Source organism: Rhinolophus ferrumequinum, chromosome 8, assembly GCF_004115265.2.
Source record: "Rhinolophus ferrumequinum isolate MPI-CBG mRhiFer1 chromosome 8, mRhiFer1_v1.p, whole genome shotgun sequence".
Taxonomy (NCBI): domain Eukaryota; kingdom Metazoa; phylum Chordata; class Mammalia; order Chiroptera; family Rhinolophidae; genus Rhinolophus; species Rhinolophus ferrumequinum.
Genome location: NC_046291.1, coordinates 92,017,949 through 92,162,127, shown reverse-complemented (window position 1 = coordinate 92,162,127; position 144,179 = coordinate 92,017,949). Strand labels below are relative to the sequence as shown.

Here is a 144,179-nt window from a genome sequence, read left to right as displayed (position 1 = left end):
TGAGGATTCCACTGTCATAATTGGAGACTTCAACACTCCTCTATTAGAAATGAAGAGATCTAGCAGGCAAAAAATCAGTTAGCATATTGTTGAATTCAACAACACCATCTATCAACAGGATATAATTAATATCTATAGACCACTTCATCTAACAACAGAAGAATATGTATTATTCTCAAGCTCAATGGAACATTCAGCAAGACAGACTAAATTCTGGGCAATAAAAACACACCTCAACAAATTTAAAAGCAAAGAAATCATACAATGTCTGTTCTCAGACCACAATGAAATTAAACTAGAAATCAATAACAGAAAAATAAATGGAAAATCTCAAAATACATGGAGATTAAACAATACACTTCTAAATACAATATGGGTCAAAGAAGAAATCTCAAGAGAAATTTAAAAATATTTTGAACAGAATAAAAATGAAAACAAAACTTACCAAAATTTGTGGGATGCCCCAAAATCTGTGCTTAGAGGAAAATTTGTAAGATTGAATGCATATACTAGAATAGAAGAAAGATCTTAAGTAATATACGTTTCCACCTTAGGAAACTAGCAAAAGAACTATAAATTAAATCCAAAGAAAGCAGAAGAAAAACAATAAAAATTAGAGGAGCAATTAATAAAATTGCAAACAGGAAATCAATAGAGAGAATCAACGAAACCAAAAGTTGGTTCTTTGAAAAGATCAATAAAACTAATAAGCTTCTAGAAAGGCTAATCCTAAGAAATAAAGAGAGAACACAAATTACTAATATCAGAAATTAAAGAGGAGACATCACTATAATCCTATAGACATTAAAAGGATAATAAACGAACACTATAAACAACTCTTTGCCCATGAATTTGATTATCTAGATGAAATAGACCAATTCTTTGAAAGATAAAATTTGCCAAAACTCACACAATAAACAATCTAAATAGGCCTATATCTATTAAAGAAATTAAATGAAAATAATAACCTTCCAAAACAGAAAGCACCAGGCCCATATGATTCACTAATGGATTCTACCAAACATTTAAGGAAGACATTATGCTAATTGCATACAATCTTTTTCAGAGGACAAAAGCAGAGGGAATGCTTCCTAACTCATTCTGTGAGACCAGCATTACCCTAAATACCAAAAACAGGCAAAGACATTACAAGAAAGAAAACTATAGACCAATATTTCTCATGAACACAAATGCAAAAATCCTCAACAAAATATTAGCAAATTGGGTCCAACAATGTATAAAAAGAATTATACAGCATGACCAAGTGGGACTTACCCCAAGTATGCAAGGCTGATTCAACATTCTAAAATCAACTAATGTAATCCATCACATCAACAGGCTAGAAAAGAATAATTGTATAATGCTATCAATCGATACAGAAATGAATGTAACAAAATCCAACACCCATTCATGATAAACTAAGTAAACTAAGAATAAAGTAAATAAAGTAAACTAAGAATAAAGGAAAATTTCTTCAACTTGATAAAAAAAAAATCTGCAAAAAACCTACAGCTAACAAGATACTTAATGTTGAGAAACTCAAAGCTTTCCCTCTAAGATCATGGACAAGACAAGGATGTTCCCACTCATCACTCATTTTCAACATAATACTGGAAATTCTAGCTAATGCAATAAGACAAGAAAAGGAAAATAAGCATGTAGTAGGCCTGAGAAATACTGTGATGATGTTGTGTGATAGAGTAATCTCTGTGTCCAGGTGTAAGTGCTTTGCATTTAGAGCTCATGTCATCCTCACAAAACCTCAATGAGCCAACCATCTTATCATAAGCCCATTTTTCAGAGGAGCAAACTGAGGCACAGAAAGATGAAGTCACTTTTCAAAGGGTACACAGCTATTACCTGACAGCTGGGACTGGAACCCAGGTCCTCCATCTCTAAAGCCTGTGGGCTCAATTTCCAAGCTGTTTTGTCCCCTCTTTGATCAAGTTCTGCTCATCCATCCTATGAAGCTTATCCTGCATGTCCTTGACCCTTTACGACTGGATTTCCTGTCCCACCTCTCCACTCCCAGGCCCCTGTGACCATAGCCCTCACCTTTCACTTGTCATTGTCAGTTTTGTTCTCTGTCTCTCCGGCCCATACCCCTCAGGAGGACACCCACGTGTCTCCAGCCCTTAACTCAAGGCCCAGCACATAGTAGGTGGTCAATGAACATGTTATGAATTAGGGGACAGCTGGATGGATGGTCATGACACTCTGAGAGGTTAAATAGCCCACTCAAGGCCGCACAAGGAAGAGGCTGAATCTTGACTCAATCCCAAGTCCTCGAAAAGCAGGTCCATGCTGGCCTCCGAGTCCCTCTGCCTTTTGGGACCCACATGGAAATGTTTTGCAGCATCTCTGTGTTTCCCCACCCCAGTCTGCTTCCTTTGACTGTTCATCCTATATTGTGAAAGAGGACTAGACAAAAAGAAGAAGAAATTTCCCAGCATCTGATGATAGGGGTGTACTAACTGTCTGTTGAGGCTCGTAGTCGGCAGGAACTTGTCTCATTGTCAGGCCTCCGAGGCTGGCCATATGGATTTATTTTAGTGGATTTTTGTATTGTGAAAAAGAGTTTCTGTTAAACACAGGGTGAGTCATTGTCTGCTTCTGCAGTTGCATCCAGCCTGCACCACCTTCATCAACATTCTCTGAGAGCCAGGTTGCAATTTCCAAAAAATTCTATGGAGCTCCCTTGCTGCTTCTTGAGGGGTGAGATGCCCTGTTCTCCAGGAGTGTCACCCTCTCCTTCGTGCTTTTTGAGCCTGGGTGCCCACCATGGCCCCTGTTCTCCCACATTGGTGATTCTGTTGTTTTACCCATCTATTTCCCCCAAAAAACTATACATTCCTCTGAGGCAGTGACTGGGTTTTGTTTTGTTTTGTTTTTTTCATCTCGGTTCCTATAGAACCTGGCATTCCCATATTGCCAACATGCACCTGTTGAAGGATGAACCCTGATTTTGTTTGCTTGACCATTGGAGTGACTGGCTGGAAAGCTGGGTTAAAAATAGTTCAGGTTGCTTTTGCTCTGATCACCCACACATATTTTCACAGAGACAAGTTGGTGCAGAGAAAAGAATAAAGGCTTGGGGTCAGACCAAATGGGGTTCAAATCCTGGCTCAGCTGATTTAGGGTTGGCCAATCCTCCCCTTCAAGTCTCAGTGTCTTTATTGGTATTGTGAGAATTAATCTCAACTAATGGAACTGTTATAAGGGCTACATAAAATAATGCATGCAAGGTTCTGCACACGTTGGCCTTTCTCTTCACCTGAGAAAAGGATATGGATTTGCAGAACCAGTCCTGAGGCATCTGTTGTCAAAAGTAACCTTCCCTGATGCAGCCTTGGGGGTCCGACTGAGATGGTGACTGGCTTGAGAAAAGTGAAAAATGAGCTCTGAACATTCTGGGCATGGGATTTACTTTGCTTCATCCTCATGCCAAGTCTGGCAGATGATAAAATGCTTGGTCAGTGGCTGTTGGATTCAAGAGGAGTGTTGTTGGAAAACAGAAAGTGGGTTCCACAGAGGAACCCTTTGGAAACAAACCCCAGAAGCCAGTGAGGACCACCCACCTGGGTCTTTTGTAGAATGTTCACAAGGGTCTTTTCACTGGCCAGCTTCAGTTTTCTGGACAAGCAACCATCTGACCATCAGAAGACAGGGAACCAGTGATGAATGGAAATGTTTATAGGATTTATAAACCCTCAGCCCTATTAAGGATGGCATTCCTGAGGTGGAACTGGAGACCCCATCTTGAGTTTCATGTGTTTTCATGGGAAACACTAGAAATAGGTTTGGGTTCCTTTTATTCCTCCTCTGTTTGCATAAAAGTTGGTTGTGCCCACTTCTTGTCTGAGAATTAGGGTTAAATGATACAGCTGGAAACAAGCCAAGGCTTAAGCCAAAGATGACAAATGCGAACACATGTGCTGTAACTCAGCCCTCCCCTGCCCGTGGCAGGCATGCACAGCCAATCGCTGCACTGTCTATGCCGTCCCTGGAATATGCTACCTAGTTACAGTTCAGGGAACTTCCAGGCTAGAGCTTTCTTTCATCTTTTATTCAGAATAGAGACAATTCTTGGAGGAAATATGGATTCATAGGTCATTTGCAATTACTCTGATAATTTTTACACCCTATACCATCAACACAAGAGCCAAAACGTGAATTTCTTCCCCTAAATATTTTCTGGGTTTTATATAGTGTTAGTGTGGCATGATGGCTAGGAGCAAAGTATGTAGCGATACCCATCACTCATTAAGCACTGGTGAGGCCACTGAGTAGCTGTGCCTCCTTGGGCAAGTGCTCAGACATGCAAAGCTTCTGTTTTTTCATTTGCGAAATGGAAATGTGAATTGGTCAACAGAGTGCGTGGCTCTGAGCAGGGGACTCAGTAATGGAATTATATTGTTATTATTTTCCTGTCATCTCTGCTTACCTACCTCTAAGTACAAAGAGACTTGCTTCCCTGCTGACCTGTCCCTGTGTGGATCTGTTTCCGCCAGGCTCCTGGCCTCTGATTCCAGGTTATAGCTCTTAAACCAGGTGTTTGTGTTTGTTCTCCAAGGCAGTTGGGGCGTTGGTAGCATCAGAGAGTCATGGGGCCGGAACCTGCCTCCCTGGTGGGCAGCTGGAGTCCCCAGGATGCAGCTCTGGCAGAACCATCAGCAGCCTCCCTGTCTCTCCTCTCCATGCCCTCCTTCACCTCTGCTTCCTGGACTCCATCTGCAGCTGGCTCCTAAGAACCTGTGCTATGCTGACCAGTGGGCAGGCACCAGCACCAGGTATGAGGTAGGTGAAAAGCTCCCATTCTCTGGGAGGAGACAAGCATGGACATGTCTGTGGAATTATGATGCAGCATTAGAGGTACAAGGCCAGAGGGTCCCTGGGGCTATGGGATCCCAGAGGAGGGAACTCCATTCAGCTTGGAGGTGAAGAGGGGAAGGGAGGCAAGGACAAAAGGTTAATCAGAACTACTACATAAACAGAAGTTTTTATACCTATGCAGAGCACTCTAGGCAGAGGGAATAGCATGTGCTAAGGCCCAGCAGTGTGTGAGAGGATGAAAGTTCTGGGTGAAGTTGGTTGTGCCCACTTCTTGTCTGAGAATTAGGGGGAGAGTAATGTGTTGGTGGGAGGTGGGTGTGAGGAGTGGAGAGAGCAGGGATGACCCCCTCTCCTTCCATCACATCTGACCCCAAAGCAGACACTCAGTCCAAGGTCTTATTCTTATTCTTACCCACAAAATGTTCTTTACTTAACGAGGTGACACAAAACTTTATTCCTGAGGGAACTGAGCTCTTAGTGATCCTGTCTATGTTGGGTTACTTTGTCTTCCATTAATTTTACCACTGGACATAGCTTTACCAGGAACAGTCCCTGAGGATTCCCTGTCCCCGTGTGTAGCTGTAACTATATCTTCTCCTAAGAATTAAGGTCAATCACACTAGTCAACATTATAACTCCCCCTTTTAAAAAATTTTATTGGGGAACAGTGTGTTTTTCCAGGACCCATCAGCTCCAAGTCATTGTCCTTCAATCTAGTTGTGGGGGGTGCAGCTCAGCTCCAAATCCAGTTGCTGTTTTAATTTAGTTGCAGGAGGCACAGCCCACCATCCCATGAGGGAATCGAACCGGCAACCTTGCTGTTAAGAGCTCACACTCTAACCAGCTGAGCTGACTGGTCACCCCTTATAATTCCCTTTTTTTCTTGTTTGTTCAGTGGCATGAGGAGCCCCAAATGGACAGGTGAAGTTTTCATCTTCTAATTTAATTTAATTTAATTTTATTCTTCTGTGTGTATATTCATTCCTTGAGTTACCTTTACGACTTAATAGCACCCCAAATTGTGAGGATATAAAGACACATGTCTTGTGAGTGGTCATGAGTTGTAACGTGAAAGAGGTGATTAGCCCTCAACTCCTGGACCCATGTATTCTGGCGAAGAAGATACAGGGCCATATGTTGATAAGCGATTCAGGACATACACTCTACTATGTAGAATACGAGCTCAGTTTTGTGAAGTGTTGTCTCTTATCTGGTGCCATAACTGAGTCTTTAACAGGCCATTCCACTGTTTTGTAAGACCAGCTGCTCTGGAGTGATCAAGTATGTGGTAAAACCCACGAATCCCATGGGCGTTATTAGCCTATTGTCTTACTTTTCTTTCTGTAGTGAAATAAGTTCAGTAACAATAGTGAGTGACTAAGGCCTCCAGTAAGTCCATAGGTGGTACTGTCAGCACAAGTATGGCAGATAGGGAAGGAAAATCCATTTGCAGAATTAATGTCTACCCCAATGAAGAAAAATCACTGCCACCTCCATGGTGCAGGAAGCTCAATGCCACCAACCTCCACCAGGTGGCAGACTGGTCCCCCATGGCATGGTGCCATATTGAGGGCACTTGGTAGTGAGTTGTAGAGGGCTCAATTCCATGCCATTGGGCCAATATATAAACTCTATCCCTGCCACTTTCCCCTTTGTCAGTGGGTCAGTGATGGTTAGGGAAAGTTTGATTATTAAAAACCTCCTCTGTAATGAGTGTCCTTGTAGAGAGCATTCACGTGAGACACAGGTGTCCTCACATTGTGGGCCAATTCTGTCTCTTTCTCCAACCTTGTTCTCAGTCTTTCAATCTTGTTACTTCCAACGTCCTGACCACCAACCTTAGCTACCACCCACAAATCAGGAGACAGCCTCAGTTTACATCATCTCTCCTTCTGGCCAAAGAGAATAATAGGATGATGTGCTGCTTGAAGTTCCATGCTTTGGGAGGGTTTCCCATCTCTACTGTCTGTCAGCACACCACTGAGTAGGGCTATAGCTCCACAGCAGTTTATCTTCAACTGGCAGCAGCATGTTGTTCAAAGCCGTCTGAAAACAGGTGTCACTGATTTCCTCCTCAATCAACTGGTCTTGGTGGAGGAAGGATGGTAGGAGTAAGGGAACTGGGTGGGTGAGACTCCTGCCCCTGCAGCTTATTTCTGCCTCCAGGACCTGCATGAGCCTGACCCCATCTCTTTGATGTGGAGTGATCAGACCACTTCCAGTTCATGGTCAAGGTCATCTGGTACCTCATAGATATTCACTCTCAACTAGAGCAAAAACTGTTTCTCAAGAAAATACTTACTCAGAGAAGAAGGTATGGCTTCACTCCAGATTTGCCACAGACACACTGAATACACTGAATCATAAGGGCCAAGGGACCGGTAGGATGTCCAGGTGGATGGTGAGATGATCCAGATGTCTGGGTTCTAAATTATGGGCCAGAGCTAGAGGTTGACATAGTTTTAAGGCACCATGCTATGAATAAGTTCAGGTCCTTGTCAGGTACAAGTAAACTCATCCTGGTTCTTTTTGAGGCTATGAAAATATTCTGGAATTAGATAATGGTGATGGTGGCACAATTTCAAGAATAGACAAAAACCACTGCATATCTAATACTCTAAAAACGTGAATTTTATGGTAGGTGAATTATATATCAATTTAAAATAAATCTCCTTCTGGAGTTTCCTGTTTCTTTGCCAGATCAATAGCTGAATACCAGGCATCAGGATCAAAGCTGATTTGTACCAGTAAAGAGAGGACACCTGGAAAAGCTGCCTTTGGAGTCACCACCTTATTAAGCTTTTCAGTTCCCAAGAATCAGCTACCTTGTCTACAGGCTAAATATGCACTCTCATGCATCTGTGATGTCTTTGGTGGTGATATTAATCTTTGTTCACCAGGAAGTTCACCAGCAATGTGGTACAGCTTTTATGACTTATTTTCATATGGAGAAAGACCTCAGAAGTTTCCATTTAGCCCTTCCTACTCTGACAGCTGTACTCTCTTGGATCAAAGAAAGAACTGCTGTGGGGATTCTGAGAGTTGTTAAAGAACAGTCAAAGGAGATGTTTTCAGATCCATTTGGTCACATGAGATGCTCTTAAGCCCAAACTCCATTTATTGCCTGATTCCCATAAACCCCCATTTGACCAGTGGACACAGTAGTATTTTTTAAAATAAATTTTTATTTTTTCAATTATAGTTGACAGACAATATTAGTTTCAAGTGTACAACACAGTGATTAGACATTTATATAACTTACGAAGTGATCACCCCAATGAATCTAGTACCCATTTGATAACATATATAGTTATTAGAATATTATTGACTATATTCCTATGCTGTACCCTACATCCCCATGACTACTGTGTAACAACCAATTTGTACTTCTTAATCCCTTCTCCTTTTTCACCCATTTCTAACCTCTCTCCATCTAGCAACCATCGAAATATTCTCTATATCTATGAGTTTGTTTCTGTTTTGTTTGTTTGTTTTGTTTTTTATAGTCCACATATAAGCAAAATCACATTGCACCTGTCTTTGGCTGTCTGACACTCCACTCAACATAGCACCCTCCAGGTCCATCCATGCCATTGCAGATAACAAGAACCCATTCCCATGCATGGCCAAACAATATTCCATTGTATATATATACTACATAATCTTTATCCGTTCATCCATCAATGGACACCCAGGCTGCCTCCACATCTTGGCCATTGTAAACAATGCTGCAATGAACATATGGATGCACATGTCCCCTTGAAATAGCATTTTGGCTTTCTGTGGATAATTACCCAGAAGTGGGATTACTGGGTCCTTCTTTTTCACGTGTTAGAGTCTTTGTTTTAAAGATCTATTTTGTCTGGTATAAGTATTGTTGCCACAGCGCCCCCTTCCCCCCTTTTTCTGTTTCCATTTTCGTGAAATATCTTTTTCTCATCCCTTTAATTTCAGTCTCTGTGTGTTTTTTGATCTGAAGTGAGTCTCTTTTAGGCATCATATGTAAGGGTATTGTTTTCTTATCCATTCAGCCACTTTATCTTTTGATTGGAGCATTTAATCCATTTACATTTAAAGTAATTGTTGATAGGTATGTAGTTATTGCTATTTTAAATCTTTTTTTTTTTTTTCTTAAAGAAGCCCTTCAAGTTTGCTTGTAATACTGGTTTGGTGGTGATGAACTCCTTTAGCTTTTTCTTGTCTGGGAAGCTCTTTATCTGTCCTTCAATTCTAAATGATAGCTTTGCTGGGTAGAGTGATATTGGTTGTAGGTCCTTGTTTTTTATTACTTTGAATATTTCCTGCCACTGCCTTCTGGCCTGCAAAGTTTCTGTTGTGAAAGCAGCTGACAGTCTTATGGGAGCTCCCTTGTAGGTAACTAACCACTTTTCTCTTGCTGCTTTTAAGATTCTCTTTTTGTCTTTAACCATTGGCATTTTACTTATAATGTGTCTTGGTGTGGGCTTGTTTGGGTTCATCTTGTTTGGGACTCTCTGCACTTCTTGGCTTTGCATATCTATTCCCTTCGCCAGGTTAGCAAAGTTTTCAGTCATTATTTCTTCAAACACTGTCTTTCCCCGAAAATACAACCTAACTGGAAAATAAGCCCTAACATGATTTTTCAGGATGACATCCCCTGAACATAGCCCTGATGCATCTTTTGGAGCAAAATTAATATAAGACCCAGTCTTATTTTTGGGGAAACACGATAGGTTTTCAATTCCTAGCTCTCTCTCTTCTCCTGATAATCCTATGATGCAAATGTTGGTACGCTTGATGTTGTCCCAAAGGTCCCTTAAACTCTCCTCAGCTTTTTGGATTCCTTTTTCTGTTCTGATTGGGTGTTTTCTGCTACCTTATCTTCTAAATCACTGATTCAGTCTTCTGCTTTTAATCTACTGTGATTCCCTCTAATGTAGTCTTCATTTCAGTTATTGTAGACTTTATTTCTGACTGGTTCTTTTTTATGTTTCCTATCTCTTTGTTGAAGTTCTTCCTGAGTTCACTGAGCATCCTTATAACCAGTGTTTGGAACTTTGCATCTGGTAGATTTCTTGTCTTCATTTTACTTCACTCTTTTTCTGGAGCTTTGTTCTGTTATTTTATTTGGGAAATGTTTGTCTCCCCATTTTGGCTGCCTCCCTGTGTTTGTTTCTATGTATTAGGTAGGGTTGCTATGCCTCCTGGTCTTAAGAGTGGTCTTATGTAGTAGGTGTCCTGTGGGACCCAGTGGTACAGTCTCCCTGGTCACCAGAACCGGGTGCTCCAGGTGTGTCCCTTGTGTGGGTTGTGTGTGCCCTTCTGTTGTAGTTGAGACTTCATTGCTCTTTGCATGTCACTGGGAGGGTTTGACCCTCAAACTTATTTGTTGTGAGGACTGGCTGTGACTATAGTGAAGGAACTGTTGTGCAAGGGCTGACCCTAAAAAGCAGGGTGTGCTTTAATGAGGCTCTGGTGCCTGCCCAGTCTGCCTTTTGGGGGTGTCATCCTTGAATGCAGCCAGGTGATGCTCTGGCCCAGTCCTAAACTGGCCACTGGCCTGCCATCCCTGGGGCTTCCAGGGAGGAGACTCACTGCAGGTCAAGGTCAGGCACAGTCTGTGCCCTGTCTGGAGCCACCTAGCATGAGCCACAAAGCAATCCAGAGATGGCCACTGCCCACGCTATGCTTGGAGGTGCCTTGATAGGCCAAGCCATGAACCAAGGCCAGCTGTCAGTAGTGCCGGGTTAGGGCTGCTCAACCAGAGGTACAGGACATGCCAAAGGCAGATGCTGTTTGTTTGGGTTTTGTGAACCTTTGAGAGATTTTAGGAAAGTCTGCAGCATGAGCCAAGGCAAGCTGTTTATACAGAAAAGCTACTGGAAGTGGCTTGGGTGTGCTGGAAAGGTGGGTGAGGCATAGTCTCAGGGAATCATGAAGGCAGGACAGATGAAAGGTGATAGCCAACTTGATGGAGACTCAGACATGGCATCTGCCTGTGTCTGCACTCATAGAGGGAAGGGCTCAGCAAAGAAACAATGGCTTCTGCCAGCTCCTCCCTCTGGGAGAAAGCTGCCCCTCCAGCCCTGACCCTGAATCTAGACAATTCAGGTCCTCCCCATGTGTCTCTGGTGCTTTTTGAGCTGCTGCCCCAGCACGAGAGCTCAGATTGTATCCAGCATGCAGTCCCTTTAAGAGGAATGCCTTGGGAGTGCAGCTGCCCTCCATTTCACTCAGCCACAATTTCTGCTGGTTTTCACAGCCACAAGTTATGGGCACATTTCTCCTTGGCACTGAAACCCTGGGCTGGAGAGGGGCTGGGACCTCTTGCTCCTCCCAGGGGGACCTCCACAGCCAAGATATCCCTTCCAATTTTTAATGGTCACACGAGCGTTGTCTTTGACTCTCATACCAGTCTCAAGGTGGCTTCTTCTGTATGTCCATAGCTGTAGGACTTTGGTTCAAGTAGACGTCAGGTGATTCTCAATAATGGTTGTTCTGTGGTTTAGTTGTAATTGATGTGGTCCTGAGAGGAGGTGAGCACAGCATCTACCTAGTCTGCCATTTTGACTGTAAAATTGTTTGTCTTTTTGAAGACTTCTTTAGATATACTAGGTCCTTCCCATTTTCATATAGCTTTTGGAATCAGTTTGTCAATTTCTAGATAATAAAAAGCCTAGTGAGTTTATGACTGAGACCACATTGGATCTATAAACAAATTTGGAGAGAACTGACATTTTAACAATACTGAGTTAAAATGAAACTGGTATGTCTCTCCATTGATTCAGGTATTGCACATCTTTGGGTAAATTTACTCCTAAGTATTGTATACTTTTTATGATATAAATGGAATTTATTTTAATTTAAATTTCCAATTGTTTGCATACTGACTTATGTAATCTTGCTAAGGTAACTTTTAAATTCTTGTAATTGTTTTTGCAGAATTCTATGTAAGGATTGTCTGTGTAAACAACGATGTCATTTGAGAATAGAAATAGTTTTGATTCTTCCTTTCTGACCTATGGGCCTTTTATTTCTTTTACTTGCCTTATTGCATTGGCTAGTGCTTCCAGTACAATGTTTAATACAAGTCGTGAGAGTGGACATCCTTGCCTTATTACTGATATTAGGGGGAAAACAAGACATTTACACCAAACTAAACTATATGCTGAGCCGTAAAACAAATCTCAATAAATTTTAAAAAACCCACAAAAAACAAAAAAATGAAATCATTCAGGGTATGTCCTCTAAACACAATGGAATTACATAGAAATAGATATCAATATTATACCACTTCACATAAAATGCAGGAAACTTGAAACTGTATACATTTATTTTACCTATCCTTTATGCTGCAGTTGTTATATGTATTACATATACATATGTCATAAACCCTACATACAAAGTTATGATTTATGATTTAAATAATCAAATTCATTTTAAAGACATTAAAAGGAAAAATATTTTATTATTTTTATCAACATATTTTTTGATTTCTGATGCTCACATTCCTTCCTGAATATTTTATCTGATACTATTCACTTCAGCCTGAAGAATATCTTTGCATGTCATGTAGTGCGGGTCTGCTAGTAATGAATTGTCTTAGTTTTCATTTATATGAGAGCATCTTTGTTTTTCTATGATTGTTGAAGAATATTTTCTATGAATAAAGAATTCTGGAGTTTTTTCAGCACTTTAAAGATGTCATTCTTCTATCTTTGGCTCCCATTATTACTGGGAAGAGGGTAGTTATACTTTTTATTGTTTTCTGTATATAATGCATTCTTTTTCTCTGGCTGCTTTAAAATTTTTTGCTTTGTCTTTGTTTTTCACCCATTCGACAATATGATGCCTCATTGTAATTTTTTTGTATTTATTCTTTGTGGAACTTGCTGACATTGAATCTGTAAAGGTGTGTTCTTCACCACCTTTCAGAAAGTGTTGACCATTATTTCTGCAAATGTTTTTACTATACAATTTTATTTCTCTTATCTTTCTAGAACACCAAATACAAGTGTGTTAAGGTTTTTAATATTGTTTACAGGTCCCAGAGATTGTGTCCATTGTATTGTCAGTTTTTCTTCTCTCTGTCCTTCAGATTGGATCCATTCTGTTGATTTCTCTTCAAGTTCACTCACTGATGCTCCTGACATTTACAATCTGGTGTTCAGTAAATTCAGTAAATTTTTATTCCAGATGTTATGTTTTTCAGCTTAAAACTTTCTATTATTTTCTAAAATAATATTTTAATTTTATGCTAAAATTTTAAAGTTTGATATTGTCCCATGTGTCTACTTTTCCTGTGTGGTCGGTGCTTTTGGTGTCATATCCAAGAAATCATTGCCAAAATTCCAGCGTCATGACACTTTTCTCCTATATTTTCTTAGAAGAGTTTTAATGTTTTAACTCTTAAATTTAAGTTTTTGATTCATTTTGAGTTAATTTTTTATGTGGTATAAAATAAGGATCTGACTTTATTTTTTGCATGTGGATATCCAGTTTTCCCACTGAATGTCCTTTACCCATTGAATGATCTTAGCAAAAATTATTTACCTATCTACAAGGTGTGATCAAACAATATGGTGAATATTTAAATAAAAAATGTATTACAATAAAAGACACATTGCCATTAATCCCCCTCACTTTGAACACACTTATCCCATCTTTCTTGCCACTTTCTGAAGCAGTTCTAGAAGTTTTCTTTCATGAGTGTCTTTAGTTGCACTGTCATGTCTGCCTTGATGTCCTGAATCATTTTGACTTTGGGGAAGAGCCAGAAGTCACACAGTGCCAGATCCAGTGAATAAGATGGATGAGGACACATGGTGATGTTTTTATTTGACAGAAATTGCCATATACCAGAAGCAATGTGTGACATGGAGCATTGTCATGATGGAGGATGATTTAAGGCACACTTTAAAATACACCTTCTCTCAACCGTAGCTCACACCTGATTGACTGCACCAAACAAGTTGAAGGTTGTCAAACACTGTTACTAAGGTTCGAAGCACCACTTCCCATATTGAAGATCCCTGCCTTTCCGTTGGATGGCACTCAGCAGCAGCATTCACCATATTTTGTGATCACAATGGAAAGGCTCCGTGCCATACATCACTTCTGGTACAGCAATTTCTGTCAAATCAAAACATTACCATGCATCCTCATCCACCTTATTCACCGGATCTGGCACTATGCGACTTTTGGCTCTTCCCCAAAGTCAAAATGACCATGAACATGTTGAATTGATTCAGGACAATGAAGAAGGCACGACAGCGCAACTAAAGACATGAAAGAGGACTTCCAGAACTGCTTCAGAAAGTGGCAAGAACGATAGGATAAGTGTGTTTGAAGTGAGGGGGAGCATTTTGAGGGAAATTAATGGCAATGTGTCTTTTATTGCAAAAAAATTTGTTTTTAATTTAAACATTCACTGTATCGTTTGATCACACCTCATATGCAAGGGTTTATTTGTGGTCTCTCTATTCAATTCCATTGTTTCATATATCTATCTTTCTGCCAGCACTAGTTTTGTAGTAAGTTTTGAAATCAGGAAGCGTGAGTACTCTAAATTTTTTCCCTTAGGATTCCATGTGAATTTAAGGAAGAATTTTTTTTTTTTCTACAAAAACATTGGTATTTTGATAGGGATTTCACTGAATGTATAAATTGCTTTGGGTAGTACTAACATCTGAACAATTTTGTCTTGCAATCCATTAACATGGGAGTTTTTCCACCTATGTGTGTCTAATTTCTTTCAGCAATGTTTTGTAGTTTTAGTATACAAGTCTTCTGTCTCCATGGTTAATTTCTAAATATTTTATTATTTGTGATGCTACTATAAGTGGAATTATTTTCTTAATTTCATTTTTGGATTTCTGATTGTTAATGTATAGAAATAAACTGATATTAAAAAATTTAATGGGTTTGTTCAAATTACTTTTAAAATTATTTATCCCAAATTATCCCTGATGAAGAAAATGGAAATAAAGATTTGGTTAGAAGTTAAAGGGGAGGGTTGTATTTTTCCTGGCATTAAAAAGTACCAAATTGCAAGGAGGCACAAAATACTGAAATATAGTTGAGAAAATAAGGGAAGTGGTTAGCAGCAGATGAAAGAGTTCGACAAATGCTTGGAAGAAAGAAATAATATGGGATTGTGTTAATGAAAGAAAGGAAGTATAAGAAATCTTGTTCAGAATATGCCCTTTATAGATGCTGCAAGAATGTTTGGAACCGATCTACTTAAGCCACCCCCAAGAGAAGTTCTATCAATAATGGTAAAAATTTCTGGTAATGGTAACATTGAGAAATTGGATGAAAACAGGGGCAATAATTAAAAACTAGTCTACAGAGAAAGTGTTCCTATCTTCAACCTTCTCTGTCTCCATGAGCAAAAAAACCCAGTAGCTGCAGGAAACATATATACACCAATATGATAAAAACAACACACACACACACATACACCTATTTTAAAAATCACATATACATCCCCAAACCAATCAAACAAACAAACAAAAACCGAAATGCATTACTGGTATTTTTTTTAACAAATAAATTGAATGAATTACTTGGAGATATCTTTAGATAGTAGAGAGCAGTTGTCCCAGACTCTATTTTTTTTTTTGGTATTTTGGGGGGACAACACAATAGTTAGCATTTTACTTATGTTACCTACAGCAACATTTGCTAATTGAATCTTACCCATGTACATGGTTGGCAGTCAGTCATGTGTTAAATGTTTATATAATTTTCTGCTGAGTGAATTAGTATACTTTATATTTCCTTTCTTACATAGATTTTCTCCCAACTCATCTTTAATTTTAGTTAATGTTGTGTATAACATTAATTTTCATATGTTGAGGTGTGGAACATCCTTGGATTCCAGGAATAAATCCCACTTTGTCATGGTGAATAATCTTTTTAATATGTTATTGAATTTGGTTTGCCACTATTTCGTTGAGGGTTTTTGCATTGGTATTCATAAGGGATATCAGTTTGTTTTTCCTTTGGCTTTGGTATCATGGTAGTACTGCTCTAATATAATGAGTTAGAAAGCGTTCCTGCCTCTTTTTTTGGAAGAGTTTGAGAAGGATTGGTATTAGTTCTTCTCTAAGTGTTTTGTAGTATTCACCAGTGAAGCCATCTGGTGCTGAGCTTTTCTTTGTTGAGAGGTTTTTGATTAGTGATTCAATCTCCTTACAAGTTATGGGATATCTGTTGCTGTTCAGATTTTCTTCACAATTCTGTCTTGGTAGGTTGAGTGTTTCTAGGAAACTGTTCATTTCATCTAGTTTACTCAATTGTTCATAGGACTCTCTTGTAATCCTTTTTATTTCTGTAAAGTTGGTAGTAGTGACCCCTCTTTCATTTCTGATTTTACTTATTTGACTCTGTTCTCTCTTTTTCTTGTTAATCTAGCTAAAGTTTTGTCAATTTTGTTGGTCTTTTTGAAGAATGACCTTTTGGTTGCATTGATTTTTCTCTATTGTTTTTCATTCTCAATTTTACCTCTAGTCTGAACTTTATTTCCTTTCTTCTTCTTATTTTATGTTTATTTTGTTCTTCTTTTTCCAGTTCCTTAAGGTTTAAAGTTAGTTGTTGATCTGAGCTCTCTCTTTTTTTTTAAATGTAAGCATTTATAACCATAGATTTCCCTTTTAGTACTGCTTTTACTACATTTCATAAGTTTTGGTATGTTATGTTTTAATTTTCATTTGTCTCAAGATATTTTCTGATTTCTTGTTTGATTTCCTCTTTACCCATTGGTTGTTTAAGAGTTTGTTGCTTAATTTCACGTATTTGTGAAATTTCTGGTTTTCCTCCTGCTGTTGATTTCTGGTTTCATTCCATTATGATCAGAAATGATGCTTTTTATGATTTCAATCTTTTAAATTTATGAAGACTTCTTTTGTGGCCTAGCATATTGTCCATTTGGAGAATACTCTGGGTGCATGTGAGAAAATTGTGTATTGTGCTGTTTTTGAGTGGATGTTCTGCATGCATATATCAGATCCAATTAGTCTAAAGAGATTTTCAAGTCCTCTACTTCCTAATTTATCTTCTGTCTTGTTGTTCTATTCATTATTGAAAGTGGAATTTAGAAGTATCTTACTGTTATTTCACAGTATTTCTTCCTTCCATTCTGTCAATATTATATTTTCATCTTTTTAGGAGCTCTAATGTCTGGTGCATTTAATTTGTATGTTTTTAATTTTTATATAGTTATGATATGTTTATAATTATATCTTTTTGTTGTATGATACCTTTTATTAATATATAATGTTCTTCTTTGTCTCTCGTAAACGTTTTTGATTTAAAGTGTATTTTGCCTGACATTAGTATATCCACTCTGCTCTCTTTTGGTTACTATTTGTACAGAATATATTTTTCTATCTTTTTTACTTTCAACCTATGAATGTCATTAAATCTAAAGAGATTCTCTTGTAGACAGCATATAGTTAGATCCTGTTTGTTTTCTTCAACTTTATTGAGGTATAATTAAGAAATATAATTGTAAAATATTTAAAGTGTACATCGTGATGATTTGCTATAAATATACAATGTGAAGAGATTCTTCAATCTAGTTAATTAATACAGTCATCACCTCATATATCTAACTTTTTTTTAGTGAGAACATTTAAGGTCTACTCTCTCAGCAAGTTTAAGTTGTATAATACAGTGTTGTCAACTATAGCACCATGTTATTCATTAGATCCTCAGATCTTATTCATCTTACAGCTGAAAATATTTTGTTAAAAAACCATTTTGCCAATCTATGTATTTTGATTTGTGAGTTGAATTCATTTACATTAAAAATAATTACTCATAGGAAAGAACATACTATTTTGTTATTTGCTGTATGTCTCATAGATTTTTTTTGTCCTGCATTTCCTTCATTACTACCTTCTTTGTACTTAGTTGATTTTTTTTGTAGTTACATGTTTGATTTTACTTTCATCTATTTTTGTGTATATTTTATAGGTAGTTTCTTGTGGTTACCATGGGGATTGCATGTAACATTCTAAAGTTATAAGAATTTATTTTAAACTGATACAATATCACTTCAATTGCATACAAAAACTGTACTCCTTTACAGGCCCACTCTCTTTCACTTTATATCACAAATCATATCTATATATGTTACATATGCATTAACATAGATTTATAATTCTTTTTTATGCTTTTGTCTTTTAAATTTGTGGAAGAATAAAAGTGGAGTTCCAAACCAGAATTATAGTACTACTGGTTTTTATATTTATCCATTAATTTACCTTTGCTGGAGAACTTTATATTTTCATATGGCTTTGAGTTACTGCCTGGTATCATTTCAATTCAGCTTGAAGGATTTCCTTTAGCACTTTTTGTAGGGCAGGTCTAGTGTCAGTGAACTTCCTCAGCTTTTGTTTATCTGGAAATGTCTTGATTTTGCTCTCATTTTTTTGAAGGACTGTTTTGCTGGATATAGATTTTTCCATTGACTGTTTTTTTCTTCTAGCAGTTTAAATATATCATCCCACTGCCTTTTGTCCTGCAAGGTTTTGCTGAGGAATCTGTTGATAATTTTATTGAGGATCCTTTGCACATGATGAGTTGCTTTTCTCTTGCTGGTTTAAATAGTCCCTCTTTGGCTTTGGCTTTGACAGTTTGATTTTAATGTGTCTCATGTGGGTCTTTTTAGGTTTGTCTTAGTTGGGGTTCAAGGAACTTCTTGAATTTGTATACACATGCCTTTCTTCAAATTTGGGGAGTTTTTGGCTATTATCTTTAAATAATCTCTCTGACTCTTTTTCTCTTTCTTCTTCTGGGACTCTCGTTGTGTATATATTAATCTTTTATATGCTGTCCCAAGAAGTCTCTTAGGTTCTCTTCACTTTTCTTTACCTTTTTTTCTTTCTGCTCCTCAGACTTAACAATTTATAATGACTTGTTTTCCAGTTTGTTTATTCTTTCTTCTGTCTGTTAAAGTCTGCTATTGAATTTTTCAACAAGGCTACAAAACGATGTAATAATTAGACATTTATCATTTATATCCCTCACACAGTGATAACCGCCCTCCGCCCATGTACTATCCCTCTGACATCACATACAGCCATTACATTTCCACTGTCTCTATTCTTAATGCTGTACTCCATTAGGCGTACTCCATATATATATTTGGAGTTGCAGTTGACATTGCAGTTGACATTCATTATTGTTCAACTTCAGCTTCAGGTGTACAGTGCAGTGATCAGGCATCTAAATCATCCCTGAGGTGGTCTCCCTAATGAGACAAGTGTCCATCGGATACCCTACAAAATCTTTATAACATTATTGATTACATTCCCCAAATTGACTTTCGTATCCCCGTGGCAATCTTGTGGTTACCAATTGTGCTTTCTAATCCCCTCACCTTCCCCCTTATCTCCAGCCACCTCCCATCTAGCAACCCTCAGTTTTTCCTCTATGTCTCTGAGACTGTTTCTGATTAGTGCATTCATTTATTCTTTTCTTTAGATTCCACATATAAGTGAGATCATATGGTATTTGTCTTTCTCTGTCTGACTTATTTCACTTAGCGTAATGTTCTCTAGGTCCATCCATATTGTTGTATCAGCCTCAGAATTTTTGCTTGGTTCTTTTTAATAATATATATCTCCTTTTTGATATCCTCATTTTGATCATATATCATTTTCCAGCTTTCCTTTAGTTCTTTGTCTATATTTTCCTTTTGCTCTTTGAGCATATTTAAGACAGTTGTTTTAAAATCTTTGTGTAGCAAGTACAATGCCTGTGTTTTTCTTCAGGGACAGTTTCTGGAGACTCATTTTATTTCTTTGAATGGGCCATATTTTCCTGTTTCCTCATGTACCTTGTAATATTTTTTTGAAAATTGGACATTTGAAAAAACAGCCACTTCCAGTCTTTGAAGATTGGCTCTGAGCAAGGGAAAAACTTTTATTAAGCAACCTGGAATGAAGACTTAAGGTCTTCTTAAGTCTTTCTGGGCATATGTCTTCCTTGGGCATGTGTGTGTGTGTGTGTGTGTGTGTGTGTGTGTGTGTGTGTGTGTTTTCTGATTCCCCCATATATGTGGCTGCTTTTAAATGTCTTGATTTCCCTAAGTGTCTCACTCTGTTTCCTCGCAGGGCCTTAGTTGTTTTATTGTATTCCTCAATCAGTAATCTCTTATTTCATGGGTCTGCAGGTCTGTCATCCCCTTGCAATTTTCATGAGCTGTTCTAGCTGCTTCCTATGGCTTCCTGTAGCCTAAGATCCAAGTCTGTTCTTTTTGGCCATCTGAGCCCCAAGTTAGATGACACAGAGACCAATTCCTCAGACAGCCCCCAGTAGGTTAGAATATTGCAAATTTGGTTGGTTCTGTTTTCTCTGGTTTGCAGAAGGGAAGTGGGGACAAGACCACCACTGGCCCCAAAGTATGCCATGGCAAGGCGTGGTTGGGGAAATAATGAGTAAAAATATCATGAAATTTCCTACTGTTTTGAATGTGGCTATCCTTCAGTTGGGCATTTACTCGTTTTCTACAGATCTTGATTGATTTCCAGAGCTCCTATAATGTTATTTTATCCAGTCTCTATTGTTTATTTAATATTTAAATGGTGAACAAAGGAGATTTCTAGTCCACCATCTTGCTGATGTCTGGACTTGCTGATGTCATAAGTTTTGATATGTTATATTTTCATTTTCATTCATCCCAAATTATTTTCAAATTTCCCTTGTGACTTCCTCTTTGATGCATTCTTCAGCTGACTTATTCAGGTATATGTTGTTTAATTTCCACATTTTGGTAAATTTCCAAAATTTCCTTCTTTTCTTGATTTGTAACTTAATTCCATAGTGGTGAGAGAATACTTCATATGGTTTCAATCTTTAAAAATTTATCTTATGTTCACCTTATGGCCTAGCATATGGTCTATCCTAGAGAATGTTTCACGTGTGCTTGAGAGAATGTGTATTCTGCTGTTACTGGATGGAGTGTTCAGTAGATGTCTTCTAGATCTAGCTGGTTTATAGTGTTGTTAAGGTCTTCTATCTGCCTAGTTCTATCCATTATTGAAAGTGGGGTTGACCTCTCCAACTGTTATTATTATTGAATTAGCTATTTCTTGGCTCCTTGATTCATCATAAAATTCTTCACTCTTTCAATCTTTACTTGGTACCATCATTAGTACATGGCTTCTATATCAGTCACCTTGGGCTATCGTAACAAAATACCATAGACTAAGTGGCTTTAACAACAGAAAATTATTTTTTCACAGTTCTGAAGACTGAAAAGTCTAAGATCAAGATTCTGGCAGAGTTGAGTTTCTAGTGAAATTTTTCTTCCTGGCTTGCAGATGGTTGCTTTGTTCTCGCATGGGCTTTCCTTTAAGTGTGTGCAGAGATATGAGAGAGAGAGAGAGCTCTCTGGTGTCTCTTACAAGACACTAATTCTATTAGATGATGGCCCCACTCTTGTGACCTTAAGTACTTCCTTACTCCAAATATAGCCACACTGGAGGTTAGGGCTTCAGCATAAGTTTGAAGGAACACAAACATTTAGTGCATAACTATCCTCAAGTGTGCCTCATAATCATAAGTGTTGCTGTTCCAACATCCCTTTCTATGGTCCAGGCAACAGAAAGCAGGCAAGGGCAAGGACAGAAGGGAACTTGCTAGTTGAGTAAGATTTCTTTTAAAGATTTTCCTAAAGTTTCACTCAAATTTCACTTAATTTCATTGGCCAGGATCACTCCATTTATTAGGAAGGCTGCTAAAAGTAGTTTCTGTTGTTGTTGTAGCTAAGCACATTGTTCCACCAACAAAATTAGGGTTTGATTAATAAGGAAGTAGAGGGATATTTGTATTGGTGGGTAACTAGCAGTCTCTACTCCAATATCCTCCATGGGTCGCCTACTACCCATCATACACTCTTCCTATCCATGGAGCACATTTAGCCTACCCCACATCTCAACCAGTGATTATATCAGCTCAAAGTCCAGGCCCCCTGGATGGTATGTAGTCGTCTCCGTCAGTGGCACATGTAGCTTGTTAGAGACTTATAAACTGAAAGATAAGGTATTTGTCCCAAACACACCTGATATACAATGGTGGAGGAAGAATGGGACGTCTACAATGAAAACTTATTTAGAAAAGAGACAGTGGGAGAACAGAGTAATCACTGACCTAGAACATGATCAGATCCTGAAGACTTGCGGAGTGGGTGGTGGAGTGAGTGCCTTGCTCAGCCGATGAGGCAATCCTGGTTCTGACTTCTGTGAGGATCTTCTGGACCCATTATCCCCCATTCCCACAGCTGGTGTGAGCATTGAGGAGATGCCCCTCCCGGAAACCATAATGAGGGCGTTAGTAGTTTTCTTCCTGTTGGCACGAGTTCAAGGTCAGGCCTTGTGGCCAGCCTTTTATTTTCTATTTTTTGGTAATATAGTAACTGAGTCTACTTGTAGGGTATATTCCTCTGGTTAAATCTATGTGTGAGTAACTATAGCCCAATAACTTGCCTCCCCACAGCTTTTTGTTTTATTTTTATTGTGAAATGTATCATACATAAAGGAGTGCATATAATCTCATGGACGTTTACAAACTAAAACAAATCTCCATGTCCCCAGTGGCACTTAAAATCCTGATTTTGTGCATGTTTATGTATCCCTTTACAACATATTGTTTATTTTGGCCTGTTTTTGCACTTTTTATAAATAGAAAAAGTTCTTCTTACAACTTGAGTTTTTCCTTACAATATTATGTTTCTGAGATTTAACCATGTCAATGCATGTGGTTGTTTTTATTTCATTTTCACTGCTATATGTATTTCTGTGTTAGGAGATTTGTTAATCCATTCTACAGTCAAAGATGGCTACCACTCTTATTTTTTATGAGCACTGCTGCTCTGAAAATTTTTTGCAAGTGACCCCTGGTCCAAAAGTTCAGGAATTTCTCTAGGGAATATACTTTGGTGCAGAATGGTGGGGCACAGGATGCGCACAGTTAAGTGTTTCCTGCCAGACTATTTTCTACAGTGGTTTGCCAGTTTATACCACCCTCAGGTCTATTCCACATCCCAACACTTGGTGTTTTCTGACTTCAAATTTTTGCCAGCCTGTGAAATTTTATCTCATGGCCTAAATTTGTGTTTTCCTGATTACTAATTAGGTTGAACAATGTTTTATATGTTTATGGGCCCTTGGTGTTTCCTCTTCTGGGCAATGTCTCTTCAATTATTGTGCCTATTATCGATTGAATGATTTGCTTGTTTTCATTGATTTGTGAGAATTCTTAATATATTCTGGACACTAATTCCATGACAATTATATTTAGTGTAATGACTATTTTTTAAGACTGAAATTTTGGGCTCTGTAATTGTTGACCTCTATGCTTCATCAGCCCTTCCCCCTCAGCCTACCCTCTTAGCTCGCCCCCAAATCCCGGGCCAGCCCCTTGGCCCAGCTCCTTCTGCCCATGTCTTGAGGTTATTTGAAACAACAGGTTCAGGTAGGAAGGCAACACCCTCAATCTGATCTTCCTGGTGGGTTTGCCCCTGCCATCTGGCAAAAACTCTCAATGGAGGGACTGAAAATGCCTGGAGGTTATTTTCTTATCCCCCGCTAATACTGCTTCTTCACATTCATTTCACAACATGGGGAACAGGGGTACGGGAGCAGCTGAATTCTTCTGACAGGTTCTGTCTTTTGGAGCACTCTTCAAGGCTCCAAATGACAGAACCCTCAGTCAATTTAGAATTCAGGCTATAGGCAGCATGCTATTTCCTTTCTACTTTGACTAGCAGGCTCTCCCTTGAGGTTTCTCTTTCTTACAGGAGTTGGCTCAAAGTAGCAGAATAAGCTGAGTCAACAATGTTACTATTCTGCCCCTTTTCCTACCATGTGCCCTATCCTACTGTGTTGGTTGGCATAGTGCAGCTCTCAAAGCACCACATTGTTTCCAGGTAACAATTTGACCAAATATTTCACTACCACATAACTAAAGGTAACAACTCTCCAGCCTTCCACATCTTTATAGCCCCAAACCCAACTGTTAGGCACAGCCGGAAGAGTCTCGGGAGACCAAGACTGGTCTATTAGAAATTATTTGGGGGCGGCCGGATGGCTTAGTTGGATAGAGCACGAGGTCTGAAAGCGGGTTTGCCAGTTCGAATCCCACATGAGCCAGTGAGTTGCACCCTCCACAACTAGATTGAAGACAACGAGCTGCTGCTGAGCCGCCAGTGGGGCAGCTGGATGGCTCAGTTGGTTGGAGTGTGAGCTCTCAACAACAAGGTTGCTGGTTCAATTCCTGCATGGGATGGTGGGCCACACCCCCTGAAACTAAAGATTGAAAACGATGACTAGACTTGGAGCTGAGCTGTGCCCTCCACAACTAGATTGAAGGACAATGACTTGAAGCTGATGGGCCCTGGAGAAACACACTGTTCCCCAATATTCCCCAATAAAATTTATTTAAAAAAAATTTATTTGGTGTGTTTGAGCTGTGGGAGGTCAAACTAGAGCAGAGGGAAAAGATCATAACCTCCCTGAGCAAAGACGGGTATGGAGTTTTATAGGAGGGGGTAAACGAGGCTCTTCCTCCTTTAATGCTTCAGGGAGTTTTCGTTGACAAAGGGTTTCAGGGCATGACCAAGCCCTCCAGCTCCACACCCTGGCCCCAGGACCACCCAGGCCCACTAATCACAGGCCCCTAGGAGATAAAGCAAGACAGGATCAAGACAAGATGGCTTTTAAGATAAGGTTTCTGCTCCTGGCCTAAACATGGCTTAACACCAACCTTCTCCATTTAGCCAATTCTAAAACTTTATATTCTGTAACTTGCAGCCACCACTCTGAGGTACTAAATTGGGATCAATTAATATCACTTAAGATCTGATGGGCAATCCAGGGCTGAAATAATATTTTTATGAGGTTTAGGGATTCAGGCTTCTTTTGTATTTCTGCTCAGACAATGTGAGAACGGGTGTTTAGCCTTCAAAATATGGCTGCCTGAGTTCCAGCCTGCGCATCTCCTTTCAGAGTAGCAGGGAGTAGGAAATGGCAAGGGCAAAAGGAGAATGGTCAACTAATTCAGTTCTCCCTCCTATTCTTCTTTGCTATAAAATATATTTATTTGGGGCGGCCAGTTGGCTTAGTTGGTTAGAGCGCAGTGCTTATAACATGGGGTCGCTGGTTTGATTCCCCATGGGCCAGTGAGCTGTGCCCTCCACAACTAGATTAAAAACAAGGATTTGACTTGGAGCTGAGCTGCACTCTCCACAGCTGGATGGAAAACAATGACTTGACTTGGAGCTGATGGATCCTGGAAAAACACACTGTTCCCCAATAAAAAAAAAATTAAAAGAAATATATAAGCATGTAAGCACTTTTAGGTGTGTGGACTATAAAAAGGGGTTCTATGGAATGTAACCTCACAGGGTGACCTGATCATAAATTCCTAACTGGGCAGGTCATAGTGGGTAGTCACGCCCCAGGCATATAACTTTTCAGTAAAAGACATATCTTTGCCTTGAGCAAGCGCTGCCCATTGTTTCTGTGCATCTAAGTTAACACACCTTTGAAATAAACTGTAACCACCCTCTAGAGAGCACATAATCTTATTAACGATCCTGTAATCCAATCCCCTCCTTGCTCTTTTCCGCCTCCTGTAATCTTCCTTACATTTCCTCCTTAATTTCAAATGCATAAAAGAAGCTGCAAAACTGTTATTCTCTAGAACAATTGAGAACTTGCTCCCTGGCATGTCGTTAGCATGGCTCCAATAAATTCTTATAAAAATCATCTACAGGGTTGGATGTTTCTTACGTTGACAGGTAGGAAAGATGAGATTCAGATTTCACTACTAGGTTCAATAGACTACAATGTTGAAGAATGCTGTTCCAGTAGGGAATAGACAGTGCTATGTTGAAACAAATGTCAAATGAGGAACACTTAATCTGCAAAGAAATTTCTAATAATAATATAAAACTTCATCAGGCAGGGTTATTTCAGTTTAAAACAATAAGAAATAGGACCATTAGGAAAACAAAATCAATTTCTGAGTGTACTGAAAGGAGGTCCGGACAAAAAATAGGAAAATTAGTATTTGTTAAGTTATAGGTATAGATTTTCCCTAAGACAGACATTATTTTCCCCTCAACTTTATTGAGGAATTGAAAAATATAATTGTGCATATTTAAAGGATACAATGTGATAATATGGTATGCACACACACGTTTGTAGAATGATAACCAAGATCAAGATAATTAACACACTCATTACCTCACCTAGTTAAGGACATTAATTACTATTCGATGACAAATCTTGCTAATACAAAATAAAACCCAAATCATTGGTCAGGTAATTCAAAAATTTATCTGCAAAAAAGGCAACGCAATAAACTGAGGGTCTAGCCTGTCAAATATTTCCTGCACTAGCATTATCTACAGAAGCACTTTGCCAATTTGTACCCAGTGACTCCTACAGCTGACTGGGGTTCAGGCACAATGACACGAAGTGACACTAAGTGAAAGAGCATTCTCCATTGTGTGTGGGGGTTATCAAGAGACAACAGCAGACCTAAGGTTCCACATCTTGGTTGCCTTATCGTATTCCAAAAACGCATTTCAGGATGTGATTCTCTTTGAAGATACTTCTCTTGAATATGTGTCATGTAGGTACAATTATCAATAATAAATGAAATTCTAGCTTTGAGGAGCTGATCTAGCTTTGACCACCTAATCTGAGTGACATACTGAGGTCAGCTCACCTTTAGAGGAATTTTCCCAGAAGCTTCACCCACCAACTTCTACTTACATCTCATTGGCCGGAACCTAGTCATGTCGTTAGCCTTCTCTTTGAGGGCGCCTGGGAAATGTAGTTTTTTTTCTGGGCATACATTGTTGATTCTCAACAAATCATGGTTTTTGCTAACAAAGAAGAAGGAAAGAAAGGATATATTAGGTAGGCAATTCTAGCCAGTTGAAGCAGAAAGGAATTTATCTGCAGCAGAATTACTAGAAGGGCTGAAGAAGCAAGTCTAGGCAATGTTCCCAGAAACAGCACTGCTTAATTGGTCTGCTTAATCTTAGAAATACTTTTTTTTCTGCTGCCACCCAAGCCAGCGAAATGAATGACTTCTCCCTAGCCTGTTTCTTCATGTCACTCCCAAATTGGACCCTTCAGTGAGTACATCTTATTGATAGCAACTAGGTCACAGGTCTACAAGGGAGGCTGGGAAATGTAGTTTAAAAAAACTCAGCCTTAAGAAGGTGGGAATCACAGTTGTGATGAGCCAGCATATTTCACTGATTTTTTAAAGGGAAAATATGCAATTTTTTCATTTTCATGTCTCTAAAGTCAGAATTCTCTGACAGTTGGTGTTGCCTCTTGGCCATTTGGCAGTTTTGTGACTGCTGGAACATACATGAAATTTTCGTATAAGGTCAAGAAAGCAGCTTCACCACAAAGGTGCAGAGGGGTATCAGCCGCTGGGAGTTAAATTCTGGAGCCCACAGCGGACTCTCTGCTCATCAGTGCTGCACTACCTGTTCCCGATGCCCCCCAAAATAGAACAGGGTACAGAACCCTCAACACACAACTCTGAGTTAAAAAGGTTCCAGAAGAATTGTACAGAAAACATAAAGAACTTCTAGGAATAAGTTAGCTGATTTATGTTGCTTATGTTTTCCTTTTTTAAGTATTCACAAGAGATATCGATGCCTCGATATATATAAATGAGATCTTTCAATATGAACAAAATGCAAATTCTAAGTGATAAAAAAACATTGTCATGGTTTAAGTACCAGTGTTTTCTCTCTTTTATTTTTAAATTAAAGTTTATTGGGGTGACAATTGTTAGTAAAGTTACACAGATTTCAGGTGTCCGTGTTTTCTCTTATTGGTCCATAAAATAATAGTGCTCTTACAGTTGATGGTATATTAGATTTGATGAAATCTCATCTAAGTATTTGATGAAATATTGAAAGCATGTGGAAGGGTTTCAAGAATTCTAGGTGACCATCGCAAATATCTGCTGCTCCATGGTATAGCAATGAGGAAGTGTCCCCCTGCTCTTGACCACTGGAAGTGGTGTGGGAGGAGCAGAGTAAGTGCTGGTGAATGTGGGGCCCTGGATGTGTGTGTGGTGAGCCTGGTTCCACTGGGTCGGCACTCAGGTCTCCCCAGGCTACACAGTGAAGGTGGGGGACAGTTGCCCAATGGGCAGGACTGACTCCTGAGTGAACCTCAGGAACAGGAAGGAAGCATGGCTCCCTGGGGACCCCAGGGTCCTGCAGAATTGGGTAGTGCAGGTGGTGAGAGAGTGACTGATGGATTCGGAATCCTGCTCTTTCCTAGGGCTTTGCAGGCTGTGGAGCCTCCCATGCTCACGACCTCCTGGGTTCCTCACAATTCACACCCCACCATGGGCTGTGTGTGTTTGCACATTTGTCTTCCAGGATCAAACCTCAGCTCTGTGAGGATGGGGACGATGTCTGTGTGGCTGCCCAACAGATGGTTCAACTCAACAAATACTCATTAAATGAATGAAATAACAAGCTCACAAATACTAGGGATGGGATGAGGACAGTGGGATACAGAGAAGCCATTTGCTCTGGTCCAGGAAGGCGTCAGCCACCCCGACGGGCAGCTCTGGAGCTGGAATGGCCCTGCTGCAAAGTGTCAGCAGCCAACATTCTCAGGTGTGGGGAAGGGTGGGGCCAAGTTCTTGGTCCCAAAGGGGATATCTGGACAGCACACCACAGCATCCACTACACCTACAGAAGTTGTCATCTCAAGATGAGGAAATAAAATCATTCTGGGAGGGAGAGTGTGAGTCCATGGACATCTGAGCTGGCTCTGATCTCATTAGGGACATGGGTTATGTTTATCCAATATCTGACCATGCTTGGCAGGCAACAGACACTCAACACATGCTTATCGCACTGGACTGAACCCAGGGCGGGGGAGGTGGGGCAGACAATCATGAACTGAGAACCTACCGTGTGTTCTGTGCTGTGCCTGGCACTTCATACACAATATCTCATTTCACCCTCAAAACTCTCCTGGGAAATAGGTCCCCTTTCACAGGTGAAGAAGCCGAGGCTAGTGAGGTTAAAATGCTACTCAAGTTCGCACAGCTAAATAGCAACAACAGCAGGATTTGAAGGCAAACTTGTCTTATACCAAAGCTCAAACTATTTTTTTGTTAGGCCTGGCCCTCACTGGAGCCTGGGCTTAGGGGGCCAGGACGCCGTCCGGAGCCTGAGTCTGTGAGGCTTAGAGGGAAACAGAGGGACGTCTGGCTTGCTTTGTTGAGGAGAGGGAAGGCTCCCTGGAGGAGGTGACACTGAGCTGAGCCTCATGAAAGTTTGCTAGGCAAAGTGGGGCTGGGGTGGAGGGCACTGAGGATTGTGTGGGAGATAAAAAGTGGGGGCAGCAGGATTGTGTGGGAGATAAAAAGTGGGAGCAGCAGGGAGGCAAAGAGCTGGGGTGCAGAACACAGGCTCTGCACACGGCACACGGGCACACGGACTGATGAGCACATGGTGCCCCTTCCTGTGGGTGGCAGCAGCTCCATGCCAGTACATGGCTCAGCAAGAGGAGCGTGGGCTGGATGCAGCTCCTCCAGCTCTCCTTGGCCTGCTGCAGGCAGTGTATAAACTAAGAAACTAAACCACCGTATGCTGTAGCCCTGGTGACATGCATGGTGTGTGCGTCATTCGTGAGGATTGGCCCAAAGGACATGGCAACCATCCCTCCCATCCCTAAGCTCTGGTTCAGGGATATCTAATGCCAACACTGATAGTTTCTTTTCTTTTCTTCCTTCTTTTTTCAAAAATAGATTTATTAATATTTCCCCTCTCTCTGGGTAGTCTCTGTTTCCTTCTAGTGAATTTCCATTCCAACCCCCTCAATGCCCATATTTGAGTGTTTGGTTCTCTATGTTTTATGTTGGAGCCCTGTCTCACATGTGGGATGATCTGAGATTATCGGCTCATATTAAGAGAGCCTAGCTGATTGGTAGCTCAGAATGTGTGGGAGGGGCTTACCTGTCACTGCAGGCTGATCTGGTGGGTTCTTTCATTGGGGAACCCCAATGTCAAATTCTTCAAGGAAATTCTTCCAATATCCTGCTTCAAGAGGGAAGGCTGGCGAGCTGGCATTCTGGGAATGGACCTGGGTCGGGGAGGGAGCAGGGAAGGGAGAGGGCCCGGGGCTGGCAGCATTCAGTATACAAACATTCACTTAAATCCGTTCCCAGCATGGTACCCCTGCCCCTAAGTATTCCAGTTGGCCCCAGGGGTACTGGCATGAGAAGGTGCCTGCAGACCTCAAATGTATGCTGTGGGTTCTTGCCAAGGACACTCTTCCCCGTGGTCTTCTCCCAGCCACCATGGAAGGGGGCAGGGGCTGCCACAGCAGCCCTTCCCAGGACAGCGCGCTGCCAGACCTCTCTGAGAGCACAGGGCTGTCCTGGGTGCTTCCCCTTGACCTCTCTCTGTCTCTCCCTCACTCAGTCGCCACATTGTGGTCTGTGGCTCTCCCTCCTTCTGGGCCCTCTCCATTTCCTCCGCATGTAGGCAGTTTCCTAATAAAATCCTTACACCTGTAGTTCCATTTTGGCATCTGCGTCTTGGAGGACGTGGGCTAACACCACTCCCGGCCCAGTTCAGAGGTCCCCCATGTACCTCCTGCATGGAGAGGGAAGGGGGATGTGAAACTTTAGTTTTCCTTAGCTTTCCTTTCCTTTAGCTTTCCATCCTCCTCACTACCCTTTCCCCAGGCAAACGATGCCGTGATTATCCGCCTCTGAGGGACTCTGAAGCGATAATCAGGTTGCTCTGTGGTTTTGTCCATCGCAGGTTCAGCTTCTCTCTCTCCGCAGAGACTTTTACCTCTCATCCATCTGCTTTCTGGATTCCAAACTTTTGTGGCTGCAGTCTCTTCCCATTCTATTTGTCTCTATGCATTTTCGTCCTAAAAAAAAAAAAAAAAGTCTTCACTTCCGTTGTGGAGGGTTTCAGGAAGACACAATAGTAGATGCTAATGCTTCGTCCATCCTCTTTCTGGGCAGCGTTGGGGGTGCATGAGTAGGAGGGAGAGAAGCCCTCGGGCAGGAGACTCCTGGGTGCAAAGGCACGGAGCCAGTGGAGACAGCCTCTCTAAGGAGAGCGGGAGGATAAGAAAGTTTGCTGAGTCTGAGTACTGTTTCCTTCTCTCAGGCACCAAGTTTCCACATCCTTGTCCAGCTTTTCCTGCCTCCTTGGGGAGACATCCTGAGTCTGGCCCCAGCCGAGCGCTCTTCTCTTCTTTCAGGCCAGCGCGTTGGACAGGGCCCATCTTGGCTCCACCACCCTCCAGCTGTGCAAGATGAGACAAGTTGCTGGATTGTGGAGCCATGAATTTCTCATCAGTGAAGTGGGTATGATGACATCTGTCTCCCTAGGATGTTGAGAGAATTAAATGGGATAATTAGTGGGAAGCTTAAACACCTTGGCCGTGCCCCTGGGGAGAGGCTCTCTGTAGTCTCACTCTTTGCTTTCCCCCCATTTCTCTGGAGTAGCAGCCCCGTGGGAAAGAGGTGCTGCATGTGGGCTCCCTGCAGAGGCTGGTGCTTGTAACTGGGAGGTTAGCAGGAGGAGGCTGGAAGCTGATAACTGGCCTCTTCCTTGGTCCCTGGAGGGAAGGCACTGTGCCTAAGTGCCTGTGGGTGACTGCTGAGCAGGGAGTAAGGCAGTTCTCATCAGAATGAGCATACTGGACTGCCCAGAACACTGATGGGAGAATCTAGAAAAGAGAGAGACTTGATGGAGGGCAGTCGTGGGGTCTTTGGAGTGGGAAGGAATGGCATTCAAACCCCAGCTCCTCCACTTTTTAATCATGTGCCCCTGGGAGGGTTGCCTGATCTCTTGACCTTCTTAGGCCTCCACAGCCTCATCCGTGAAATGGGCACATCAACTGTCTTCTAGGGCCATTGAGAGAACTAGACAAGCTAGTAAATGTAATGTTCCCCTGCAGCACTGGGAACATGCTGAGAGCTGGACATACAGTAGTTATTCCTTAGGATATATCCACCCTGTCTGGGCTATTTGGTGAATGAAAATTGTCTATGATACAGGTGAGATTTGCTTTAAGACCACCAAACAACCCATGCCCAAATGTATCAATTTAACTTTTTGAATTCTAAAGGAAATATTTTTTTAATATAAAGAATCTTTTCATTTTGGAATAACAGGAGACTTACAGAAAACTTGCCACTATAACCCAGAGAATTCCCATGTATCCTTCACCCAGTTTCCTGCATTGTGAACGTTTTAGGTTGCTGTGCACATTGGTCAAAGTTAAGAAACTGAGATTATACAGCGCTGTTAAGTAAATCCCAGACTTCTCTGAATCTGAAGGAGCATCTTTGAAAAATCACTGTCTTCCCTTGAGAGAGCAAGTGAAGACAGAGAAACTGCCATCATGGTTATGGAGGTGATCAATATGGACCATTGTCCACTGGACAAAAATGTGGTTTAGCCACATTTGCAGGGTAGCAGGGTGTGATGACCAGACAACCGGGAGTCAGGAGGCCTTAGTTCATGCTTGAGTTTGCCTTTTATTCTGTGTCTTGGCAAGTCCCCTTACCCATGTGCCTCTGTTTCTTCATCTATAAAATGAGAATAATATTCCCTGCCTGGTACCCCTGGCGAGGTATGCAGATACTAGTCGCCCTTCAGATCCATTGTCCCATCTTTCTCAGTGAGAAACCCCTGATTTTTCGCCGGCCATATGCCACTCCAATGAGAACTACATTTCCCAGCTTCTCATACAGCATGGTGAGGCCAGGTGACTAGTTTCCAATGAATGGGAAGTAAACAGAAGTGGTATTTCTTCTGTGTGGCACACGTCTTCCTTGAAGAGAAAAGGTGTGCCTTATTCTCCCTCTCCTCCTTTGTGGCTGACTAGGGTGCTGCTACAATGGCTGGAGCTCCAGCAGCCATTCCAGATTGTACTGTGACCTTGCAAATGGCAGATACACACGGCAAAGAAGCAAGACAGAAGACTGGGCTCCTGACACTGAAGAACACCATGGGATCATTAAGTTAGTTCCTCAACCTAAGCCCTATTCACACTTTGTGCTGGATAATTCTTTGCTATGGGGGGCTGTCCTGTACATTGTAGGATGTTTAGCAGCTTCCCTGGCCTCTACCCACCAGATGCCAGGAGCCCCCCAACCCCCAACTTGTAACAAACAAAAATGTTTCTAGAGATTGCCATGTGTCCTCTGTTTGCGGGGCGGGGATGAGGTGGGCAAAGTCACCTCTGCTTGAGAATCACTGCTCTAGATCAGCTCTGTCCAGTAGGAATGTCATGCCAGCTACAAATGTAAGCCACATATTTGAATTTAAATTTTCTAGTAGCCCCATTTTAAAAAGTAAAAATATACAGGTGAAATTAATTTTAATAATATAGAGTGTTTAACTCAATATATTCAAAATATTGGCATTTATCATGGGATCAGTATAAAATTATTGACAGGCTAATTATATTCTTTTTTCATATAAAGTCTTAGAAATTGGTGTGTACTTTACACTCATAACCCATCTTGATTAAGATCGGCCGTATTTCAATGGCCACGTGTGGCTCATGGGTACTGTGTTGGATGGAGTTAACCACAGACTTTTAGAACTTAAGGAAGAAATAAGTCTCTCCCTCATTGAAGCCATTTTTATTTTGAGGTTTCTGTTACTTGCAACAGAATGTAATCCTAACTAGCACCTGGCGTTTTTGATCCACACTCAGTTCTGAACATTCGTGAGGTAATTGAAAATGAGATTGGTGATGCATAGCTGAAAAGCTGAAAAGTGTTTCAGAGAAGGGGGAAAGGGCGGCCTGCACCCCCAGCGCTGTCTCCCTTAGTCCCCACTAAGCTCCGAGAGGCAGGCGTCATTATCCGCCTCCCACCAATGGAGACTCAGCTCGGAGAGCATGGTGGCGTGGTCATGCCAGACGAGGAGGCCCTGCTGGGCATGGGCACCCAGGCCACTGCATCAGGGGCACTGGCAGTTGATACCACTGACTGGGTCCCTCTTCAGGACTCGCCCCCAGCTGGGTCACTTTTTTCAAAGTCATGTCCCCTCCCCAGGAGCAACCGTCCTCTGACCCTCGCTGGCTGGTGTGGGTTTATAAAGGCCCGAATCCCTTGCCCCAATTCTGAACAATTCTAAGGGCCATCCAAAGCTCCTATAGCATCCACTTAGGGCTCACAGTTTACCTGGCCCCTCTGCCCACCCTTCCCTCACTCCCAGACAGCTGCTGATCCAAGAACCTTCCTCAGTAAATGTCCATTGCACATTCAGCAACAAGAGGTGAAGTGACATGTCCAGCGTGGCACAACCAATCCACTCCCCAGAAGTCAGAGGTCACTGGGGCATACTGTGGCTTGGCCTCTCCTTACTCCAGGGGCTGCCCCATGGCTCCCAGTATTGTGTCCCTGGAAAACCACACTCTTTCCTCCCTCTGCACCTTTGCACATACTCTTCCTCATGCTGGGAAAACCTCTTCTCTTTTCTTTCATGTACAGAAAGCCTAACTCCCTCAGGGCCTAGGTCAAACTATCCGTACCCTCCTCCCCCAGGGGCCTGCCACGGTTACACAGCTTTAAGATCCCTGGGTAGTGAGTTCTAGCACCCCTAGTGGGCCTCCTGCAGTCTCTTTGCGGGCACTCGCGTGCTCATGCGTATTACTCACCTCGGGAAGAAGCCCATGGGAAGTTTTGAGCACTGAAGAGCTGGATGAGGGGAGAGTGGGGTGCTGAGATATATTTTCCTGCGTACGACCCTTTTTAATTTTGTGCATATTTCTATGTTGTTCCTAGAGGATTATTAATTATGTAATAGTCTGTACTAGTGATTTTCCTATTTGAAGCATCTGCCATGGTGTTTCACATCAGTCCACGTCCATCAAATTAAACAAGCAGCCCACAGAGGGTACTTATGATACCCTCTCAGTGATGTCCCCGTTGCAGGTGTGGGGGATGCATTTTGGAGGAGGACATGGCACTGCCTAGTAGGTTCCAAAGCCTGGTGGGGACACAGACTCACCTCAGGGGTCAGCTCCTGAGCGCCTCAGAGACCCCAGCCTCCCCAGCTGTCCAGTGCAGGTTGGGTGTGGCTGGGTTTGAGCCAGAACTCTGTGCACAGCTTTCTCACCCATACCCTTGCCTAGGCTGGGGGTCGAGGGTCTGCACCAGAACAGGGGACTGAGCACAGAGGTCCAGAGTCACATGGTCTGGGTTCAGATCTCGAATCTTCGGCACCTTGCTTTGGGCAAGCCACTCCAGTGTCCGGAGCCTTGGTTTTTCCCTCCCCGAGTAACCACACTGGACCTTGCAAGGATGTAGTGGGGATGGAACGCATTAAATTAATGCCTGTGCAGAGCCAGCACTCAGTAGATGGGAGCTTCTTCCCTGTCTCCTGCCTGCGATCCTGCTCCTGTGTGGGAGTCAGGGTCTGAGGTGCTGTATCGAGGGCCCGGCAGGCCAGAGTCCAGGTCCCAGAGGGTTCCTTCTGCCAGCACTGGGCCCATCACATTGTCTGCCTGGGCAGTGGGCACAGCAGTGAGCCTGGCTGGCCTCCAGCCCGAGAATGCTGCACGCTCTGTGTTTTGGCCACCTACCATGCGCCAGCTATGGGCATAACAGGGCCCACAGCAGAGGCTCTCCCCAGGAGAAAATCCCTGCCCACGAGTTCTGCAGAGGCACCCTGCTTAGGGTCACCACCCAGGAGAAATGACCAAGGGGCAGGCAGGACACTGCAGTTCCCACCTCCTCTTGGCCCTTTGCCCTGTGCCTTCCTCCATCTTGTGGCCTCGCAAACTTCAGCAGCTCACTTATTCTGTGGAACCTCAGTTTCCCCGTCTGTAAATGGACATTCAGCCTCTACCCCAGGACTCCCGTGTTTCCCCGAAAATAAGACCTAGCCAGACAATCAGATCTAATGCGTCTTTTGGAGCAAAAATTAACATAAGACCCGGTATTATATTATATTATATTATATTATATTATATTATATAGACCTGGTATTATTATATTATATTATATTATATTATATTATATTATATTATATTATATTATATTATACCTGGTCTTATAGTAAAATAAGACCGGGTCTTATATTAATTTTTCCTCCAAAAGACGCATTAGAGCTGATTGTCCAGCTAGGTCTTATTTTTAGGGAAACACGGTACTGTGGAAAGTGTCCAGCCTAGAGCAGGTATTCCAAAAATAACAGTTGGGATTTCAGTTCCTTTCCCCTTCAGGGAACCCAAGTCAGGAAAAGTAATGGTTTTTTAGGATCAGACATTGTTGAGGCCCTCCAGCCTCTTTCCACCTACCCCCAAACCAAGCAGACCCTCGTCCACGAGTGGGCCCTGGGCGGCTGACACTGGGGGATGGGGCATATCCTGTCCAGGGAAGGGACATGGTGTCTGGGTAGACGTAGCTCACATCTACCTGGGGGCATCCACACCTGTCTTTTCCAGTTGTTTCAGAAGCGGCTCCATCCTCACTTAGCCAAAGATGTTAAACTTGACTGCTGGAGCAGGGCAAACAAGGTCCTTTTCTTTTCTCTTCTATGCCACACTCGGGGCCTCCAAGGCCTTTCGCCTTTGCATACACTTAAAAATAAAACTATTAATGAAATATTTAGTTTTTATATAAAATATATAAAGACTGTTACAGTGGCCACTGGTGTACCTCCTGTGCCACCTAAGAAATAATTACCACGAACACATCACGTAGTGGAAGGCCCTAGGGCGGCCCCTCCTCCCGGAGGTAAGCCCGCTCTCAGTCCCGTGTTCACCACCGCAGCCACATACGTAAGGACCCGGCTACAATACAAAGCTAGTATTGTTCTGCACGTTTCTAAACCGTATAAAGCAATATCAGGAAATGTGTAATCTACAACTTGCTTTTCTTTGCTCAGCCTTAAGTTTGTGAGCTTCATCCATGTAGCTCTAACTCACTTTCACGCTTGTCCAGGATTCCATTGTATGAATAAACCACATTTAGTTTGTCTCCAATTTTTACTATTATAAACAATACTGTGATAAACATGTTCACACTAGCTTTTCCCTCTGGCTAGAATTCCCCCTTCCCTGGGCCATCCTTGAACGCCTATTCTGGGGCAGACAGGTGGCTCAGTTGGTTAGAGCGCGAGCTCTGGGCCATGGGGCTGCCGGTTCGATTCCCACATGGGCCAGCGAGCTGCGCCCTCCGCAACTAGAATGAAGTCAATGAGCTGCCGCTCAGCTCCCAGGTGTCCACCTGGCTCAGTTGGTTGGAGCACGGGCTCTCAACTACAAAGTTGCTGGTTCGACTCCTCGACTCCCCCTGCAACTAACAACGGCAGCTGGACCTGGAGCTAAGCTGCGCCCTCCACAACTAAGATTGAAAGGACAACAACTTGACTTGGAAAAAGTCCTGGAAGTACACACTGTTCCCCAGTAAAGTCCTGTTTCCCTTCCCCAATAAAATCTTTTTTTAAAAAAAACACTCCTATTTATGCGTTAAAACCATCCTCTCAGGCCTTGGGCCCCTGAGTCTTCAGGGTGACCTTCTCCAAGGGCAGCTGGAATCCTTGTGGAGCTGCCAAGAGGGTGTCACCCCCTGCGAACCCTGGGCTGCTTCTTGGGAGCTGACACATATCTGACCACAGGACATTTATCCAGCCTTGTGTGAAGAAAGGAATGCAGGGCCTGAGGACAAGAATCGATGGTAGCCAAAAAGCATGGGCCCTGAGCGCTCAGAACTGGCCTCAAAACTCAGAGCCTCAATTTTTTCATCTGTAAGATGGGGTGATTTGCTACTTCTCAGCATCGGCAGATTCCAGTATGTAGCCTAGGCCTGGTACAGAATAAAACTCAATATTCTGGTGTAAGTGAATGGTAGATACTTACAAAATACTAAGAGGGACTGGCACGCCATTGCCTGCATATCTATCTTCTCCTCTTCACTGGATGAGAAGCCCCTGCGGTCCAGACTGGGACTTGCCGTGCCCTGCAGCACCCAGGAGTCACAGGCAGGGCTGTGTCACAGTGTGACTCGGATGCAGTCTGTAGGCATTGTCAAATCCTACCCTCAAGAGGGCCAACGTCTAGGAAAGGATAGAAGGAATGCAGTCCCTGAAATATACAGACTCAGGCATTCCTGAGAGGCTACACTCTCCAGACACTAAGCTTTATCACAACCCTGAAGGGAAGGTTTATTCCCCCCATTTACCAATGGCCAAACTGCGGTTCAAAGGGCCCGGGATATCATTTCTCTGTTGGTATGAAACAAACCATCTGATAAGTTAGGAGATTAAAACCACAACCATTTATTTGCTCCCAAGTCTGCATTTTGGGCGGGGCTCGGTGGGATGTGTTAACTCTGTCCCATGTGCCTCAGCTGGAGCAGATCCATTGGTGCATCCAAGATGATCTCTGCTGGTGACCGGAATGGCTGGGGGCTGGCTGGGCCTTGCTCTCCAACCAGGAAGTGAAACTCTTCATGGGGGTCCAGAACTCCAGGAGAGTGGAGGCAGCAGCTGCCAGGCCTCCTAGGGGCCTACCTGGAACAGGGATGGCATCACTCCCACTGCATTTTGTGGTCAAAGCAAGTCACGGGGCAGCCCAGATAGGAGTGGGGAGGAGGGAACAGATGCCATCTCTTGATGGGAGACTAGCATGCAGTCGATTTTACGTACCCGGGGTCACACATTCTTGCAAAGCCAAATACCGTAGTAAACCCAGGTCTGAGCCATTGTAATCTGTTTCTCATGTTCGGTGCCTTTCCTCCAGGCTTCTGCTCATGCTGCATGCTCAGCTGGAGACCTTCCCCTACCCCCCACTTTACAGATTGGCCTAACTTCCACCTACCTATCCATTAGGAGACATCACTTTACCTGGGAGAGTTTCCAGAGCTCCAAAGTCCTCCCTCGTATTCCCAGGGCAGTCTCTATTTCTTTGATCACACTGCGCTGCAATTGCTGCATACCCACTAAACTTCTCTAGTTAGAATGCAATCTTGCACCCCAGCGCCCAGGTCATGCCTGGCACATAGCAGGTACTCTGGGGGTATTTGTCCAGTGAAGGAATCCAGCAAAGGGCACACTCTTTCCACACTACCTCAGAGCGCTTCCTGTTGAAATGCTGTGGTTGCCATGGACCCTGAGGCCCAGCTTACTGTTTAGGATGTTTATTAGGAATTTCCCGAGATTAACACCTGTGCAAGCGATGGGAAGAAAGCAGGAACTGACTGAGGGAGCCCCCTCTCCCGGACAGCTTCAGCTGGCCCATGGAGAGTCCTGGGGTTACAATAGCCCCCTGGCAGAGATGGCCAGACTGTTATACTCCTGCCTCAATACGTGGCTCTCGGCAGCAGAGGCAGTCTCTGAAAGGCTGGTGGCCGAGGGCCATCTGCTTATAGCGCTCCCTCTGGCTAGTGTAACAAGCCCTTCCTTGAAGGGGATCTAGGTGGCACGTTTTCATTTTCCTCATGGGGGCAGAAGAGCAGTCCTTGACACCTGCGCAGGGGAAGGGGCTTGCCAGCTATGGCTGGAGGGAGGGGAGCTGAGAGAACAGAATGAGGGAGGAGCTGGGAGTTCTGGGCCCAGGTCTTCATGGGACTTCATTCCAATCGATGAAGATTCAGGGATGTGAGTTACGGCTCCGTGATCCATTGTCCACACTCTTTCCAGATTGATCTTTCCCAAAGGCAAATCAGATATGTGACTCCTCTGCTTAAAACACGCAGAATAAAATCCCAGCTCCTTCCAGGGCCTGCTAGGTCCTCTGTGGTCTGCCCTGCCCAACTCTCTCACCTCATCCCCCAAGCCTTCCCTTTGGTTACCCAGCTGCAGCCATGTCAAAGCAGGTCTGCCTCAGGGCTTTGGCCATTACTTTTGCACCTACCTGCCTGGAAACACTGTCCCTCCAGATGTTCATGGAGATGCTTCCTCTGCATCCATAAGGCCTGTCAGCTCAATGTCACTCCTTTAGGAAGCCTTCTGTGATTGCTCACTCGATGCATTCCTTTTTTCATACTTCATTCTAGGGGGAAAGACAATCAACAATAAAAATACCACGGCTTCAGAGAGTGTAAAGTGCTACGAACAAGAACAAGGTAAGGAGCAGTGGGCGTCTGGGCCTTGGTGCCCGACATCCAAGCTCAGGGTAGCCTCTCTCCAGCTACGGTGCGGACCCACCAGGCGCGCAGAGTAGAGGGCGGGGCTCGGAGAAGATGCGTGAGGCCCTTCGAGCCGCAGTGAGGGTCACCTGAGCCCCATCCTCGGGGGAAGGAGCGGGGGCCCAGCCTCAGCCCTAACCGGCGGCCGCACCAGCCCCTCCAGTCCTGCGCTCCCGAGGCGCGCTCGCTCCGGGGAAGGGCGCGCCGGTGCGGTTCAGCCAGGTGGGGTGGCCGCCCGGGAGCCACCTCCCCGCCGCGCTGCCTGAGGGGAGGGTCAGGCCGCAGCCCCGCCCCATGGGCCGTCAATAAAGACGCTGGGCAGGTCCGCTCGGCGCTCCGGAGCGTGCTTTCAGGTGACCCTGCGGGCTCCGCCGGGCTTGCGTCCGCTTTTGCACGTTTGGGTGGTGGCCGGCTTGGAGCTCCAGCTATGCTGTTCTGGCACACGCAGCCCGAGCACTACAACCAGCACAACTCCAGCAGCTATCTGCGGTAAGGGCCGCGCCGCCCCGCCCGGCGGGAATCGGGCCGGGGCCGCGCGTCGGGGGCGGCGGGCAAGGCTCCGTGCGGTGTCCGGGGCTGGGAGGGGAGCTGCGAGGTCCGGGTGTCCAGCGCCCCCGCTGCGTCCCGCTTCTCCGCTGTCTGCCCCTTACCGACTGAGAGAGAGAGCCGCCCAGAGTCCCGCCTTGGGACAGACGGACAGACCCTGGCTGGACCGGACGCGCGGTGTTGGGGACCCGGCTTGCAGAGCCTGGTGCCGGGGAGGGCTTCTCCCATGACGACCCTTGGCGGGTGCGAGGTTCGCACCTGCTGGCCGCAGCCTCCCCAGGTACGTCCTCGTTCCTGCCTCTTTCCTGCAGGCGTCCGAGGGGTGCCTGTCCCGCGAAAGTCTGGTCCCCTGCTCTTTGCCCCTCTCCGCCTGCTCCCTCTCCGAGCCTCGCGCCCTTTCCAGTGTCCTTGGTCTGGCGGAGGGGGAGTGAATGGCGAGCGCTCACCCGCGCTTCAGCCTCGCGGGCGCTGGCGGGTCTCAGAAGGGGCGGGATGCCCCTCTCCTTCCAGGTGGCCTTGCGCTTGTTGGCCTGAGTGAGGCCCGCGCATCTATTGCTTTGATGGAAGTCTGTTTTCTGCAGAGATTTGACTAGTGCTTCTCATAGAGAAAAGTAAGTCCTGCCTGTTTGCAAAGTTGTCCCCGATCCTCCTAAAGGAAGTAGGACCCCGTTGGCTTCCGGAGGCTTGTTTGCCCCTCTTCAACTGGCGGGGTACTAATGGGCAGGCATTTCACTTTGTGAACTCGCCTGAACCAGCTTTGGCCCGTCTTTATTTGCAGCCTAGTCACAGTTTATAAAATGTACCTAATTTAACCCAAACGGCGTTTGGTACGGGCTCAAAGAAAGTAAATTGTGAGGCCGAGAGCGTCGCTGGCACTGACAGCCCCAAAGTGACGGCCACCGGGAGTGCTTTCTTTTCTTTTCTTTTTTGTTTTTTGTTTTTTGGCCCCAAGAAGTTCCCACTCAGATTTAGCAGTTCACGTTATTTGTGAATCCTGGCTTCTGATAGGTATTTGTCCAGTAGTCCTCCCTAAACACCTACCCCTTCCAGAAGGGAAAAAAAAAAGATTGAGTTGATGTGTGTGCTGTTTTTTATTCAAAGCCAGAGTAGTAGGAGATGGGCTAAGTACAGGGAATTCAGGACCGATGGCCTCCCTGCAGACCTTGGTGATGTCACCAGAGGGAAGCTGCTCTGGGGGTGTTGGAAGCCCACTAGCCAGGTTAATACCTGGCAGAAGATTAAGTGTCCGTTCACTTATATAAAATGCTACAACGGAATACATTTTTATTGTACTGCATAATGCGGTTTTAGGTGTAGTTTTGCCTAAGTTTTAGTTTTTGGCCATCAAGTGTGTTGCCATATCTTCATAATGATTTTGAAGGTGACCTTGAGTGGAGGGTGAGTGTATTTAAAACTTCCTGGATACCTGAAATATCATCCCATTAGGGAATAATTTCCCTTGCATGGGCGGTGCCTCTGCTAATGAAATGGAAATTTGTCTGTGGAATACCTGAGATACCTTTTAGGATTTTGGTATTGCATTAAGGGGTGTGTGTGGGGGGCGGGGAGCAGGAGTTGGGGTTGAAGATGTCATAAAGCCATATTAGTTTCTGGGGTCATTTTGGGTCCATGGATAAAGAAGCATTTGGTCCATGCCCTTTTTTTTAATTATTATTTCACTTGGAAGCTGGAGTTTCCACCTTGTAGAGACTGACCTCAGTGAAGGCCATGGTGGGCGTCAGGGAATATGCCTCTGAGCCCCCCGCCAACTCTAGAGTGAGGGTCTTGTCCTTTTCCTTGTTTTGTTTTTTAGTTTTTGTATTTTAGTTTTGGTTTTCTCTTCACTGTAGAACTTCTGTAAGTTGTTTGACCTTACCAGGGTAGTGGCCTTTACTCCCTTCTTCTCTTTTTCTGTTTGGTGTTCTCGTGACTTTTATTCCTTGGCAAATAAGGATGCCAGGCTTGAAACAAGTTACTGTTGAGTGATGGTTCTTACCCCCTCCTTTTTTTTCTTTTCTTTTTTTTTAATTTAAAGGCAGCAGCCCATGGATTATTAACTTAACATGGTCTGGGCAAACATGAAATTATGCAATCCCCAGGTGAGCAGGCTTGCCTGCTTCTCCCATTCCTAGATAACCACTTCGGTTGGGAGTGTGTCCCGGTCTGGTAAAAGGAAGGTGAGGTGTGGGGGGAGCCAAGATAGCACTGCACTCTGGTCTTTGGGCCAGATGTACACACACGGGAGGTTTTCCAGGTGTGCTCCTAGCCCGGCTTTTCCTTCTGAGAATTGGCTAGACATTGTCGGGGTGTGGGCTGGGTTTGTGTTTTAGAGACACTCATTTATTGTGTTGTATGAGGAACACATTGTACCAGTAATTCTGCTGTTTATACAGTGAAGTGGGGTCAGCAAATCTGATTCATAACCCGGGACACACAGAGGGAGGAGGGTTATCAAGATAAGAGCACATTTTTGGCACCTGTTTCCATACTGCTCATAATTTAGAGGTCTTAAACAAGTCTCTCCTGCCCGCAGGTCATTCATGTTCTCAAGGATTTCTTTTTCTTTGTGAGGGCGTTTAAAAATACATCTAGAAACAAGTTCTCCAGTCATAGGCTCGTGCGAGGCTGATTTTTTTTGGATATGGTGGGGAGTTTTGTTCAGAGGTTGAGGAAAAAAATCTTTGAGCATCTTAACGTTTTCCACTTGGATAAGAAAATGGAACTGAAACCAAGGTCCTTCCTTCCTTTTGTTTTGCATTTAGGAGATATTAGTCTGACCCTTAAAGTAAGGGTTATGAGTCAGCTGTCCTTTTTTTTTTTTTTTTTTTTATAGAAGGGTAGGGGTATGTGTCAACCTGAGTGAGTGAGCAAACAGTTTCTGTGTTTACATAGTTTGCAGAGTCCTGAGGACAGGCTTGTATTGGTCTGAGAAGTGGCTAATTGGTCTGAGACTAGTTTATTTAAACAATTAACATTTTTGTTCAGAGTCTTATTCTAAAAGCAAGACTATAATGAGCAATATCTTGTGGATGGAAATCATATGGCATCTAAAGTTCACGCCATTGCTACTAGTCCCTTTGTCACACAGAAGATTTCTATAATTTGTAGATGTTAGATAACTGCATTTTTACCTCATTGATGATTTGTTTGAATAAATCTCTTGAGGATCGTTGAGAGAAAGCGAATCACCACAGATTGGTTTGCTCTGTCTGAAAGCACCCAGAGTGTCTGAGATACGAGGTTTGGGAAGCTGAAGCAGCGTGCTGCTGCCACATGCTTTGCTGCGCTGCCCTTGGCGCCGAGGTCTCTTCTGCCTCTACCTCTCCACTGGGCTCTGTCTTTGCAGAGGGGCTTTCGGGCTCTGCTTCTGACCACTTCCTCCTGTGTGTTGCAGTGATGTGCTCGCTCTACCCATCTTCAAGCAGGAGGAGCCCCAGCTGTCCCCTGAGAATGAGGCCCGCCTGCCACCCCTGCAGTATGTGCTGTGTGCTGCCACGTCCCCAGCCGTGAAGCTGCATGAAGAGACACTGACCTACCTCAACCAAGGTAGTGGCCGGAGCACTGGGCCAGAGCAGAGCCCGAGGTGGTGGTGGAGGGGCTGGGGAGACCACCCAGAGGGAGGGAGGAGTTGACCTGAACCACCCACTTGGGCCTCCTTATCTTGTCACAGTGGGAGAGGTGGGGTTCGGGAAGGAGGTTGTGGTATCAGATAGGTTCCGTTTCCTAGCTGTGATGTCTCGCTGAATCTTGCCTCAGTGTCTTCATCTGAAAAATGGATACCTCACTGTGTTGTCACTCAGGCCAAATGTGGGTCATGTCCCTCATGCAGGTCTGCCACACAGCAGATGCTCAGGGATTGCAGCCATTGTTGTAATTACTGTGTGCTGTGACCTCAGCTGCTGTCCTTTCCTGAACGTATATTAAACACCTTTGGGGTGCTATGTCTGCTGTCCTTTCTGGAGCTCCCTCGGCAGTAGTGGGAAGACTGGCCTTGTCCTAATTCAGCACAGGGGCTGGATTCCCACATCCTGACAAGCCCTTTGTGCAGATGGGGACAAGATCTCTCATTATGTCCTGAGGGAAATGGCGTGGGCTTTGGAGTTCAAGTTCCAACTCGAGCACTTCCCAGCTCTATGACTTCGAGCGGCCTTTCCTATTTCTCGGAGCCTCAATGTTTTCATGTGTAAGATGGGAAGTGTAATTTTGTGACATTTAAAAGAATGAGGGTGGGGTGGGGGGTGGGAGATGAGGGTAAGGGGGATCAAATATATGATGATGGAAGGAGAACTGACTCTGGGTGGTGAACACACAATGGGATTTATAGATGATGTAATACAGAATTGTACACCTGAAATCTATGTAATTTTATTAACAATTGTCACCCCAATAAATTAAAAAAAAAAAAGAATGAGGGTATGTGAAGTACCTGGTATGATAGTGGCTGTTCAGTTTCTGATTCCCCCATAGATCAGTGACCTGATGGATGGCGTTTTCGTGGCTTCTATTTGATCATGTGTATGTGTTTGTTGCACTTCCTTCCTGAATCACCTCATAGACACCTTGGCATCAAGTGGATTAATTGCCCCTCTATTTTAAATGGGAAGAGCAGAGGAGCAGGGGAACGAGCAGTTTCTGTAGGTTGCACTGAGTTGCAGGGGAGCTGCGTTGTTCTAGTGGTTGTCGTACATGGGCTCCGTCCTTTCTGTCAAGCTTTGACTCCTCAGTTTGGGGAGCCAGCCTGGATAGAAGTTGAATGTGATCACCCAGCTTTCTTCTGACTGCTGAACTTTCCAGCTTCTGGGCCAGGAACCAGCTCAGAATTAGCAGGTGACTCTGCATCTGCCTCTGGATGGAAACAGCCCCTTCCCGTTGTTGACATGGCTCCATGGAAGGGCATGCTTATCCCTGTGGGTAGAGCTCTGTGGCCTCAGTGGGTCACCAAGCCAAGCTCAGGGAGGGAGCAGTAGGGTGCCTGACTCAGGCCCTGAGATCTGTGCTCCATCTGCTGAGGCCGGTGGCATCCATAGCAGGTGATGCAGCCATGTGGGAGTTTCCTCTGTACATCTGTGCTTGGCCGTGGAATGGCTTTGGCCATTTTCCTTTCTCTTTCGCTGGAGGTCAAATGCTACCAACTTGTGTTCCTTTGAGCAATGGCTTTCCTCTCGGGGCCTCAGCTTTCTTGTCTAAATGTAGCATGAAGAAATTGAATGACATTTATGAGCATTCACCCCGAGGCAGTTCTTACTCTTGGCCCTGTCCCGTGGTGCTGAGGAGTTAGTGGTCCGAGGCCTGCTGCTGGACCAGGCCCCCCACCCGTCTCTAAGGCCTTTGACTGCTGTCCCCACCTTTCCTCCACCCCTTCTGCCTTTAATTAGTCAACTTTGGACAGTGTTTGGCAGTCATCACACCAGGTCTTTTTAAAAAGTTTATCCTTTGCTCAATATAGATAAGTTAAAATAGAGGGAGAAAACGTTGCCCTGTGGTCTTACCATCCTGTGTTAAATTGGGTGTACTTATTTTTCAAGCTACATTTTCCTAATGATTAAAATAATACATGTTCATTATAAAAATTTTGAGTGATTTAAAAAAGTATAAGGAAGAAAATGAAAAGTAAAATCGCTATCTCTAATTTTACCTGAGAACCACTGCTAACCTCGTTTCTACTTATTTGTGTATATACATCTTGTAAAATGAGGATCATGCCGCAGGCATATATCCTGTTTGCTTAATTTACTATATTTGTGAACTTTTCTCCTGTCATTAAAAATGCTTTGGAGAACTTAAGTTTTTATAATGGCTGCATAGTATTACGTTTTATAGTCATGTTACTTATCCAGTTTCCTAGTTTTCAGTGTCTTTGTGTGAAATGTTGATTATTTATTTATTTTTAGATAAATACCTTAGAAGTAGAATTACTAGACCAAAGGGTTTGAATAAAGCTTTTGAGACATTTACCGCATTGCCTTCTCAGCAGAATGTACCAATTTACATGCTGGCCAGCCCGGTACATGTCACTCACTGTCTCTGTCCTAATATTGGGCCTTGTCATTTTTCATCTGATTAGTGAAACGTAGAATTTAATCTTAAACTAGCATTTCTATTATTGCTAATAAGGTTGAATATTTTAAAATACGTTTATTGATCTTTTTTATTTTTCCATCAATTATATTCATGTCCTTTGCACATTTTCCTATCGGGATGTTTATATCCTATTGACTGTAAGAGCGTACCATATATGAAGAATATTAACCTTTTAGCTGCCATACATTACAAACATTTCTCCCTGTTGATTGCCATTAACTATATTTGTTGTATGATAACTACTGTGTTTCCCCTAAAATAGAACTGGGTCTTATATTAAGTTTTGCTCCAAAAGACACATCAGGGCGTATTGTTCAGGGGATGTCATCGTGAAAAATCATGCTAGGGCTTATTTTCTGGTTAGGTCTCATTTTGGGGAAAACACGGTATATTTATGGTGTGGGATATATGTCATGATTTTTTTTTCTGTGTTGTAATTTATTTTAAATGTCTGTTGTCAAATCTTTGTTTTTTAAAATGGTTTTTCTTTTATGCTTAGAATTCCTGCCCACCCCAAAATCAGTTTAGTAGTTTCCTAAATTTCATTTAATGGTTTTTAAATTTTGACTTTGAAATGCATTTGGAATTTTTTTTAACTTAATAATTTGTCATTTGATATTTTGGATTATGACTACATAGAATATATGTATTTTTTTTTCAACTTTACCAGTGAGATTTATATTGAATTCAGAATTTATGATGTGATATAAAGGTCTAGATTTGTTTATTTTTCTAAATAGTTAACATACTAAACATATTAGTTATTGCCTAGTTTATCGTTTTCTCACTGGTTTAAAACACCACTTTTGAAATATTTAAAAACCGTATTAGTCCAGAAACAGACTCTTGTATTTGTCCTATACCCCCGAGATTCAGTGATTCTCAGCCCGTTTCTCTTTGAGCTGTTTATTGTAGCTTGGAAATATGATTCCCTATTTGGGAGTAGAAGTTCCTTTCATCATTCTTCTTAAACATCCTCAATGATTTATTCTTTTAGATGGATTTTACAATCATTAAATCTTCATTCTATACCTTTTTTCCTAACATTGATGAGATCATATGCTTTAGAAAATTGTTGCTTACTTTTATTAACTACTATTCTTGTAATAAAATTTTCTGTCATTATTAAAGTCTCTTAAACATTTAATATGTCTGGATGTTATTTTACTGTTTTCACTTGTTATTTAGGACAGCACATTGTCATAACTGCTAGAAAAAAATACCCAATGTAATTATTTTATTATTTCCCATAATAGAATCGAAGTTCTATGAGGGCTGTGTGTGTGTGTGTGCGCGCGTGTGTGTTGTGTGTTTAACATTGTATCCCCAGCATTAATTATGCTTAGTGCCATGATATGGGTGCTCCACGAAGATTCAGAAAATTAAAAATTAGGCGTGATGTATTTTATTCCATTTTATTTCTTTTTGTTGCTGTTATCAGTATGTTGTACTGGGTATCGTTTTTAGCATACCTTATTTAAAGTAGCCTATACTTCTATGCAAATAAATAAGCATTGATTCAACTAAAAATAGTTTTGACACATCAGTCAAAACCTTTTTGGTTAATTAAAAAGTTTGCTATTAAGTATTTAATATTTATTGCATTGCTCTATGATGTTGCATTCTTTCTATAAGGCCATCCCATGTCTCCTTCCCTGTAACAGTGTGTTTAAAGTTCTCTGAAAACATGGAAGGATGCTGTTATCTATAAATCAAAAACAAAAAGTGGTTTCAACTGTTGAACACCCATGTCTCAGTGCAGGGTCTAACCAGTGCCCTGACACCCCGTGGCTTGGGCAAGGTGTGTTACATGTGGGCGTCCTATCACCAAGCTCAATGGCCAATTTTGGGTATGGTGAAAATGGTTTGAAAAACAAAGTATGTCCTCTTCCTCTGAAATGGAGTCTGAAGGAAAAGGTGTGGACAGCTGTTGAATGGAGGTCTGAAAATTTATAGATCAACCTCTGTCAGTGTCTGAAGGTCACAGTGGACAGATCTGTCCCCAAGGTGGGCTGGAGCCAGAGGGAAAGGATGAAGTGAGTGATGAGGGAAGAGTCACCAGAACAGAGGAAAGAGAACCCCAGGCAATCTATGTAGTGAATTCTGGCTTTGAGATAAGAAACAACTTTGTAAGAATGGCTCCTTATGTAGAGAGCTTTGGTATTTCCTACAAAGTAACTCCTGAATTTTAAATATAGTAATGAATTTTTATAGGACTCTTACTTTCATTCATTCATGGAATAAAACTTCCAGTTCATTGGAAGGAGAGGGCGGTTCAGTAAGAAGAGAGAAAAGCCATGTGCAAAGAAAGGCAAGAAGGGTTGGGGGTGGTGGTGGTGGTGGTACAGTTAAGCACACTGTCTAGCCAAAGAATCCTAAGTGGTGGAGGATGAATAGGTTTGGAATATGAGAAGTGTGAATGATATGGATGGACAGGTAGACCAGATGGCCAAAATTTCAAACTGCTTTGCTAAAACTGAGCCATTGGACAGTCACCTGGGCAAGTCCCTTACCCTCTCAGTGCCTCCAATTCCTCATCTGTAAAATGGAGGAAATAAAATTCCACATACTGTGTTTCCCTGAAAATAAGACCTAACCGGAAAATAAGCCCTAGCATGATTTTTCAGGATGCTCGTAATATAAAATAAGCCGTACCATATTTCCCCGAAAATAAGATCAGGTCTTATATTAACTTTTGCTCCAAAACATGCATTAGGGCTTATTTTATATTACAAGCACTGTGACAAATCATAATGCTATGGCTTGTTTTCCGGTTAGGTCTTATTTTCGGGGAAACACACTAGTGGATGCTACTGTGTGGATAAAATGAGTAAATCATAGTCATTTTTATTTAGTATTATAAATACTGAAAACGGTGTCTGGCACATCGTAAGCATTCACATGTTAGTCATTATTAGTAATAAAGTAGACGTGTATGTTTACCCTAATCCTACTGTGGAAGCTAACAAGGTCATCAAATTGGGACTGTGAAAAATGTCCCTGTTTTTATTCTTTCTTTTCCTAATTTAAAGATTAACATGGGGTTGGCTCTAGAACTAAGAATTTCACCTCTTAGAATCGAAAGGTGGTAGCTTTGGACCAGATGAAAGTCGGGAAGGCCTGCTGAATTTTTCTATTCTTCATTCATTGTACAACCTAATAATAGACACAATGTGAAGGAGACATGTCCTATGCAGGGTGTTAAAATACTGTCTTTAAAATCGTGATTACAAAAAGCACTGGATTCCTAAATGATGTGAGCTTTTGTGTCAAGGATTGCTTGACGTGGGTAACACAGCCTTTAGGGTGATACTTTGTTTAGCACTTTAGAATTTACAAAACACTTTCTGATATTCTGAGTTATTCTCCCCAACTGTATATGTATTCCCATTTTATATATGGCAGGCTGAAAGAGGTTGAATCGGGTTCCCCTTCCCATATCACATAATCAGGCAAGCCTGGGAAGTGGATGAGCTGTGATGTGTTAATGAATGGAGTTCTGGAAGAGGAGGAACCCGTTCTCTGGCCACTTTTCCTAGGACTTCCTATGGGCAGGATTCTAGGCTAGACACTTCCGTGAGTGGGGTAGCTCTGCGGGAAGGTATAAGAAACTTGTAGGGGAGAGGACCATGAGGAATGAAGGGGTAGAACATGCCTCCTTGAACAAAAAAATCATAATCAGTAGTTTCTCCTCCACTCCCACCCTTCAGCTGCTCCACCCACAGTGACCTGAGGGAATGGCCAGGGAGATAAGAACTCTAGGCCGGAAAGTTCTCTCTCCCCTGCTCCTAGAACCCAGACAGAATGGCAACTAGGCTTTTTTTTTTTTTTTTTTTTTTTTAACCAGCTTCTGCTCTGGGAAAATCTGTCTAGGAGCCTCAGTTTCCTTATCTAGAATTGGGGCGGTTTCATTTTTTTGTGTTGCCTTGAGAATTAAGTGAATAACGAATGTCTGGCAAATACTAAGTACACGGTTATATTTTCCCTTCTCCCCAATTATATCAGTGACTTTGAATTTAAGGAATGAGGCAAAGGATTAGTTACTTTGTTATCCTTTCTCCATAGCTGAAGTTTTCTTTCCAGATTAATTTTTAGCCTGAAGTTTGGGAATATAAACTGAGTAAACCAAATGACACTTAAATGCATTACTTTTTTAAAAATACTTTCTCCCTCATTGTTTTTTCCTAGAGTATAAAAATAGCACTTACTTATCATAAAACAGAACAGCCAAACAGTACAGAAATATGTATTCCAGAAAGCTTCCAGTAACCCCACTTCCCGGATTTTTCTTAGTCATACATTAACCCATATATGTCTAATTGTATAGTCACACATTAACTATGTTTAATTTTATATAGACACACATACATATATACTTGTAGAAATGTGTGTGCCTCTTTTAAAGAGAAATGGTATCATATTATACGTATTGTTCAACAACTTGCCTTTTTTCCCCTCAAAATATCCTCAAAATCTTTCCACGTAGGTACACTGAAAAATATAAAGCAACACTGATCCTTACTGGTTACATTCATTACATGGATGTTGCATAACTTGTTCTCATGAGGAACTTTGGGCTTTTTAAACTTTTTTTCATAATTACGCCGAGCACTCCAGTAAGCATCTATGTACACCTATCTTTGTGCTTAAGTAGGAGTGAAATTATCTGTAGGAGAAATATCTAGAAATACCATTGCCAGCACATGCTGATAGATACTGCCCTGCCATGAAGTTGTACAGCTTTGTACTTTTACGAACAATAACTACCTGACTACTTGCTTATTTCCTCCTCCCTTATTATCTATCCCCCAGCTCTACCACACTTGGAATATTAACTCCTTGAAGGCAGAGACCTTAAGTATCTTGTTCACTGCTAGCTCTAGTACAGTGTCTGGCATACATAACTTCTTTGAATGAGTGGAGAATGTCAATTTTTCTATACTATTGTCAACACTTTTTAACCTTTGGTCATTAATGGGGAATATATAAAGGTATTCCTATTTTAATTTTCATTTCCTCAATTATGTTGAATATATTTCACATTTTACTTGGTTATTTTTACACCTTTTGCCTTGAACATAATTTACCCACTTTTCAAGTGGGATTTTAATCCTCTTATTTGTTTGTAATGGCTTTATGCATATTTGGGATAATATGTTAGACATAGTTTTTCACATTTTCATTTATTTTATTCATTTTCATTTGTTTGCTTGCCCTTTCTTTTACATAATAAAAGTTTTTTATAAATTTCTGTGTGATCAGGTTTATTGGATTTTACCTTAATTTTTTTGTGTTAGGAAAGACTGACTTCTTCACTTTAAGATTTTAGTAATTTTCATCTGTTTTTTAAAGATTTTTTCCCCCCAGTTTTCAACACTTTGGCATTCATTTTTGTGTGGAAGGAATGAGGTAGGAATCCAACTCTAGTACTTTCCACATTATCCCATGATAACTTACTGAATATGGAGCCTTCACATAGTAGAATACTGCACAGCCATAAAAAGCATGAGGAGATCCTTATGTATATCCACAAAAATATCCAACCTGTGTTGTTAAATTAAAAAACAAAGCAAAGCAAAACATCTTCCCTTCTTCCCCCACCCCCCTCCATTGGTAACACCAGTTTGGATGACAGTAATAATTATTCTTTCTTAGAAACTGGGTCGCAGATCAAAAGCCAGGGATTTTAGAGTTGGATACACACAGGTTCCAATTCTGGCTCTCTGTTCTTTCCTGTCAAGCTGTGTGTTTTGTAAAATAGACATAACACCCACTTCAGGTCTTGTCTTGAGAATTAAATGAGATATTTGTTGTTGTTGTTTGTTTTGTTTGTGCCATGCAAGGATACTTTATTTTGGCTACATAAAATTTAGACATGTTTACTCAGCAAAGAATTTTATAAACCACATCACAAAGGTTAAAGGAAAAACAAAATAAGGAACAAATGCTTTCCCAAATGTCAGCTCCCCATAATTAACCTATGAGTTAATAAACTAATACAAATACTAATAATTTAGCTGGGAGTGTCGTTATCATTGACTAGGTTTTTGGTTTCTTTGTTATTTTTAAAACCAATCAGTATTTATTGAAATAAATATGAGGTTAGTTGTCCAGACTGCTTATCACAGCTCTTAGCATATAGAAATGAGTTTTAATGTTTCAAAGGTCTCTTCTTGGTCATGTCAAACTTCAGTTATATTTTAAAAGTTGGCCAATTGAGTTAAAATACAATACTCACAAGATCTAATTCCAGAGGGCCCAATCAACTGGGAATGATATGTTGTTAAGAATTATGTTAAAACTATCTCTATTCTGGAAACACTACATTGGAAATTATAATTATTAAAACTTGAATGAGAGCAATGCAGCATCAATTAAATACCATGTTGAATGAAATAGGCTTCCATGAAAAGGAATTTAAAGAGAGAAGACGCATCAGCTGTCCTGCTGTGCTCCATGTGTAGAGGTTGGCTGATGTAAGTCTGACTCAAACCTGCCCGTCACCCTGTGTCACTGCGCCCTCACCGCTCGCCTCTCCTGCTCCCCTGGGGACCTGGTAATGCGGGGGTGTCCAGATCTATTTTCAGTGTACCAAGTAGGTTTTATTATTTCCAGGTACTGTGAGGACACCAGATCAGGAGACAATGACCACTGAAGAGAGAGTTTGTTGCAGTTCCCAAGTGGAGGGAGCACACTACGCAATGCGGGGCCATCTGGGAAGCACCAGGCAGTCAGGAGGCAGAGGCAGAGGGAGGAGCGTCAGAATCTCCTGGAGTTTGTGGTTCCTGCTGTGTTAGAACTGGGAGGGGCAGGGCTCTGTTTTCACTAAGCTCCCCAGGGATGAATGCGTGGGTGTACTAGGGCTTGTTAGCCACTGGGGGTACTGCTGTTCTTCACCTTTTTCTTTCCAGAAAGAGGGGACTGAACCTTGCAAACAAGATGTGGGCCCTGCTTCACTCATGGCTCTGTGCTTTGCAGGTCGAGGACCTCGCCTGTGCCCAGTCAGGGGCTCTGTGCTCAGGTACATTTGGGAGGTGTTTGGCCTTTCTTTGCCACTCTCAGCCAGTGACCATGCCCTGGAAGCTTCCAGCAGGGTGGTTAGAGGACCGTTTGAGTCCTGAATGGGAAGGAGAACCCACATGTGCTCTGGGAATTCATAGAGGTGGATGAGAGTGACTCCTTCAGTATTAGAGGGGGGGCCTAAGACAGCTCGGATGCCTTGCTATTGAAAATGTGGCCCATGGACCAGCGTTACCTGAAATGCAGAATCTTGGCTCTGCTACAGGACGACTGAATCAGAATCTGTGTTCTAAGAGTTACGGGTGATTTAGGAACATACTAAAGCTTGGGAAGCACTGATCTAGCCTATACAGCCCCTACCCCACTCCCTTGTATTATAGGTGGGTAAACTGAGGCCTAGAAAGGCTGTGTGACTTGCCCAGGTCACAGAGTGGTACTTTAATCTGGTTTCTCTTTCTTTTATTTGAAACAGTTTTATTGGGATACAATTCACATACCTTACAATCCATCCATTTACTGTATACAATTTATGGTTTTTAGTATACTCAACTAGATGTGTTCAACTATCACGAGTAATTTTCGAACATTTTTGTCTTTCCTGAAAGAAACTCTGCATCCATTGGTAATCAATCCCTATTCTCCCTCCCCTTGCCCCAGTCCTAGACAACCACTAATCTACTTGCTATGCCGCGAAACTTGCCTGTTCCAGACATGTCATATAAAAGGTGTCGCACAAGTGGTAGTGTTCTGTGGTTGATTTCTGTCACTTAGCACATGACGTTTTCAAGGGCCCCCCACGTCGCAGTGTGTATCAGAACTTCATTCCTGTCCATTGCCCAGTAACGCGCCATTATGTGGATATACCTCATTTTATTTATGCGTTCTTTAGTTGATGGGCATTTGGATGGTTCCACTTTTCGGCTGCTATGGACATTCATGTACAAGTTTTGGTGCAGCCCTCTGTTTCCACTTCCGCTCGCCCGGGCTGGGGACTGGTGGCCTGGCTACGTGGCGTGCTCACCTGGACCGGTCTAGCCCAAGAGCTGGGGCCTGTGCAAGCACGGCTCCGCCTTCCGTCTCCCTTTGCTCCGGTCTGTAAGCAGAGGTTGATGGTGGAGCAGTTCCCTGAGATGGTCCATAGTTGTCCATGCCTCTGGAGGGGTGAGGGCCAAGAGGAGGCTTTGGCTGTCACAGGGCTGTACTGACAAGCCCTGTTTACCCTGACAGTGACTGTTCCAGAAAGTCCTTCATCTGTCTTACCAGAAGCTAAGACAGAAAATGGGACTGTCTGGGGCCAGACAGTGGTGGGTGGAATTTGAGCCACCAGGCTGTCAGGCTCCCACCTCCAAGATCTTGGCCGATCAAGGGCATGTGAGTGCCCTCAGACCCAGCATGGACATGGCTCGGAGGGGAGGTGCCTGAGTGAGTCATAGTTCTGATCTGATCTTAGAGATTTGGTTTTCTACTGTTTACGGTCCTTTGTCCTACCAACTGACGTGCAGGACGGTACCTGTTTCCACATCCTTGCCTGGACTCTATATTGTCAAACTTTTGACTCTTTTATAATATGTGCACAGAAAATTAGCACTTCATTCAATTTCTCATAACTGTTATGAGTGAAATTGAGCATCTTCTCATATGTTTACTAAAAGCTGACAGTTTGTATCCATGCTTTTTTTTTTTTTCTGTCGCCCTTTTGTTTATTAATCTGCAAGAACCATTTCATTACGTGGAGCCACATGCAGTTGCCGTTTTGTAACTCTGAATGCGTTGATGACGTGCAGTTTCACCGGTTAAGGTTTTAGCTCAGCAGTGTGGCCGGGTATAAGGTCAGCATGAAAAATTAGTCAATTTCCTATGAACCAACAATAATCAAGTGTAAAGTAAAATAGGAAAAAGAGATAAGTATTCCTAGTACCAAGAGCAAATCAAACAGTTTTTAAACATGCTGATCCCATGTCCAGGGATCCCAAGGCTCCTGATTCAGAACAGCCAGCAGAGCTTCTAAGAATGCCGACTCCTGGGGCCCACCCAGGTTTGCTATGCCAGTTCTGGGTGAGGCTTGGTATTCCATGACATGCTGAGAAAGAAACAAAGAGTAATTTTAGACTTAAAGAAAAGTGTCAAAAATAGTACCAGGAATTGCTGTATACTCTTTACCCAGCTTCTGATAATGTTACCACGTAACCGTGGTCCAATGATTGAAACCAGGCAGTGCCGCTGTTGTGATTCTACGACTCTACTGCAGTCTTTATGGTATTTCCTTGTCACGTCTCCTCTGTCTCCAATCTATGACAGTCCCTTAGTCTTTCCTTTTCTTCCATGAACTCCATACTTCCAGAAGGCTTGCTGGTCAGTTTTGTATGTGCCCCTCAATTTGGGTTTCTGTGATGTATTTTAATGACGAGATTGAGGTTATGCAGTTTTGGCAAGAATGCTACAGGAGTGACACGTGCCCTTACCAGTGCGTGGTATTGAGGGGTCATGATGCTAATTTGTCTTATTGCCGGCGGTGGTACCTTAAGGATGTAGAAGTGTCGGCCAAGTTTCTGTGCTGTAAACTTATTATGTCCCCCTTTGTAATTAATAAATATTTGGGGGTGACGGAGATACATGGAGACTAGGCTGGCATCTTGATCATCCTTAAACTTGCACCCACAGATTGTTGCGTCCATTACTGGATCTTGTCTGCACCAGTTTTGATTTAATTCCCTCTTCTCTCTACATTTAATAATTGGAATGCTACTACAAGAAAGAGCTTTTTCTCCTCTACCGTTAGTTTACTTAATTTTCTCATTCTGTCTGTATAGACTCATGGATATTTATTTTATTCTGTGGATTAAAACTCAACACTATTGTTATCTAGCTTGTTGCTCAAATTGTTCCAGCTGTGGCCAGTGGGAGCTGCTGCAGACTGGCTCCTGTGTTTCTCTGACATGCCTCCATCCTTTTTCTGAGCATTTCCTCACTTTTGACACTACAAGATGCTTAAGACAAGAGGAGCATCTTGTATTTTTCCTGTCCCAGCCTCAAAATAATCCTTCTCTCAGAAGTCTCCAGAACGTGACTGACTCTTTCACTTTTGTGCATAGACACACATACTTATGATCTGCCAAGTATTTATTGGGGATCCATTGCATGCCAGGCATGGTGCCTAGTTCCTGCCATTCATTATGGCTCCCACGAGGTTAAGTGCCTTGACCAAGGTCACCCAGGCTGTCAGGATTGGGACTGGGTCTGTTGAGGGCAGAGCCTCTTCCCTGAAGCAGGCCTATGTGTGAGCACTGTGTCACCATACTGGCGTAACACTGAATGTATGCAGGTGACAAGACAAACCACACGTGCAGCACACGACGTAAGCCGCATTATGCTTTCCCTGTCTGCCATTAGTATAGGACCGTCGGCGCCCAGCCCTCCTTTCTCTGAGGTAATGATGGCCTTCATTATGTTTTATGTGGCATTAATTACCCAAAGCAGTAACTGTTGGAAAGTAAACAACCTGTAAATCTTGGCTGGCCAGGGAGGGCAATTGCCTCCTGTTCTTGGGAACACCGTGATCCGGGCAGGAGGCCTGCACTGGGTTCCGCTCGCTGGGCAGAGCCGCTCTGTGGGAGAGCCCGGTGGGCACAGCCCCGGGGGCGGGGGGCAAGCAAGGGTGGGACTGCTGGGGCAGCGCCTGTGTCACCGTGGTGATGTGGGTCTTCCCCACCTCGCTACCCCAGACAGTTGGGAGGAAGCTCGCTTAGTAGCCACACTGCAGCCCCCTGGAGTCATGCTTACCTGGGGGCATGTCCCAGCTTGACTGCCTCCTGGTTTTGTGACCTTGGATGGCCTTGGGCAGCCAGCTCACTCACTGCATGGAGCCGTTGTGAAGACCGGAGAGAGTTCACTTGTGCAGCACTGAATACAGTGGGCTGTGCATGGGCGGAGCTCAGCACAGCAGAGCACATTTAATGCTTGTTGTTTGGAAGTGGAGTCGGGACTAACACTTGTTGAGTGTTTATTATATGCCAGGCTGAACGTACATTATCTCATTTAATCCTCACAGCCGTTCTGCAGATGTGAAGAGTGAGACACAGAGAGGTTCATGAACTTGTCAGGATGTGGGAGGGGCTGACTCAACCCCAGTGTGTCTGACCTGACTACAGATCCCGTTTCCCCTCGTCCTTGGCCAGGCCACAGGCTGCTGAGTCTTTGCCACTAACTTGCAGTGTTACCTTGGGCACGGCAGTACCTCTCTGGGCCTTGGTTTCCTCACCTCTAAAATGGGCACAGTCATGTTGTATTTGTGGGTCTTCAGGGTGGTCTCCCAGAGAGATGCTGGGTCGGAGGGAGCTCTGTGTGTCTGATCGTATTTGCATGTGTTTGGTATTCTGTTCATTGAATGAAGATTGTTTCCCCAAGTGCCTGATTGGCTTTTGGGTATCAGCCTGACACTGCAATGAAAAAGACCAATCATTGTCCCTGTGGACATCTGTTACATGCTTAGAACAATAGGAGGCACTCCCCGCTCTTTGTTTTGTATTTTTTGCAAGTTCACATGCAATATGAGGTCTGACAATTAGTTTGCGAACTCATCCTAGACAATGTGCTACATCCCTCATTGCTGAATATCACTGTGGTCACCTTCAAAGTACTCCCCTTGGGAAGCTATGCACCTACACCAGCGCCTAGTTCTCCCTTCAAAGCAATTTTGGAACTCTTTTTCTGGAATGGCCATCAGAGCTGTCATCGTATTACGCTTGATGTCCTGAATGTCATCAAAATATTTCCTTTCAATATTTCCTTTATCTTTGGATAAAGAAAGAAGTCCTTGAGGGCCAGATCAGGTGGGTATGGAGGGTGTTCCAATACAGTTATTTGTTTACTAGCTAAAAACTCCCTCATAGATAGTGCCATGTGAGCTGGTGCATTGTCGTGATGCAAGAGCCATGAATTGTTGGCAAAAAGTTCATGTTGTCTAACTTTTTCACACAGCCTTTTCAGCACTTCCAAATAGTAAAGTTGGTTAACTGTTTGTCTAGTTGGTACAAGTTCATAATGAATAATCCCTCTGATACAAAAAAAGTTAGCAACATCATTGAAAACAAGTTCGTGAACTTAATTGTCAGACCTCATATATTCCTAGTTAAAAAAAAAGTTTATGCTGAAGATGTATATAATTTAAGAGGGAAAGGTTCTTTTCTATCCATTGTTAGATGCATATGTTAGACTCACAAATACAGGGATGTGTATGTAACATTTAAAAATAAAAAATACAATCACACCGTGTACATATTATTTAGCACTTTTTTGATGGGGTATTTAGATCACAGGCCGTGTGTATTTGCAGTATTGATGGGTATTATCAAAATGTCCAATAGGCTGTGACGTAATATCTCTCACCTCCAGCATGTGTGAGGACCCATTTCCCCATTGCTTCTCGTTGTGGGATGTTAGCAATCTGTTAAACTTCTGCCAGTCTGACAGATGAAACTGGCACTGCGTTATTTTCATTTGGCATTTCTTTGACCATGAGGGAGGTTGAGCATCTTTTCATGCTCTTCTTGGTTTGGCTGACTAGTTTCAGCTCTGGTATTTGCTTTAGGGAATTTATATTAAATTCTGCCACCATTAATGAAAAGGCTCTCACATGCTACTGCTGTACAGGGGCTGGTATGTGCGTGTGTGCAGACTGGTTCAGGTAAACTGGTTGCTGGCCTTTCCTCAGGTTTTCCAGTCCAATTTGGCAGCTACGACTTAACTGTCATGCAAAACAGCCGAGGGGCCAAGTTGCAAGCACCTTAAGAAGTTGGGAGGAAGGAAGAATGAACGTTATGTAAAATTTCAAATTTCAGTGTCCACGAATAAAGTGCTATTGGAGCACTGAATGCCCCAATGGCTGTGGCCGTTGGAGCCATGGCCATTCATTCACGTATTGTCTATGGCGGCTTCCTTGTTGCCGTTGCAGGGCCCAGTAGTTGTCACAGAGATCTTGTGGCTCACAGGCTGAAAATAGTCACAGGCTGGCCCATTACAGAGAACCTTGGGTGATGCCTCAGCCGGAAGACATGAGCTCTTGTGGGTTGCATGAGAGAAGGGGGAGGAAACAAAGACCTGGCTGGGCCGGGCAGTGTGAAGGGTGCCAAACGTGTGTATTTCATTTTGTTTTCCTTTAGAAGTTAGGAAACCTTATTCTTGTTGCTCTCCTTCCCCTATTTCTGTGTGGGGTGGAGGTGAGGCAGGCAAAGAAAAGGAGGCTGGGCCCAAAGGTTGGGGTAGAGGGAGACTTCCCAGGGGTGTCTGGGGCTCCCCACTGAGCCTCAGTCCAGCTGAGGAGTCCCCACCCCTCCCTGAGGGCTAAAGTTGGAGTACTAAACTGGGAGGGGTCACCAGGGCTCAGCTGGTCACTGCTGATGGGGGTGAAGCCTGTGACCACACCTCCTCCAGCTGCTGCCACTCCAGGCACTGGCTCCTCTGGGCTGGGCTGGTGGCCTCCTGTGGAGGGCTCGCTTGTATCACCAAGTGCTGACCTGGGGCTCCTTCCCTGATTTAAAAGGCCTTTAACAACTCCAGAGTAGAGGATGGAGCTAGGGATATTGGAAGGAATCGTCTGGAAGGCTTTGGGGAGGCTGTGGAAAGGCCACCACCCGCTGTCAGGATCCCCTGCACTGTCTCGCAGCACTCGCACTGCATGGAGCGTTTCAGGTCCAGCCAAGTACCTGCTGCGCGCCGTCTCCGCTGGATACGCCTTCAGTCCTCCAGCAAGCCTCTGTGTTAAGTCCCAGTGTTGTCCACTTTTTGGACATGTGGAAACTGACGCTCACAAATGGAGCCATTTACCCAAAAGTAAGTGGTGGGCCAGATGTGAGCCCAGGCTCCAAACCTGGGTGCTGACCAGGTTCCCAAGGTAGTTTTAGGGGTGCGTGGAAAAACATTGGTAGCTGCATATCTAGATAACTTTTACAATTACTGTTGATTTATGGCATATGATTATGATTTTCTATATGGAGGTATGATATACACTTACAAAATTAAGTTTAAAAAGGGAGTTGATAAAAATCATCATTGTTGAAGGTGGTTTTTAATTTCAGTGGCAAAATTGTGGGTGGTGTATGAATGAGGGAGGTGCTATCCCTGCTAGTGTCTTGGGATGTCCTGCACTCAGCATGTCACTGGCACAAAGCAGGTAGTGGTGGGGATGTACAGTGACTGCTGAGCAGTGGACCCCAAGGGACCATCCTCTAAGGTGGGGCTGGGGGGTCCCAAACACACAGTCAGAATGCAATGTGTAATGACTACCAGCTCCCGTGTTCTTCCCCCACTCAATTGTGTGTGTGCGTGTGTATATAATATTTTAATTTCAGATCGGTTGAATACTATAGAAAATAAGAGAGAACAAATATTCATGTGCCCAACATAGTTTTTTGCCAAATTTGCTTCTGATCTTACTTTTTTCTAAACCTGTTGCCTTTCCTCCTTCCCAGAAGTAAAGCCAATGTTGTGAAATTGGTGTTGGTTTGAATCCCCATGCATCTTAAATTTTTACTCCTTGCATAGTCAGTCATAAAAATGAACAGTATTATTTTGCATGTCTTCCAACTTTATATATGTAGGTTTTTTTTGTATATATCACCATGTATTTTGCTTGTTTGATAATGTTTCTGAGATTTCTCTATGTTGCTATGTCTCTCGAGTGTTTATTTTAAGTGCTGTGCGTTATTCCATTTTGAGTCAATGAACAGAGTGAGCGTATCTCTTTTCCTGTGGTTGGATATGTATGCGGTTGGCAGTTTCTCCCCGTAATGAACAATTTTCATCCGTCTCCCAGTGCACATCAAGGCTTCCTTAGGTTATGTTTCTAGAACTGGATTTACTTGACTGAAGGGCTTATACATCCTCCGCTTAACTCTTTTTTGCCACACTCTTCTACAAAACGGTTATATCCATATAATACTCCATCCGCAATGCCTGAGTCCAGTCTCTACATTCTCATAAACTCTTGACAAAGTGTCATTTTTGTCCCTCTGATGGATGTAAGATGGTACTTTATTTTACTTTGCATTATCCTGAATACTTGTAGAAACCAGCATCTTTCCATGTGTTTGTTGACCATTTTCTGTTTCTATAGGGTGACCATATATGTCCCAAGTCAGTCTCCACTTATAGGGACTGTATAATTATTAATAGCACTCCTGGCATTTAAAAAAGTGTCTCAATATAAATTTTAACATAGTTCTCTTATATGATATAAAAGGCATCATTTTTCCTTTGTGTGTGTGTGTTTCTAGTTTAAGAAATCCTGTCCTACCCGCAGTCATAAAGTTCTCATATTTTCTTTAGAAATGTTAAGGTTTTACTTTTATTATATGGCTTTTAGTCACTTAGAATTAATTTATTATATACGGTGTGAGGTAGGGATTTATTTTTTTCCATATGGATACCGCTCTTAAAAAGCTTTCTTTTTTCTCACTGCCATAGATCAAGTTTCCAAGTATCTGAGAGCCTATTTGTAGGCTCCTTGTTCTTATTCCCATGCCAAAAATGACATAGTTAATTACTGTAACTTTATATATAGTATGTTCAGAGTACTGTAAATGGGATAGGAACATGTGTTTCATGGAGACTAGTTTATCAGGAGGAAGCGAATATCATACTTTATGTCGCAGTGTTGTTACATATCCACATGGACTTCTAAGGTCCCTGTTGGTTTAGAGAACTGAGGTCATGGGGCATTAAGGATTTGAGCCTTAAAGGGAGGGAAGGGTTTAGGTGTGTTGAAGAGGATCACAAAATAAAATGAATATCAAGAAATTCAGGAGAAATGTTATGGATGGAATCCTCGAATACTAGAACCAGAAGGACCCTTCGAAGCAACTAGACATTATGTGGAGTAGTTTGGCTAAGTGATCAGTCCTTACAGTCAGAGAGACCCAGGTTTGATCTTCAGTAAGATACTTAACTGGATCTTAACTTCTTTAGCTGTAAAATGGGGGCAATAATGGGTTTTCCTCATGGATTGTTGGGAAGACTAAATGAAATAACGCACAGAAGGGGTTTGGTAATGTCCCGATGCATAGCTGGACAACAGCTAACTGGTAGTTATCTGTTACCCTATTTCCTTGACTCTAAGACCAATTTTTTTTTCCTTTTTCCACATTTCACAATTCTGACATGAGAACAGGCTTTACAGTCATTTTCTGTAGTGATTTGTTTTTCCTCCCAGGTCATTGTTCAGAATATAGGAAACAGTATTTTTATAGACAAGAAAATGGAATCAATGTGCTTTATCTAAGGTCACCGGCAAGCTGAATTGGTCATCCTAGGGCTCATCTTTATTGCTAGCCCTACACGGAAGAAGGAAGGGGAGAAAAAACCATCTTAACTTGGGATGCCGATGGTTGGAGTACTTTTAATACCATAAGACGCTGTAGGCAAACTTTCTTTAGTGTGCAAAGTGGAATCAGATGGCTTTCGGAAAGGAGAAGTTGAGAGGATCATGTAGAACTACCTACAGATGTCCTCTGACCAGCAAATGACACCCACTATGTAGGATGCGGCAAAAAATGGGGAAGGTTCTGGAAACAGATTTAGTTTCTGCTCTTGGCTCTGCCACTTAGTAGCGGTGCGAGCTTGCCCCAGTCAGGTCACCTGTCTGAGCCTCTGCTTCCTTCTATCAGTGGGGCTTATAACCTTACCTGATCCCATTGACATGTTCTGAGAGTTGGGTGACTTAATACCTGAGCACACTTTGCCACTATGTAAGCCCCTAGTGGATGAAAGCTGTTAGTTTCATCGATCCCTAGAAGCAAGCCTGTCTCCTACTACCTCCTTGCTATATTAGTAGTTTTGCTTAGGATTGCTTTCTTATTCATTATTTCCTCAATTATCAAAATCCTGCCCGCTCTTCAAAGCCCATCTCTACTGTTACCTCTGCTCAAACCTTTTTCACTATTCCCGCTCCCCATTCCTGATGAGTATTGCCTGTCTTTTAGAGGGATTTTTCAAATTCTGCTTATATTAGTGCTTTTCCTGTGCTGTCTGATACACCCCAAAAAGTTGTTAATCCTTTGAGGGTAGGAGTATGTCTTACTTTTGCAAATCCTGTAGTTCTAGAACAGGGTAGCATTGCAAAGAATATGAAATCACATTTAAGCTTTTGCTGAGTACCTACTATGTGTCAAACAGTACAGTGGTAAGCAAAACAGACATAGTGTGTGCCTTCACAGAGCCCACTTTCCATGGCTCCCACCCGTGCTCCGAGATGATCCGGCTTAGCCTGTGTGCCTCAGGTCAGTTCAGCTTTCATGACCTCACTCAACAGCTAGTGTGTGTCCATGAACAGGGGTCTTCTGGATGGCGCTGTGCTGTGTGAGCGGGGCTTGGGAAGGCCAGTGTGTGGGCACTGAGGCAGGCATGGGGAGGGAGGCTGGACGTCTGTCCTGTTGGAGGCCTGAGTGAGTCAGGAGGTGCGGTGTGGCTGGGAGGGGCTCTAGAGTATGCATGCAAGAGGAACAGCTGAGGAGGGGAGATTCTGTGGGAAGTGCACGGATCAGATCTGTGATGCTGGGGAGGAGGCCTGACCCTGTGCCTATAGCCGCACTTAATAGAACGATTTTGTACGGGACAGGAGGTGCTGCCTGCCGGGCATAAGCTGAGGTTGCCCTGCAGAGCCTGGGGTCAGTACTCATTGGGCCCTGGAGTGCCTGTAAACTCACATAATGACCACTTGGGCCTTGGGCCTCATGCCAGAGCTTGTTACATTCTTCCTTGGGGAGGTGGAGGACACTGGAAAAACCAGTTAGGGTGTGAGAGGCTCCATTTTATGTTGCTGTCAAAGGAGCGTTGGCTCGGGAGTCTGGAAATGTATGTTAACAATCTGGCTTTTTCAGAACGTTAGAAGTGTCGGATTAGGTCAGCAAGACCCTTCTATGAGTTGCGTCACCGGCAAGTGGGCAGGACGAGAGTTTGGGGTTCGCGCATCTTCCCTGTGACGTGATGTGCTTCAAGCCTCATCCTGAGCAGTGCTGGGCCTTGGCGTGTTCGTGAAGTGCCCGCTGGTCCCGCAGATGGGCTGCTCAAAGCTGGGTGGAGGGAGAGGGTCCTACCTTCCCGAAAAAGGAGGTTGCTGAGGGGGTGTTTCTGGGCTCGGCCAGCTTCATGTCCAGGCCTGCGGGAAGCTGTCGTGATGAGCTCGCCAACACACAGTGGGTGTCCATCTGCCATCTCCACGTCCTAGGATTTGTATGGCATTTGGCGCGTAGTTGTTGCTCAGCAAATATTTGGGATGAATGATTCAATTTCATCGTCTTTGCCCATTCTGTTATTCAGTGTGTGTGTGTGCATGTGAGGGTGGTGATGGTGGTGGTGTATTAGTTTCCTGTGACTGCTTCAACAAATTACTGCAAACGTGTTGGTTGCAAACAACCAAAGTTTATTCTCTCACAGTTCTGGGAGGCGGCAAGTCGGAAAGCCACCAGGGCCACACTCTGTCTGGGGGCTTTCGGGGTGAATCTGCGCTTTGTCTCTTCCAGCTTTTGGTGGCTTCAGGCACTCCTTGGCTCGTGTTGATACCACTCCAAACTCTGCTCTTCTTTCTGTCTCCTTTGCGTGTCTCTTCCAAGGACACTTGTCATTGGACACAGGGACACCCAGGACAATCCAGGATGATCTCCTTATCTCAATTCTTAACTCAATTGCATCTGCAAAGACTCTTTTTTCTAAATATAAGGTAACACTCACAGGCTCTGGAGTTTAGGGTATAGACATTTGGCGGGGCACCATTCAGCTCACTATAAGGGGTCTTACTATTTTTCTAATCATTTCCCTTTTAGTTGTTTTAAGACTGTTAACCACTGGGTTATAAAGATTTTATTATAGCTGGATTTCCTTTTCCCCTCATGATTTTAGGTTGAGAAAGGGCTTCCCTACTGACTGATAATAGTCATTCATGTTAAAATAAAACCTTACGAAATAAACTTTTTAGTTAGTGGTATCTTGTTTTGACATCTACTATGAGGTGAGGGTCTTCACTTTGAAAAAAATAGCTAATCTATGCATGAAAAAATTTCATAGACCTATACACACAAACACATATAAAAAGCGAAAGAAAAAAACTGCAAAACCCAGGGAAATCTGAGTAAAGTCTGGATTTAGTTAATTGTATTGTGCCATGGTCATTTTCCTGGTACCACCACTGGTGGAAGCTGGGGGCTGGGTACTCTGTATGATTTTTGTAATTTCTTATGAGTCTATCATTATTTAAAAAAAATTTTTTTTAAATAGCTAATCAGATTTACCATTACCAATTTTAAATCATTTATTCTATTATTTGTGAATCATTCTTTGTTAAGTTATGACATATGGTAGGGTGTCTTAGAGTTGTCGTGAAACTTTATTTAAATTGGGAAAAATTGACATCATTTGATATACGGTCTTCCCATCTGGAAACATGGTGTGTCCCATTTATTCAAATTATATTTTATCTTCCAATAAAAGGTGTGTAGTTTTCTTCAGGTTATTCATAGATACTTTTAAGTTTGTTGTTATTATGGGTGGATCTTTTTCCATTTATATTCTTTAACCGGCTAGTACTGGTTATATGTCACCAAATAGAACCCCACACCCTTTTAAATACATGAAATTCTTTTAACTTGGGAAAATGCTTTTCATTCTGCAATTAGAGACAATGTTTAACAGGCTTTTATTCATTCCTTTGAACCTGCTCTCAGGAAAGATATGGTCACTTGTTTACTCTAATGTGGATTTAAGTAGCTGTGTTCTCCATCCAGGTGTATGGGGGACATTCTTTTATGGACAAATATGAAGTTATGTTCCATAAATTTAATGCTAACTGTATTTTGTTGGACTCGATTTCTTTGAAAATTGTAGAGGTGCTGCCTCTCACAGGGTCATGTGGTGTGTTACTTGGAGTGCCCTAGACCCAAGGGCTGGCGGACCAATGGGGCTGTCACGGCCAGAGGGTGATCGGAGCTGTCCGTGGACTTCCTTCTCTGCTTTGCTCCTTGGCCCTAAGGCCTGGACGGGCACTAAGGAGGTTGAGAAGGCCTCTAGCTGGGTGAGCCCCAATTTGAAAACAGTCAGAAATGGGAAATACACTATTAATGCTCCTCCAGGTCAATCTTATGAAATCCGACTGTTGGAGAATCGGAAGCTGGGAGACTTTCAAGATCTGAACACGAAGTATGTCAAGGTAAGTCTGGCGGGCGCTCTCCCTCCCTGTGCGGTTGGTTGGGGCCTCAGCACCTGAGCATGCTGTGGGGGATCGGAAGTGGCCTGGGGCTGCGAGAAGAGCTCCAGAGGGAGAGTGGCTTCCTGTCCCCTGCAGCACGTTGTCCGAGGGGACTAGGGCAGGCCGGCAGCGCTGTGAGTCGGAGTGGTGTGGGCTTATGGATTGGGTTCTGGTTCCAGCCTGGCTTTGCCACTTACTGAACTTTTGTGAGCTTCCATTTTCTCATCTGCACAATAGGGTTTATAAGTCAGCCATGTACGTAAAGCACTTAGTACTTGTAGGAAAAAGGGTAGTCATAATTATTCTTACTGTTGTTAGAGTTGTGGGGGTTCTGTGGAGGGAGTAGGGGAGCACATGGGGCTGGAGAGCTGGGATGGAAGGGTCCAGGAGGAGCGGCCTTGAGGGGCAGTGGGTGTGCCCTGGTTCAGAAGGTGGGGGGCTCCTCTTGGCCCCCACACTCATCTGTCCCCTGCCGGCCTCCCCCCCGCAGAGCATTATCCGTGTGGTTTTCCATGACCGCCGGCTGCAATACACAGAGCACCAGCAGCTGGAGGGTTGGCGGTGGAGCCGGCCTGGGGACAGGATCCTGGACATCGGTGAGTCTCCCGGGCCAGGACAGGCCCAGGACACCCCTGCACATTGGGGCTCTTCCTGGACGTCATGTGGACCCGTGTCTGTGAGGGCATCTTAACGCATTCCTGTCTTGTGTGAAGCCCGTGGGAGCAGGCAGTGGTGAACATGCTGTGGGGAGCTCCCCTTTTGGTGGAAAAGAAAGGCAGGTGGAATTCAAAGACCTGCTATCAGGGAGTTCCAGCGAGGGCTTCGCAGAAGGATTTTGATAAGTGATGAAGGGAAAGAAGAGCATCACAGATATGCAACAGAAATGGAATCTCGGGGGCTCGGGCACTGGTCCCCTGCCCTTTATCCACAGCCCTCTGGGCCACATGGGTTTTAGAATTCAGAAGTTAGCATGACAGTAGGGGGCGGTGTGTAGACCCACTGCACTGGGGAAGGCCTCCAGCGGGCAATCCGGCACACAACTCTTTTTTGCAGCAAAATAAAATAACTGTTTACACAAAATGGCATAAAGACTAAATATCTTCATGGCAATTCAAGTCAGGCTTTCTGCCAAACAAGTTTCAGAACTTTTGGCATTTCAAATTGTGGCTAAGGAATTTAGACCTGTAATGAGAGTCCTTCCGTCAATATTTGGGAGTGGCTGACAATTGCATTTTTGTGTGTGTGTGTATGTGCAGATATTCCACTGTCTGTTGGTATCTTGGACCCCAGGGCCAGCCCAACTCAGCTGAATGCAGTCGAGTTTTTGTGGGACCCTTCGAAGAGAGCCTCTGCGTTCATTCAGGTAAATAGGAGGGAGGTGGCCCTCTGTGAGGAGGCCAGAACTTTGGGGTCCATTTTTCAGTTCCTTAAAACCAACTCTTCTGCAGGGCCCTGCCTGGCTCCTGTTCTCTGTTGCAAGGAAGGAAGGGGAGGAAGTGTGGAGTGTTGTATCATCAGAGCTAGTTGGTCACAGGGTTAAGAAAAGGACTGGAGTATTTTAGAAGCCTGTGTGGGTTTTGCTTATGAATATGTAAGCTTTTTGTAAAATAAGTAATTCCTAGCATAAATAATTTGAAGTAAAAAAATGTTCCATAATAGTTTGTTATTAAAATATTTAATTATGAAGCCCCTGGTGTGGGTCCAGTCTTGTGGTAAACATGACAGCAGGCAGAGTTAGCTAAGGGCATGGCCACTGCTGCATTTTGAGGCTCGCCCCTGGTCACTCACTCGCTGTGTGTCCACTTTTTGAGCGTCTTAGTTTCCCCACTGGTCTTATAAATCATACAATGAACCTAAAGCCCTAACACAGTACCTGGTCCATAGTAATCACTCAGTAGATGTTGGTGAACCTTTTCCCCCCATAATTATAGTATTCGTACTGTATTTGAAAATTATTGCAATATTATCGTATCATTATAACATATTAGTATAACAAACAGTATTATATCAATAAATATATATTAAGTGCCTTTCATGTAGCAGGTACTTACAGAAATACAGCAATGGTACAGCCTTCTGGTCATACTTCTGGCCTGGCCCGAGTCGCCTGGACAGCAGGCCGTTAGGGACGAAGCTGTGGTCCCTGCTCTGTAGTCTGTAGGATGTGCCAAGGGAGGGGTCCCTGGGTGAGGAATGAGGGCGGGGCTACTGGGGTCAGTGGGCCTGGAGCAATGGTGAGGGCTTAGCTGGTCAGGCAGGGCCTTCGAGGTCAAGGGATAGAGGTGGGAGGGCATGTCCTTTGTGGACAGGGTGCAGGGGAGGCCGTTGGCCCAACCGAGGGTCTGCAAGTGCTTGGGGACAGCCTGGGGGCAGCAGGGAGGTTGAGGCAGGTCTGCACCTGCCCAGGCAGGATGGGCACCTGCATTTGGAGAGGAGCCCTTGGGGAGTCCAGAGCCCACCCTTGCCCCACCTTCCTGTCTGTCGCACGTTTCCCTTTCCAGGTGCACTGTATCAGCACAGAGTTCACCCCAAGGAAGCATGGCGGCGAGAAGGGAGTGCCTTTTCGAGTGCAGATTGACACATTTAAGCAGAACGACAATGGGGAGTACACTGAGCACTTGCACTCGGCCAGCTGCCAGATCAAGGTGTTCAAGGTAGGACGGCCTCGCCACACTCACCTGCGGTCACGCACCCACGGTCCGCCTCTGCTCACCCGCTCTGGACAGTGACGCCAACACATTCTCATGGCTCCATGTGCAGGCCCAGCCAGGAGCTCGGCGACCCGCAGCCCAGGTTTCCACCTGCACTCCTGACAAGCTCGGGCTGCATGTCCTGGCATGACAGGCCTGCCCGCTGTGCGCGTCCTTTCCAGGGTGGCACCTCCTCAGCTTTCTTCATCACAGATGTCATTACTCATCTCTCCTTTATAAGAATGAATCCATTTGCACATTTCAGATTTTTGTTTTCCTTCCAAGGAAGCACTTGGATTTTCCTCTCAAGGGAAAACAGGGACTGAGCCATTTATCTCTCTGGTGCCGTCTGCAGAGCCTGGTGCACAGTGAGCACTTGGCAATGACTTGGGGAACACACTGATCACAGCAGCTGTAGAAGCACAGCCAGAGCTGATGGGTCTGCACGGCGGAGACCACACAGCCAGGCTGCCGGCTCATCTGCAGTGATAGGATCTGGCCTCCCGAGGCTGTGGGAAAGGGCTTCTGAGGCCTGGCTAGGCTCTATGGATGGGAAGCTTTGGTCAGTTAGTAATGCTGCCTCGGTGGGCGGGAGAGGTGGTGCAGGATTGAGTTTGTCTTTCAGCAGTCCTCAGAAACCTGCTTTAGGATTCTGAAGACTTGAAATCAGCCTCCAAAGGAAGCTGAGCCTCTCCACTCTGTCTCTTGTTGCTGCTGTAACCAATGCCACATGTTCAGTGGCTTACAATTACGCACATTTATCGTCCGTCAGTGCTGGAGCTCAGAAGTCTGAAATGGGTCTCACGGGGCTACAGTCTAGGTGTCAGCAGGCTGCTTTCCTTGCTGGAGGCTCCAGGGAAGAATGTCCTTCCTGGCCTTTTCCAGCTTCTCCAGGCCTCTGCATTCCTTGGCTCGTAGCCCCTCCCTCCTTCAGAGCCAGCAAGAGAGGGCTGAACCCTGTCACACTGCACCACTCTGACCGCCTCTTCTCCCTCCCTCTTCCACTGTTAAGGGCTCTGTGATTACAGGGGGTCCACGGGGTGATCCAGGACAATCTTCCTATTTTAATCTCACACGATTAGCAATCTTAATCCCATGCCCACTTATCCCTTTTGCCATGTAAGGCAGCGCCCTCACAGGTCCCTGGGATTAGGGCTAGTTCTGTGCTGACCACGGTGCGGTGGGCATTGCAGCCTCTGGTCTTACTGCCTGTGCCAGGATCTCTGGTTCACTGTAGATATCTCCACAACTGCACTGCTGGGGGTCTTTCTCAGTCCTCCATTCATGCCTCTCTCCCCATCATGTACAGACCACATCTACCCCCAGGGGGTGGTTCGTTCACTCGTCCGGTGGCATCCAGTGTAATCCGCTGCCCTCACACTGTGTGCCCTGCGGCTCAGACACCATGTTGGGCAGTGAGAGAAAGGAGCAGTGTGGGGTCTCTACCCATGGAACACCTGTCCTTCCTGTGGCCCCCACTAGCTCTCCTTTCTGCACCTTGAGGCAGAAGCTCAGCAGGGAGGGCCCTGCCCACCAGGTTCCTTGACCACATACCAGCTGTTATTTGGGGACCTGGGCTGGAAGCTGCCGAATCTGAGTGACCTAAGGAAGGACTTAGTACCTCCTGCAGGGGGTAGGATCCCCTGTCACAGGAAACTGGCTCCTCAGAATGCCAGAGGAAGCATGACCACCCATCTACCTATGCCTGTTCACGGAAGCAGTTCAAGCAGGTGTTTGCAAGCACCAGGTAGAGTCCAGCCAAACTGTCCATCACTCTCCCACCCCTGGTTACCTCAGTTCCTGGGAAGCCCACAGCTTCTTGGAGTTGTGCCCTGGGGCTCTGTGTGGGGTATCAGGGTCTCCGAAAGGGAAGGCAGGGCCCCTCTCTGACCAGCCGGCTCCCTGTAGGTGCCACTGCGGCTGACTGCTATGCCCCCGCCGGCTCAGCCTGCACTAATGAACCCTGCCTTGCTTTGTGGCTTCTGGGCCTCTTCTCAGGAACAGGAGCTATGAGGTGGAGCAGGTGATGGAGGTATGGTGGCCGCATGCCTGGCTCTCCCACTGAACACTGGATCTGTCATTCGTTTCCCCATATGACCCCTTGCAAACACACCTCTGTCTAGCATGGGTGTCACTCTGAGCACGGTTTCCTAAAATTTCTTGAGCTGGGAGCCAAAAGCTGTACCCTGAGGAAGGTGCACGCAGGATGAAAATCCTCAAAGCTGTCAATGTACCTGAGAATGAATTTTGATCACTGACTGTTCTGCCCACCACGTGTGGTCTGCCGTATACGCAGTAAAACTGCTCAGTCCTGGGGCAGGACTGTGAACGCCTAGTAGGTGTGAGTCCAGAAGCTTCCCATCAGCCAGCCTGCTAGGGCCAGCATGGTGGTGGTGTGTACCTGGGCTCTCTCACCTGGATTCTTTACCTGGTCTGCACTTGGATCCTCTACAGTCTTGATGAATCACTTGCGCCTCAGTTTCCTCACGTGTAAATGAGGGGAATAATGGTCCCTGTGAGGTCCAGACACCTGCAAGTTCCTCAGGTTTTCTGGGGCCTAGGATAGGCTCTGTCAGGGTGGAGACCTTACCCTGCATGTGGAGTGTGAGCTGGGAGCAGCAGGAGTCCTGGGGGTCGGGGGCATTGAGGCCTTCCTGGGGGATCCAGGATCTCAGCCTGCACGCGCCAGCCAAACCCCGACCAGCAGCCCCTGGCTCCTTCACTTCCTCTGGGGCTCCATGGGTAACCCAACGAGCACATTAGGATTTGCTGTGGCTCCTGAGGGTTCCTTTCTGTAAGCAAGTGGCCACTGGTAAAGATGTTTTCCAGGTACTACCCTGTGCACAGTCTGGTGGCAGGACCCGGTAGCGGGCTTTGCGTTCCCTCAGAGGGGAAGGGTTCCAAGCAGGAAGACCATGTGTTTGATGCCTATGAAGTGAGAGAGCTGCTGTCCTGTCCGTGACATCCTGCCTGGGCTTCTGTGCCTCAGGGGAGGCTGCAGTGTGCAAGCTTTGGGGGCCACCGCTCAGCCCTGGATCTTCCTCCAATAGCCGCCTCTGCCTGCTTTGGACTAATCGGAGCCCTGTGCTCTGCATTTGTAGCCAAAGGGAGCTGACCGGAAACAAAAGACGGACCGGGAGAAGATGGAGAAAAGAACAGCCCAAGAGAAGGAGAAGTACCAGCCGTCCTATGAAACCACCATTCTCACTGAGGTGAGCCTCCCAGGGCCTTCTGCCAGGAGTGGGCCAGAGACTCTGTCGGGTTAGATTCTTGGGAAATTGCCCACCTTGGGTGTATGCTTCTTTTGAGAGCATCCATTAAATTGTGGTGTGTTCCCAGGTCTGGAGATGTGTTCATCTGATGGGGCCCACTGGCCGGGAAAGTCTTCCAGAAACAACTTCTAGCTCTCTGCTACCATTGGCACTTTTCAAAGTCAGGGTATTGGCTATTTAAAAAATAGGTCATAGGTCCAAAATTCAAAAGGTGTAAGAGTGTACATCAGAAAACTCTTTCCCAACACTGTCCCAGCCTCTCGGTTTCTCTCCCCAGGGCAGCCAGCATCTCTATTCCTCGTGTGTCTAGCCCGACTTTCACTGCAAATGAAGCCAATTCATACTCTTTTTTTTTTTTTTACACCAACAGTGTACATAGCCGTACTGTTCTGCAACTTGCTTGCTTTATTTAGTAGAATATGTTGCAGTCTGTTCATAGAGAACTTTGTAGTTCTTTATCCAGCTGCATCGCCTTCATTTGGTGGATGGCCCGTGGGTGGACATTTGGTTGTTTCCAGACTGTCGCCTTTTCAGACAGGGTGCCGTGAAGAACCTTGTGCATGAGAAGCTCTGCCCATGGAAAGAAGGTCTGCAGGCCTCCATTCTCCAGTGGGAGCTCTGGGTCAGATGGTGTGAGCACTTGCTATTTTGTTGTTTGGATAGATATTAGAAGGCGTGTTCTCTTAACCCTCATGCCAACACCAGTTCGTTCCAACCATCCTTTCGTCCGAAGTACTTTTGGCCCTTTTTTCTCCTGTCACAGGTCATTGCTAGTGCAGCCTTTTTTTTTTTTTTTTTTTTTTTTTTAACCAGGCTCTGTTTTTTTTAAACAAAAAAAACAACTATTCCCTCTGTGTTCGGCAATCAGGCCAGCTCATAGGCGTTGGTATTCATTCACTGAATAACTTGACTTGCTCAGAAGGCCCTCTACAGATGCGTAAGGCCCAGCAGTGTCCATGGTAGGGTTAAGGCTGTGTGAAGGGGAGGCCCAGGCACAGAGCATCTAAGAGGACAGAGGCTTAGTGTTGGCTGACGAGCTGTGTGTGCGTGTCCGTGCACGCACACATGTAAAAAGCCACATGCAGAAGGGTATTTGCAATAGGATAGTATGGAAGCTAATTTTGCAGCCCGGACAGATGTGTACTGGAGTTTTATCTGAGGAAACTGGCCAGAGAGCCCCACCCCCCCTCAGCAGCAATGCAGTGCCAGCGCTGCATTGTGTGGATAAGAGCTCAGACCAGTGAGTTTTTCCCAGGCCTCTTCCTGCATATGCTGGTGACGCCGCCCCCATGGCCCTCCGGGCTCCCCCGTCCTTCCCAGCTGAGCCTCAGCCTCCACCTCTGCCTCTCCTGTGACTTCCTTGGTGGAGGACAGGTCTGTGCGCTTTGTGCAACAGCAGTCCAACCCCTTGTCACAGCGTGGTGTGCGTGGTTGAAATCCACACCTGGCTCATGACCTGCGGAAGCGGCGGTTCCCTCTGTATCAGCTCGTCAGCTTTCCTCCTCTAGGACTCACACCAACAAATTCCAGCCCACGCTCATACCACCAGGAAATGTTTACCAACCCTGTGGTTCGGTGGGTGACAGCAAATCTTTAGGAATGCTTCAAATTGGCCCTCTCCAGAGATGTGTCATCACAGGGATGGGAGGAAGTGAGTACTTTGTGCCCTGGCTTCCCCCCGCAGGCCAAGCCTGTGTGTCTTTGCTTTCTTTGGGACTCACATGTGTTCGGTTTTGGCTTCTGCACCAGAAGTTCCTTGAGGTTGAGGATCGTCACATATCCATGTTTCTGTGTGTCCCTTAGCTCCTGGCAGGATGCCTGCAGTGCAGTAAATACTCTGAGCATTGTGTTGCAGAGCGGCTGCTCTTGGTGAACAGGAAGCCCCTATCCTGTCTGTCTAGGACCCTCCACGCTCGTTTTGATACTGAACTTCATGGATGAGTTTTTGTTTGGGAGTTGTCTGTGGTCCAGTGTACCCTATTTCACGCATTTACACCCATTTGTCTCTGCCAAGAAAACCTACTTGTGGGCAACTGGCCTGTTTTGTTTTTCTCTCTTTTTTTTCCGGGGGCCCAGGAATCATGTGACTGATGATGTTTCCCTCTTTGGTGTGGCTACCAGGAAGCTCACAGAAACACATCTCATGCTTTGCTTGCTCCCGGGATGACCTACTGAGCGTTGGGTCTCTGCTACTATATACGAGTCTTTGGTGTGGCCCTAGTAATCCACCTGTTCTGGCTCAGGTGGGCACCTGGTAAACGCAGGTTGCGTGTTGAAGGGTCAGTTGTTTCACGTGTCGACTGCAGTGGATGCTTGCATGGGAGGGCCCAGCGGACCTGGGCTCAGCACCTTGGAGGACCCGGCTCCTCTGGTGCCGCTGCCCTCAGGTCACCGCTGCCCTGTGCTCTTCCCGCAGTGCTCTCCGTGGCCCGATGTGGCCTACCAGGTGAACAGCGTCCCCTCCCCAAGCGACAACGGCTCTCCAAACAGCTTCGGCCTTGGCGAAGGGTATGTGACCTTCCTCCCTTTGCACTTCCTGGAATGGTGATGGGTGTGGGTTCCTCGTCTGGTCTTCTCCTCCATGTCTTCTTTCCTCTCGTAGCCTGGCATCAGGTTGGGTGTCAGGGTGGCTAACTGGTGTTGCGTTCGCAACCGCTTTTAGCATTTGTACAGGTTTTTGTGCTTAGACACATGTGTTATACATGTCTGGCAGGTCAGCAGCCCAGAAGCCGCCCTTCCCTCCAGTAAAGGTAGGGCTGGCCAGTGGGGCACTGGGTCAGTGTCATGCGGTGGCCAGCCAGCCAGGCAGTTCCGGCAGAATGACATGCCTGCTAGTCAGGTAGGGCCTTGGCAAGCAGATGCGTGGGTGGCCGCCGTGGCTGTGAGGGCCTCCTTGAGTCTTTGTGCACATTCCCGGGGTAGTGTGGTTCAGGTCAGGTCAGGATGCCCCTGTCCTGGCTTTTGGGGCTTATACTACAGAAGCAGCCTCACCGCTGCTCATCCAGCCCTGCAAACACATGGGAGTGCAGGGGCTGGTGGGCAGCTGTCGAGCCGGTTCCAGGGTGCATGGTACAGGGCCCACTGCGTCACTATGGCAACTGTGTACATCCCGCTCACGGGGGTGGGGGGCGGCAGGGAGAACGCCACATGGGTTTAACAGGTCAGTGTGCAGGGTCCTCAAAGCCCATGCTTGGTGGGCAGAGAACTTTACGAATGGGAAAGCAAGACATGCACTTGGTTTGCATGGTGGGGAGAGTCCTCCCTGAGGCAGGTACAGAAGAGGTGTCCTATTTAGATTCAGGCAGACCCAGTCTTAGATCTACACTTCTCTGGAGCTAAGTTCCTTAACCACCCTTTGCCTCGGTCTCACCACTGTAAAGGGGGAGAATTCCATGCAGGGTCGGGGAACATGTGCAAAAGTACGTTCATATTGTACCATCACCTCTCTCCAGGCGGGAGGGTCATCTTTAAATATATCTTTCTCTCAACTTAAAATCCAAGTGCTCAGGGAGCCCTTGAGGAAGATTGGTGGGGCCTCCCTGTAGGAAAAACCGTGAGAATGCCTTTCTCATGGAGGACGCCAAACTGGGTGCTTGTTCACTGCACAGTAATTTCCCACGGGCTGCCTCTGCCCTCTCCTGTTGCCACAGCGCAACGTGTCCAGCTGCCCCTGTGCCCACTGCTCTCTATCACTGAGTCACTCTGGGCACCACCAGGGTCCCCCTGGTCCCCTGCCCCTCCCTCGGGCTGAGGCTGGGCTGGCAACTCTGAGTGGGAGGCAATTTTGACCAAAACAAACCCAGAGCCCTGGGTAGAGGGGTCATCACCGGCTGGGACAACTTCCTGCCCACAGCGAAGAGGTAATTAGGGGTGTGGGGGGTTGGCTGGTGGCTCCTGCCTTCACGCTTCTGACTCCGAAAGGTTTCATGTAGAACAAGCCCCGGAAGGCGGAATGGCTCCCTCTCACCACCTCGTCTTCTTCCTTGGCAGCAACAGCTCACCCACCCACCCCCACCTGGCCGAGGCCCTGGCCGTGAGCAGTGACGTAAGTGTCTGGGGGGCTCCCTGCTGCCTGTCTCGCCCAGACCCTGAGGCGCCATCTCAGGGCCTCCTCTCTCTGCCTGCAGCACCTGCTCCCGTCAGCCTCCATCCAGGACGCCCAGCAGTGGCTGCACCGCAACAGGTTCTCACAGTTCTGCCGGCTGTTTGCCAGCTTCTCAGGTGAGCGTCTCTAGATTGTGTTTGTAGCCCACAGGGTTCTTGGAAACACCGAGCAAGGCCGGTTACCTTCCAGGACTTGCCCTCAGTGCCTGGGGCTGTGGTTTTGTCCTGGGGACCCAGAATGGTGTGGGTCACTTACTCACACTTGCTGACCTGGACCAAATGTTACAAGTACAGGTCCTGCCCCTAGAAGTTTCCAGTCGCGTGTGGCTTGAAGGGAGGCCCATCTGGGTACCTTTATCAAGATGCCCTCACATCCAGGCTGGGCTCTTGTCTGGCCGGGTAGGGGGCCTATTAGCCAAGCAGGTCAGCGCATAACCAGCAAGTTCCCTGGCACTTGTCCTACCAAAATGCTGCTTGTCACATTGTGTCCAGAGCCATGATTTGGAAGAGGGAAGTGAAGCCACAGGTGAGAAGAGAAAGCTGGTTCTCCCTTCTTTAAAAGGTTTTTGAAGTCCTTACTGATGAGTCCGTCAGGCAGAAGCCCTGAGCCAGGGACTGTGGCATGCAAAGGTAAACCTTGCCACCAAGTAGAATCAATCCAGAGTGACAGGGAGTAAAGATGTGACCAAAACCGGAGAAGTGACTCTCAAGGACATCTGTGGTAGTGGGCAGAAAGCACCCGGTCATCTTTCAGCACAGCTGTTCTGAAAACTTCCTTTGTGTTAGAAGTAGAAGGTGCAGAGAAGGCCGGATGGCGACCCCGTCCTCTAGGAGCTGGCAGCTTTGAATCAGCGCAGACACAGAAACCACCCATTTCAATATAGTGTGGTGGGCTGGCTCAGAGGAGGGGCCTGACCTGTCCTGGACAGGGGAAGAAAGGGAAAGGCTGGCGACCGTCTTGAGTAGGGTGGTCAGTGTAGGCCTTACTGAGAAGGTGCCCTGAGCACAGGCTGGAACGAGGCAAGGGATCGAGCTGCATGGGTGCTGGGGGTGGGGGCGGGGGCATTAGCTTTCCAAGCAGAGGGAAAGTGCAGAGGCAGCCAGGTGGGCACCTGCCTGGAGTGGCTATGGAGCAGAGGACCCAGGGGATTGGGGCTGAGTGGACCCGGGAGGAGGTGAGGTCAGAGAGGCACTGAGGGGCCTGCTGGGAAGGCAGGAGGACTTTGGCTTTTACTTGAATGGAAAGGGAGCCATTGTGCCTACAGAATTGTACCTAAAACAATGTATTAACTGTGGTAGGCAAGGAGGGATGGAAATTGTGACTCAAGGCCAGGAGGCTATTGGCACGTTTTCAGCAGAAGACTGGTATCATGTTTGTACCTTTGGGGACGTGCACATGGTCACGAGGCTGTAAGGGACTCTCTGGCTTTCGAGGATGGATTGCATCCACGGAGGAGGATGTCCACAGAGACTTACTCATAACGGTCCCAAGTTGGGAGCACCCCTGATGCCCATCAGCAGAAAGTGGCCACATGAATTGTGGTATATTCCTGCCGTGAAGAATACCTAATAATGGGCATGAACAGTCTATGACTACATACGACAGGAATAAACCCTTGAACAGAACTTGGAGGGAGGGAGCCAGGCATAGAAAAGTACATACTGTTCCACTGCATTTACATAAAATTCAAAAAGCAAGCCAAACTCATCTGTGCTGTAAGGAGTCAGGACAGTGATTCCCCAGAGCTGGGGGCATGGCTGGTGCCAGGGGCCTGCGGGGTCTGGGAATGTTCTGCCTCTTGATTCATGTACTGGACGCACAGTGTACTTGGGATGGCTGCATCCAGGGAGCCGTGTATTCTGTATACAGACAAGTGCACATGCAATCAATGCCACATACCCATAAAAGGTCTGCACATACGTTATACGCCAATAAAAAGTACCGAGGGAGGAGCGGGCAGGCATAGGCTTCTGTAAACGCCTGTTCGTTGTGCTGAGTTTTTTGAATGCCAGTCGTTTCGCTTCTGACATCTCCCGGTCTGTGACCTGATGTTGTTTGGCTCTTTGCTGCTTCTCTCTCCATGGAATGTCTGCTGCCCACTGAAGGTGAGGCTAGCTCTTCCCTGCCCCCTGACCCTGACCCCTGGTGCAGGGTCTGCAAGTGCTTGGGGATGGAGCCTTTTCTTTGTGTCCCACATAACGGGTGGCCCCACTTCCCTACCTGCCCAGGTGCTGACTTGTTAAAGATGTCTCGAGATGATTTGGTCCAGATCTGTGGCCCTGCAGATGGGATCCGGCTCTTCAATGCCATCAAAGGCAGGTGGGTATCAGATTCCAGCTGGAGGCAGGCTGTGGCAGGAAGTTGACAAGGGGCTCCCCTGGGGCGGGTGCAGGAGTCTCAGTGAGAGGGCCGTGGGCCCGGCTCTAGCAGGTGAGTGAGATGCCGGGACTGACATGCAGCCACCTGCAGCACACCTGCCTGATAGCCCCTCCCTCTTCTCAGTTTGGGGAGCTTTGGCCTTTGAATCTTGGCCCTTTAGCCACTTCTGCAGGTTGCCAGACACTTGCATGGTCCCGGGCTTCAAGCTACCTCTTGCTGTAGGGAGCCATGGACTGGCCAGGCTACTCAGCCTCACGCAGCAGGTTTCAGGACTGTAGAGCAGTGTGTCTGATGGAGCTTCCTGCCATGGTGGAAATGTTCTGTGGTGCGCTGTTCAGTACAGCATCCCTGCCACATGTGGCCGTTGGAGCACTTGATCTGAGGTTACTGTGTCTGACCAGCTGAGTTTTAATTTTAATTAACTCTAATGAATGTAAATTCTAATAACTGCCCATGGACCACACAGTTTTAGAGTAAGAGAGAGGGCCTGGGTTTGAGTCCCAGATCTGGGTCTTAGGAGCTTTGCACCTGGGCGAAAGCCCTTAACCCCGTGAACCTCTGTTTCCTCCTCAACAGAATGAGGATGATGGTTCTTGCTCCTGCGTAGGTGGTGTGAGGGTGAAGCGAGTGACGTGTGTAAAGTTCTGAGAATGGTGCCTGCTGCAGAGTAAATCAGAGCAAGTGTTTGCTCTTATCACCCTGAAAAGTGCTTCAAAGCTTGAGATTCATGTTGTGGGCAGAGCCCCCTCTTGGTCTGGCTGGAATTTTGCTCCCACCCCCACCATGGAAGGCGTTCTGCATCCCCGCAACCTTCTTTTTTTCCCTCCTAGTCCTTCCCATTACTGTATCTACCCTGTGTTCTGGAACATTCTGGAGCACCAGAGCTTGGTCCCCAACACCTGCTATTTATTTTCTCTCCTTCTGGCAGGAATGTGAGGCCAAAGATGACCATTTATGTCTGTCAGGAGCTGGAGCAGAACCGAGCACCCCTCCAGCAGAAGCGGGATGGCAGCGGAGACAACAGTCTGTGTGGTGAGTGGTGAGGGGCCCTCCCCACCAGGCTGGTTACAGGGGCGGCAAAGGGACAGAAGAAACAACCCAAGTCTCACTAAGGACATTCCCCTGATCTGCCTCACTCTAGGTTCTTGCAGGATAGCTTTTCGCTAAACTTCATCCTGGGATTGAAATGTTTAAGGTGGAAGGTATCCCCCAGGATGTTTGGCCTAGTTTACTTATTTAGCACCCGGGGAAACAGGCCCAGAGTGGGGGGGTGTCCTCCAAAGCCGCTGGAAGTTGGGCACTGGGAGTTGGGCCTCTGGCTCTCAGGTGGGTGACAAGTGTCACTTGATGTTTGTAATCCCAGGAGCACTATTTCCTATGATTTTTCACGGCCGGATGAGTCTTTGTCATTTGGGTGGGTTGCTGCACTAGGGCTAAGGAGCACAGCTGAGGGGTCTTGGAGCATCTCAGGGGCATGGGACTTCTTTGGGTTGGCAGTTCTGGGGCAGTTTGAGAAGAGAGAGGACTCAGCTTTGAGGTCAGCTGTCCTCATACCAGTGCTGGCCATAGCACCTCATGGTCCTGTGGCCTTGAGCAGGGTACCAGAGCCTGTGCACCAGCTTCCACGCATGTAAAATGAAGATAGCAGCACCTCCCCTGCGGAGGTGGGAAGTTTCAGTTAAACAACGCATATGGAGCTGCCTACTTCTGAGCACCCGCGAGTGCTGAGAGATTGGTGAGCTGCCCATCTTGACCTGCGTAGTCAGTGCTCGGTGTATCGTCTGCATAGGGAACACGCTGTCTGCCTCTCTGCAGGTCAGTAGGAATGCCCAGACAGTAAGAGTGCCCAGCCAGTCCCTGTCCTAAGGGCTTTGCACACATTCACTTATTTGCTTCTCACAGTAGGAACTGCTGCTAATATTGTTTCACTGTGGGGGAAACTGAGGTACAGAGCCGTTGACTGGCCCAAGATGACAGTGTTGTAAGTGGCCGAGCCAGATGCACGCATTTGGACTCGGGCAGCTGGCTTCTGAGCCCTCAGCCCGGCCTCTGAACATTTCGGGTGGAGGTCCGGGTCCTCCCCCTGCTTTTCAGCTGTTAGCCTGTACAGGACAGACCCCAGGTGCCGTGGCTTCCCACACGGGGAAAGGGCAGCTGAGTGCACGCACTTGCTCAGGGCAGGTGCTCTGTGCACAGTGTGTAATTTAGCCGTGGTGGTCCTGCCATGTGGGTGCGGCAGTGCACACAGCCAAGGCTCCGGGAACTGTGCAGATTGTCCTGGGTCTTGCTTCCAGCGAGTGGCAGAGTCAGGATTTGAACCCAGGCTTGCCTGATCTAGAGCCTCTGATTCCCCCAACCGCCCCCACTCCATGGCCCCTGAGAAGCAGAATTCAGAGGAGTGGCCAACCCACCCTTCTTCTAGCTCCAAGCACTCTTGGTGGCCATGCTCAGCTGGCGGCAGGGAAAGGTCAGGGACTAAAGGTTACAACAAAAGGTGCCAGCCTATAATCCTTCTAGTTCTTTTTGTGCCAGCAGTCTGATTTGTTTGAGGAGTAAAATTAGCCAAAGGGGAACAATTAGAATTCTGTTATAAGAAGGAATCTTGGGAAAGTGGCCTGGAGTTGGTCCTGGAAGGACCATCACACAGGGACCGCATCCTCTGAACAAAATCTAGCAGGGGGTCAGCCTGTTTGAACTCATGGGAGGGCAATTCTGTCTGTCATGTGGCTGGAACCCCCTGGTCTCTGCCACCCCTTTCAGAGGGAGCTACTGTGTGTGTGTGTGTGTGTGTGTGTGTGTGTGTGTGTGTACACGTGTACGTGCACGTGCTTTTAAAGTTGGGCTTCTGATCAGATTTTTGGGGTGAAAGTTTCCTTAGTTTAGGGGAGAGTTTGGGAGCTTGTAGTGTAACCCAGCTGTGCTTTAATTTTGAGGAACTCGAGGCCCAGAACATTGAGTAACCCACTCGGGTTTCCACGGAGTTTGCTCCTACCTGGCTGGGGTGGGTTTGGTATAAGGAAGCATTTCCAACCTCAGGGTCACTGTTAGCTTCTGACAGGCTGATGGCAGCTAGTGCCCCCCTTCTCCCTTTGGGGTCACAGGGCTTGAGCAGACTGCAGTTTGTGCTCTGGAAAAGGGCAGGTGCTAGACCCTCTGTCTTCTGCTGTCAAGTAGCTATTATCTTTCAGTTTCACTCTTTGCCCCTGAAGCCACCCACTAATTCCTTTAAAAAGCGGAAAGGAAGGAAAGGGGACACAGGATTTTCTCCTCCCTCCTGCAGTGAGGTGCGCCTCTGGCCACACGTCAGCATCACTGGAATCTTGTTAGAAATACAGATTTCTGCCAGCCATTCTCCCTCCAGCTTCCACCCCTAAATGGGTGTCACTGGGTCCGGATGGATCGAGGAATTCTACATTTTACATAAGTCCCCCAAAAGAGACTGAAACAGGAAAAAGAATCACAGTCTGGCATCTTTTCACCTGTTGAGGGGCCGCACAGAGGCCATGTGGCTTCTAAATGTGCCCATTACAGCCAGAGCCCATGGGACATCCTGATGAGCAGGTTCCTGGTTTCTTGCGGTAGGGGTGGGGGATGGGCAGGCTCCTTACAGAGCAGGCACTTGTGCTATAGAAAGCCTGGTTCCTTCCGCAGTGTACCACGCCATCTTCCTGGAAGAGCTGACCACCTTGGAGCTGATTGAAAAGATTGCCAACCTGTACAGCATCTCCCCGCAGCACATCCACCGAGTGTACCGGCAGGGCCCTACCGGCATCCACGTGGTGGTCAGCAACGAGGTGAGTGTGGCCGCTTCCCCGCCCCAGTGCGCTGGGGGTCTGGGCTCCTGGCAGGAGCAGCAGAGGCTGCACCACAAATGCACCCTGTGGGGGTTGGGGATGATTGTGGCCTAAAGGTGGTAGGCAGGTTTCATCTGCATGCCGCATGCCACCTGCTCTCGGCTACAGTGGCTGCCGGAAGGCCGTGAAGCAGAGAGCGCTGAGGCCAGGGCGGGGCTCTGAATAGCCCCCGAGTGTCCACTCCACACCCCACTCTCGGCCAGGTGCCCTGCAGGAGCCAGGAGCGCACACTGCACCTCTGCACTCAGGTGCTTACGGTGAGCGCTGGAAGGAGTCAGGAGAGGGAGAAGGGTGATCACCCAGGACAGGCAGCAGGCCCAGGGAAGAGTGAAATGGACCGGAGGTTGGGTGCTGGAGAGGACTGCACCCCAGGGAGAACACAGGCCTCCTCTGCCGAATGGTGAAGTGCCATAGCCTTCCTGGGCTTTCACTGCCGCCGAGACCTGTGTGAGGCACAAGCAGCTGCTGGCAGAGGGCCCTGCTGGGACGGTGTCCTCAAGTGACCTGATCCCACTCCTGGCTACGGAGGGGTTATTAATTAGGTTTGCTGACACATTGAGGCGTTCCTGTAAGTTGTAGAACAGAGGCTTTTAGTAAGCTTGTTCTGTCCTGGACCTCTCCTCTTAATAATAATAGTGAGGAGTGCGAGCGTTTCCTGAATCTTACTGTGTCCCCACTACTGGTCTGAGTGCACACATAGTGACTCAGTTAATCCTGACAGCCGCCCCAGAGGGTGGGGCTACGATTGTCCCATTCCACAGGTGGGAAACGGAGGCACAGAGAGGCTAAGTGAGGCTGACCAGGTCACACAGCTGGTAAAGGGGGGAGCTGTGGTGGGAACCCTAGTTGTCCAGATGCAGAGCCCAAGCTCTGAGCTAGCAGGCTGTCCAACCGCTCCTGAAATGAAGCCTGTAAAATAAACAGCTGGTGATGGGAGCCCCCAGCAGGCCCTAAGCCAGCTGTGGGAACTCTGAAAGCCTCTGTGTAGAGGATTATAGAGGAAATGGTACAGGAATGGTGGCTGGGGAAGTAGAGAAAATGTGGGTTTCGGAAGTGGACTTGTGTCCCCACCTGGAACTGACTCCTAGTAGCTGAGTGACCTTGAGCAAATTTACTTAACCTCTTTGAGCCTCAGTTTCCACATCTGAAAAACGGGGATAATTGTACCCATCGAGCAAGTTGTAGTAAAGATAAAACGAGAAAACGGTGTTAGGTACCAGGAGACGCTAAGTAAGCAGCCGATGTTATAATGGATAGTGCTAGGCGCTTGTTGTTTTGGGAGCAAGTGATGGAGAGGCCTTTACATTTGACAGTGTCTAAATGTAAGGCTTTTAATGGTCTGTTTATTTCATAATTTGTCATTATTAGTAATAATTCTGTTGCCCCTTCTCGATACACTTGCCGGAGCCCCTTAAATGGGAGTTTCCAGTTCATGGACAGTTTATCCTGGAGGTCAGAAAGCTGGTATTTCCCTTCCTTTTAAATTACAAAGTAATTCACAGTTAGAGCAAGAAGTCCAGCAGGGTAGAACATCAGACGCAAATCATGAAAGGCCTTCGTCTTCCCCACTCTCTTTTCCTGGAAGAGTTTATATTAAGTTTGAGGAGATTCTGCCAGATAAATTTTTGTGCACGTGTCCGTTATGTGCCTGAGCGTGTGTGGGTACGGCTTTTTAAACCACACAACAGAGATCCCGCTGTACATTTATTACAACTTGCTATTTTTGCCACGGGTTCAGAATTCCTTCCATATCATTATGTTCAAATCGAATGCAGCTATTTTTTTTTTACCCCCCATTTCACAGATAGAAAAAATGAAGCTCTGAGTTCCAGACCTGAGAACTTGCTTTAGAGTAGCCAGGAAGGTGAAACCGCCCTGAGCGGTGGGTGGTTGTTGTGGCATGGAAAACTTGTCACTTTGCAATTCAGAATGACTTCCTTCTATGAAGACAAAAGCCAAGAATGTGCGGAACCCTTGCAGTTTCATGGGTCCCTGAAGGAAGTTCCTTCCCCAGCTTGCCCTGTGCCCTCAAGAGTAGGCAGTTAAGCAAGTGAAGCAGAGAACAGAACTCAAATGCCACCTCAGCTAAGTAGGCGATTCTTATTCCCTGAAGTCTCCTTGCCTCGTAACCCCAAATCAATTGGAAACCTTTGGTTCTTAATTGCCTGGAGCACTGGAGGCGGCCGGCCAGCCGCGGAGCAGCCACTGCAGTGCAAGGGACTTAATTAAACAAGGGAGTTACTGATTAAGCCCGTGTGGGCTCTGCTTAGGGCTCTGCATGCCCAAGTGGCTGGGCTGCCAAGAGTCTAGAGGGAGCAGCCCAGCAGTATAGAATAGTGTACTTCACGCGTCATTAGGCCCTGCAGAGAGGGGCAGGGGTCCACAGGGGGATGCATTTGCAGGATTTGGGACAGTAATCCAGAGCAGGCAGTAAAATGTGGATTGCACTTTTTTAAGTTGGAAAGGGGTTTTGCTGTCCTGTTGGCTAGTGTGTGAGGGTGGTGTGTATGTTTATGTATATATTTGTATTTTTCTTCCTCTTTCCACTTATATTGTGAAATACAGCATACATATGCAAAGAGTATATAAAACTTACTTGTACAGTTTAAAGAATATTTAAAGTACCCAATACCTGCATTTACGTTAATACAGTTTATGTTTCCCTGAAAATAAGACCTAGCTGGACCATCAGCTCTAAAGCGTCTTTTGGAGCAAAAATTAGTATCAGACCTGGTCTTATTTTACTATAATATAAGACCGGGTATAATATAACATAATATAATATAATGTAATATAATACAGGGTCTTATATTAATTTTTGCTCCAAAAGACACATTAGAGCTGATGGTCTGGCTTGGTCTTATTTTTGGGGAAACACAGTAGAAGCCCCTTTGCAGGCTAATTCCATAGTCCAACCTACCCCTCCACCTGCTGGTCTGAATTTTGTATTAATTATATCCTTGTTCCTCCTCAATGTATTGGCTAGTTTTACCTAGTTTAAGACTTTGTATAAGTGGAATAATAGTGTATTCTTCTGTGACTTTTTTAATGCATATTGAGGTGTGCCGCTGGAGGTCATTGGCACTGCTGAAAGCGAAGTGTGGGTAGGCCACAGTTTGTTCATGCTCCTATTTTTGATTGACATGGGGGCTGTTGCTGGTTTTCAGTCTTACAGACAGTGCTGCACTGAGCACTTTGAGGTGTGCTTTGTGTGGACACGTGTAGTTTATCCAGGTGTCTTCCTATGCGACAGATGGTCATGCTCATGTTTACAGGACCCAGGGACAGTTCTGTAACGTGGTTACACAGATTCACGCCCCACCATTAGTGATGCCAGCTCCCCTCACTCTACATCCTGGTTATATATTTTTATTATCGAAACAGTCCCATTTTACAGAGAGGGCATGGAGACAGGAAGAAAACAGGTTGACTTGTTCAAGGTCACTGGGTACTTAATCAAAATGGGAACTCCAGAGAGGTGGCTGGTGAGTGATCCTGACACCTGCCACATGTGTAGACGTAGGGAGTGGCACTGTGTTTATATGTGGTCCTCCTAGGACTCTGATAGGCTGAGCCTACTAATTACCCAGTTTTTTTACAGCACTTTAGTTTTTTATCTGTTGCTACTATCACATACATGCTCCTGTAATGTGTCTGTTATGGGGACTGCAAGACCCAGTAACTAGGAAAAAGCAAACAAAAATTAGTCCCATATTAAATGTTAACATCTTGATTCCGTTCCAGGCTTCTTTTACGTTTAGTTTTTGTTACTTAAAATTGTAATCATTTTGTACATTTATTTTGTATCACATTTTCTCAGTGCAAGGTGAGCATCACGTGTCACAAGGTGAGCATTTGTGTCAACATGGCGACCACTTCTGACGCCTGTGAGTGGCTGACTCCTGATCGCTGAGCCTTTTCGTATTATGAATTCATTGTTGGAAGGACATGGTCTCTCTTTTGCCTTTCAGATGGTGCAGAATTTCCAAGATGAATCCTGTTTTACCCTCAGTACCTTAAAAGGTAAAGCCCTCCCCCGCTTTCTTGTTTAATTGACGTATGTTGGCTGCACCCCCCCGACCCCCCCTCCTCGCCCCGGTAACATAGTGAGAGGCATGGGCCTCCAGCATGGTGTCCCCTCGCGAGATTGTTACCTGGGAATGTCCTCTGGAAAAGGGAAACACAAACTCCCTGTGAAGCCTCGGAATGTGGCAATTAGTTAGATTCACTCCAAAGTCACTTCTGAAAGGGAAATCCTGGCCAGACAGTGTATTCTCCATGAATTCAGTGCCAAGTAGACATAGAATGCATTTGAGTTTTACTAAAACGTGGGTCTCCAGGAAGAGCAGGCATGGAATACAGCGGCTGAGTCTGCAGGCCTAGTGGACTGGGGTCCTGGGAAGGGGGGTGGGTCGGGGTGGGACGCAAAGGGCCTTCGTGAAGAAGGGATCTGAGAAATAACTCATGGGCCAGGAGAAAGGAAAGACCTTGCTTAGGGCCAGCCGAGACCTTGCTTAGGGCCAGGCAGGTCAGTGTATGGGCTCTGTCAGAACGAAAGCCCTCTGACTGCTCATAGACCCTGCACTGTGATGGGGTCTGGGGGCTGTGCCTCCCCAGGAATCACAGTTTGTCCAGGTCCTCCTTGGGCGTAGGTCCTTTAGTCCTTGGTCCTAGGGCTGTGGTGGAAAGAACGGTTGTTAGAAAGAAACTCAACACGGGCAGGTGCAAAAGCATGTGTTGATATCTCTGCTTTTGTCAGCACACTTGGCTCCGTGCAGCCTTATTCTGTGGTGGCTGCCAATATTCACAGCAGGGCTTCTGTGGTTCCCTCTGACCATGCCTTCTGTGATCCCAGATGCTGCGGCAGCGTGCCGTTCTTCCTGGAAAATGCCCAGTGTTTCTCTCTTGCAGCCGAGAGCAGTGACGGCTACCACATCATCCTGAAATGTGGCCTCTGAGCAGAAGTAGAACGAGCAGCTGCCTCCACCTCCCAGCCCCTTGGATGTAGAAATCGCACTGCTGTAAGCTGTAGCCTCCCCTGGCCAGCTGCGGCTAGCAGTGACCTTGCCCGGTCTATGAAAGCCACAGACCAACAACCAGCCGAAACCCGCGGATGCAGAGTCTCCAGCATGCAGAAAGCCAGTGGCTCCTCTCTTCCTTCCTCTTGGCTTCCAGTGTTTGAGTGGTTCCTTGGTCTTTCCCCAGCCCTGCCATTCTAAAGACGCAAACAGTGGGGGCATATTCTCTGAAACCTCCGTCTCCCTTAGTTGGAGGCTAGTTCACTGGGTACTTGGTGCCATCTGTATTGCTTCCTTCTGACCACTCTCCTGCCTCAGACAAAGCTCTGCCTCACCACAAACCTTCACCTTCTCTGGTAACTGGTTCCGTGACCAAGACTACTGACCAATTAGGGCGATTTGCCACCATCTCCTGTCTTCGTGTTGGGTTCCCTTCCTGATGACTCCGCTGGTGAGCATGTCTGTTCTGTTCTTGGATTGATGGGAGTGGCGTTCATGCTGTGTCTTCTTTACTTGGTTTCTAAGGATCTGCCACTGCAAAGCCCAGGGATCATCTCACTGCATTGGTGTGGGGGACGCCACAATGTGTGTAGCGCCTGTCACACAGACCTGTTCTCAGTCCCGTGGGAGAGCAGGGGGGAGGACAGAAAGACTATTTCTAGGCACATTCTCATGACTATAAAGGATGAGAACAAAATGGTTCCTTTTGAGCTCCTTTGGTATACTTTTATTTCCTAGCAATCATGGGTACAGAGGACCAGGCAATGAGCATTATGCTGAATGATGGCCTTGACGGGCATACCTGGCTCTCTTGGATGGATTTACCAAATCCCATTTAGAGGAGACCTTGGTTAACCACTGCCAAAGCTGCCAAGTTTCCTCGGACGTTGTAGTGTCTGTGAGGGCCCCCATTTAAGTGTTTATCTTTTTCCTTTGGAGAGGATTTGGTTAGAGCATTTTGCCTGCCTTGGTATGATTGGAATATCTTTCTTAGTGGCCTAAATATGAGGGAATTTGAATATCAGTAACGGGTAGACTCAAGAATTACTCTCAGTCTTTCTTGCCTCTGTTTCCCGGGACCCAGTGATCTACAACTGGCCCAGGGCTTCACCTCTTTGCTAATTTAGGTTTATCTTCCAGAGCATGGTGGCCACCTCAGCCCTGTGACCCACTGAACAGGTCGCTTTTAAAGTGGAGCCTTTGGGGGATGTAGTGCCAGGGTCAGAGATGATGATAACGAGGCAGACCCTGTTATGCAGTTGGGGAAACTGAAGGCCCGGGGGGCAGAGCCACTTTCCTGATAACACTTAGCAATAGGGTAATAACATGAATTTATTATACAAACCAGGGCACTTTTGAGAGTGAACAGGCTCTATTCATAATTATGTTGGGATAACAGGTGTGATGTTCCTACAGAGTAAAGACAGGCTCCCGACTCCTTTTTTGGAGGGGAAAGAAGAGCGGATGACAGTTTTATGGAGCTATAGTTTACATACCATGCAGTTTATCCATTTCTGTTGTGCAATTCAGTGGTTTTTAGGAAATTCACAGAATGACCATAATCAATTTTAGAACATTTTCCTTTCCCCCCAAAGAAAACCTGTGTCCTTTATCAATCACTCTCCCACTTTCCCCCCGACTCCCCAGTCCTAAGCAAGCATGAATTCACTTTTATATAGGTTTACCTATTCTGGACATTTCGTATATATGGAATCATACAATAGGTGCCTTTTGTGACGAGCTTCTTTGACTTAGCATAAAGTTCTCTGGGGCCATCCATGCTGAACGTATATCAGTACTTCAGTCCTTTTTTATAGCTGAGTAATAGTTCATTCTGTGGACATGCCACCTTTTGTTTATCCATTCATCGCTTGATGGACATTGGAGTTGTTTCTATTTTTTGGCTATTATGAGTAATGCTGCTCTAAACATATTGTACAAATTGTTGTGTATACATATGTTTTTATTTCTCCTGGGAATATACATGCGAGTGGAATTGCTGGGTCATGCCGTGACTGTATGTGTACCTTTTTCAGTAATTCCAGAGTGTTTTCCAAAGCAGCTGTACCATTTTGCGTTCCCATCAACAGTGCATGAGGCTTCCAGTTTCTCCAAATCCTCACCAACTCTTGCTATCGTCTATCTTTTATATTATAGCATCCTAGTGGGTGTGAAGTGGTATCTCATGGTGGTTTTGATTTACATTTCATTGATGGCTAATGATATTGAGTATATTTTTCATGTGCTTATTGCTAATTGTATATCTTCTTTGGAGAAATGTCTATCCAGATCCTTTGCCCATTTTAAATTGGGTTATTTGCCTTTTTATTATTGAGTTGTATGAGTTCTTTGTATATTCTAGATATAGGTCCTTTATCGGATACATGATTTGTAAAAATTTTCTCCCATCCTACGGGTTGTCTTCACTTTCCTGATGAAGTCCTTTGAAACACAAGAGTTTTTAATGTAATGATGTCCAAGGTCACCCATTTTTTCTTTTGTTACTTGTACTTTCGATGTCATATCTAGGAAACCATTGCCCAATTCAAGGTCAAGAAGATTTATGCTCATGTTTCCTTTTAAGAATTTTTATAGTTCAGCTCTCATAATGGTCTTTGATTCATTTCGAGTTAATTTTGCACAGGCATACCTCGTTTTATTGCACCCCACTTTACTGTGCTTCACAGATGTCATCTTTCTTTCAAATTCAAGGCAAGACCCTCCATCAGCAAAAAGATTATGATTAATTTTATTATGATAGTACGTGTAGCTTTATTGTGGTGGTCTGGAACCAGACCCACAATATATCTGAGATATGCCTATATATTATATGGTGTGAGGTAGGGGCCTAACTGTGTTCTTTTGCAGATGGCTATCCAGTTGTCCCAGCACCAGTTGTTGACAAAACTTTTGGAATCCCCATGGAATTAATTGCTTTGGCACCCTTGTTAAAAGCCCCTGATTCTTATTGGATCTTTTTTTTTCTTTTTCTTTTTTTAAGACACAGGGCTGTCATTAGAAAGCTCACCTTGTCTTTTTTGTTGTTGTTTAACTCAGTCCATGTTTGGCTGCACTGTTTTTACAGATGGCTTTCTGTCCTCTGCCTGCTGTCTCCCTCTTTACCTGTCTCAGTAGTACAGGGTCGTATCACTCGGATGTTCTGAAATCTTTCTTGCTGCACCTTCTAGCTTCACACACTATTCCTCGAGCAAGGTCAATACCAGTCATTTCCTTTTAAGGAAACTGAGTCACATAGAAGTGGAATAACTTACCCAAGGTTACGCAGAAACAGGGCTAGACCTTTGGTCTTCTGACTTGCAGCTTCCAGGTGTCTTTAGTCACTACATTTAAGTGATGTCACTACACAGGCCAAGTGATGGCAGGCTAAATTTTAATTCTAAAAATAGAGTAGGCTAACATTTTTATTTCTTAATTCCAAAAGAGGGCCTAATAAAGATCTGTTACGTTAAATTTGCTGTTGCCTTAAGTAGTCTTTCATTCTCTGAAATGCCCACTGTTCACTGTTCTCCTTGCCTTCTCCTAGTGATTCTAGTTAAATCTTGTAGCTTACAAAGAAGTAGAAAAGAAAAAATACCAAAATAAGAATACACATTGTAATTTGATACCAAAATGGTTTAGCCGCCTAACTCAGCCACGTGTCCCTTCCACAGGAGTCAGATGAGCTAAAGCTGTAGGTTTTGTTTTCATTTTGTTATGTACAGAAAAGCTGTAACACTTCTACTCCTGTCCACTGTCTTTCCTGTGAGCTCGGAGTCCAGAGTCTGGGCCTGCTGGGCAGGGCAGCTCTCCCAGGGCTGTACCCTCTACCCCGCACGTTCGAGGTTGTGACTTCTCTTTGGCAGCAGCAGTGTTTAAAAGTGATCTCCAGAGGGAAAGATCTATCATGTGCTCAGGCCACCGTCTTGAACCAGACGCCCAAAGCTGTGCTCTTTATTCTTAGGCCATGACATTTGTTTGCTTGTAAGTGTCTGTTTGCAAGGTTGTGAGAACCTTTTCCTGTTTACCAGGTTGCACCTTTGTAGGAAAGACACAGAGGCTTTTGAATGGGGGAACAGTCAGATTTGCCCGGGAAGGAGCTTTGTGCCTTTGGAAAAAGGATGGGGTGGGTAGTGCGAATCTTGGCTTGGGGTTCCAAGCAAAGGTCAGACATTGCCCTGGTAACCTCCTGCCCACGCAGCCTCAGGCCCCTTAGAAAGAGCTGTTAACCTAGGGGGTGCTTTACGGGGAGCGGATTTGGAGCTGGTTGAGCAGTGTGTCACAAGTTTCCAAGTCTAGTGTGGCTTCAGGGGCAGGCCTGAGTAACTTAAAGTCTGAAAATCATTAACGAGTTGGTGAAAAACATGGAAAAGCCTCTTTTGCTGTTGTCAGTGGAGCAGAGGGAGGAAGCCCTGAGGCTCTCAGAGAAGGTAGAAAAGCAGAGGATGAGAGGGGGTGGGGCGGGGGTGAAGAGAGTTGAAAAGGACGGGACCAAGTCCCTGCTTCCAAGAGTCCCTTTGCCTCTCTGGGTCTCTGTGTCCTCCCCTTAAAAATAAGGGCTGGGAGACCTCTGGAGTTGGCAGACCGCTCGGTCACATGGTGAATCTGAGTGGTGGAAGTCCTTTCTCATGTTCCCCCCCATCGATGTTGTTGCACAGTGAGCAGGGGACAAGCTTGTGCAGGCATTCTGGTTGTGAGTAGTGCCACGAGTGCTCCCGCTCAGGCTGGTGCGTGCACCTTGCCACGAGGCACAGTGTGTCGGTCGTGTCTTTAAGAACCAAGTGAGCTGACTGTTCCATCAGCACTGAGAGTGGCCCCAGGGGTCCCTGGCAGGCTGAGCCTGGATGCAGTGCTGGCCGGCTCTGCAGCTGTGTTACAGATGTTTATGTATGCACATGGATCCCTTTCCCCGCTCCAGTGTCTGCCTGGCAGGAGCGCGGCCCTGAATATTCTCAGCCAGACGTGGTTAGTGCTGCTCCTTTTAGATCTTACATGACACTCTTGTTTCAGGCTCTGTTACTGAAGTTGTTTAGGGTAATGTTGCCCTACTTGGGGAATCCACACCCTAAATCCAGCTCTTCTAGGGAGGGGAGCAGAGCTGGCAGCTGCCATCTGACAAGGTCCCTGGAGTCAGTCTTTCACACAACTGCCTTGTGTCCATTTTGTCTCTTCGGTTTTGTACTCTGGGTATGGTACCAGTCAGGCTGGCCCATAGGAAATGTGCGAACATCCTTTCTGATCACCTCCCAGCCCCTTCCTTTCATTCTGTGAGAACGGCAGGGGGCCCCTCAGGACGGCCAGCCTGGAGACATGGAGGGTGAGTGCTGTCCTCGTGGGCTGGGGCAGTGAGGTGCTGGCCAGGCCACCCAGGCCTCCTTGCAGGAACCCACCCAGGCGCACCCAGAGAATTCCTTGGAGCCTGTGCTAAGCTCTCCAGACCTCTGCAAAGGCTCCTAGTGGGCTTTCTTCCTCCACTCCTTTGGGTGACAAGGAAGCCCGGAAGGAGGAGGTCTGAGTGACGGTTCCTCTGCCAACGGCCAAAGGCTGGACCTGCCATCTCCCATTCAATGATTATATTTTGAATTTCATCAACAAAAGAATGGTGGAAATTTGTTTTCTTTTATGCTGACATAATATTGGTTTGCCTTCTTGGCCCTCAAAGCTGAAAATATTTACTGTCTGACCCTTTACAGAAAAAGTTTGCCAGCCACTGAGCTAGGCCTCCACTACTGTCTATCCCCACTGGATTATTTTACAGAAAATCCCAGAAAGTAGGACTTTTTTAAACAATAAAAAGTATTTTATCTTCAGCTTCAAGCAAGAGAAACATTCATCTGAGTAGCCTTTGAGTGTCCCCTGACTGGTGGTCTTCCTTCCCGACTGGCCAACGAGCCCTCTTGCCCTTGTGGGGTCCACCCCAGCCTCTTGGGGGGAATGTCCGAGTCATTTGCTCTCCCCCTCTTCCTACCTGCTGTCCCATTCCCGGGGACCTGGTGGGCCTTGGGATACCCGGCTCAGGGTGCTAGGGGCTGGTGTGAGAAGGCTGTGTGTGTGGGAAAGGTTTTGTGCTGGTATTAACGGGTCGCTGAGCCAAGCTGGGTGGTGGCCTCCTGACTGAGGTCTCTGGAACTTTCCCGTCCCGGGAGGGTGCAGCCTGACCTTCACTTCCGGATAACGCCTTGAGGACCATAGACCTCTTGGCTTCTCTGGGTCCCCCCAAATCCCTCCCTACATGTCCTGCTATTCTTCCTCCTACAAAGGGAACCACTTGTGGCAGCCTCAGTTTGGTGATTGACAGGGGCTGCTGCTCGGCCCTCTGTCAGGGTTTCATAGGCCCAGCTTTCCGGTTCTGCCCTTGGGAGAAGCTGGAGTGAGCCAAAATGCCGGCCTTGCAGGGGGTGACGCCCGTATGCTGCTGTCCAGCTCTCAGCTGTGGTGGTGCCCGCTCCCTCTGGTTTGGCCAGCCTTTCGGGCCTTGGCTTCTCCTCTCCATATGCAGATGGCCCTGCACTGTGTCTGGCCCTCCGTTAGTACCAAACCAGCGGGAGCAGCGGATGCTGACTGGTCTCTCCTGGCTCTGGCTTCGTGCTCAGTACTTCTGCCATCGTCTCATTTGATCCTTCCAATGGCGCTGTCTGGCCCCCTTAGCCTGGTTTTCCAGGGAGGGCAATCAAGACAGAAAGTCGATACGGGCCCAAGGTCCTACAGCTATTGGTGAATTGAGCCAGGACGAGAAGCCAGGCCCCTGGGTCCAGATCCCACATCCAGACCGCATGTCTTGTTCCAGATAGCCGGGGAGCTCCTTCCTACACAGTGCTATCTTTCACGCGGACTTCATCACCGGGCTCGGTACACCTGCTGGGGCAACGTGGGGTTTCCATTGTGCTCCTCCCCCTGCCCTCCCCTGGCTGGGTAAAAACGTGGTTACTGTGTTCTCTAGTGTTCCTGTATTTAAAGTGATTTCTTTCTTAAAATGTAACTTCCTTGCCTTTTTTTCAGATTGGGTGACTTTTCTAAAGGTGGGGGGAGTCGGTCTTGGGGTGGTGTGGCCCTCAGATGGGTCAGGCGGGAGTGGTGGTCACGGGGAGGTGGGCATCAAGACAAGTTGTCACACTGCCACATTGTTTTTGTACCTGAAATAAAGCCTATTTTGCACTTGTTACTGTGCCATCGTGCAGATGAGAAATCTGTATGTGCGATCTGTGCTTGGGTCAGAAATGCAAATAAAACTCATTTGTAAGAAACCCCTGTGGCTCAGACTTCCATACTTCTTATGTTTTTAAATTGTGCTAAAATACATATAATATGAAATTTACCATTTTAATCATTTCTCAGTGTACAGTTCAGTGGCTTCAATCACATCCACATTGTTGAACAACCATCCATCTCCAGAACGTTTTCATCTTCCCCAACTGAAACCCTGTTCCCATTAAACACTGACTCCCCATTTCCTTCCCCCAGCCCCTGGCAGCCACCACTCTACTTTCTGTCTCGATGAATGTGACCACTCAGGTGCCTCATATAAATGGAATCATGAGGTATTTGTCCTTTTGTGACTGGCTTCTTTCAGTTAGACTAACGTCCTCAAGGTTCATCCTTATTTGTAGCTTGTGTCAGAATTTCCTTCCTTTTTAATGCTGAATAAAATTCCATTGTCTGTATATAGTACACCATTTTGTTCATTCATTCATTCCTGGACACTTGGGTTGCTTCCCCGTTTTGGCTGTTGTGAGTAATGCTGCTGTGAACACGGGTATACAGACATTTACTGCCTTCTCTCCCGGATATGTACACAGAAGTGGAATTGCTGGGCTCATACAGGCAGACTGTTTTCCACAGCAGCTGCACCACTGTTTGTTCCCACCAGTGGCGCACATAGGCTCTGATTTCGGCACATTCTCTCCAGCACTGTCTCTGATGGCAGCCATTCTTACGGGAGCCCTCGGGTCTTTGCCCGGTGGACAGGCTGTGCTGAACCCCGTGGCAGGCTCATTTGCAGGCCACGACCCCAGACTCTTCCTGTCATCATCTAGGGCCAGGGCTGTAGCCCCGCAAGCCACCGACCAGCCTTCCTAAACCAGTTTGGTTCCCTCCCAGCCCCTGCCCTGCTCAGAAACCTTCCCACCCAGACTACACTTCCTCCAAGCCGGCTACCCCCAATGCTCTGTTCCAGTCAAATGTATGTGCTGTGCCCAGGGCTGCCCTCCGTGTCCCGCCCGTGTTCTCCCTGTCCTTCCGCGCCAGTGGACTCCCTTCTTTCCCCTCCACACTCTGGTAAAGCCCCCTGTCCTCTCAGCTTGCCTGTGCTGCCATGAGAAGAGCAGGGGTGTGCACAGGGGTGAGGGGCCAGGTTTAGGTTGAATTCTAATGGATTTCTAGCAGGTTGCTTAACCTCCCCGAACGTCAGTCTTTTCACCTGTGAAGCAGGAATGCCACCTGCCTTGCAAGAGTGTGAGGCTGACATGAGACCACGCATGTGAAGCAGTGAGTGGGGCTGGGAACAGGAGCTGCTTTGGGCAGGGCGCTGAGGGGGGACACAGTTTGGTGTTTTCCAGGATCCAAAAGAGTGATGCCGTGGGGGTGGAGCCAGGTAAGTGGTGATTCTCAGAGTTTTCAGTGTTGCATAGTACACACTCACATAGTAAGAGTTTCACAAATCCATGCTGGAACTATTCCATTTCATGTTTTCTTGAGAAATGCAGGTGTTGACCTGCCAGGTTGACTTCCCAGCCCACTGGTGGGCTGTGCTCTGCAGTGTGACCACACTGACACATGGTCTCACAGACATGGTGCAGAGAGAGTTCTGCTTTGCTTCCTACATGCAGTGGCAAACAGCACGGGAGGTCCTTAAACTAAGAAGGGACAAGATGGGGTTGGGTTCAAAAGCTCAGAGTTGAGCGAGGGAGCAGGTCACGGCTGCAGAGCCATTGGGGCTGGAACTGGGAGTCACCCCGCGTCACCTTGCCTTTTGTTTGGTTTGGCTTCCGGCTGCCCCACCTGCCTGTGTAGCCTCTGCCTCAACAGGGAAGTCAGCCGTGAGCAGAAGGACACATGAGCCTGATGGTGTTTCCCCGGAAGCGCTCTGGGCCCACGTTGGGCAGACCCTCCCAGCAGGGACCCTGCAGCAGCTGCTCCTTCCATCATTCCACAGGAGACCTGCACCACCGGGCAGGTGAGCCCCCACGGAGGCAGGAGCCGCGCCACCCTGCAGATGATCTATTTCCAGCCACAATGTGGGCACCAAGCTTTCAGGAGGAATTCATGTCATGCCGCATTTTCAGGCAGCAGCACCCCCGGGACTGCCCCTCTCTTAGCCCCTTGTCACATCAGTGAAGGGAGGCTGGTGGCTTCCAGAGCTCAGCCGGGTTAAATATTAACCTGCCTTGATTGGGTGAATCAATATTTTAACTCAATTACAAGGGAAAGGGGCTATCTGGAGAGAGCTTCTCAGGCAGGAGCAGTTATCGGAATATCCGATAATCTGAGAGGCTGATATGGAGTGGGAGAAGGGCCAGGCCCTAAGCACATCCAGAGTGGAGAAGGGATGGAGGGAAACCAGCCAACTCCCCTCCTTCCTTCCCTCCTTCCTGCTTCCTTTCTTCCTTCCCTTTCTCCCCACTCCCTCCATTCCCTTTGTGGACTCAACTCTTTCTTTCCTCCAACAAGTCACAGAACTTGCCAGCGCTACTCTTCCCCTGAGCTCCTATGTCTCTTGTACATAGGTGAACTGTCAGTTTTTCTGTCTGCCTCTTGAACTAGGCAGATGTCCCAGAGGACAGAGATGGGTCTGCTTGATGGCTGCCACTCTGGAGTTCAGCCTGGCAGGGAGAAGCCCCTCCAGGAGTGTTTGTTGAGTGAGTAAATGATAGCATATGGTGATTGGCAAGAGAGGGAATGGGACCGGAAGGCCCTGGGGAAAGAGTACCTGTACCAGTTCCGGGACCAGAAACCAGCTAGTGTGCCTTAGCAAGACTGCAGAGGAGTTTAGTAGCTTCGAGCACCAAGAACAGGGCTATGGTAGTAGGGGACAGGGGACAGGCAAATTCAGGTGGGAGAGTAGGGATTTGGGAAAGATACCAAACATGGGCCAAAGGGACATTGGGTGGATCAGCACGGAGAGGGCCTGGGAAGGGTCCCCGCCCCCCAACCAGTTAGGTGCCTACCATGTACCAAGGGTCTTACAGATTTGAAGGGATCCAGAACAAACCGCTGTGAAGAGCATTTTTTTGTTTTGAACTCTTTTTATCTGCCTGAAAGCATAGCCTCCCAAAAGAATTCAGCTGTCATAAATTCTCTCCCCAGCAGTTTCTCAACCAGGGAAGACTGACTCCTATCACCAGAGAGGAGACGTCTAGAAGTCGGCATCAGGATAAGAAATCACCTTTCAGACGTTGTCACAAAACTATCATCTCTCTCATCTGTTCTCTTAGGGGCCCACTTACCTGTCCTAAAAATCCTTTGTTTTCCCATAAGTGCCCTTCTCCCCGTCCAATTCCCTTATTAAGATGGTTTATATTGTATGTCCCAAATTCTAACCACTTCTTTGAGTCATATTTTTTTCTGTGACCTCCTGCAAACATAGATGAATAAAAATCTGTCATTTCTTTTGCTAATGTGTCTTCTGTCAGTTTAATTCGCTGGCCCCTAGATAGTGAACAGAGTGGGCAAAGGAGAAGTTTTTCCTTCCTGACATTTCATTGTCTCAGCCCACGCTCGAAGCAACTTTTGAAGCAGATGTTTAAATCTCCACATTGCCCTGAAGACACCGAGACTCAGAGAGGCTGGGTAGCCCACTCAAGGACACACAGCTAGCTGGTCGTGAAGCAGAGCCAGGCTTCTGACCTGGGTCTGTTAGCTCCAAGGACTGTGCCCCAAGGCTCTGGGGAGGAGGAGGTGGGGCCAGCAGTAGGGAGCAATGCATTCTGGGTAAGGTGCTGCTCCGAGCTGGAAGAAGGATCAGGATGGTCTAGGTGGGTTATGGGATGCCCCTTCTCCTAGTTCTTCATACCCTCGGGGTCGTGTGCCTTTGAGATAGGCTGCATACCATGGTCATCCCCTCTCCATCTCAGCCATGTCCCTGGGGGCTGTGCAAAGGGATGAGCCAGGACCTCCTCCTCCCTCTCAGCACATCCCCACCTTCCATCCCCATCCTGGGACAGTGAAGATGGAGTCAGGGGTGGAGGTGCAGCCAGGGTGCTAGCCAGGGTGGTAAGTCTTTAGTTCAGAGACCCCGAGTCCCCAGACCCATTCATGGTCACTGAGTGGGCATCTTCCCTACAACAGCAGATGTCCCTCTGCTGCCCTCTGGAATGTGTCCTCAAGTCCCTGCATGTGCAGCTCTTCCTCTGGGCCCCGAGGACTGATCTCCAGAGTTTATCTCAGCACCCCCACCTGCCCAGGGTGTCTTCTGTGCAGCCCCGAGCGGGCGGACAGGCCTCAGAGATGGTAGCTTTTGTGGAGTCAGTTCAGTATTTACATAAACTGATAAGTATTGAAGGATGTTTGAGTCAGGATGTCTGGAAATCTCCCGTTTGAGGAGCCTTTGGGTCTGGCATGCCCTGTTATGCAACCATCACTCTGGCAAACCACTGTAGCTGGCCTGCTGGAGATGAGCTTCAGGGGGAATTGTGACTTTCCTTTGGGCTGGAAGAGTGTCCCAGCCATGTCATAACTGAGGGAGTGGAGGCCCCAAACCCCTCGGGCCCTACCTCGTGGCCCTAGGCTCTGTGAGGGGTTCTGAGGGCTCCATCCCGACTCCTGCACTTTCTAGCCTTGACTTGTCCATTTGGAAGCTTGCTGCTCCCTCTGCCCACAGTGCCCCCGATGTCAGTGTCCTCTGTGCTCTGAAGGTAGTCTGACTCTAGGAAGGAGGTCACGGGGGCCCTGGCAGAGCCATGTGTTCTAAGCAGTGTGTTGGGTGCCATTTGTTTGTTGTCACTGCTGCTAGCGACTGAAGAGTTGGAAGAATGGGTCTGTAGACCCACTAAACTGTTTGTTAACATACCCAGAAGATCACATTGAAAAGAAAACTCTCCAGAATGTAAAACACTACCACTATGATAATAATTATTAGGAAAAATATTAAGTTGGAAATGCCCTGAGAAGAATTAATTGAAATAGTTTCACATTACAGCCAAGTTAAGTAAGTAATGCTAGTACTCTAAAAACAATCCCTAAACTTTAGTGGCTTACCACAATAAGCCACTTGTTTCTTCTTCGTGTCTCAGGTCGTTCTGGGTTGCCAGGACTGCGCTCCACATGGTCATTCAGAGACCCAGGTTCCCTCCATTGAGTGTATCTGCCATTTGCTAGGGCTTCAGAATCCTTCTCTGGACCCTTTGCTGCAGGCAGAGGAAGAAATGAGGGAGAACCTGGACAATGGAAGGAGAGATTTTAGAGACCAAGTCTGAAAGTGACGACCATCAGCTTCCTCTCATGTAACAGCTGGCAGAACACAGTCACATGTCCCCACCCAGCAGCTTGGTTGGGTGGTCGGGAAATGCACTCTAGATATAGGTTCAGCATTTGCTGCCACTATGGCATTTGATAAATAAAAATTTAAAACCCACCAGAATGAATGAAAAAGAAATTGCCAACATGCGTGGTGTCAGCCTCGGCCAGGCTCTGTCTGGAGTCTGGATACCAGTGCCCCCCACAGCCCAGTTCAGGCTCTGCCATCAACTCTATTTTGAGGAGGAGACTGAAGCCAAGAGAGATTCATTGACTTGCCCAAGGAAGAATTTGAACCCAGATATTTTGGCTCAAACTTGCACATTAAATCACTACTTTTATCTCTCTTTAATAGAGAGACAAGCTCAAAAAAAAGGGGGGGTCAAAAATGGGCTGATCTTTAGGGGCCCTGCAGGGGGACCCCCACCCGGTGTAGGTAGCGGGGGAGATGCAGGAGTTGAGAGGGAGTGACGCTCGGCTCCTGCCTCCTCCAGACTCCTCTCCGTGCTTCCCACACCCAGGGGTGTGCACCGGTGCCTTTAAGAAAAAACAGGCATTGTTGTTGAAAAGACAAAATCAGCCCGCAGGTTTGTAATGCCCCATCGTGGGTGTTTGTGTACAAAACAGAGGCCGGGCCGGGGGTGGCCGTGGCACACGGGCCCACTGTGAGGCTCTGGGCTTGCTTCAGGCCAGGACGTCTCTGGCACGAAAGACGGTAGAGGAGATGTGGGAGGGAGAAAACTGCTCCTGCGTGACACGGCTGTGGCTCAGTGGGGCTGAACTCCAGCCAGACCCTGGGGAACACGGTCCCAGAGTCAACACTGCAAAGACCCTAGACACCACCCAGGCCAGGGGTCTTCACACTTGTTCCCCAAACCCTTCATGAAAGGAAACAGCATGAGGCCGTGCGTTTCAAACCACAAGCCAAACTGAGGGTGCAGGCGGGGTGGGAGGGGGCCATGGGATTACCAGGGGGGCTCTGAGCATGGCCAGGGCTGTGTGAAGCAGGTGCGAAAAACTCTGAGCTCCTCTACATTCGTCTGCTGCTGCTGGGGAGACGGGCCCGTAGAAAGGAAGCGACATGCACGGTCCCCAGGGACTCATGGCTCATGTGGGGTGAGAAGGAAGACAGGTCCCATGTTCCTCAGCCAGGCCTCTGCCCTCAAGCCCAGACCCTTCCAACACCAGCTATATAAGAAATGTGCCAGGGAATGGGTGGCTCCTAGGATGGAAGGGCTACCGAGGGTGCTGAGTTGGCATGGGGGTGGGGGGAGGGGTGCTACCGGACCTGTAGAACAGGGGAAAGGCTGCCTTCCAGAAACAAGGGTGCTGGAAGAAGCTAGAGGGGAGCAAAAATGGTAGAACCAGCAGTTGAACATCATCGGGGGGGCCCCTAAATAACGGGTGCACCTGCCCAGGTGGATATTGGCTGCCTGGCTTGGAAGGGCCAGGCTCCAACATTCGTCTGCCAGGAGTATTGGGTTGGGAGAGTCTGTGCTGCAGACATTTGTCACCACCACTTACTGAATGTAGACACCGTGGTTCAGGCTGGGCAGATGGTAGACGTGGGCCATTTAACACTTGCAACATACGCTGTGAGTTGGGGCTACTGTCCTTATTCTCCAAAGAAAAACCTCAGGCTTAAAACACACTGTCTCGCTTATGGTAAGACACTGGCTCCATCAGAAAATGTGGGTTGATGCCCTGAAGGTGGGGTTGCTGGCTGCACAGCCAGGGTTCCCACCTTTTTACACCATTTCTTCCATCGGGGACACGACCTATGCTCAAGGCCAGTGGCCTGGTCAGCTGCAGGGTGACCAATAAGTGACTTGGGTAGAAAATGCTGCTGCAGAGGTTAATTTTCATCGCCCGGGGCCCGTGTTGTTTGTCTCCAGTTAAAAGAAACTAACACAAGTCCTCTTTCTCCAGCTCATCCTTTTTGGGGTCCAGGAGGAACATTAACTACGAACAGACTCAACAACGCTATTATACAGTGTTCATGTGTAAATGAGTATGTCCAATTTCTTATTTATTTGTCTATGTATGTAAGTATGTATGTATGTATGTATGCCAGCCACTGTCTTCTGTATTTTAAAATTAATTTCCACCAGGCCAGGGCTCTGGACACTTTGATGTCAAAGGGACATCGTGGCCAAGACAGCCTCCAGAGCAGTGTTGGGCTGTGGAGTAGGGACACAGCTCTCCCTAGGTGGCCTGGCATCCGGATCAGGAGGGACCTGGTGTTGGGAGAGCAGCCTGATTGGGAAGGGAGGCTGCCTGGGGAGGCCTGGAAGAAACTCAAGGGTCACGCCCCACACTCCTGCAGCCAGCTGCTGTCCACAACTCCTGGTGTGCCAGGCTCATCCGCGGATGTCACCTTCTCTCTGCCTTTCTTTCTAACACTGGTGCATTTGCTTATAGAGAGATGCCCTCTGATCCTGCTGGGACAGTCTGGAATGGCGAAACTTGCAGAGCACAAAGGGTTTGTCAGGTTTTCAGTGGAAGCCCTTGCACTCTGGGATGGAAGAATTCAGAGGTAAAGGCAATGCCCCCACCCCGCCCCGGGGGCCCTGGAGGCTCTTTCAGTGACAGGACCTGGGACAGCTGCTGGGGTCCAAGGCTCCCCGAGGGCAGCAGGCCTTTTCCTCCCATTTCCTTCCAGCCCAGCGAATGGGCTGGGGACAGACAGCACTTTGGAGGAGGGTGTCCTCTGAGTTAGGTGCCATGGTGGCATTTCATAGATACTGTCACACTTTCAAACGTAAAGAAGGAAAGTTGCCCCTTTTACAAGTGGCTGCTTTATAAGTAGCATGTGACAAGTAACAGCAGGTTGGGGATGTTAATATCTTATAGAAAAGGACGTCTGCCATGCGCCTACATTTACCCAAACATTTGTAATTCTTCAAACTATCCTTCAAGGTGAATATTATTGTCACCATTTTACAAGGAGAAAACAGAATCTCAGAGAAAATGAGTACTTTGTTCAAAACCACACAGTGAGAAAGTGGTGGAGCCTGGATTCCAACTCAGTTCTGAAAAGCTTCAGTTGGATGGCATGTTCCTGTGTCAGGCCAATAGCGGGGAGACCTTGAGCGTGTTCCCGATCTTCAGACAGGCGTGAGGAGGCAGGAACCGCACAGGGCGCTGCAATGGGGACGCCGTGGGGCTGGGGCCAGAGGCCAGCCAGTGGGCCCAGAGACAGGGCTCGAGCAGACCTCTAGTGTGAGCGCCAGTGCGGAGCGCTCAGTGACCAGCACGTGACCCACGTGACCACACCAGTGTGCGTGTACCTGACAGTGAGTGAAAGAAGCCAGAAAGAGGGTGAGCTGCCCGATTTCTCAGCTTGATCAAGTAGGCACACCGGGGTGGGGTGTAGGACATGAAGTGGTGAAGTTATACAGAAAAGTAAGGAAGTGATTGCTGAGCATGTCAGCCTAGCGGTTAACTTTGGGAGGAAGGGAAGGCACTGGGAGAGCATTCAAGGTTGGGAGTGGTTCTGGGGGACTGCAGTGCTCCATTTCCGACGGGGGTGGGGGAGAGGGGAGAGTTAATGAGTGTTTGCTTTGTGGTAAGTCGCTGAGCTGTGTGTCTGTGTTGTGCCCTTTTCTACATGTATATCTCATTTCACAATAAAATTGGTTTAAAAGAGGGAGTAAATGAAACATGTCATTCTGCGAAAGAAAGACCCACCCTGGAGTGATACCAGCTGGAGGAGGCAGTTCCTGTGGATCCGGGGAACTTTCTGTTGTCTTTTCTTTACGCACCTATCTTTCCTCCGGTTTCTTCCACAAACTGGTGTTAGCCCCACTCAGCTTCGGGTCCACGTTCCTGGCACTTGCTTGAAAAGGAGATGCAGTGCCCTCCCCTTCAAGGGCCCTGCCTGGTGGCCAAGCCTGTCTCTACCTCACTCTCTGGTAATCAAGCCAGGCAAAGGCCGGCGTGGTTCTCCATGGTCTTTCTCCGTGGTAGCTGCTCAGACTGAGAATTCCAAAGAAAGAGGAGGCCTCTCAGTGGGTGGGAGCGGAAGTGGCCCTTTGCCTTCCTGGCCACCTGCTAACACCTGCATCAGAAGCCCACCCTCAGGAGCAAGCGCTCAGCTGCCCACCACGAGGCATTTCAGTCCATACCTGGCCAGATGGCGCGCGGAAGGATTTGGGCAGATCCGCTCCTGACCACTTCTCTGGGCCATGGATGGCTTCAGGGTCCATTGAATAATCACACCTCTATTGACACGGGAAAAGCACATGGCACTGTGCTTGCTTGGAGACGGTGCAACCACGTGGCTTCCTTGCCCAGGACTGCCTTCCCTTCGTAGGAGCCTAGAAGGTGTCCGAACCCCAATCTGACCATGCTGAAGAATGGCGCAACATTCTTCAGACATTCTCCAAATGTAGGTAGGGTCAGATACCCCTCCTCCAGTGCCCAAGACCCCAGGGCTTGCCCCAGCAATGGTGCTCAACCCTGCCCTGTCCTGCCACTGGCCTGAGGCCCCTGGAGCACCGAGACCTGTCTTGTTCAGCTCCACATTCCAGGTACTCTAGCAGCAACCAAGGCCTGGACACGGCAGGAGAATGATCCATGGGTCTCTGTAAGGGAGCCCTGGAGACCCAGTGAGTTGAAGGCAGCTGACCAGCTGTCCAGAGCCTCCCCAACCCTCAGTTCAATGTCTTTGCTTCTGCAGATTATCTGGATACAGCTCACTTCAAACAGTAGCCATGTTGCTGAGGTCAAATGGAATGCCAGTCAATCAAGTGCGAGGTGAAACGCCCCAGTGGAGCTCCCCACATAAGGAAAGCCTGTAATGACTTAGTTCTTCAGGAGCGTGGAGGGCTCTTTTGTAATGCAACAAAGGCCACTTACTTATTTTTTTCTTACATAAATTGAGAGTTTGGACTTTGGAGGCCTGAGTTCCCCCAAAAGCGACTCTGGGTCAGTGATGATGCTGGACGTTTCATAGAATGTTCTTGAGGTCAACATGGGAAGGGGAGGGGAGGAAGCAAGAGTGGGCAGACGCAGAAGTTGGGCTGCAATGCAGTCTCCGAGGCCCACAGGGAGCTTGCAGCTGCACCACATTTCAGAGTTGCCCCCACGTGGGGTGAGACCTTTATACCCCTGCCAGTCAGTGGCTGAATGCCCATCACCCTGGGAGAGGGTGTGACCTCGAGGGAGGCAATCCTTGTAGGGACATGGAGGGCTGACTGCTGGTACCTCTCCCAGCAGTCTGGGGAGTAAGTCCTTCATTCCCGAAGGGGACGGCACTCCTTAGTATCTACCATACCCAATTCCATGAAACTTTTACAAAGAAAATAAGGGAACAGCTGTTCCTTGAGGGTTTGCTACGTGTTAGGCCCTGTTGCTAGGTGCGTTATATCCATTCTCGCAGAAAACCCTCACAATGGCTTGCCAAGGTGGTGCAATTATACCCATTTTCCAGATGAGAAAAGAGAGGAGAAAGAAGGGGAGTCATCAAGGGAGTGTCAGAACCTCATTCCCCACCCTCCTGCTGTGGGACTCTCTGCCGGATATACTCCCACTCCGTCTGTCTGTCCTCTCCATCCTGTCCCCTCCTTGCCCTGTGACTAGCTGTAGGTCTGCAGCTTCTCCAGAGACAGTGTCCTCTCAGGGCCATGAAAATGCCTCCCCACTGGCCAGTACTCAAGCGTGCTGGTGAATGAGAGGTCCAGCCTGGGGTTTGGCCCTGTGAGGTGGACCACAGGGGGCCAGGGCAGGGCAAGGCCAGACCGTTGGCCAAGGAAAAGCTGTGTTACAGCCCGGTTTCCGTGGCTGAGATTGGGGTTGGATGGGCTGAGTTAGGCTCCCCTGGAAACTGCTGCATGCCAACGTGTAGACTTGAAGGTGGTGGAAATCCTGACCTGTATGTACAGCCATTCTGCTGATACCGGGCACTTACATTGTGTCAGGAGCAGTGCTTGGTACTGGGGGCTGGGAAAGTTGGGTGTCATCCTGGTTGAAGGGGCTCCTGAGCTAGTGGAAGATAATGACCAAAACAAACAACTTCAAATCACTGCAACAAGTGCTCTGAAAATGCAGCGACCATCCCCTGTGGAGAGGCTCCCTGCGCCTGGCACGAGGTGAGACGTGTAGAATCATACGGCACACGCTCACGAGTGACACTGCCACGCAGGTCTCCTCAGGCCCACTTTTACAGAGGAGGCGACTGAGTTCTAAGGTTGCTTGAGGCCAGCGATCAGGGAAGGTCAGGATTGGAACAGGGTCTCTCAGACTTGCTTCCTTCCTTCCTCCGAGCTTCGGGCCCTCTTCCCTGGATAATGATCCCCCAAAGTGACTTAATCCAATGCTGGGCAGGGTGGGAGGCCCAAAGCCAGAGGAAAGCAACTTGCCCGTAGCTGACCTTGGCTATGACCTTGTGTTACAGGGAGTGATTGGGGGAAGAAGACGGGCCTGGCCAGGCACGGGGTGGCAAAGGGGCAGAAGCTGAGGTCCCCTCTCACGTGGCAGATTGCCTTCACTTTTAACCAAGGCCACTGCTCCTTCACAGGAGCTGGGCTGTCAGTGAGACCAGCGGCCAGAGTGACTCACCTCCAGACAAGGGTTTGGGTGCCTTGAAAAGGAGCCAGGGGTGTGTCCCCCAGCACCTGCTCCCTGGCAACTTGAGAATGGGTCTCCCCAGGGTCTCTGCTGGAGGCTGCTAATCTGCCACCTGTTCAGCCTGTCAGGGCTGGACCGGCACCTTCCGCTGCTCCCGGGAGCCCTGTACTCAGCGCCATTTTCCCCCGGCGGCTAGGGCATGCTGAGGGAGCCTCCAGGGACATCCTTCCTTGGGCAATTTCTTCTGCAGGGAGCACACCCCTCTTCCGTGCCATCCTCCCCCAAGGCCCAGTCCAAGCCCCTCTCTTGCATGAAGCACTCTTTGACAACCCTAGTCCAGCAGACTTTCCCTTAGACTTTGCACCCTGTCTTAGGCGATTTGCAAAGTCCTTCAATGCCAAGGAACAGAGAAGCGCTGAGAGCAGCTCTAGAACTTTGGGAAGCTGTAACCCTGCAGAGCAGGGTCACTCACGCAGAAAGAGACGGGGGCTCTGGGTGCCAGGTGCTGTCCTGGGCCTGGAAACAGTGACAGAAACACCCCTTTCCTGTCTTCATGCAGCGGACCTTCTGGGAGGACTTGGAACTGGGGACAAGCAAAGGGTCAGCGTGGGGTCTGCCTGGCCTCTTTCTCACGCTTCTTCTGCATCCCAATCTGACCACTTCCTGCTCGGGCAGACTTCTCCCCTGGGCATGGTGGGCACAGTGCTGAGGCCCCATGTTTTTAGGGCCCCATGAAAATCTCTTAATTTCTTCTGAAGTCAGCCGAAAAAATGGATACAATAATAATGAATATAAAACATATTCATCTTTATACCAAAGCAGTTGTAAAGTATAACTTACAAATGTTTTTTAATGGAGGAAGCGTCCCACAAAGGCCAAAGTACCACAGGCCCATAAGAACCATGATGTGACCAGAAGCAACAGCACTCTCTCTCCCTGGGCTGTGCACTTACCTCCTCGTGGGTGGCCCTCCGTCCATCCTGGCCCTGCCCTCACCCTCATCACAGTCCATCTTCTATGAAGCAGCCAGAATTATCCTTTGAAATTATTGATCTGATCATGTTTCTGAAAACCCTCCAATGGCTCCCAGACTCACTTGCAAGGCTCATGATCTCTTTGATCTCAGCGTCTTCCCCTTCCTACTCTTTCACCTGCTCCAGCCACACTGGCCTCTTTGTTGTTTCCGGAATGCTCTGTTTGCTCCCTACCTCTGGGCCTTTGCACTTGCGGTTCTCTGCCAGGGAAGGTCTTCCCCTGTCTCTGCACAGCCCCTCCCTATTCTCTTCTGGACCCACCAGCAAGGCCAGTGGGAATGGTGCCCCCTGCAGGTCACTGAACAGAGATGGCTTCCCGTCTTCATGCCTCACTCTCTCTATCCCCTGCTTTACTCAGCTTCATAATACCACAGGACCAGATACGTGACAGACTCACACCGTTGTGCCGGGTTGATTGTCTCCTCAGCAGGGCGTCTGCTCCATGGCAGGTGGGCTTTGTTTCACTCATTGGTGTGTAGCCTGTACCTGGATCAAGGCCCAGACAAGAGAGTGCTCAGTGAAGACCAAGGACTGTGTGAAAGGGTGACGAGGCTGGGCCTCTCCACATGTCCCCACCACGCACTGTCTCTACCTGCCAGCCTCCTGCGTCACATACACCCACGGTGACTCCTCCGTTACAGACACCCTGATAGCCCTGCCCTGATTTTCCTTGTTTGCATCTTTCCTTTCAAATTCCGCAGAGGGGCAGCGGGCTCTCGGAGGTCCTGGCCTCAGCCTCAGGGGAGCCAGCTGCCAGTGGGTCAGGTGGCAGGTGAGCGGGGCAGGGTGGCTCAGGACTATGGCCCTGGCCAGGACGAGCACCAGCAGCCGTGTGCCGAGTTCACGCTGCTCACGGGCTCACGATGCAACACGCTCTCTGCTCCTTTTCCCAGCTGGTGTGAGCGCCTCGGGATGGCCACCATCTCACTTCTGTAGTGCTTTCAGAGCGCGGAGCCAGAGCTGGAGACAGACCACCTCGTTTGGATCACAGATCACTCACTGTCTAATGTGGGCAACAGACCGTTAAAATGAAGTGGACGGGAGACGGAGGGAGGGAGGGACGGGGGCTGGTGGCGGCTGGAAGGGGCCCTGCACTCGGCCTCGAGGGTGGGGGTGCGTTCTGAAGATGAGGCTTGAGGCTACTGGGGTTTTAAGCTTATTTCCTCTCCGTTCTCTGTATTTTTTAAAAGAAATAATTTCAAACTTAGAGAAAAGTTGCAAAAATAGTATAAAGAATTTCTGATATCCTTCACTCAGAATTTTTAAAATGCTAACATTTTATCACACTTGCTTTTTCTCTCCTTGTCTATTCCCAATATCTATCTATCTATCTATCTATCCATCTCTATATCTATCTATCAATACATTTTTTTTCTTAAATGTTTCAGAATAACTTGCCGATATGACGTCATTTCACCTCTAAATATTTCAGTGAGTATTTCCCAAAAGCAAGGACATTCTTTGACATACGCAGTACATGATCAACCCTAGGAAACTGGGGGAGCAGCACGGGCCGGCCCGGGGCCGTGGAGCTGGGTAGTACATACAGAAGTCTGTGCAGTGTTTCTGTGCTGAGCACCTGTGCTAAGAGGAGGCGTAGGGTACCCCAGACTGCAGAGCAGGCAGCCCCGATTGTTCCAACAGGCCTGGGAGGGTTGGACTTGACCCAGAAAGCACTGGGGCACCCTGGAGACTTGCAGTCTGGGTGGTGGGCTCTGGTGAGCACTTTCACCCATCTCTCTTGGGTCCTGCATGAGGTCTAGGCCTGGAGCTGATGATCCCGGGGGGCCAAGGACCCTCAGACCACGAGAGAATCAAGTTTCCCTGCTCAGTAAGAAGTTCAGTAAGAACACAATGTACTCAAGGAGCCCAAGGAACGGGGAGTGGAAGGGCATGGAAGGGATGGGAAAAAGTGAGCGTCTGGCGTGAGCCTGGCCTGTTTTGTAACCTGTGACAAATCTCCTGGTGAGTCACCACTCTTCTCAGTGGACCTACGCCTTCTGTGTCCACCTCCTTGCCTCGTTTCCAGCTCCAGGTAGTGGCTCTGTCCCCGTCTCAGGCCTCTGTGTACCCGGGCTGAGCACATGGACTTGGAGTTATTCAGAACCAGGCTCAAGTCCCACCGTGGCTGCTGTGTGGGCTCAGGCAAGTTGCTTGACCTCTCTGAGCCTCAGTTTTGCTTCTCTAGAGTGGGAATGACAGTGCACACTTGCAGGTTATGGTGGAAGTTCACAGGGATGATAGGTGTTTTGCACAAAGCAGGCTGTCATGCAAGCCTGGCTCAATCACTTGTGGCCGTGTGGGGAAGACCCTGTGGCTCCCAGGCACTTTTCTTCCCTAGGCTGTAAAGCGGACCCTCGTTTGTCAGTGAGTGCCTTGAGAGCCGGCCTGCTTCTGACGCACCTGAACACTCTTGCCAGGGTACATGGCACTTAGTAGGTGTTCAGTAGGTGTTTGTGGAAGCCATGAGAGAGACAAATCCCTGAGACAGCACCTGGCATGTAGCAGGTGCGTGGGAAGATTCGTTGCCCTTATGCGAGGCCTTTCACCCATCCGCAGTTAGGACCCACAGCCTCTGCTCGGAGGTAAACCGGTCGATGAGCCCACCGTGTGAAGCCGACAGGCGCTCACGGCAGGTCAGGCCACACCAACCGCCCCTCCTGAGGGAGTGCTCCCTTTGGGTGGAGAAGACTCCTGCACGTGCAATTACTGAGGCAGAGGAGGGGAGGAGCAGAGCTGTAGCCAGGGCACCGACTTAGGGTGCTGAAGGAGCCGGTGACCGGACCACTGAGGCCGCCATGCCGGCCCCGTGCACCCAGAGGTGGGGGCTGGGCAACGCACTGCATGGGGTAGAATGTGGGCTTGCTGGTGGGAGGGCTCAGGCTGCACCCCTCGGTCCTGCTGGAGCCTTTCCTCTGCCCGGTAACTGGACACCTGGCCGTGCTCCCGCAGCTCTGCACACCACCTGCCCCTCTGGGCTGCTCCAGGAGGTGGTGAAGGTCGTGCAAATTGCTCTATAATGTTCTGGAGCCAAACCGTGTCCTTGGCCCATGACCCACACCCCGGGGCTTGGCGTCAGCTGCGTTGTCCCTGGTCCCTGGAAGACACTTTGCCTTTGAAGGTTTGGCGTTTTGGGGGCTTTGCTTTGGAGGGTGAGCAGCATCTCCACCCGACTGGCACTGGGAAGGTACCGGCTTGAGGGTCCAGCAGAATCAAGGTGGTCAGAAGACACAGCCTTGGGCTGCTCACATCCAGGCCCAACCACCCAAAGGCGCTTCCGTGATGAGCAGTGTAGACATTAATGAGGAGCACGTGTTCTGCAGCCAGACAGCCTGGGTGCCGCTTACTAGCTGTGTGACCTTGGATAACTAGGCCTCTCTGTGTCTCAGTTTTCTCATCGGTAAAAGGGGGGTGGCGTTGTGAAGGTTAAGGAGCTAACACAGGTAAACTGCTCACAGTGGCCCCAGTTCACTGTGAGTGCTCTTTGTACATGAACCATTTCAACCAGGGTGCAGAAAAGCACCCGATCCCTTCCTGGGCGTGGAGCGAGGGCAGCCTGCCCTCGTCTGAGCCTCTGGTCCTCCGTGGTCCGGCCCCCACCCACCGTGCAGTCTCACTTCTAACCTCTCCCCCACGTCCCCGCAGCCTTGCTTCCCTCCCGCTATCGCAGGTTGCCTCCTCCTCCGAGAGCAGCTTTTCCCACCCAGTTAGGCCACTCCTTAATCCCCACTTCCCTCACCGCTCAGCTCAGGCATCCCCTCTTCAGGAAGCCTTCCATATAATGCCATGACATGCTACCCTCACCAACGCCTGTAGGTTTGAGGAAACTAGGGCTCAGAGATGGGGGCTGCTTGCCCAGGGTGAAGCTGCTGGAGTGGAGCGCTTTGGGCCTGGCCAACTCTTCCTTCTCACCACCCTGCTTCTTGCCATTACGGTTTGCGGGAAACACCAGCAGGAGCCACCCCAGTCCTGCCTCCGGACTGAGGGGCTCAGTCCCTGGTGCTGGGAGGTGGCCTACCAGGCTCTCCTGGCATTGCCTTGGCTGAGGAGACCCCTGAGCTGCCCGTGGGATTGGCGGAGGCTCCATGAGACTGTCATAGGCCAACTTCTCCCTCCACCCATCCCGCTTTCTTCCCTCCCCCATCCTATACGGATCCTCAAAGGGCTTCCTGGTAAATGCCTTGCCCGCTAATTCTGCCCCAGAGGCAGCTTCAGGGAGCCCGGCCTGCAGCAGGGTCTTGTGGCAAGCATCTAAATCCTGGGTAGGCCGATGAGAATGACGGAGCTCCCGGAGACCTGGAGGGCCAGGCTTGGGGCTGCATGGCAGGAAGCTCTCCAGGCTACCCTGGTGCCTGTAAATACTCCCTCACCACTGTGGGCAGGCCTGAGGCCGGACACCAGCGCTCTGCCACATGGTCTCCAGACCAGTGTGACAACTTCAGCACAAGGGGGAGGGGCTCAAGGAATAGACGAAGGATGGGTTAGCTCAGGAATGATGGGCGGGAGGTTGTGGGGGTGGCGTGGATTAGGGGAAATAGGGGGAAAGACTTGAAGTGTCCTTTGCAAGAAACCATGCCTCCTATACTTGCCACCAGGGAGACAGTCTCTTAGATCGGCTAATCACAACGCTCCTTAGGGCAACAATCACCGCTGATTCATTCTGTCTCCAGGGCCTGGTGCTGAGTTGGGCCTTATATGCATTAAGTGAGTAAATAAATGAAAGAAGGAGAAGTTAGGTCTGTCCCCACTGGAACGTAAGCTCCATGAGGGCAGGGCTACATCTACCTTGTTCCCTGCCCCATCCAGGGCCTGGCATGTTTGTTGGCTAACCCCCTGAATGAATGAGGTTTTCAAACTGTAGTCCACACTTGTCCTTAGTATTTCACAATCAGTGTCCAAATAAGTTTGGGAAACGCAGCACATGGTCTCTTCCTGTCAGAGAGTCATTCCACACTGCAGTCCATTAAAGGCTCTGAGAAGGTCTGCAGTGAAGAGACTCTTCCACCTTGTTTTAGCCAACATTTCCCTAATTTATTTTCGCCCTATTGGCAACTCATGGACACCAGTGCACCATGGAAAACATGTTGAGAATTGCTGCTTTAATCTGAGAATCTGAGTCAGAGGCCGTGCGTGCGATCAGGAAAGTCAGACATCTGCTTGGAAAGAATGGAGGGGAATCATAGCTCCGGAAGAGAGGTGGGAGAGGGTCTGCTCTGCAAGGGCCTGGACTGCCCCCTTGGACCTGGGACATCACTCTGTGGGCAGGGGTGCCCGGTGGGAGCTTCTGTGGGGTGTGAGGAGGGCAGAGTAACAAACTGCTGTTGGAGGGACCAGGGGCAGGGTTAATAGCTGCCTTCATCACAGGGAGACACAACCTCCCAGCTTTTCTGAGGCCCAGCTCCGCATGCTGACGCTGGCCATCTTCCTGCCTGGGGACGTCACCATATCACTGTGGCTCCCTTGAACACTTCTCCACGCACCCACTGTGCTCTGGGTTAACACATGTGTAAGGAGGATGAAGGGAAGAGAGGAGACGGAGCCTTGGCCAGTGTTCCTGGTCTCTTGGGGTTGCCAGCAGGGGCCAGCTATGGTCATCCAGGCTGAGGGATGGCTGGCCGTACATTGTGGTATCCTAGCTGGGGCCTCCCAGGGACCTGAGGGAGAAGAGGAATTCTGAAAACTCAGGGTGGTTTTCTGACATCACCTTGTGGTGGGGCCATAAGCTTCACGGGGACAGGCCCCAGGGACCTGGACAGGGGCAGCGTTGCCCACCCCAGTGTGTGCCAAGGGAGACACTGAAGGAAACGCCAGCCGGTCAGTGCAGGTGACATGTGGGGAAGGAACAGAGTCTACTGTGGGGACTTGAGTTCTGCCCATAATTCACAGTCCACTTCGGGAGGCTTGTGGACGTGAGACTCAGGGCAGTGGGGGTGATGGGCTGTCTGTGTCCTGAGAAGGCGTAGAGCTGTAGGGGTCATGAGGCGTTTGGAGAAGGAAGGGAGGTGTGGGCACAGAGCCAGGAGTGCAGTTTCCAGGCTCTCGGCCTCACGTGGAAAGGTGCTCACGCAGGTAGTAAATGGCCATCAACTGTGATTGGATGGCCATCAGCTGTGGCTAGTTGGCCATCAGCTGTAACCAGTGAGCCATTGGCCATGATATAACTGCCGTGGCTACGCTAGCAGCAAATGGGGGCTAGCAAGAAGATGGTGGCTGAGGCAGCAAACGCGGATTGCAGTTAGCAAGTGAGGTTGGTTGGCAGAGAAGTGGACGGCAGATTGTGGATCGTGTGGCTCCTGCTTCCTGTGTCTCCAACCCAGCCGCCAGCGAGACTATAGTGGTATGACTCCCCTACTTATGGCTCCGTGGGTGTTCCTTTTTGGCCTAGTGTCATGCAGGGTGTCATGCGGGGTCTCTGGTCCTGCTCCCCACATAAGAATGCAGGACATGGTGAGGCCAAAAAGGAACACCCATGGAGCCGTAAGTAGGGGAGTCATATCTCTATACTCTCGCTGGCGGCTGGGTTGGAGACACAGGAACCAGGAGCCACACAATTCTCAACCCTCACTGTGCCGCTTGCAGACTCAGCCACCATCTTCTTGCTAGCTTCCCCTTTTTTTTGCTAGCCCAGCCACGGCAGTTATATTAGTGCCCAATGGCTCACTGGTTACAGCTGACGGCCAACTAGCCACAGCTGATGGCCATACAATCACAGTCGACAGCCATTTACTACCTGAGCCAGCACCTTTCTATGTGAGGCTGAGAGCCTGGAAACTGCTTTTTGGGGCTCTGTCCCCACACCTAGCCATATCCTGCATTCTTATGTGGGGAGTGGGACCAGAGACCCTGCATGACACCCTGCATGACAGGAGCCATCCTGGAAGGTTTCCTGGAGGAGGTGGGCCTGGGTGAGTGGAGAAGGGTGGGTGGATGTGCCTAGGCAGGGTAGGAGCAGGGCCACTGCAGACCAAAGGCTGGCCTTGGGACAAGACACACCCGCTCCCGGAGAGCCCTGGAGCCAGCTCTGAGGGACGGAGGCTGCGATCTGTAGAGCAAGGTGCGTGCACAGAGAAGTCTTAATATCTAGAGTTCCTAGTGAGGTACCCCCAACAAACACTGTCCTCTGAGCACTTACACGAAGGTCAGCAGCGTTGATCAGAGGAGAGTGCTGTCTTTTGAAGAGGACACGTGGCTCCCAGGCCAGCCAAACTCTGCTGCACTCTGACCAAAAGTGACCACTCACCCAGGACTGCTTATTATAAACAAACACATCAGCCTGAGGGTTTACACCTATGAGCCCACCTGAGCGATGCAGCTGCAACTGGAGTGTCCCTTAAATCAGATTTCCCAACCCTTAGACTTACCCTGTGAGCTTGGGAGCTACAGATGTGCAATACATATTGAATGAATGAGGGAATAAAGCCACCTCCCCCACTGGAGCTGGGTGCCCGAGGGCAAGGTCTGTATGTGCATCATCCCTGGATGCCCAGTGCAGGGCCTGGCACTGGCAGGAGGTTCTCAAGTGCATGTCCAGGATCAGTGGCTGAGGGAGGTTTCCGGGGGGAAGGGCCTGGAGGACAGAAGTCCAGCTGTTCCTCTCCGCTGCTCCTAGACACTGTGGCTGACCCAGGTTCCCAGGGGACCCTCAGCCCATTCCCAGAGGTGCTGCAGGCACCGTCTCTCCCAGACCCCAGAGTCTCTGGCCAGGCCTGGGCCGTGGTCAGGGGCTGCAGGTGGGTTTTCTACACTGGAGCTGCTCTTTGAATCAGCTTTGCCTTTGCCAGTCTTCTCTTAGAGGGTTTCTGAGTTCAGTTTGGGAGTTCTGAGTTCATTTGTCGGGACCATACAAAGGTTTCTTGAACCCTCCACGTGGGTAAAGATTGGGATTGGGAGCAGATCTGACCTCGTTAGGGTTCGGGTTCAGGTTCAGGTCAGGAGCAGATTTGGCCTCCGAGATAAAAGTTAAGGTTTAGATTCAGGTTAATATTAGAGCCAGAGCTTGGAGGGTCAGCTACGAAGTTTTGCGTCCTGTTTTTGTCCATCTCACGGGATGTGGAGTTTGGAGTCAGAATTTCACAGGGCTCGAGTACTCACCACAGAGCAGCCCTGCAGTGATACCCTGACCCCTCTGACTCGCCCCACCCCTCCCCTTCCCTCGGCACCCGCCCCGCCTACTCAGTAGAGGCTGATGGGCTCTTGTGAGTCACTCCCAGATGTGTCCAGTCTGCTCTGTGATTGCACCTTCCTGCAGGCAGGGCCTTGGCCTTCCGCTGACTGGGCTTTCTTTCTCCTTTGGGCCCCCCAGCAGGCCTGCAGTAAATGCTGACTGCATGAGTAAAGGGCATAAAGTCAGCCTCCCTGGGGCAAAACTCTCCCACTGTTGGGACCTTTCGATTCAGCTTAATCTAATTATTTTCAAAGTTTTTATTGATTGTGGCAGATGTTAGGAAATCCAGGCTCTATTTGCTGGTTATACCTAGGTGTTTCTCCTTCATCCATGTATCTATCCATCTCATAAACATTTTCTGACGTCCGTTCTGTTGTGGGCCTTTGCTGAGCCTATAGGAGGTGAAGGAGACACTGAGACTGTCTTCAAAGAACGCAGCCGACAGGTGGAATCAGAACAGTGAGCGGGTGAGGGGAGGAGCCAAGCTATGTGGGGTCTGGAGGAAGACAGCCATCCCAGCCTGGAGGCATCTAGGGAGGCTTCCTCAGGATGAAGCGTGAGACTTGAAAGATGAGCAGGTGACCGTCTGTCAAACAAGAGAAGAGCATCCCAGTGAGAAGAAACAGGACGTGCTAAGGCCCTAGAGAGAGCATGGGACAGGCCTTGGGGAAGTCTGCAGAGTGGGCACAGCAGGCCAAGGGGGGAGCCAGGGTGGAGGACTTTCTCCTGAAATCCTGAGGAGCCAGGGAAAGATTTTGAGTAAAGGGTCATCATGGCGTGAGTTGTGTTCTGGAGCCATCGTCCTGGAGACTTGTACAGGGTGGGTGGGCATGGGCCTTGGCCCTCCTGTGGAAAGACCAGGGCCTGTGGAAAGACTCAGTCCCTGAGCAATAAACAGCGGTGCCAACCCCAAAGTCCTGCAGGATGTGACTGTACTGGGCAGTCAGCCTGGAGAGCCAGAAGGGCTGGGGGACCCCTGTGAAGGCTGAGCAGGACTGTAGCTGACTAAGGGACCTGTCTGGTCAATAGCTCTAGAGGGTCGTGTTGGGCAAACCTGCAACTTCAGCCCGACTGCCGAGAGCAGTGCTGGCACATGACAAGCTGCCGGGCACACCTGCCTCCTGTCAGCCGAGCAGGCCAGCGGGCCCTGGTTCTCCGTGGCTGCCAGCTTCTCAGCCTGCAGCCCGGCCTTGACCTGCAGAGCAGCCACAGATGAATGCGGATGCTGTCACAGGTCCTGTGAGAGCCAAGTCCTGCGCTGTACCCCCTTTGTTTAGGTGGCTGGCTGAGGCAGCTGAGGGGAAACCGAGAGCAGGGGGTGACAGACAAGCCTGAGGGCTGGGTTCTGGGGCTTCTCCCATCTTCTTGAAAGAGGGAACATGTTGTACGTGCATGACCTCAACCAGGAAACCTGAAGCTTGTTGATCTTGAGTGCCTGCCGGAATCTTGGCCCTGGTTCTGGGCTCACACCCCAGGGTGTGCATTATCCCGCTGGCAAGCTCTGGGTCCTGGGGCTGGGGTGCGTGTGGGACTCCAGGTAATGTGGGTCTTTTTGCAGGGATGCCCCAGACCACTGTGGTGATGGAAATGGTGAGAGGCAGGAGGCCTGGCCTTATGGGTATGTGTGGAGTCCATGTGTGCAGACGCGCATATGTTGGAGAGCATTGGAGTGACATGTAGGAGGCCAGAAAATGGAGCATGGACTTAGAACTCTCTAGAAAGTTCTCAGGCATGTGTTCCCCAGTATACATTAGGTTGGTGCAAAAGTAATTGCAGTTTCAAAGGTTAAAAATAATTGCAAACACTGCAGTTTTGCACCGACATAATAGACGGATGCATCCCACCGCACGCCCATCTCCTAGGCTGGGAGGTCCCAGACCAGAGCGTCCTGGCCCCTGTAGCAATCTTCAGAGGGATGTCGGGCCAGCCCAGCCCCAGCCAGTGCAGTAACACCGGTCACTCCCAGGAGGAGAGGGGGCTATGGGACAGCACATGTCCTGGGCTGTGGAACGGTTCCCACTGGGCCTCGGGCAGCCCTGGGGCCCCAGGTAGAGCAAGGATGATGAGTAATGAGGTTTTGGCATCCAAGTAAAACCCACCCCAAACCCCAGACCAAACCACCACCCGTGTGTGCCAGCTGCAGTTGCCAGAGTAATCAATACCCATTGTTCTCCTAGACAAATGTTCCCGCTGCACTTTCGACCACTGTGTTCTGGAGAGTGGCGAGGTGTGGGCGGACAGCATGTGGATGGACACAGTTTAATGGGATCTGTTCCCCAAATTGCTCCACCCCTCAGCCTCCCATAGCAGGGTCACAGGGATGAAGGCGGTTGCTGGCTGGATCAGGGCAGAGAGCTGGCCCCAGCCTGGGCAGACTCCAGTCCTTGAAAGCTGGCTGACCTTGCCTTGGGTTCCTCGACTACTCAAGGGGATATCGTCACTTGCCCTCACTCTCTCCTGGGGTTGGCAGGAAGGATACAACAATGCCTGAGAAAGACATTCAGTAGGCGTGAAATGCAGTGTTCCTGCTGCTTCTCCAGTCGTGTGGGGAGGCATCGGGGTAGGGCGAGCAGTGTGGGCGTCACAGTTGACAGGCCTGGGTTCCCACACTGGCCTCCCGCATACAAGGTATGTCGTCTCGCTCAGCTTCAGTTTCCTCATCTGTAAAACGGAGTGAGTGAAGCCAGCCTGCAAGATTGGAGAGTTGGAGGGCACGCATATCTAGCTCTTAGCACAATACTGGGTGGCCGTGGGGATTGTGACGTGGACGCAGCAACACAAGAACTGGTTGCTCTCAGAGGACCACCAGCAAGGAGGCTGACCCCAGGCCAGGTATCGTGAACAAAGCAGGGCTCACATTCTCTCTGTGCTCAGAGGCTGATGTCAACACATCCCTCTCCCATGAAGCCGTCCTGAATTCTTCCAGCCCTCATTTTGGGATCTTCTCTAGGCTTCTAGATCCCTCACCTATTCCCCTCTTTTTAGCTCTTAAGCTCTGCAGAGGGTATTTCTTATTGGGGTGGGGAGGGGCTGTCCAGTACACTCACCACCTCTTTATTTGAGAGTAAAGCCCCTTCATGTGACTATTCGCAGGAGGTAAGCCACCCACTGCAAAAGCTGAAAGGGGCAGATGTTCCCTTACCCAATTCGTGGGCAAATGGATCCAGGCGTGACCAAAAGAACACTCCCACTGAGGGCTCAGAGTCTCAGTGGTGACGTCATGCAAAGGGAGAGCTGGACTCCATTCCCTATGACAGTGTCCATGTCCAGGTGGCAGCAGCAGTCCTGGGATCCAACCATCATGGAGGTGGACTTTCCCCAGAGGACTTGGGATGTGACTTGGCTATGCTTTTTACTCCTGGCATCCCTTGGCTCCTGCTCATTTCCTGAGCCTTGTTCTCCTGACTTCCTGTCAGTTCTGAGCTCCCCGGCAGCCAGTTGGGTTTCTATTGTTTGCACTCACCACACACATTTGCCTTTGCATGATGCCAAAGGTTCCAGGTGAGCAAATAATCTTTCCCCAACTGGATACCCCCTAGGGGACAGGAATGCTACCTCACATTCTGGTGTAAATCCCCTCGAAAGCCTTCTGGTGCATACTGAGTGTGTGTGTGTGGGGGTGCTAAATGCTAACTGCTCTAAATGCATTATCTCATTTAATTTTCACAAAACTCTTAGGAGATAGGTGTTATACTCCTGATTTTTATAAACAGGGAATTGGGAGCTTAGGGACCAGCCCAAGGTCATATAGCAAGTAAATGGAGTTAGGATTTGAATCCAGCTGTGTCTGATCCCCAAATCCATGGCCTTAATCACTGCTTTGTGCTGTTTTGGTAGAGACAGACTCTGGGTGCTACACAAGCGCAGAGGAGGGACAAGACACTTAAATTGGCTAAGGAAGTCAAGGAAGGCTTCCTGGAAGAGGTGGTGCTTGAACTAAAAAAATTTTTTTCTTAAGCCAACTTTGTAATGGACATTTTCAAACAAACACAAAAGTAAAGAAAATGTGAACTAAATCTTTAAGAAATGAGCTAGAGTGGAGGGAGAGATGCCTGGTGGAGCCAGGGATTGTTAAGCAATGTGGTACCTTGGGGCACCCACAGGTAGTGGGTCTTGTAGAGTGTAAAGTGTGGGGAGAGGTGAGGCTGGAGTGGTGAGCACCCCACAAGACCTAAGTTGCTTAAAATAAAAGATGATGTTTCCCTATCTTTGTATTTCCACCCCCTAATTTAGGGCAAAAAGAAAACATCTGCATGTGGCAGATGAAGAAACTTGGTGTTTTTGGATTTCCCCAGCAGCAGGTAGGTAAATCATTATTTTCAGTTTGGCACAGTTGGGTTCAAGGGTGAGGAACTGAATTTTTCAGCACTAATAGTTCTAGGCAAGAGATGAGAATCTGAGTCACTGCTGTACAGTGTTGGTGCAGGACACAGCCAGAGGACTTCACAGGGGCTGAGGCAGGGGACACTACGGGCTAGACCTGGGTGCGTCCCTGGATTTTACAGCCGGGGTCCCTGTGCCATCATTTTGTTCCCTGACATGCTTATGCAACAGCGGTGGATATTGCTTGGGTTTAAAACATCTTTTATGGTTGGTTATAATTTCTGACATTGTAAATGTCCCATGTGTCATAGAGCAGTCAAACTTCCTAAGGAGCAGAGGAGAAAATTCTCTGGATGTCCATAACAACAGAAGTTGTCACTATGCCAGGCCACAGACAACAAAACCATGGACTTGGACTGCGGACAATTTTGCGATGTCTAGACTAGTTGTCCATTCATTTATTCACCGATTTATTTGTTCTGCTTATTGGCTTCTGATTTATCACCCTATCTTGCTCTGACATTCAAGTCAACCCAGATGAAGAGAAAAGATGAGTAGCCAAGATGGGAAGTTCTCAGACACTCCTTAATTTCCTTGCCAGCTTGTCTTTCTCAGGCCAGGCTTTAAATATCGGTGAGCAAGGAAATGCAAACAATGCACATCTGAGCCTCACTAGGTCATGTGGTAAAACCACTCATAGCCTCCTTGTGGATGGACTAGATGGAGAGAGAAAATGTCAGGTAGATGGGTGTCACCGCTTTCTAGCTGTATGTCCTTGGCAAGTTACAGAACGCCGATGGCCTTCCATTTTCCTAAGCCTGTAGAGTGAGGCTCAAACTGCCAGGTCCTACGCAGTTGTCACCCGGCAGAGCCTACGGTAAGCACACTGTATGTGTAATCTGATCATCTCACAACAACCACATGAGAACAGCCCCGCCAGTCCTTTCCTTTCATAGGGTTATTTTGAGCAGGAATAATCGAATAGATACAAAGCACTCGGCATAGAGTCTCGCCCCTTACAGGTACTCAGCACATGTTAGCTGTGAACTTTGTGACTTGATAATTGAGTGGAGACATAACTGAGTCAGGGCCTCACTCAGACAAGATTGACTAATGGTGTGAGGACAAATCTGAGGGACATCTGTGTAAGTAGGCCATCTGCACGCTTTGTTCTTGTCCCCTTTCTGACAAGTTCGCGAACTTGTTACAACGATGCTACTAACAGTTTTTGACATCAGAGGGATTATTCATTATGAATTTGTACTAACTGGACAAACAGTTACTAAGTTTACTATTTGAACGTGCTGAAAAGGCTGCGTGAAAAAGTTAGATGAAAACAACCTGAACTTTTCGCCAATTCACGGCTCTTGCATCACAACAATGCACCAGCTCACATGGCACTGTCTGTGAGGGAGTTTTCAGCCAGTAAACAAATAACTGTGTTAGAACACTCTCCCTACTCACCTGATCTGGTCCCCAAGGACTTCTTTCTTTACCAGAAGATAAAGGAAATACTGAAAGGAAGACATTTTGATGACATTCAGGACATCAAGGGTAATACAACGACAGCCCTGATGGCCATTTCAGAAAAATGGTTCCAAAATTGCTTTGGAGGGTGGACTAGGCACCGGCAGCACTGCATAGCTTCCCAACGGGAGTACTTCGGAGGTGACTGTAGTGACATTCAGCAATGAGGTATGTAGCACTTTTTCTAGGATGAGTTCGCGAACTTAATTGTCAGACCTTGTAGTTCATGACTGGGGTGAAATTATTATCCGCACACTCATGAGCGCTCTGTATGTCACAAAGCTGGTTGGCACTAGGAACATAAAATGGATGATAGAATGTAAATTCAGTAAAATCTCAACAGGCAGTAATTAAAAACCAAATCTAACAAGATTAAATTTAATAGGGCTAAACATATGGTTCTGCCCTTATAGTTGAATTAAATTTCGTAAACATTTATGTAGCCTCTACTCTACATCATATTCTGTATAAAATCCTGGGGGTGAAAAGTTGGATAAGAAGCAGTCCCTACTCTGGACGACCTTCCTTCCCTTGAAAAAGTCACTGCCCACGTGAAAGATCTGTCCTTGACATTCTGTGTCCCCCACATAGACCCCCCCTTCCCCACTATAGGACCAATTGGTTAGGCTGACTTCCTGCCCAGCCTCCACACCAGACTGGATTGGAGATTCATGGCTCAGCAGCAACTCGCAGGAAACACGCTGAAGAATTCTGGGGATGTCTGTCTTTCTTCTGGGCTTCCCAGCACATGGACCCCCTTCAATTTGGGAAGAATTCACTAACATGTGATGGAAGGTAACTTCATGCTCAAATTGTCCCATCTTTGGCTAGTGAGATCTAATTCTGGTTAACTCTTGGATCCTTTTTAACACAGCCCTAGTAGTTTTTAAAATTAAAAACGAAATGTAGAAAAAAATTTAAAAGGATTTAAGAGACAGTGATAGATACAGAAAGACAAGGAAGATCTAATATAGGTAGGAGCATAATGTCTGAGGAAGAAAACCAGAGCAATGGGACAGAATCATTATCAAAATCTATTATTCGAGAAAAGTTTCCTGAAACAAAAAGACTTGAAACAAAATACTGACACCACATCACTAGGAAAATTGACTCAGAAGGCCAACTATGAGACTTATAGGCAAATCGTTAGCTTTTAAAGGAAAAGTCTTTTGGGTATCCAGGAAAAAAGACCAAGCCAATCTGAGGCTGTACTGTCCAATATGGTAGTCTCTACACACGTGTAGCTGTTTAAATTAAATAAAATTAAAACTTCAATTCCTGTCACATTTTAAGTGCTCAGCAACCACATGTAGCTGACGGTTACCATATCGGACAGCACAGATTATAGAACATTAGCATCAGCACGGAAAGTTCTGTGGGACAGCACTTCTCTAAGGAGAAGAAACCAAGTTGGCCTCCGACATTTTGTCAGAAGCATTTCATGCCAGAAGACAATAGATGAACATATTTAAGATATTGAGGGGAAGATTGTGTGAGCTAAGGATTTTATTTATTGCCATACTTGACCTTCAATTATAAAGACCAGAGACTGTTAGGAATTTGTAAGAACTCCGGGAATATAATTCACATGAGACCTGCCTGAGAAAACCACTAGGGAATGAGTTCCAGACAACCAAAATGACTGGGAATAAATCAATACAAGGACTAGTGGCGAGCATGAAATGTATATTTACCTGTAGATGTAAGACTGAACCGTAGCTATAAGGGATACAGTACAGTATGTAATGGCTACATGCTTTAACAATGGCAATGCAGTACAAATACCCAAACAAGCTTCTTTCATGCTAGGTACGCCACGAGTCTGGCCCAGCCAGCCAGACCCACCAGCCCCTGTAGTTGAACAGGCCAATGATGCAAAGAGGCAGAACTGTGATGCCTCCCACCTGGCAGGTGGGGCAGCGGCAGCGAGTGACACTACTGAAGCAGAGGGGCAGTGCTTAGCATCAAATGTCCACTGGTGGCACCAGCAAAGACAATGTGGAGATTGCAGTGTAGTTCCTGCTGACAACAGTTGTCCTCATGGAACAGTCCTGTGGTGACACATAGCTCTTCAGCCTGCCTGGAGGGTCCATAGTTACACAGTATGTCCTCCCCTTTTATTATTTTTTAAACCTTTTTCTCATGACCATTTTCAAATATATACCAAAGTCGAAAGTAAAGTAAAATGAACCTGGTCGACCTATCACCACTTTCAACAATTACCACCCGTCTTGATTAATTTGCTACAAACCCTGGATTATTTGGAAGCAAATCTCAGACTTTTCATTTCAACTGTGCTTCAGTATATATTTCTAAAAGATAAGGACCCACCATATTATTATCATGCCTAAAAAATCTAACATCAGTTTCTCAGTGTCATCCGATATCTGGTACTTTCATTTCCTCTCTTGTTTTACAAATGATTACTTGAATTGGAATCCAAATAAGTCTATACATTGTAATGCATTGATGTGTTTCTTAGGTCTTCTTTAATGTATAGCTTACCCTGCCATTTTTCATTTTACTTGTCATATGTTTGTTGAAGAAACAGGGTTGTTTGTCCTGTGGAGTCAAACTCCACACATTTTATCATTATGTGTAAGTTAACTTTTGTGCCTTTTAAGGGGGCTGCATAATTTTTTTCATATAGATTTTGGCCATTTACTCCTAGGAATTTCCTTTTCCTTATTGTAAATGAGATTTCAATTCTATTATATCTTCTTATTGATTTGTGTGTGTGAGTGTATTATAAACCTTTGTAAGTTTATTTTATAATCTGCCACTTTACTAAATTTTTTAATTGTTTGTAGTAGTTATTCAATTGATGTTTGGGGGGTTATCCTTATATGTAATTTGCAAATAGAGATTTTCCTTTCGAATTCTTTATTTCTCTATTGCTTTTTTCTTATCTAATTGAATTGGCTGATGCCTCCAAAGTTAAATAGCTGTAGAAAGAAAGGACCTTGTTATTTTGTGTTTAACTTTACTGGGAAAGACTCTAGTGTTTCCCCACTAAGTAAGATGCTGGCCTTTAGGTTAAGGTATACATATACATATAGACATCCACATTTAAGGAAGTGTCCCTCACTTCCTCATTCTTAATATTGTCTTCACAACCATGAACGGGCTTCATCTCTCCACTTATTTAGGTTTTCTTTCATTTCTGTCAGTCAAGTTTTGTAGTTTTTAGTGTACAGTTATATCTTTTGTCATATTTATCCCTAAATATTTCATGTTTTTGTTGCTATTGTAAACAGTATTTTTTAAAATTCAGTTTTGGATTGCTCATTCCTAGTGTAAGAAACACAATCCATTTTTGTGTATTGATCATGTATCATGCAACCTTGCTAATTCACTTGTTAGTCTTAGTTTTTTGGTAGCTTCCTCAGGATATTCTACATAGATAATCACGTTGTTTAAAGAGATAATAGCACAGTTTTTCCTTTGCATGTCATTTTAAATTGATTTGTTTTAAACCAATCTTGGATTTCTGTGATAAACGCCACTTAGTTGTGCTGTATTGTCCCCTATATATATAAGTTCAATTTGCTAAAATTTTGATAAGAATGTTTGTACTTAGTTTGTTCATAAGGGATATTGTTCTGTAGTTTTCTTGTGATTTCTTTGTGAGGTTTTGGTATCAGTGTTTGGTATCAGTGAATTGGAAAGGGTTCCTTCCTCTTTAATACTCTGTAATTCTTTGTGCAGAGCTAGTATTAATTTCTCATTCAATGTTTTATAGAATTGGTCGGTGAAGCTCTCTGAGTCTGGAGTGTCCTTTGTGTAAGGATTTTTAACTACAAATTCAATTTCTTTCATAGACACAGGGCTTTGGTAGTTTGTGTCTTTCAAAGAATTTGTCCGTTTAATCTAGGTTGTTTAAGTTATTGGCACAGAGTTGTTCCTAATAATCGTTTATTATCTTTTTAATATATGTAGTATCTATAGTGATATCTCTCTCATTCCTGATGTTAATTTGTGTCTTCATTCTTTTTTCCCCTAATCAACCTGGCTAGAGGTTTATCAGTTTTATTGATTTTTGACAAGAACTAGCTTTGATTTCATTATTTTTCTTTATTGCTTTTCTGTTATCTATTTTATTGAGTTCTGTTCTGATCTTTATTATTTTTTGCTTTTTCTTACTTTAGGCTTACCTTGTTATTTTTTTCTTGGTTTATTAAGTTGGAAGCTCATTGATTTGCCACCTTGTTTTCTAATACAGGCATTTAGTGCTATAATTTCCTTCTAACCGTTATTTTAGCTGCATCCCACAAATTTTGATTTTCTGTGTTTTCATTTTCATTCAGTTTAAAATACTTTCTAATATGAATTGTGATTTCTTCCTTGTCCATGGATGTAGAATTATGTTGCTTAGCTTCTAAACATTTGAAAAATTTCCAGAAAACTGTCTGTTAAAGACGCTTAATTAAATTCCTCACTTATTGTGGTCAGAGACTATATCTTGTCTGATCTGAAAACTCTTTAATTTATTGGGAATTTTTATGGATCGGAATGTGGTCTATCTTGGTAAATTCTTCCTGTGTACTTGAAAAAAAGTGTATTTTGTTGTTGTTGGATGGTATTCAATTAGGTGACATTGGTCGATAGTGTTTTCAAGTCATTTGTGTACTTACTGATTTTCCGTTTACTTGTTCTACCAATTGTTGAGAGAGGGGTGTTGAAGTATCCAAATGTAGTTGTGGATTTGTCTATTTATTCTTTCAGTTCTATCAGTTTTTGCTTCATGTATTTTTTTTAATTTATTAAAAGTTCAAGTTTAATGAAGCACTCAGGGAAGATTTTGTTGAAGAACTCTCCAATCTTTGTTAACTTCCGTGGCAACCCTGCCCCCCTGCCCCCCTCCCCCCTCACCGCTCTACTTCATGTATTTTTCAGCTTTGTTATTAGGTACATAAATACTTAGGATTATAATGTTATCTTGATGTGTTGGACCCTTTATCATTAACAAATGACTTTCATGCTATTATAATCATATTATCCCTGGTAATATGATTTGCTTTAAAATCGATTTTGTCTGATATTAATACAGCATTCTAGCTTTCTTTTGATTAGTGATAGCATGGTATATCTTCTTCTATGCTTTTACTTCTAAACTATTTGTGCCTTTATATTTAGAGAGTACATTTACAGACAGGAAATAGTGGGGTCTTCCTTTTTTTTTTTTTGGTAGCAAAAAAGTACAGTGCATAAAATGCTCATTTTAACCATTTGAAGTGTACAATTCAGTGCCATTTAGTACATGTGCACGCAGTAATCAGTATTTACCTGAAAACTGGAAGAGAACCTTCAGCAGATCTCTGCAGTGCTCTCTCTTTGGAATTCTCTCCTCTTCTGTACTCTGCCCTCTTAAGTTTAGCCAGTTTGTCCTGCCTGAACTCTCAACTCTTTGTCCTCAGTTCATGCAGAAAGCTCCCTTTATTGCTTCCATTCTCTTGGGGCTCACTGTCCTATGTTGTCTGTTGCCCGGTGTCTGAAAACCAGTTTCATACATTTTATTTTGTATTTGGTTGTTTAAGGTAGAAGGGTAAATTTGTTCCCTCTTACTCCATCATGCCTTTCTAGTCTTTTTGAGAGCTTATTCTTTAAATGGCCCCTCAGGAGAGGCTTGTGGAACAATAATCTCGGAGTTATCATGTTTATAACAATATGTCTATGGTCTTTTTATATGGAAGTCAATTTAGCTTGATATAAAACCTGTGACTCACTTTTTTTGACTATGTTAAATATGTTACTCCGTTGTCATCTGGCATAAAGTGCTGCTATCAAAAAGTCTGGAACAGCTGGGTGACTTAGGTGGTTGGAGCGCTGTGCTCATAACACAGAGGTCGCTAGTTCAATTCCCATGTGGGCCAGTGATCTGAGCCCTCCGCAACTACATTGAGAACAACAGCTTGACTTGGAGCTGAGCTGCCGTGAGCTGCCATGAGCGGCCGGCTGAGGCCGACGGGCTCAGCTAGTTAGAGCTCAATGCTCGTAATACCAACGTCGCCAGTTCGATTCACACATGGGCCAGTGGGCTGCCTCCTCCACAACTAGATTGGAAACAATGGCTTGACTTGGAGTTGGGGGGAGGGAGGGGAAAAAAAGAAAAAAAAAGTTTGATGACAGTGTGGTTATATCTCCCTTTCAAGTAATGTGGTCTTTTTGCCAGGATGCCAAAACAAATTTTTGTTTTCATACAGCCTAATAATTTTCCTAGGATATATCTTGATATTGGCCATATGGGTTACTTTACCTAGAATTGTGGTATGCTCTTTCAATTTGTAGTCACAAATTCTTTTATTTCAAGAATGTTTTCTTAAATTATAAATCTTAGTCTTTGTACTTTTTCATTACTTTCATGTGCTTCTTGAAAAGTCACTTACACATACATTGAAACTTCTTTGACTATATTTTCTATCTATCACTTTTCTTAAAATCTTTTTTTACCTTTTAAAAATATTTTTAAAACATGTCTTTCTTTCCACTTTTTATTTATCTGAAGGCATTGCTGTGTTTGTTCTTTCTTGTGTTTCTTCTATTGTCTTAATTTTTAAAACAATTTTTCCTTTTTTCTAATTATATCCTGAGTTCTGTTATTTCTCTTTTCAAGTTTTCCTATTTTTTAATCACCTCATTTATAAGATTTTTCTCCTTTTAATTTAGATTTTTCTTTAATATTTTAAATCATTTTTATACTACATTTTAGCTTTTTCTTAATAATTAGATTATGATTTCTCTCTTTTTCATATATGTCTTTTTGGTGTGTATCATTTTCTGTAAGGATATTTATTCTCTGATTCTTATATATTATTATATATTCTTATAATACTCCTTATTTTCTTATTTCCTCAAAATAAGCTTCCTATGGGATTTGACTGATTCTTTTCTATTGCTCACTTTTTAATGCAATGCATTTTCCTTGTTTTTAGCATGGAAATGTGTGCTAGAATAACTTTTTTAGCTTCATTTCTGTAGAGCTCCCTCTTATGTTGTTTTCACAGTGGTTGAAAACATGGCCTCCTGCTTTCTGAGATCAGCCTACTTTATTCGCCTCTTCTACTTTTATCTGGACCTTCATTTTCCCTTGCTTTTTTTGTCCCTGTCCTCTTCAACTTGTATTCTCCACCTATCTGTTTCTTCTCAATGTGGACCTTTGTTTTGGAAAAGGGCTTTGATTTGTTAAATTTCATGAGTTTATAGGGCTCATTCTGTTCCAGCATCATCAGCTCTATTATATCATGGTCCCATTGCATTCATCCTGCAAAGCCTTCCCAGTTTTGATTGCTCTTCTCAGATTGGCCCAGAGTGCTTTCCAGTTAGTTCATACTGGTGGCTTGGGGGTTATTCTGTCCTTATGGGCATCAGAAGCCTGGTTACCTCTCTGTGCTTCCTTCTGCACCCATGTAGATACTATATAGTTCTTGTAGCTACCAGTGGGTTGTTCCCACACACTCAGAAGATTCTTGGGGAGACCTTATCACCTAGTTTTGTTGTAGATATTGTCTATGGGTCTTTCGTTTTACCGAAAGACCCATAGACAATATGGGTTGCTCTGTTTATGTGAACAATTTGGGAAGAATAAAAACTGTCACTACCATCTTCCAAGAATTCCAATGTGCATTTCCTATTTTTGTTTATTTGCATAACTCAACTACAGATATTTTCTATTGCTCACAAGTAATAACCTGGACTGATACAGAAGTTTTAATTGAAGGGAAGTGCAAAAGGAGTGGGGCATGGATCCCAAATAAAGGGTTAGAAGACTGTGATTCTGGTCTCCATCCAAGAGAGCAGAGCACTTTGATCGTAGGAGGTGATGGCCCTGACCCTCTGCTCTGGTCGGCCCTTGTGTGCAGCCCTGCATCAGCTCTGAGCACCAGGGTTTTAACAGACACTCATGTGTGAAGTGTGTTTGGAAAGGAGAGGCATGTTGAAATCGTACTACCCAAGTCACGGTTGAGGGAACTAACAGAAACATGTAACTGGGAGAAGAGAAGGTTTAGGGACAATATGACCATCACCTTCAGATGCTTGATCATGAGAAAGGAAATAGACTTGCCTGTGTGACCCCAAGAGACAGAGCTTCCGTCAAGAGGTGGACAGTATAGGGAGATAGTCCTACTTAAAGAAGAATATTTTTCCAGCTGGAGGCTGAACATACATTTGGTGGGTACATCGTAAAGATGGTACAACAGCTACCAGAGTTACCCTAAATCACCTCTAAAATCCCTTTGTAGCTCTAAAATGAGCTTGCCCCAACTCTAAATGCCTGTGATACTACTTATTAAGCTTGGAATATGTGCCTAGCCTTGTAATAGGTATTGTTGAGGCTTAAGGTTGGTTGCGGGATTATAGAAAACTGAGTGACAGAACTTATTCTCAAACAGCTGATGATTTAGTTGATAAGATTTGGTTGATGTATCCATGGAATAATAAACAAAAAAAAAGAGTTAGAAGCTATAATTTTCTGAGTGCTACTATATGCCACTGTCTGCAAACATTATCTCATATAATCTTTATAGCAACCCTATAAGATAAGTGCTGCTATTATCATTTCCACTTGATAGACGAGGCTTCAAGAGGTGAAGAAAGTTGTCCAGGGCTATACGGCTAATAAGTAGCAGACCTGGGATTCAAACAGCTTTATTTATCTCCAAACCTGTGCTCTTGAACATTTCGATAGGAAAAAAATGTAAGATTTTTGAAAATAAATTGGCACCATATGACTTTAAGAGTGTTGCAGAGCCAAGGAAAGATTAATGTGGATTGAAGACTTCTTATATTCCAGGCACTGTGTGAAAACCATCTGATCTCATCCTCAAAAAGCTATAAGAAGCATATTTCATTAGCCTAACGGATCAGCCAGGACCTTGTTAGGATATAGAAACCATATCCCATTATTTTCACAAAGAGAAATTAATATAAAAAGTGTTAACCAGGTTATAAAGTCGTTAATTAGGTAACTGAGAAGACAAGAAGAAAACTAAGTTATTGAGATAATAATTGCTGGAAGCTGCTACTATCCTAGGGCTAGAGGAAGAAGGGAAGAGATTAGAATTATTAAAATTTAAGATCTTGTAGGAGACGCCTTGTGGGGCTGAAGCTCAGACCTCTGGGGTGTAAGAGGAGGAGACGTTTCTCTTCTGGGGCTTGTCCTGAGATGCAGCACCAAGAAGCTGCTGGTTCTATGAAGGTGGGGAAACTGCAGACTGGATTCCGGGGCTGCTGTAGGAAGGAACTGCTTCGGCAGGGTTAAAGAAGGGTTGCTGGAGGCGGTTGCTTACAGGAACCAGCAGCAGATACGGTTCAGAAGCAAGTCCCGTCTTCCTCCTCCAGCTCTGCAGCCTCCCTCTAGCGCCCCCTGTTGGCTGAACCTAATGTAGAGCCCGCTGGTAACGCAGAAAAGTGGTTGCAGTCTCAGCCCCTGCATCACAAGGCAGAGGAGAGAAGGGTGGCATTTTAGTGTTGAAGAAATGGAGACTCAGAGAGCCAAAGGCACCTGCTTCAAGTCTCAGGGCTGAGAGCTACGCACACTGCACTCCACCACCCAGGCTTTTGCACGTGCTGGCGGCTTTTATGATCACTGTGCTCATTTCCGAGGTGGCCCCAGGGCCTGCCTCTCCTGCCCTTTTGTCACTTCCCTGCCCGTGGCAGGAGCTCTCGCGCTGATGGGCAGTACAGCCTGCCATGCGGACTTGGAGCTCAGGCACGCTCCCAGGAGCCCTGCAGTGCTGTCTTTGTGCCCCCCACCCCTGTAATCTCTCCTGACACATTCCCTGGCTTGGCCTCAGCCCCTGTTCTGGCAGGCCCAGCCTGGCCATGGTGACTGCCAAGCATCTGCTCAGCCTGCCTTGATGTTGGAAACAAAGAGACCAGCTTACCCAAGCTGTCTCCTGCTTCTCAGAGGCCCCAGGCACCATGGCCAGGGTAAACCTCTGTGGCAGCTTCCCAGAAAACAATCTGGAGGGGGGATTCAGACATGCCTGGCCACATTGGAGGGAAGGGATACTTCCCATGGGACAAGGAAATCTGCTCTGGGGTGGTGAGCTTGCAGAGGGGGGAGACTATTGCTGTTCATCCATCCCATGCAGCTTCCCACCCCCACAAAGAAAAACACATTTATTGAGTGCATACTATGTGCTAGGCGTAGTGTTTGGCCCAGAAATGCAGTGGTTATGATGGGAGCAACTTCCCTGCCCTTAGGGAACATATAGTCAAGTGCAGGATACAGACCATAGCTGAGTCAGGAAACAAGACGGATATGAACTTCATACTCTCAATCCCAGGTGTGCAAAAAATGTAACTTAATTTTCTATAATTCACATTAATTTCTATTTTGAGACTTCATTTCTTTGGGAAGGCAAATCCTGAATGGATCACAGTTAGTTTGGGGTTCCCTTTCTTTTTCTAAGACCATGTTTAGGTTCTGGGAGGGTTATGCAGCTCCATGGACAACCGACCTATGCGGTGGGGTCCCTGGATGCAGCCCACCACCCTGTAGGCCCAGCAGCTCTCTGGGGCTCTGTTCAGAGGCCACTCCCTGGTCTCTGTGCCTCCTCAGCTCTGTCCAAGGAGGCGTGCAGCAGGTCTTCTCCCTGAGACCTGTTCTTCACTGGGTCTTGCTGAATATCCCAGAAGTACAATGCCTCAAAGCAGATGAATCCCTACCTATAAATTATACCGGAGCTGTGAAGGAGAGGAAGAAGGTGCTTTGATGGGAGACGGAGCTTGTTTCAGATGGGGAAGAACCAGGAAGTTCCCTCTGGGGAGGTGACATTTGAGCTGAAACTTAAAGAAGCCCAGGAAAGGCCTGGAAGGATCGAGTGGGCAGAATACACAAGAGCATGTGTGAAGCCTCTGAGGTGGCAGCAAGTGCCATGAACCGAAGGGCCCGGGGCAGCTCGTGTTCAGGAAGCCTGACCACCAGCCCTCTAGGGAGTTCCCTGAGGCTCATCCAACCAGGACCTCTGTCCTCCGAGAGTGGTTCTGCCTCCCAGGGAGCAGGTGTGTGCTCTGTGGCCATCCTGTGGCTGCTCACACCATAGAAATGCTAGGCATTTAGAGAACAGTGCACAGTTTACACACAGCTTCAAGCCATCTGCTCATGCTCATTTTTCTGGCTGGGGTGCAGAGGATCTTGTCCACTTCGAAACCCTTCCTGACCACCATGCTAGGGAAAAAAGATCCCAAGTCTCACCCCCACACCTGAATGTCACCCTGCAAGATTGGCCCAACTTATCTTCTGCACCCCAACCCCCCCTCACCTTGAACTTTTCCTTCCTGACCTCAACCTTGATGTTCCCGTGTCCTCACCCCACCCACTTTCCTCACTCTTAGGGTGATGAAACAATGAAAAACAATGAAAACATTCACACTAAAGCTGAGAAGCTTGTCAGCATTCCCAGGAACATTCGCATTTTAAAGATGGCTTAAGTCAGAAGAACTCAAAAGGATGGTGGAATCTGGGACATTAGACAGAAATTTCTTGAGGCCTTTAATTTGCATCTCATGGGCTTGCCTCCTCTGTACACATGTGTGTACACTCATGTACACACAAACACCAGTCGTCCTCACTTCCCACTCTGCAGTCGCCTCTATCTCCTTACTCCCCTCTGGAGGTTCTCCCCACCACCAGCAGAAATGTGGCTGAGTGGACCCAGGACACCAGGATACGTCCAGGGCACGCTCTGCAAAGGCAGACACAGGGAATGAACATCAGATGAGAGGCAGCCATATAGCTGATATGGAACCAGACACTTGACATGTTTTTCTTTAATCGTTACCAAGGCCCATTAAAATAAGTATATTATTTTCCCCCATTTTAAAGATAAGGAAAGTGGGGTTCAGAGAGGTTAAGGAATTCATCCATCTCAGCAGAATGAGGATTCTGTCAGTCCTCCAACCCCCTCCCTACTGCCACACCCTGCTGCCTCGCTGTGTGTCCTGGTGCCCCAGAGTGTCCACATCTGGGTAGGGAGAGACAAAAAGCTCCATGCTGTTCTTGGGACGATCTGTGAATGGTTTTCAGGGACTGGTCTCAGTCCATCTTTGGCCCTTCACCTCTGGATCCAGGTCAAGAATTTCTGCAGGAAGCGTCCAAGTATCAAGTGTGATGCATTCTGATAACTCCCCAGGTGTTCAGTGACAGCCTGGTGGAACCGAGCAAGCTGGAAGAATAGGCCCTTAGCCAAGGCACCCAAACCACCAAAAAATGGAAAGGACTCAAGTCTGTGGTTTTCCTGATACATGAACAGTCAGGGTTGGGGGTGGGGGCTTAGGCAGCACCTGGGCAGAGTCTGCCTGACGCTCAGGGGAGGGGTGGCAGCTACCCTCCTTCTTACCCACACTGTGCCCTTGGGACTCACTTCTGCCCCCAAAACAGAGGGCAAAGCTAGGAGTGGCTAAACCCCATCTCAGTTCCAGCACACCTAATACTTAAAGATTAAGGAAAACTGGACTGTGAACCACAGGGCACATGGTTTAATAGGATACATAATGAAATAAAAAAGCATCATGTATGTTTTTTAAATGAATATATACCTCTTCACCAAAATATTAATAACATTCAACGATTTTGGTTGGAAAAATTAACAACAAGTAGATGTGTGTGATATTACTTATTCAGAATAGAGACAATTCTTGGAGCAAATATGGATTGAAAGGCCATTTACAATTACTCTGAGCTCCCATCCACAAAGAGAGCCTCCCCCAGTGTTGTGGGGTTCCTCTTATACCACTCTACCCTGAGGTTCGTGGCCCACAGGCCAGAAATCTTAGATATGAGGGTTCTAGTGATACCCTTCCCTGAGCTCCTATGTGGCCTTAGGTAAGCGACTTGACTCCTACGTGCTGCAGTTTCCTCATTCTTACCTATTCATAGGGGCACAAGGGATAGAATGAGATACTGGCTATTTCACGTGGCTGGGAAGACACAATGCCTGTGGCCTCAGAAGCTATTGCCCTCTTATTGTCCCAGATGGGGACAAATCATATGTCCTGTTTTTATTATCATTATTAAACCTTCAGACTTGGAAGGGGAGAGAGAAAAGCAAAGGTTACTTTACAGGGGAGACTTGATGGCCAGGATGTTTCGGCTTCCATGTTCCCCGGAGAATTTTATCAGGGAGCAAGTCAGCCATGGACTCAGTCACCTTCCTGAAACTAAGGACTGTTTGGTTTTCCCTTCTACCTTATCGGTGGGCTGGATCAGGTCCCAGGAGCACAGTTAGATTAAACAGGTGAGTTACCCAGAACCACAGGAAGTTGATGGAGCCAGAGGATGAAGCAGGAGACCCAGAGGCCAACCTCCTTTGTTATTTCTCCATTCATTCCTTTACCAAGCTACCCAGTAAATCTTTCCTGCTGCTTGTTCTGGACTGGCTTTGTGTTAGGTGTGGAGGCTGCAAAGTATTTGAAGACCTGTTCCTGTTGTCCTGGAGTTCTCTATCTGTTTGGAGATCCAGACATGCCCATAGCTTATTGTAATACAGTGCAATAAGTTATATAATCAAGTGAGGCACAGGAACTGAGGAGAGAGCCACCTAATCCAGCTTTATGTCACAGAGAGCTTCCTGGTGGAAGTTACAATGGAGCCCACCTTGAAGGATGAGTATGGTTCAAGACATGGGTGCAGGAAGAGCATGCTGGGTAGGCAGCTCACAGGAGGGCTTTGCTCATAAACAGCACGGTGAATACTACCCAAGTTAAAACCCCAAGTTCAGAGCAGACAGAAACCACAACCCGTGGGCTTATTGCAAGTAGGCCATGACTTCTTGTAATTTACTTCCTCAGAAGCACTGGTGGGTGGATACCAGTGGGAGCAGAATGACTTTAAAATAGTTTATGATCCTAGAGGCACTCCCTCCTTCCTAATTTGTGCTCCTTTTGTTGTCCTGTAGAGTTACCAGTTGGAAGTTTTTTTAAAGATTGTATTTGTCTTCATACTTCTGCTTAAGGAGAAGCTTTATGGTACTTCTGTTTCTGGCTAAGGTGAAGAACAAGAAAATTCATGAATATGAAGAATTATTACAAGAACAAGAACGAGATTTACCAAATCACTTTTAAAAATTCAGGAAAAATATTTGAAACAACAGCTTTAAGACAATGAGTATCAGGCAACAAAGATCAGTGATCTCTGATAAATGGGAACAAATGAGGTAAGCCCTATAACTGTGCCTGTTGACCGCCTTCAGAGAGTTCCAGGCCACGATGCAGAGAGGGGGAACCAAGGAGAGATCCTGGAGGACTCCTTGAGTTGAGATGGAGCTGAGAGTTCAGGGAGATAAGGCAGCTAGAATTCACGGGACAGAATGCCAGAGAGGAGAAAGTTGCACATAGAGAGAACATTAGAGATATGCAGAGGGTCTTCCCTGAGTATTCAGCAGAGTACTGAATGCTTGTGAGAAAAATACCCAACTTCAAAGAAATAATTAGAGGTGACAGTGCCCAGCACTCATATACACAGGGTCAGGAATAGTGCCTGTTCCCATTAGGCAGACTGGGAAACTTTACAATTCACAGTACATTAGGTACATTATTCAGAAGGGACTTGCCTCAGCGGTGGGGAATAATTAGCCTTAGATTAAATATGGATCCACCTAAAAAACTAGAAAAGCAAGACCTTAAACAATCAAAGTGTTTCCAAGTAACTGAACTACAACTCAGAATAAATCTTGAGAATATTTACAAGAATACTAAAACATCCAGCACCCAATAAGACAAAATTAACATTGTCTAACATCCAATCAAAGATTATCAGGCATTTAAAGGAGCAGGAAAATACAACTCATAATGAGGAGAAAAATTAGTCAACTAAAATCATCCTAGATCTGACACAATGTTAGAATCAGCAGACAAAATATTAAGACAGTCATTATAACTGTCTTCAATATGTTCAAAAAGTTGATTAGAGATATGGAGGATATAAAAAGGCCCAAAATGAGTTTCCAGAATAAAACTGAAACGTCTGAGATTAAAAAAAGAAATACAGTGGATAGGATTAACAAGAGAGTAGACATTATAGAAAAAAAGCATTAGTATACTTGAAGACATAGCAATCAAACTATACAAAATAAAATAGAGACAAACAAGAATAAAAAAAAAAGCAGAGAGCATCTGTGATCTATGAGACAACTTCAAGTAGTCTAACATAAGTGGAATTTTCCAAGAAAGAAACAGAATGAAAGAAATATCTTAATAAATAATGGCCAAAATTTTTCAAGTTTAATTAAAACTATAAACACACCAAACCAAGAATATCAATGAACTCCAAGCACAAGAAACATAACTAAAACCACACTAAGGTACATCATATTCAAATTGATCAAAACCATCAATAAAGAGAAAATCTTAAAAGCAGCCAGGGAAGAGTTATGCTACATATGAACAAAGGTAAGAACTGCATTAAATTTCTTTTCAGGAAAAAAAAGCAAACAGACAATAGAGCAAAATAATTTAAATATTTAAAAACAAAAATAAAATAAAATAAATAAAAAATCAACTTGGAATTCTATACCCAGCAAAAGGTCTTTAAAAATTAAGGTACAATAAAGGATTTTTCAGACATAAAGAGCTGAAAGAAATCATTACCAGCAGACCTGCACACAAAATATTAAAGTCCTTTCAGGCAGAAGGAAAATGATCCCAGTGAGAAATATGAATCCACACAAAAGAATTAAAAACATTCAAAAATGTTAATTACATGAATAAATATATAAGATATTTGTCTTGTTATTTAAATAGTTTTAAAAGATAATTTTAAAATAGTAACAATAAATATTAATATAAACAAAAATAATAATGTATTGTGGCGGTTATAACATATGTACAAGTAAAACATATGACAACAATAGCATAGCTTGGACGTCTACTATCATAATGGTCTTATACTATATATGAAGTAGTATAACATCACTTGAAATTAGATTGTTGTAAATTAAAAAATGCATAAACCCTGAAGCAAACACAAAATAATAAAGCAAAGAGTTATTGCTAGTAAGCCAATAAAAAAGGTAAAATGAAATCATAAACATGTTTAATTAACTTTAAAGAGATCAGGAAAAGAATTAAAAAAACAGATGGGACAAATAGAAAATAAATAATAAGATGTTATATTTAAGCAAAAACATATTAATAATTACATTAAATGTAAGTGGTTTAAACATCCCAATTAAAAGACATTGTCATAGTGTATAAAAATGAATACCTAAATGTGCTGCACATAAAAAAACACAACTTAAAACTTAAAGACACAGATAGTTTTAAAAGGATGGAAAAAGATATACTAGCACTAGATTAAAGAAACCTGGAGTGGCTATATTAATATCAGGCAAGATAGAGTTCAGAGAAAAGAATATTGCCATTGATAAAGTAGACCATTTCATAATGAAGGAGTCAATTAATCAACAGTCCTAAATGTTTATACATTTAATAATGGAGCTTCAAAACATATGAAGCAAAAACTGATAAACTACAAGGAGAAATCGACAAAACAATCAGAGATTTCAATACTACTCTTTTAATAATTTATAGCAAAAGTAGACAGAAAAGCAGTAAGTTTATAGAAGTCTCAAAGTAACATTATCAACCAGCTTGATCTAATTGACATTTATAGGACACTCCACCCAACAACAAGAGAATACACATGTCTTTCAAGTGCATATGAAACATTTATCAAAATAGACAATGTTCTGGGCCATAGGTCTCAATACTTTTTTAAAATTCAAGTTATATGTAGTAGGCAGAATAATCACTCTCCAAAGACGTCTATGTTCTAATCCTGGGAACTTGTGAATATGTTAGGTTACATGGGAAAAAGGAAATTAAGGTTGTTAATCAGCTGACCTAAAGATTGGGGATTATCCTTGCTCAATGTCATCACATTGCAATTATCGTGGTTAACTTATAAGTGGAAGAGGAAAGGAGTGACAGAACCACAGACATAGCAGCATGAAAAGGACTCGATCCAACATATCTGGTTTTGAAGATGGGGGAAGAGGTCCATGAGCCAAGGAATGTGGGCAGCCTCTAGAAGCTAGAAAGGGCAAGGAAACATTCTCCTCCAGCACCTCCAGAAGGGAATGCAGCCCGGCTGACACCTTGATTTTGATCCAGTGAGATCCATGCCAGACTTCTGAACTACTGAACTATAAGGTAATAAATTTGTGCTGTTTTAAGCCATTGAGTTTGTGGTAATTTGTTATAGCAGTCATAGAAAATTAGTACACCATACTCGTACAAGCATGTTGGAATTAAATTATAAACTAATAACAGAGAAACCTCAATGTTTGAAAAGTAAATAACACAATTTATAGATCAAAGAAGAAATAAAAAGAAATTTTGGAAAGTTTTTTTAACTGAATGAAACTGAAAACACAACATATCAAAATTTGCAGGAGTCAAGGAGTGGAACCGGCAACCTTGTGGTTGAGAGCCCACTATGGAGAAGGAAATTGACAGGACTAACCAACTATGTTAGAAAAGAAGGAATGTACCCAATCAATGACCTCAGTTTCTGCCTTTAAAAACTAGAAAAAGTAAACCAGATTAAAAAAGTGAAGGGAATAATAAAGACCAGGACAGAATTCAATGAAATAGGAAATAGAAAAATAAACAATATCAATTAAATCAAAAGATGGTTCTTTGAGAAAAATCAATAAAATTAATGAACCCCTACCTAGACAGACCAGGAATAAAAGAAGATACTATTACCAATATTAGGAATGAGACAGGTGAGGTGCCAAAGATTAATAAGTAGTATTAACTGCCTAGATGAATTGGATAAATTGCTTGAAGAACACACATGACCAAAACTCACTCAAGAAGAAATAAATAAGCAGAATAGCATCATATCTATAAAAGAATTTGAATTTTTGGCTAAAGAACTTCACACACACACACACACACACACACACACACACACATATGCGCACACACACTGTCCTGGCCCAGATGGCTTCACTGTTTCACTAGTTTCATCAAACATTTAAGAAAGAAATGATACCAATTCATACACTTTTCCGAATAAATGATTCATTCTATGAGGCCAGCATTATGTTGATGTAAAAATATATAGATAAAAACATTACTATGAAAGAAAGTCAAAGACCAGTATCCTTCATAAGTACATATGCAAAAACTTTAAACAAACATTTAGCAAAGTACTGTATTTTGCAGTGTAAATGTGCACTTTTTTTGCCCAAATTTCTGAGGGAAAAATAAGAACACACATTATATATGGGTAGTACTAATTCCGTATCTACATAAATGTTTTTAATTATTTTATTTGTGCTTAAGAGTTAAAGTGTAACTCTAGAAATCAATAAGGATATCCGTATGCAAAATAATATCCTGGAACATGATAATCGGTTTTGTTGAACTTACGATGAACTTGCACGACGACAAAGATTTCTTGGCCTTCTATGATGCGTAAATATTGTAAATTTGTTACCGGTACATAAAATTTCTTGTACCTTATATCCGTTCTTGTGTTTTTTAATTATTTGTTACATAAAATTTCTTGTACCATAATATGTGAAAAAATACCTGGCTAAGATTCCTTTATAATACAAAAAACAAGTACCTAAATGTAAACAAATAAAAATTTGAATTAAAAAATTAAAACAAAAGATTTTTCCCCTGAAAGTTTGGGCCCAAAACTTGGGTGCACATTATACATGGGAGTGCATTATACATGGCAAAATACGATATATCCGACAATATAACAGATAACACAAGTAGGGTTTGTCCCAAGAATGCAAGGTTGATTTAACATACAAAATCAACCAGTTTTCATTTACACTTCACCATAATAACAAACTTTAAAAAATAAAAAAATATATATGTATACATGCATATATATATATATATATATATATATATATATATATATATATCATCATTTAAACAGATGCAGTGCAGTAAAAGTATTTGGGTAAGTCCGCCATTCTTTTTTTTTTTTTTTTTTTTTAAAGATTTTACTGGGGAAGGGGAACAGGACTTTATTGGGGAACAGTGTGTACTTCCATGACTGTTTTTTCCAAGTCAAGTTGTTGTCCTTTCAATTTAGTTGTGGAGGACACAGCTCAGCTCCAGGTCCAGTTGCCGTTGTTAGTTGCAGGGGACGCAGCCCCCCTCCCTTGCAGGAGTCAAGGAGTGGAACCGGCAACCTTGTGGTTGAGAGCCCACTGGCCCATGTGGGAATCGAACCGGCAGCCTTTGGAGTTAGAAGCACGGAGCTCCAACCACCTGAGCCACCGGGCCGGCCCTACCATTCATTTTTGATAAGAAAAAAATTTTAGTAAACTAAGAATAGAATGACACTTCCTCAACCTGATAAAGGGTATTTGTAAAAACCTATAGCCACCACCATACTTAATAATGAAAGACTGAATACTTTCATCCTAAAATCAGGAAGAAGAAAGGGCTATCTACTCTCACCACATCTATTCAACTGGAGATCCTAACCAGTTTCATAAGGCAAAATAAATACATAGATAGATAAAATAAAAGTCATCCATATTGGAAAACAAGAAGTAAAATGCCTTTATTTCTTCATTTACACTTGACTTGATCATCTATGTAGAAAATCTGATGGAATCTATGGAAGAATTACTAGAACTAATAAGTGAGTTTGGTAAGGTTGCAGGGTGCAAGATCAGCATATACAAATAAACTCTATTTCTATATGCCAGCAACAATTAAAAACTAAAATGAAAAGATGTGCAAGACTTGTACACTGAAAACTACAAAATATTACTGAGAAAAATTACTGAAAACTTAAATAAATGAAGTGATATAACTTGTTCATGGGTTTGGAAAACTCAATATTGTTAAGATGTCAGTTTTTCCCCACATAGATTTATGGATTCAATGCAATCTCAATTAAAACCCCAGTGGGCTTTTTTTTGGTAAAAATCGACACGCTGTTTCTAACATTCAGATGGAAATGCAACAGATCCAGAATAACCAAAATAACTTTGAAAAAGAAGAATGAAAGTAGTACTAACACTCCTATTACAAAGCTACAATAATCAAAACCAAGAGCTGGCAGATATTTTCCTTACGGGATCACACAGTAAATAGTTCAGGCTTGTGGGCCATGTGGTCTCTGTCATCGCCACTCACTTCTGCCATCATAGTGAGCCACAGACATAGACAATATATAAATGAGTGGGGTGTCTCTGTTGCAATGAAACTTTATTTACACAATAAGCAGCTGGCCCATGGGCTGTCATTTGCAGACCCCTGACCAAGACAATGTGGCATCACTGTCAGGATGGACAGACAGATAAATGGAACAGAAGAGAGGGTATGTAAGTTTTGCCCCCACATACATGGACAACTGAGTTTTGACAAATATGCAAAGCCGATTCGGTGCAGAAAGGATTGTTTTTTCATCAAATGATGCTACAACAATTAGATATTCATATGTGAAAAAATAAACTTTGACTTGTACCTCACACACTATATAAAAATTAACTCAGGATGAGTCATATTTCAAAACCATATTTAAAATTACCTTAAGATGTACAATAGACCTAAATGTAAAATTGTTAAAACATAAAACTTCTAGAAGAAATCATAAAAGCAAATCTTTCTGACATTGGGTTAAACAAAGATTTCCATGATATAAACGAAAAATATGATCCATGTAAAAACAAATTAATATACAGGACTTCACAGGAATTAAAAAATTCTGCTCTTTGTAAGATACTTTTAGAGAATGAAAAGACAAGCCACACACTAGGAGAAAAATCTTTCCAAGAATATATATTTAATAAAGAACTTGTACTAAAAACTATGTATATATTGAAAAATATATAACTATATTGAGAAACTCAATAACATAACAAACAACCTAATTAAAAAATATAGTTAAAACATTTAAATAGACACTTCACCAAAAAAGATACACAAATGGCAAATAATCACACCAAAAGATGCTGAACATCATTAGTCATTAGGAGAATGCGAATTGAAACCACAGTGAGATACCACCTATCAGAATGGCTAAACTTTAAAAGACCGACCATACCAAGTGTTGGTGAGGAGGTGGCGAACACATATACACCCACTTTGGAAAGCAAATTGGCATTTACTTAAAACGTTAAACATATACCTGCTGTATGGTCTTGCTATTCCACTCCTAGGTATTTACCCAAAAGAAAAAATAAAAGGAATATATCCATACAAAGATTTGAACACAAATATTCACAGTAGCTTTATTTGTAATAGCCCCAACCTGGAAAGAACTCACATGCCCACTAAAAGGTGAATATAGAGAGATCTAGATGGGTGGCCTTGTGAAAAGATCAACATCAGCCTTTGGCTAGAGATTGCTACATACATCCTTGAAAGAGGAAAATAAAAAACATGAAAACAAATGGCAAGTTCAAAGTCCAAATTCTTATTTTATGGATGTAAAATGTCCAGGTTGCTACAAGATCACAGTGGTTTTCAGCCATGCTCAGAGGGTGGTTCTTTATGTGATTGTTCAGTAGTGTGTGTCAGCCACCAGGAGGAAAAGCCAGACTCACAGGAGGTTGCTCATGTAGAAGAAAGCAACACGAACGATCCACACAGCTTTCTGAATTTGGATTCTATTGCAGAAATCCTTACCAATTCAATAATTTTAGTTAATCTACCAAGAAAAGGTAGTTATGTTTAATTTTTAAGGTATACAACTGTGATCTCCTATATTGGTGTCATTTTCAATAAAGTTATTATTATTGGCAAAACATAGAATAGATAAATAAATGTGGTATATCAATATAGTGAAATACTACTCAGCAAAAAAAAGAATGAACTATCGAGAGCATGCTCCAACCCACATGAATCTCAAATTAATTATGCTGAATGAAAGAAGCAGAAAAAATGTATCCATACTGTATAAATACATCTAGATAAAATT

General features: G+C 45.8%; 1 protein-coding gene, 1 long non-coding RNA gene and 1 pseudogene across 2 annotated transcripts; 2 read left to right on the top strand and 1 right to left on the bottom strand.

Annotated features, from left to right (window-relative positions):
* Positions 1 to 38,200: 38,200 nt before the first annotated feature.
* Positions 38,201 to 40,199, bottom strand: LOC117025489 (uncharacterized). Its single transcript, XR_004423631.1, has 3 exons — positions 40,025 to 40,199; positions 39,732 to 39,869; positions 38,201 to 38,389 (listed from the first exon to the last, which is right to left on the bottom strand). It is a non-coding gene; the product is annotated as an uncharacterized LOC117025489 (long non-coding RNA).
* Positions 40,200 to 40,351: 152 nt separating this feature from the next.
* Positions 40,352 to 95,656, top strand: TFCP2L1 (transcription factor CP2 like 1). Its single transcript, XM_033112704.1, has 15 exons — positions 40,352 to 40,494; positions 43,946 to 44,097; positions 66,768 to 66,844; positions 67,374 to 67,479; positions 68,140 to 68,246; positions 69,385 to 69,537; positions 72,675 to 72,785; positions 75,262 to 75,353; positions 76,836 to 76,890; positions 76,973 to 77,066; positions 79,179 to 79,269; positions 80,258 to 80,361; positions 82,981 to 83,123; positions 87,155 to 87,206; positions 88,095 to 95,656. Exons 1-15 carry the CDS (start codon positions 40,433 to 40,435, stop codon positions 88,139 to 88,141), a joined length of 1,446 nt encoding a protein of 481 aa, XP_032968595.1. The 5' UTR covers positions 40,352 to 40,432; the 3' UTR covers positions 88,142 to 95,656.
* Positions 95,657 to 115,111: 19,455 nt separating this feature from the next.
* LOC117025593 (40S ribosomal protein S27-like) lies at positions 115,112 to 143,908 on the top strand (annotated as a pseudogene).
* Positions 143,909 to 144,179: the final 271 nt, after the last annotated feature.

Bases quoted from the DNA above. Each gene is read 5' to 3' on its own strand.
- TFCP2L1 (XM_033112704.1), top strand. From the start codon at position 40,433: ATGCTGTTCTGGCACACGCAGCCCGAGCACTACAACCAGCACAACTCC. The intron at 75,354-76,835 runs GTATGTGACCTT...CTTCCTTGGCAG, and splicing joins AGCTTCGGCCTTGGCGAAGG to CAACAGCTCACCCACCCACC. The intron at 83,124-87,154 runs GTGAGTGTGGCC...TTTGCCTTTCAG, and splicing joins ACGTGGTGGTCAGCAACGAG to ATGGTGCAGAATTTCCAAGA.